Source organism: Cervus canadensis, chromosome 5 (assembly GCF_019320065.1).
Source record: "Cervus canadensis isolate Bull #8, Minnesota chromosome 5, ASM1932006v1, whole genome shotgun sequence".
Classification (NCBI taxonomy): Eukaryota; Metazoa; Chordata; class Mammalia; order Artiodactyla; family Cervidae; genus Cervus; species Cervus canadensis.
In genome coordinates this window covers 25,621,821-25,765,999 of record NC_057390.1, presented here as the reverse complement: position 1 = coordinate 25,765,999, position 144,179 = coordinate 25,621,821, and the positions used below count along the sequence as shown (strand labels likewise).

At 37.8% G+C, this 144,179-nt stretch overlaps 2 protein-coding genes and 1 long non-coding RNA gene across 5 annotated transcripts in view; all 3 read right to left on the bottom strand.

Annotated features, from left to right (window-relative positions):
• The window catches only part of SLC3A1 (solute carrier family 3 member 1), a 32,282-nt gene extending 11,190 nt beyond the window's left edge, over nucleotides 1–21,092 (bottom strand). Inside the window, exons 1-6 of the mRNA XM_043468463.1 lie at nucleotides 20,576–21,092; nucleotides 16,885–17,064; nucleotides 16,577–16,731; nucleotides 13,529–13,654; nucleotides 2,751–2,870; nucleotides 680–804 (exon numbers count right to left, since the gene is read on the bottom strand). Coding sequence (XP_043324398.1) covers nucleotides 680–804; nucleotides 2,751–2,870; nucleotides 13,529–13,654; nucleotides 16,577–16,731; nucleotides 16,885–17,064; nucleotides 20,576–21,005 — 1,136 coding nt within the window. The 5' untranslated portion in view covers nucleotides 21,006–21,092. The remainder of the gene's footprint in view (nucleotides 1–679; nucleotides 805–2,750; nucleotides 2,871–13,528; nucleotides 13,655–16,576; nucleotides 16,732–16,884; nucleotides 17,065–20,575) is intronic.
• An 18,857-nt stretch (nucleotides 21,093–39,949) lies between these two features.
• On the bottom strand, nucleotides 39,950–46,959 carry LOC122441630. Its single transcript, XR_006269412.1, has 2 exons — nucleotides 44,479–46,959; nucleotides 39,950–43,801 (listed from the first exon to the last, which is right to left on the bottom strand). It is a non-coding gene; the product is annotated as an uncharacterized LOC122441630 (long non-coding RNA).
• Nucleotides 46,960–52,350: 5,391 nt separating this feature from the next.
• On the bottom strand, nucleotides 52,351–132,068 carry PPM1B (protein phosphatase, Mg2+/Mn2+ dependent 1B). 3 transcript variants are annotated; one of them, XM_043468456.1, is made up of 6 exons: nucleotides 131,627–132,067; nucleotides 76,009–76,868; nucleotides 67,685–67,802; nucleotides 64,545–64,656; nucleotides 64,089–64,146; nucleotides 52,351–54,099 (listed from the first exon to the last, which is right to left on the bottom strand). In XM_043468456.1, exons 2-6 carry the CDS (start codon nucleotides 76,852–76,854, stop codon nucleotides 54,070–54,072), a joined length of 1,164 nt encoding a protein of 387 aa, XP_043324391.1. In that variant the 5' UTR covers nucleotides 76,855–76,868; nucleotides 131,627–132,067; the 3' UTR covers nucleotides 52,351–54,069. The 3 variants fall into 3 exon arrangements, with proteins under 3 accessions (XP_043324391.1, XP_043324390.1, XP_043324392.1); XM_043468455.1 differs by lacking the exon at nucleotides 52,351–54,099 and adding an exon at nucleotides 54,935–55,996 and having other exon boundaries at nucleotides 131,627–132,068; XM_043468457.1 differs by lacking the exons at nucleotides 52,351–54,099; nucleotides 76,009–76,868 and adding an exon at nucleotides 54,935–55,996 and having other exon boundaries at nucleotides 131,627–132,068.
• Between the last annotated feature and the right edge of the window lie 12,111 nt (nucleotides 132,069–144,179).

Genomic DNA, 144,179 nt, shown 5'->3' with positions numbered 1-144,179 from the left:
TTACCTGTATGCCCAGAGTCTCAGTCTCCTCATCTGTAAAACGGGGACAGTTATCAGAGGACCTGCTTCAAGGAGAAATTTCTTGAACTCCTTTTCCAATGATTCTATTGGGTAATCAATATAAACACTACAGGAGTTAAGTTCACTGAGTGTTTATTATGTGCCAGGTACCGTTTTAAGTGTTTCACAGACATCTCATGTAATCTCACAACAACCTTATATGGTGTCAGTTACCACTTTTTAGTTGATGAGAAAACAGACTTAACTGACCTTACGCCGGCTCAAAGTGGCATAGCTATTATGCCTGAGGACTCCACCTCAGGCCCACCTGATTCCAAAGTTGTGTTCCTAACCATCGTAATCTATTAACAGCTTAGCTGGAACATTTGCATGCTAACAGGGCAAATAGTAAATAATAAAGACTAACCTTTAGATAATACATTATCTTTTAATTAATTTTCACAAAATTCCTGTGAATACATATTGTGACTAGCATCATTTTACAAAAGAGGAAACTAAATCAGCAAAGTTAAGCAACATGAGAGACTATACCAGGCCCTAGCATAACTGAGTTATGATGCACTGTAATTATGCGGTTTGTTAAATTATAACTGGAACCTCTTGAGAATGCGTGATTGTGAGGGATAAAGTGCAGATCACACGCTGAGCCTGTGGTTACCTGTATCTCCCTGGCTCCCTGCTGTACTGATTCATGGTCTGCCGGAAGCTGCGGACAATGTCGTGCATTCCCACCTGTGTGGTGGTGAAGTCATGGTGCAGCTGCGAGTAGTGAGTGACCATGTCCTTTGAAAACAGGACAGCATGGTTAGCATAATGTCACATGTCAAATGCCCATCGTAGCCTCATGTGAACTGTCTCTTCAAACGACTCAGACCAAAACACACATGCTTAAAGATGGTCCTAAGGCTTCCACTTCTCAAGGAATTTTGTTCACAGAGAACACTCAATACTATTAGTGTTTCATTTTGTGCTTAACTTATTAACTGTAAATCTAGTAAACAAGTTAAATTTTACCAAACAGCTAAACACTGATTACAAATGTATTTAACAAAATCCTCCTAAACATTTTATTGTCCCAAATGCTCCACATTTTTAAAGGCAAACAAAAGAAATTATCTTAATGATTAGAGTACATTATTACATTTGTACTGTATCTGCTCACAAAATTATTAATACCATGCATTTAAATTTGGTTTTTTACCACGTTTGTCCTTTATTTCTTATAGTTATACTTTCTCGGGGTTTCAATAATTTTTCCTGATACTGATTTTGTGCTTTTCAAGGGTGACAATAATCTTCTAGAATCAAAGTAAAAGATTATGTCTTATACAAGCTCAGTTTATAAGTCCTGGGTTAGGACATGGACAGGCTAGACAGTTCATGAGTTGCCATCCATTCAGTGGACCCCTTTTTAATAAGTGATTTTCTCTTGCTAGATCAAGTGAAGTTTTTTGAAATCTCCAATATCTTTGGAAGTTACATGTCCTTTAAGTTCTTCTTGGGTAGTACACAAAATCCATTGTTCAGGTCATTTGTCTTCAGTGGAAGCATATGCCTATCTTCTGACATATTATAATTAGCAAGGTTATTCTGGAATTTCTTCTCCAGGTATAAATGCTTCTCTTTGGGACAGCTGGCTAACATACAATCTTTTTTTCCCCTTCATTCTTCCTTTCTACTGGAAATCACGTGCAAAAAAAAAAAAATCGCTTAATCATAACCTTGGTTCATGACATGGTCTCATAATTAGCCCATGAAGGCCAGCTTCCCTTTATTACTTAGATAAGATTATCAAATTGATAACCATATGAATTTAATTTTACTTTCTAAAAAGGGCATCATGTTATACCATAATTTAGATTTTTTTCCTACACATTATATCACTAAGGTTGACCCATATTGCTATGTGTTACATTAATTCATTTTGACATACTCTTGTATAAATATACTAATCTGTTATTTTGAAATGCATTTTAGGACTGCTATCTACTTGGCCACTGAAAACAGACTGACTGTAGAATGGTGGTCAACTACAGGAACAGGAGTGGCATGTGATTATTCCTCTGTCTCATGTATGACATGGGAGGGGGGAAGGTTGAGAACCACTGGTGTGAAAGCACAAAAAGCCCAAATTCTGTTGCAGATAGGCTTGGTTGGTAATTCCATTTATCACTTGTGTCACCCTGATAAATTAATTTCTCTAAGATTTGCTAAATGGGGATCATGAAACCTCACAGGATGCTGAGAGAGTTAAATGGAAGGAGCACATAGCATACAAGTGACGCTCAGCAAGTGTTATTTCCTTTCCCTTCTGCCTACGTGTCCTTTAATGACTGCAAAAGCACCTGGGGAATTTAAGCCACCTCCCTTGAGCTTGAGCGAGTGACAAAAATCACGAAGTTATGGCCCTCGGTGGAGTCCACACTGTCCATGCCCTCAGAAAGTGATCTTTAAAGATCACTCTGGAGGGAACCAGTAGAAGGAAATATCTAGTCGCATGCATTTGAAACTCCTGTGTTTCCTAAAGAAAATGATTCAAAGCGCTTCCTATAGGTAGAACAGAACTCACCTCTGGTAAGTAGTGTCTCAAGCTAAAAAAAAAATACTCCAATAACATTTTCAGAAAAGAAAAAAATATAAATAAGTACATATATATTTATGAATATATACTTATTTTACAATATATATTAAAACCATGTATACATATATTAATATGTTTAAAACTTTACCGGGATTTGGGTCTTATTCACTTGGACCTCATCTCTCAGATGCTTTGCTTCTAGAAGAAATTGAAGAGCATTGAAACTAAAGCCATCAACACCCTTTGAGAGCCAAAACTGTATAATTTCCTAAACAGGAAGAAGCAAAAACGCTTGGTTATATCAACAACACATTGTTGTCATGAGGTTTAATAAAAGTCTTGTCTGTTAGTGACTTTCCATCACAAAACAGTCACCTCCACATATAAAAGTATCTATTTAGCACAGTAGTGTCTGAGCCTCATGAACTTTGAATAACTGTATTTATGGGCTCCTATTCTTCCCTCATATTTGAATTCAGAATATTACATATGTAACTGATGCTATGTGCATGTTCCCAAAGTTTAGACTCCACTCAAAATGAAAACATGAAACCACAATGAAAGATAGGACTCAGGAGACACCGGATACATAGCTTATCTCCCCCATGCTCAGTTCCTTAGAAGTCACTCCAAACTGACAGAAAATAACCAATTAAGCAGCTAGTTCATGAAGGCTCTTCCACCAGACTAGGACATTTTGGAGGGAAAGACTGCAGCTTTCGTGTCTGCTTCCCTTGCCACTGACCTAGCCGTTTTATTTAGTGAACCAGCTGAGGAATGAAAGAATGAGGTATCAACCCCAAATGAGTCAAAGATGGTGTGATACTGTTGGGACATCAAAGAAGTACAGCCGGTTCCCTGGCTTCGAGGCATCCACACAGTAGCTGGGGACACGGGAGCGGGTTACCTAACACAAGGCAGGACACCGTTCAGCATCATGAGAGGCACTTCCTCGGTCTGCATGACTGTTGGAGCACCAAGAAGATCAAAGTTAACCTGAGTGGGCATGGACATGTGTTTCCTCCCTTCAGGCAAGGAAAAGCTAGAGCTTGGCTTGAGATACCATCAGAAAGCAAGCCTAGAAGAACATTCTGGACTGTTTTGGGACAGCATGAGTCAAGCATGGAGGCAGAGGATGACTTGACCTGTATGGGGATAGTTAAGAAGACCAGGTGACCTTGAAAAGCAGAGGGCCTGGTCTCAGTTTCCCTCCCCCTGCCAACCCCTCCCAGCTGGGCCTACTCCTGCACCCATCGAAGGACACCCTTCTGCAAAGGGACAATAGCTCTCCCTGTTCTCCTTTCAGCTCAATCCTTGCCAAAGGGAAGTTTCTACAGGAATGTGTACATCATATTTGGAGAAGGAGATGGCAACCCATTCCATCACATTAGAGCAGAACCGCCTGTACCTTAAGGTACTGGAGTGAAGAAGCCAATTTTCACCTAGTGAGGGGAACAGAGCTACAGACCTCAAATAATGACTGTCCCCAAAACCACTTGCTTGATTCAAAGTGTCTTTCTTGTATCTACATGGGCATATGAGGCCTCTTGAGGCTGCAGGTCAAGGCTCCCAAAAGTTTCTCTAGGCTGAATGCAAGGCTGATGTCAGTCCATTTAAGGTGAAATTTTGAATGGCAAAGCTTAAACAAATTTTTCAAATCTAAGAGCAGACTCTGCTGCTGACAAGCCTCATTTTGAACACAGCTGACTCAAATGCCCTTAAGCTGGCCCTACCCAGTGGAATTCCTCTTTGGGGTACAAGACCCACAAATCTATTCTTACTAGCATCCTTCTTCACAAATTCATTCATTCAATAAGTATTTGGGTTCCAGTTAGGGACCAGGCACTTAGCTAACAGGCCTTGGAACTAGAACCACGTGTAAAATACAACACAACCCAGACACAATCCTAGGTCTCATGGTTTTTTTTTTAAGAATCCTCAGCTAAAAAAAAAAAAAAAAAAAAAAAAATCCTCAGCTAGACAAATATTAATGCAAAAATACTTAAGTCACAGACATGATAAAGCTTTCAAGGAGAGGAGCATGGTAACGCAGAGGGTGAAACAGCAGGACAGGCCAGGGAGGTCAGCACGTCAGGATGGCAGGAAGTGAAGGCAGTTAAGTTCAAGATTCAGTTAGAGAAGCCCCAGATAGGAAGGCACCTCACTCATAGAACAGGATCCATAGTGGCTCAGATAGAGAAGCCCCAGATAGGAAGGCATCTCACTCATAGAACAGGATCCATAGTGGCTCTAAAGACCCACTTAGCATGAAGCTAACCAAGCTTAAGTTTCAGGACCCTTCACTGCATGGGCCCCTCATTTTTCATTCTAAATAACCACTCTATTTTTTTTTCTGTACCTAATTTTATATTCTTTTTATTGTAAAAAAAAAAAAAGCCCCCAAATTTTGGAGGATGGATACATGTATATGTATGGCTGAATTCCTTCACTGTTCACCTGAAACTATTAAGATATTGTTAATCAGCTATACTCCAATACTGGAGAAGGGAATGGCAACCCACTCCAGTATTCTTGCCTGGAAAATCCCATGGACTGAGGATCCTGGTAGGCTACAGTCCATGGGGTCGCAAAGAGTCGGACATGACTGAGCGACTTCACTTCACTTCTTCATACTCCAATATGAAACAAAATGTTTAAATTTTTTAAAAAGCCCCAGATTTTTATAACCTTCAGATCCCATACAACCGAGGTCTACCCCCAGGTGGCGCTGTTCTTAACAAGAGAGAAGAATGGAAGAGAATCCAGGGTGGGACACAAATAATTAATCCACTCAAGCAGACTCTGACAAGAATGTAGAAAAATATTAAACACCAGGCAGTTGTAAACATTAAGCTTTTGAGCACTGATTTCCTAGAATAAAGCTATTCATTTTCTTCATGGGGTCCTCATTCACTTTGGGGATCTCAGCATTGCTAACTACTGAGCCGACATTAAAAAATGAGAAACCCTGACCTCAGCGTAGGCATATGGCCCTGGCAGGGATTTTCACTGTAGTCTGGTAAGAGATGTTATCATTGCTTGATGAGACAAAACTAAAAAAGTCGGGTGCTTGTTTTTGAGAGTCTTTTTTTTTTTTTAATTTTTTATTAAACTTTTTATTTTATACTGGAGTGTAGCCAATTAACAATGCTAGGAACATTTCCGATGGACAGCAAACAGATTAAGCCATATATATACATGTATTCATTTTAAGAGGCATTTTACATGCTGAGGTCTTCACCCAGATAACCTAAAATTTGCTAAATGGCTCTTGAAAAATATTTTCATTGTGCTATTTATTGTCAACCAGATAAAAAAAGAGAATTCCAGATTTTAATGGTTAACCATCTCTTTATGCCAATTAAGCTCCCCTAGTGTGCCGGATGCAGAAATGGGCACGGAGCCTAGTTCCCCAGGTATGGGTGACCCATGTAGGGACCGTGGGACTCTAGGGACAGTACACTGTGTCCCCAATTTCTAACTAACTCCCATGACATCACGCAGCCCTGGTTTTTCCGCCAGGCATGTCTACATTCTTTTCTCCTTGAACAACTTGCTCCTCTGAGTGAAAAAGGAATTAGTTTAAAGCCTTGAGGCAAAAAAAAAAAAAAAAAACCTTGAGGCAAATCTTTCCTTTTGAGGTGACTAACATTACTGGATCCATTTACCTAAAATAAAAGGTTTGGGACAAAGAAAGTCTCTGCTGTTACACGTGATGATATATAAGACATCCTCTTGATAATGACATATACCCCAGGTCATCTGTCTCAAGAAAGAATGAGAAAGCATAGGCTATTTCAGAAGGACAGAGAGAAACCCATATCCTCTGCTTATAAGCAAGGAAGGCAAATTAGCCCTACTGGTCTTCAGAAATCTGGGTAAAATTCTCTGCTGACTCTTCCAGAAGCAGGACATAGGTCACAGGCTCCAGAATCTGACCCATAAGAGACCATCCCATCTCCCCCACTGTCCAGCTGCATGACTTAGGTTATATGCATGACATCTAAAACCTTGGTTTGCTCATCAATAAAAATAATACCTGCCTTACAGGAATTCTGTGAGGATAAAATGAGGTACTGCTGCCAGAGTCAACTGACGCTTTGGTCTTTGTGCTATGCTTAGTCGCTCATTCATGTCTGATTCTTTGCGATCCCATGGACTGTAGCTTGCCAGGCTCCTCTGTCCATGGGATTCTCCAGGCAAGAATACTGGAGTGGATTGCCGTGCCCTCCTCCAGGGGATCTTCCCAACCCAGGGATCGAACCCAGGTCTCCCACATTGCAGGTGGATTCTTTACTGTCTGAGTCACCAGGAAAGCCCAAGAATACTGGAGTGGGTAGCCTATCCCTTCTCCAGGGGAACTTTCCAACCCAGGAATCAAACTCAGGTCTCCTGCATTTCAGGTTAATTCTTTACCAGCTGAGCTACCCAAGAAGCTTATACCTGACCTCTCTGCCATGTTTGACAACATAGACTAACCCTGTCATCTAGAAATACTCACAGGACTTAGATCCAGTATACCACACTCCTGGTTTGTGACTTCTCTGTCTGCTCAACAGTCTTAAATATTCATGCTCCTTGGGGCTCCATCTTACACCCTCTGTTCATTTCATTTCACAACAGTATTGACTCATTCATCTATCACTTATTGATTATTTAACCAGTACTTATACCAGTCATTTTTGGCACCAGGGACCAGTTTCATGGAAGACAATTTTTCTATGGACAGGGGTCGGGGGTGGGGGGATGGTTTTGGGAAGATTCAAGCGCATTATACTTATTGTGCATTTTATTTCTATTATTATTACACCAGCTCTACCTCAGATCATCAGGCATTAGATCCTGGAGGCTGGGGACCCCTTACTTATATAATAAGCACCATACTATCCTAAGTGCTTTATAAAGGTTAAACCGCTTAATCCCCAAACCACCCCACAAGGCATGTACCGTTATTGTTCCTATTTACCATCAGGGGAATTGAGACACAGAGAGATGATGCATCTTGATCAAGGTCATACGACAAATAAGTGGTACATCGTAATTGGAACCGTGTGGTGCCCTTATGGGCTTCCCTGGTGGCTCAGATGGTACTTCATTTGTTATGTGGCCTTCCTTTAATTTTTTCAGTTGGAGGACCTGCTACACCTGCCCATCATTCCCACATGACAACAACCCCCTCAAGATAAATGACAGACAGCCCTTTGGTTCACCTCAGCCAGCCCAGTTCGCTCAGTGATATTACCTGCCTGACCTCTATGGGCATTGTCCACACGGCAACAAGTCCCAAAGTTTTATCTCTGGACCAGACCTTCCTCTGAGCTCCATGGCATTCTAACCAGCTATCCACTGAACACCTGGATGTCTCACAGAGAGCTCAAACTCTACACAACTGAGAGCCCCCCCGCCAACTACACACCCACTCTTCCCGTATCTCCCATCCCAGGAAACAGACCTGCCACTCAGCCAGAATTCAAATCTGAAACCTGGAAGTCACACCAGACTCCTCTCTAAGGACTGATGATGCCTCTGCAACCCCTACCCTGACTGCCACCCTCACTGGTCCAACCTCCCCACATTCTTTCCTAGTTACTGCATCACCCACCTCCCCAGTTTTTCTGCCTTCAAACCTGCCTTACTCAAATGCCTTCATCACAACCAGACTGATTTTTCCCAGTGCAAATTAAAAATTATTCCCCTGCCCAAGACCTTTTAAACCTAAATCCTACCGTGGCCTCCAATGCAGCTCATGATGTGGTTCCTACCACATCTCTCACCTCGTCCGATCACACCCCCCATCTAGGGACAGCATGTACCCACAGTGGACGACTCCCAGCACCTCCACTGTGCTGTGACTGTGTTCTCTCTGCTGGGGACACTCCCACCGGTGTCTCTTTGCTTGGCTCAGTCTTTCTCACCCTCTAGCTATCATTGCTTCCTCTGTAAACCTTACCCCAGTCTCCCACTCTGTGTCCAGGTTAGGTCCCCGTCCTGCATTCTCCTACTTCCTACTGCCATGAACACTCAGCACACTTTACTGTAATTTCCCATCTGTTTACCATCCCCCTCCAGAATATATTATTATAGCCCAGGATGGCTACCACATGGGTCATTTTTTCTCACTCTCTAGGTATCATTGCTGATATCTATATATCTATATCTAGGTATACGCTCTATTTCCCATTTGTTTACCACCCCCCTCCAGAATATATTATCATAGCCCATGATGGCCACAACATGGGTCCATCTTCAGAATCAGCCTACTCTGGCATATAACCAATACACAACACATGCTGTTTAATGAGGGAATGGTTTATAATGAAGTGCATGGCACACACGTGGTATAATGATGCTGCAGTGATGAGCATCAAGCGCTGAGCTGGCTTATGAAGCAGGTAGTGAGTATATTTTATTTTGCATTGAGCTGTTTGTCTCCAGCAATACCGTGCTCAGTAGGGGCAGAACAGAACCATTACTTATACTCTGCATCCCATCTTTAGCCAGGAGGGCATCTTGGTTCCCAGTCCCCAGCTGCTGTAAACACACTAACTCCTCTACTCCAGGGCTCAGCCTTCCCACATGGGTAGTTTCGGGATCACACTGAGCCCCAGACATGGGGCCAAGCCATCTGGAGTCTCTTCCCTGCTCTGTAGCTCGTCTGCTGATCACCTCTCTGGGCCTCAGTTTCCTTATTTGTCAAATAAGGGATTTGGAGGGCAAATAAAAAACAAACTGATTGGAACATTATAAAATACTAGATAAAAATAAGCTCCCCCCTCCTCTGAGAAGACTTCCTGACTTCTCTAGCTGAAAAAGCTCTACCCCTGGAAGGTTCAGGGCAGAGCCAAACCCCTAATGGCCAGTGCACGGGAAAGGACAAAGAGGAAGAAGAAGGATGCTCCGTGCTGGGTGTCCCCTGCCTGCCAGCCTCCTACCGTGCAGATAAGCTGAAATCTGATGGGAGCCCCGAGGAAGAAGGTTCAGGTCCTGAGTACAAGCTGGTATGCAAGCACGACTCATTCCAAATGCCTCCTCACCACAAATTCTCAGGACTGCAAATTATTAACCTGCATAACTCTGCTCTGAAGATAAGTGCTGCTGGGGGGAGGAGGATGTCAGAAGTCCCTTCACGTGAAAGGACCCTTTCCAGGAGCGAAGAGCCTTCCCTTATAGCATTCAGCCTTTCTTATTTACTTCTAAGAGGAAACCTTCTAAACCAGCCTTGCAAAAAAATGTCTAACCTCTCAACCAGAGGCAGTAATGATTCATCTCAAGAGGGATTTCATCCTGCAAGGCTAGTAACTAAGGCTCCTATTTACGTCCTCCACTACTTGGATGAATTCAAGAGAATTGCTGGGTTAGCCAAAAAAGAATTAATGTATTGCTGGCACATTTTGGCAAAATTTATCACATTTGCCTAAACATCTCCAGGCAATCCATCAATGCCGCAAGGAGCCTGGAGAAATCCACTGTCTGATAAACCAACTGGATTATGCTCCCATTTATGAATTTCCAATTAAAAACCTCCTACAAAAACCGTGCAGAAAAAGTGAAACACAGAGAGAGAAGCAGTTTGCCTCAGATTAGGCATGGACTTGTGGTTAATTTAAGTACATGGATGCCACAGTCTCGGTGCTTGGATTTGAATCCTGTCCCCTTAGTCCCAAGGTAGGTGGTGTCACCTCTTTAAGCCTCAGTTTCCTTCTCTGTAAAACAGTTGTGGTCATAAAATCTCCTAAGTTAGGTTTGTTTTGAGCATTAAATGAGATGATGCTGGTAAAGCACTTGGCACAAAGTAAGTGCCTAATAAGAGTTGGGGGTGTGAGTGTGATGGAGAAGAGGAAAGGTCACACTCCTCCTTAAAACTAACCCCTCGTTAGTGGGCTGACTGTGTCTACCTCCCCTCCCCCAAATGAGACAAGGCTGCCATGACAAGGTGCCTCCTTTTCAAGATCTCAAAGCAATTCATCTAAATTCTGGAAACCATATATAGTAAAAAAGAGCCTTAGAACTAAGGAATTTATAGGAATATATTTAACAAAAGAAGTGCAGGATATGTACACTGAAAACTAGAAGACACTGTTGAAAGCAACTAAAGGAGACCTTGAGTAAGTAGAAAGACATCCTGTGTCCACAGATCAGAAGAGCTAATATTGTTCAGATGGCAATACTCCCCCAAACTGATCCACAGATTCCGTACCATCCCAGAAGGCTTCTCTGCAGAAACTGACAAGCGAGTAATAAAATTCCCAGGGAAGTGCAAAGAACCCAGAACAGCCAGACAATCTTGAAAAAAAAGAACAAGGTTGTAGGGCTCACACATCCCAATTTCAAAACTTACTATAAAACTATAGTAATCCAGACAGTACTGGCGTAAGGACAGGCATGTAGATCAATGGAACAGAAGTGACAGTCTAGAAATAAACCCCGATGTTTATGATCATTTGATATTCAAAAGGGTTCGAAGATAGTTCAGTGGTGAAAGAATAATCTTTGGTAAACACATATTGTTGGGATAACTGGATAGCTACATGCAAAAGAATGAAGTTAGACTCCTTCTTACCATATACAAAAATCAACAAAAAATGGACCAGAGACCTAAGTGTAAGAGCTAAAACTACAAAACTCTTAAAGGAAAACATGAGTTAAATCTTCACAACCTGGAGTTAGACAATGGTTCTTAAATGTTACACTAAAAGCAAAGCAAGAAAAAAAAAGGTAAGTTGAAGATCACAGCAATTAAAAACTCCTGTGCTTCAAAAAGCACCATCAAGGAAGTAAAAAGACAACCTATAGAAAGGAAGAAAATTAATTGCAAATCATATATCCAGAATGTGTTAAAAAAAAAAACAAAAAACATTAACTCAACAAAAAGACAAATGACACAATTTTAAAATAGACAAAGGATTTGAATAGACATTTCCCCAATGAAAATATACAAATAAACTATAAGCACATGAAAAGATGTTCACTATCATTAGCTGTCAGGGAAATACAAATCATAACCACACTGAAATACCACTTCACTAGGATGACTGTTATCAAAGCTAAGACAATAGCAAGTGTCAGTAAGGATACAGAGAAAATGGAAACTTCATACATTGCTAATAAAAATGTAAAATGGTCCAGCTACACTGGAAAACAGTTTCTTAAGAAATTAAATACAGATTATAATATAGATACAGGTCACAGACATCTATGTAGATACTATATGATTCCATTTATGTGAAATGTCCAGAACAAGCTTATTTATAGAGGCATAAAGTAGAGTGGTGGTTTCCAGGGCGCAAAGAGAGAAAATGCGGTAGCCAGAGGGAGTGAGTTCTAATGGGTATGGGGTTTCTTTTGGGGGGTGATGAAAATGTCTGAAATTAGTAGTGATACTCGCATAATCCTGTAAACGTACTAAAACCACTGACTTACATACTTGAAAGGGGTGAATTTTGTGGTATGTCAATTATATCTCAATAAAGCTGTTATTTAAAAACAAAACAAGAACAGACTAAGGGGTACAGGGGCTCTTAGTGACTGCAACAAGCATCCCCTCCATCTGGCTGACATGATGACCTGCAGAAAGAGACCCGCAGCTCCCTGCTCTGTTCCATTTGGGTCTCCTCCTCACCGACCTCGGAGCCCTTCCCTGGTATCCTAAGTTCTTGCCCATGAGAGCCACAGCAGCAGGAATAATGAAAAGAGCAACATGGCTAATGTTTACTGTGAATTATGTGTCAGGTGTTGTTAGACCCACCACTATACAGGTGTGAGTGCCATCAGCTCTCACCTGGGTGCTGCAGGAAATCTGAGCATCATCAGACCACAGAGCATCATCTCTAGCTCAGCAAGTGTCCCTACGACAGCACTCAAGGCCCCACAGCATCAGCCCTCACCCTCATTTTTACACCCAAACTCCGCAACCCTGTCCCTCACTTCACTGAAGTGCATTGGTAGTGTTGCCACATGGAATACAGGACAACCAGTTAAGCTTTAATTTAAGATAAATCATGAAGAATCTTTTAGCAGAAGAAAGTATCAAATATTGCACTATTCATTGTTTAACTGAAATTAAAATTTAACCGAACGTCTTGAAATTTCACTTGCTGTGCCTGGCAGTTCTGCGCAGCAGCCCCCAGGTCATTTCTGAAACGCATGGAGCTCAGTCTCCCCCAGAGAATTTTGCATTTGCTCTTCTCTCTGCCTGAAGTTCTCTTTCCCTAGTTGTTCACATGGCTCCCTTGCAAACATCAGGTTTTTGTGCAAATGCGACCTCAACATAGGGGTGTCTCTGAGCCCACTTCTCACTGGCACTCTGAAGCTCTCTAAGCCTTCATCACCAGCTGCCATGTTAAATATTTAGCTGTTGTCTGCCTTCCCCTAAGGATACTGGGAATTCCTTGGGGGCAGGGTTTCTTTGATTCACTGTTGCATTCCCACTGCTTAGAACCAAACCTGACATGGAGCAGATAATAAGTTGATATTTACTGAGTGAATACAGAAGTGTTGCGTGTGGGTTATATCAACTCATGTTCCAAAAAGTCCCTGCGAGACAAACACTGCACCATCAATCATGTCTTATAGACGAGGGATCCAAGACACAGAAAAGCTAAATAATTCATGCAGAAGCCCCCTGAAGCCAATGATGAGGCCAGGTCCAGACCCAGGAGCTGTGCCAGCTTATCACAGGCAGAGAGGCATCTCAGAGCTAAGGTAACAGGTGTTTCTGCCTTCCACCCATTTCGATTATTTGGGGTTAGAGGCAGGAAAGAGCCATTGACATATCTGAGAGTCTGTATTTGCATCAGACACCTTAATTCCAGAACTGAATTGCACTGCTTGATTTTGCTCACACAATTACTATTCAACACAAAGTGTAGCAAATAACCACTTAAGCACCCATGAAATGGAGAAGTTTGCATGGATGTCTGTACTCACTTTTATTTCTTCTTGAACATCAGGATTACGGAAATTTAAATCAGGTTGCTCTTTTGTAAACTGATGAAAATAGCATTGTTTTCGTACCTCATCAAAGTGCCAACTGGAGTTTCCATATACACTTAACTAGCAAACAGAAAATAGTAGATCAGTTCCTTAGCATGGTTTCTATGATGGTATTGCCCACAAAGAAATGATCATTGTCATTGTCAGCCCCATGTGGACTAAGTATACAAGTCCCTAGAACTTTCCTTCCAGTGAGAGCACTAGATAAATTAATTTTATCTTGCTGGCCTAGTGCCCCACAAAAGTGGTTGTGATGTGTTTTTACAGTAGAAACTGTTCACAACAACCACAACATCAAATCAATGCTCTCAAAGTAAGGAGCAGACATTTCTAATCTATTTTCTTGAAACTTCTGTCCAGGCTCTGGACTCCTGTTTGTGAAGAAAAGCAAATGATGGTCAGTTTGGAAGAAAGACACATTCCACTGATCTTGGAGCTTGAATCCAAATAGAGCGAATGTTTAAATGGTATTTTCAGAAAAATATTAGAATCATTCCATTTAAAATGCTGCTAGCCCTCAGGAATAAAAGAAATCTAGCACCTTCAAAAGGACTTCCCTATAGCTCAGATGGTAAAGAATCTGCCTGCAAGGCAGGAAACCCAGGTTCGATCCCCGGGTCAGGAAGATATCCTGGAGAAGGAAATGGCAACCGACGCCAGTATTCTTGCCTGGGAAATCCCATGGAAAGAGGAGTCTGGGCAGCTACAGTCCATGGGGTAGCAAAGAGTCAGAAATGACTAAGTGACTGAGCACACACACAGTAACTTCAAACGTTGGCACCCAACAGCGTTTGACAGAGGTGCTGCTTTCCTCCTCCTAGAAACGCTCACATCCGTGGCATTTCCAGAAGGAGGAACCCGTGTCAGGTTTCCTTGGGGCTCTGTCTTGGGCCATTTGTTCATTTCACACTAAAGAGAACATCTAGACAACATGTACAAACTGAGAGATTTTGCATAAATATTTTATTTTTAGCTGAAAGACCTAGTCACACTGGGTCCACATTTCCATGGCAACAACGGGCCCAAGCTAAGTAGTAGCTGATGCCTTTTGAGGAAACATTCCCTCGCCAGCTCACCTCATGGCCCACCTGAATACAAGCCAGGATAAGATTTTTACAGCATATATCAGTATACAGAAAGATCAGTATACAAAATACAAAAAAATAAATAAAACTCTGCAAATCTATTTCAAAGGGACCAGCAATCCAACAAAAAATTGGAGAAAGAAACCATTAAACAGATGTTCCACAGAAATGGAAGCTCAAGTGAATAAATGTATGAAAAGATATTCAGCATCATTATTAATTAGGCAATTAGTACATCAATAATTAGTAATTAGATAAATAATCATTATCAGTTAGAGAAATGTGAAATTAAGACCTCAACATTGTATCAATTTATGCTCACTCAGTAAAAATTAGACTAGGTACAGTCTTTAGTCCTTTCATTCATTAGCTGTGAACCAGGACAAGATGCTTAACATTTCTCTGCCTCAGTCTGCTCATCTGTAAAACAGGAATTAAAGCCCAACCCATAAGACTCTACAGTGAATTAAAGGAATTAATGAATATAATCAGTATCAAACACTCAGAGCCTGGCACACAGTAAGCATTTAGCAAATGTTTGCTAATGTCATCATCATTTTAAAAAGTGGTGGACTGGTAAAAAGGAAAATTGTATGTTTGCTCAATCACTCAGTTGTGTTCAACTCTTTGCAACCCCGTGGCCTATAGGCGATCAGGTTCCTCTGTCCACAGGGTTTCCCAGGCAAGAATACTGAAGCAGGTTGCCATTTCCTCCTCCAGGGGATCTACTCGACTCAGGGATTGAACCTACATCTCCTGCATTGGCAGGAGGATTCTTTAACACTGAGCCACCTGGGAAGTGGTGAAATTGCCAGGACTTGCTAGAGGGCGGTTCACCAGGCTGGGTATATTAGTGCCATTCACATAACCTCGGATACGGGAGGTTGGGAGAGAAGGTCACACAGTCAACTTTAGACACTCATCATTTGAGTGCCCTTGGGTCATTTAAAAGCTGATGCCCAGGAGTCAGCCTCTTTCAGTGCTTAGGGAGGTCAAGAGGGAGGCCCTGGAGTGGGGAGAGATGATCCAGAGAAAAAGGGTCTGTAGAAAGCAGGAGAGAAGATGAACAGAGGGACTGACCTAGGACAGAAGAAGAGCTGCCAGATAAACTACAAGATATTCAATTCAATCTGAATTTCAGATAAGCAATGAATACTTTTTTAGTGTAAGTGTATTCCAAGTGTTTTACACTAAAAATTATTCATTGTTTATCTAAAACAGATTTCACTGGGCTTTCTCTCAAGCAGGAGAGACAAGGTCACTGTGCAGAAGAGGTGGAAACAGAGGCAGGTGTGTGAGTTTCTGCTCTTCCTTTAAAGTTGGGTTTGCTGCTAAGAGTGATGAGATGCGGTGAAGGTGGGTAAGATGTCTGAAGAGGAGAGAGGGCAGGTTGATCAGTCGGATTTAGTAAAATTCCCCCAAAAGAGTGGATGGATCAGTTCAGATAGGGACAATGAATATGTCCAGAGGCTTGGATACCAAAGTTCAGGTAAAGAAAAAATGGATGGTTGAGTTCTTTTATGGTTAGTGTTTTACTGGACAACAGAGTCAAAAAGTCAGAAAAGCAAAAGGGTCTGGAGGGTAATAAGACAGTTACTAAACTAATAAGACATGGGGTCTCAGTTGGACAGAGGGGGAAATAAAGGAAAGAGAGGTTAACAGAGAGCATAGGTTTTAATTTGCTAAAACACATCAGCTCTACAATGAAATGAAAAATCCAAACCCACAGATGATTAGAAGCTTGGGACTTCATTTCTATTTCTTTGGGAAATTTGTTTCCCTTCTCATAAACTATAGCTATCATTCATTTTCCTTTAAAGGGGTTTTATAAATAACCAGTTTAATAATTGAAGATCTGCCAATTTTAGTTCTGTAAATCAAGCATGTTGGGACTTACCCAGTTGTTGGGTGGTATGGTTATGCCATTTTCATAGTTACAGTCATGCCAGATATAATAATCAGTATACTTTCCTGTCCGGTTCCGACTCCATTGAAACCAAGCATGTTTATCACTGGTGTGGTTTGGTATGAAATCGATGATTAATTTTAAACCTAGTGAGTTAAAACATTTCAAATGGTAAGATAATATTACGTTATATGATATTATATTAGAATAATACAATAGTGAGGAAAAAAATGCTCTAAGCTAAGCATTTGGAGAAATGCTTTCCTTAAACCATCCCACCCACTTTCCATTCAATTTACCTCTATCATGTATGGCTGCAACCAGATTCTCAAAATCTTTCATTGTTCCAAAAATGGGATCAATTTCTCGGAAATCTTCAACACCATGTCGGAAATCTTTAAGGGATGATTTATAAAATGAAGTAATCCAAACAGTTTTTATATTTAAAGTTGTGATGTAATCCAATTTATCTTGAATACCTGAAGGCAAAAGTCAAAGCCATGAAGAATAGTTTGTTTTTTTCAGTTGAACGATTAAAAATAAAACGAATAGGCTTAAGACAGAAATATTTGGGGGTTTTTTGAATTTGGGTAAAATTCAAATAGCAAGGTCTAGGTCTACAACCAACAGAAGACTAACAGAAGTTAGTCTTCTGGCAGTAACCTTTGAACTTTAACATCAATGCATAACATTTAAAAAATCTGTCTGTGGTTTGTTCATATTTTACACTTAAAACCAAAACTACACTTTTGTTAACTTATTCTACACATGGTTTTTGAGCACCTAATCCAGGCCAGATGCTGGGCTAAGTACCAAGATACAAAGAGAATAACATATGCACTCTTGATGGTCACGTGGTCTAAGCTGCACTGTCTAGTTGTAGCCACTTGCCATGTGGCTATCAAGCACTTGCAATGTGACTAGTCTAAACTGAGATGTGTTGTAAATGTAAAACACACACTGGACACTGAAGACCCAGTGTGAAAAGAAAGAATGTAAAATAGCTCATTTATATTTTTATATTGATTATATGTTACAAAGACCCTGATGCTGGTCATTGGAAAGGACCCTGATGCTGGGAAAGATTGAAGGCAGAAGGAGAAGAGGGCAACAGAGAATGAGATGGTTGGATGGCATCACCGACTCAATGGACATGAACTTGGGCAAACTGCGGAGATGGTGAGGGACAGGGAAGCCTGGCATGCTGCAGTCCACGGGGTTGTGAAGAGTTGGATTCGACTGAGTGACTGAAGAACAACCATATGTTGAAGACAGTGGATATGTTGGATTAAACAAAGTACATTATTCAAATTAAGTTCACTCTTCTCTCTTTTACTTTTTTAATATGGCTGCTAGAAAATTGTCAATTACCTATGTGGTCCACGTTCTATTTCCTTTGGACAGCGCTGAAGTCAAGCATTTATGCAGAAGAGAACTTTAGGCTTAGATGAGAAGAGACATAGGAATGAAACTCTTGTACTCGGGGCCTCTTGGATAATTAGCAGTTAGTGGGGGAAAGTGCTTCTAGTTCAGAGTCCTAGTCGCAGAGTCCGAGTTTAGTATTCAGTCTGCAGTAACTTCCTGTGGGTCCCCTGTCAGAAGTTGCTGAGACCAAAGCAGGAGTCAGGCTGCTTATCTGTGTCCTGACTATACTTCAGTTCCCAGCCATGGATGGCTGTGAGACCTCCTGGAGTATCAACAGGCAACAAAAGAATTTTGACTTAAGTCAGATTAAAGTCAGAATTTTGATTTATATCAAGAATAAGCACAAAGGAACAGGATGATAAAAACTAAGAGGCCAAATGGACACAGAGTAACAAAGGATCTCCCATGTCCACATTCCAGGGGACAGAAAGCAATAGACTAAACTGAAACCTGGACTGTTTTCTTCAAATTAGAACAAAATCCTCTCAACCTCAAGAAAAAATACCTATTAATTACAGGAAGCAGCCAGTCCTTCAAGGAAAAGCTATGGGAAATGACAAATGTGAGAGGTGATTAGAAGTTGCCCTTTGCACAGGGAATTTAGAAGATTACAGAAGGAGGGCCAGGAAGTGGGTAGAACATTTTAGGGGTATAGGGTTTTTGGTTTTATTCCATCAAAACATCACTGTGCAAAGCATTTATTTTGTAAGCAGCAGCAGGTGATAGGATCATGCTGAGGGCTGAGGGGTTGGAAGGAAGGTCACCCATATATGTTACACCAAAGCACCAGAGGTACGGCTCCATCCAAAACACTGAAAGGGTTTGGGGAGGGCAGCACCCCCTCTGATCAGGAGGTTAAACACAGATTAATGAAGGAAGTGGGTTTGAACAGCATCTTGAAGGTCAGACAATATTTCAATTAGTTAAGATGCAGGATGATTTTTAAGAGAAAAATTATATGAGTGTGAAGAAGAAGGCTTTTATTAGTTTACTGAAGAAAGCTGAAGATTTTAGGAGTGTGTTTGAAGCATTTTAAAGTTTGATTAAGCTCATTACCACTTCTTATACCCTTTTCTTTTTGATGCATCACATAATCACATTTATTTAAGAGTGTATTCCAATATCAAAAAGCAAAATTCAACAACGCAAAACCTCAATTACTTTCAAACCAACCTAATAGTTTTGTGAGGACTCCCTGATGTATTCATTTTCATGCAAGGTGCAGGCCTTGATCACACAGTTCTGAGATAAATCTATCCTTCACACAGTTCTGAGATAAATCTATCCTTACCTACTGTATTCTAGAACAACTATGATCTCAAAGTCTGCAGTTTCTGAGTCTAAGCTGTCCACTAATTGAGGAAGTAGTGGGTGACCTGTTATAGAAGGTGTGCAAGGAAAGCCACCTTTTAGAATGCTGGACTGGGGCCTCCTCTAGTAAGCCAGAAGAAGGGGCTGCAGAATGGAGGGCCTTACAGACTCTACAGCAATGAAAAGAGAAATACTAAGCCCCAGGAAGGGAGCCAAGCAACTAGCCAAAAACAAACAATTCAGCAAGCTATTATGTATCAGGTACCTAGAGCTGTGCCCAACACATCCCTATGTGCTCAGTTGCTCAGCTGTGTCCAACTCTTTGCGACCCCCCAGACAGCAGCCTACCAGGCCCCTCTGTCTATGGGATTTTCCAAACAAGAACACTGGAGTGGGTTGCCATTCCCTTCTCTATCCCATACTCTTAAATAATTGTTTTGTCTTCTTCAAGCCAAATAGCATTATCAAAAATTATCTTATTAGTTTATCTGTTCCTTATTGTTTCCCTTAACTGGGGTGACCATATCAACCAATTTGCTTGGGACAGTTCCCTGTGATTGGTTTGTGTCCTCATTTGAGCAATAAATAATAAGGACATTCCACACATAACACACTAGGAAATTATTAGCGTAACTTTAAAAAATATTTTTTACTTTCTTTATTAAGATGGATATTGTTTTAAATAATCCTTACCTCAACTAATGACCAACCCACACTAGGCCTTTTCTTCATTTCTCAAGATTTAAGCTTTAAAGACTCAGTCTATACATTTTAAAGATATCACTTAATCTTCTTCTAAAATAATGGATTATGCTTTGCTCATTAATCAGAATCTCTCTGCCAGACTATCAAACTAGCCACTGTGTACCCTGGAAAAGGGATTCTAAAGATTCTAAACAGCCACTCTGAGATGACCAACTCTAAAGTGCACAGAAGCAGGACACATTTCAGGAGGAAACTTGCTCGTGTAGGAAGTTAGAGCAGATGACTATGCAAAAAGTTCCTACTGGGCAATAAACTTAACAGCCCTTTGGGGCTCAAAGGGCTCCAGCAAGTATCCTTTCATCATATACTAAGAATTGCTGGGTTCTGCTGAGTGGCTTTTTAAAATATCATAAACAAGGAGAAAGGCATGATCAGTCACACTGGGTGGAATGTGCTTATTACCGCACAGCCCAGGCATAATGAGCTTCAAGGACAACGAGCCCTAAACCAACCTCATCCCGCCCTGCCCCAAACTCTCAAGGCACGCACCTTTTAGATCTCCGTTCCCATCCTTGTTGCTGTCCTTGAAAGACCTTGGGTAGATCTGGTACATGGGTCCCGCCTGCCACCAGTCCAGGCACTTGGGAGAGATGGCGATGATGGCTATGGTGGCCGCAATGAGCACGAGCACGGAAGCCACGGTGAGCCAGAAGAGCACCTCCCGCGGGATCCGATAGCGGGCCTGGCCCGAGAACTGAAACAGCACCTCTTTGGGCATCCCAGCATAGGGCCGGACATCCTTCACGTCGGGCTCCCCGGGGCCAAGGATGTCCACGGTGTTGTGCTGTGGGCCGGCCGCTGGGCTGCTTGGGTCCAGGTCAGTCTCCAGGATGTCTTCATTTTGTACAAACCCGTTGTTTGTCTGGCCTTCCTTCGCATATAATCCAGTGGAACCTCTCTTGCTTTTATCCTCAGCCATGTTTCACAATCTTATCCTGCCGAGTGCCTTCCTGCAGTAACAAAAGCAAGAAGAGAGCTTGCAGAAATGCTTGATCCTGTTAATGAGCTTTTCATGGTTTATAAATAAACCTGACTGGACAAAGTTCAGCCAAGGAAGAAAGAGTAAAGGTAAAGTGGGGTTTTTTAAAAAGTCTCCTTACACCCTGTGAGACTGATGTCAACTACATGGAGGGAGTCAGATCTGGACTGGAACAGAGGCTCAGAGGAGGCGAAATGGGAAGAGGACACAGCGTTCCACTGCAATTTAAGACCTTACTTGATTGAGCACACAAATGTTCACAGCAGCATTATTCACAACAGTCAAAAGGTGGAAAGAAGCCAAGTGGATGAATAGACAATCAAACTGTGACATATACCTTAAAAAGGAATGAAATTCTGACAGGTGCCACAACATGGATGAACCTTGAAGACATTATGCTAAGTGAAGGAAGCCAGAGACAAAAGGACAGATGTCGTCTGAGTCCACTTTATATGAGGTAGGTACATGAATTCATAGAAAGAGAGCAGAAGGGTAGTTAACAGGAGTTGGAAGAAAGGGGGTCATGAGCAGTTCTTGTTTAATGAATATAAAGTTTACATTTTGGATGATGCAGAAGTTCTGGAGGTGGTCATACACGAATGTAAATGTACTTAATGCCACTGAATTGTACACTTACAAATTCTTAAAGTGGTAAATTTTATATTATGTATATCTTACTACAATAAAAAATAGCTTACATTTTCTTTCTTGTTAGCTAGATATGAGGAAAAGAAACACTGAATTTTGCAGGGGGAAACATGATTTTCTTTACTTTTTGTTTTGAAGGTCTCTTCTACAAATCCAAGAGGAAGAGGATCTGAAGACAGGGGACAGCAACACCTTTGTTACTGAAGCTACTTCATCTCAGTTCAAGCCAACCTGATACATGCCTATTAGTATGCTCAGTTCGACCCCAGGAGCCTTCAGTCTAGTTTCCTATTTTCAGAAGAGTATGGTTGCCCATTCTTAGAAGCACTTTTCCAAGTGGGGATGGTGGAATGGGGAATTTCATGTCTAGCAAGTTCAAGTGCTTTATTATAGGTAAACAGTTCTTCATACAAGCACTAAAGAGTTGTTTAATCATTGACAAGTATAAAATACAAATTTGCAACCCTGAAGAAACTGCATTAAAAGTGAGGGGTGCTTTCCCAGAAGATTATGTAAACCTTAAAAGAATGTGATGATTCATGGCTTCCTTTTAATCGGTGCACATATAATAAACAGCTCTATGACTCTTTTGATCAAATAAGAAGTTTTTTGTTTTAAGTGAGGAAAGTTACATGAATTCATAATATTACTGTTAATTTGTAGACTGACTTAGAAGCAGTAATTGGTACAGAGAAATGAGCTGTTTGATTTTGGCTATTTTTTTAAGTGAGTAAATCCCAAAATCTAGCTCATTCAATGCATCCGATAAGTGGCATCTCTCATTATTACTAATTAGGCATATTGTATATTTTTTAACAATTAAAGGAATTTAACTTTTATGTTTCCAAATCACTTTATCTCTCAAACACATAATGGTAATTTTCACCATAGGAGCTAATTAAAAGGATTTTTTGAACAGTAAAAGCAATTACAAAGATTGAATTTATTGAATAAAATTTATTACACCACAAAGCATAAAATTGAAGAGCATATGACAAATTGGGAAATGCATTGGTAATAAATATGCCAAAGAACTTTATGTTTTAAACATTAAAGGTATGTATACATTGTTAGACATTCAGTTCAGTTCAGTCACTCAGTCGTGTCCAACTCTTTGCGACCCCATGAACCGCAGCACGCCAGGCCTCCCTGTCCATCACCAACTCTCGCAGCTTACTCAAACTCATGTCCATCAGTCAGTGGTGCCATCCAACCATCTCATCCTCTGTCATTCCCTTCTCCTCCTGCCCTCAGTCTTTCCCAGCATCAGGGTCTTTTGAAATGAGTCCGCTTTTCACATCCGGTGACCAAAGTATTGGAGTTTCAGCTTCAGCATCAGTCCTTCCAATGAACACCCAGGACTGATCTCCTTTAGGATGGACTGGCTGGATCTCCTTGCAGTCCAAGGGACTCAAAAGAGTCTTCTCCAACACCACAGTTCAAAAGCATCAATTCTTTGCTGCTCAGCTTTCTTTATAGTCCAAATCTCACATCCATACATGACTACTGGAAAAACCACAGATGGACCTTTGTTGACAAAGTAATGTCTCTGCTTTTTAATATGCTGTCTAGGTTGGTCATAACTTCCTTCCAAGGAGTAAGCGTCTTTTAATTTCATGGCTGCAGTCACCATCTGCAGTGATTTTGGAGCCCCCTCAAAATTAAGTCAGCCACTGTTTCCACTGTTTCCCCATCTATTTCCCATGAAGTGATGGGACCGGATGCCATGATTTTAGTTTTCTGAATGTTGAGCTTTAAGCCAACTTTTTCACTCTCCTCTTTCACTTTCATCAAGAGGCTCTCTAGTTCTTCTTCACTTTCTGCCATAAGGGTAGTGTCATCTGCATATCTGAGGTTATTGATATCTCTCCCGGTAATCTTGATTTCAGCTTGTGCTTCCTCCAGCCCAGCGTTTCTCATGATGTACTCTGCATATAAGTTAAATAAGCAGGGTGATAATATACAGCCTTGATGTACACCTCTTCCTATTTGGAACCAGTCTGTTGTTCCATGTCCAGTTCTAACTGTTGCTTCCTGACCTGCATACAGGTTTTCACAAAAGGCAGGTCAGATGGTCTGCTATTCCCATCTCCTTCAGAGTTTTCCACAGTTTATTGTGATCCACACAGTCAAAGGCTTTGGCATCGTCAATAAAGCAGAAATAGATGTTTTTCTGGATCTCTCTTGCTTTTTTGATGATCCAGCGGATGTTGGCAATTTGATTATGTATACATATATAAAATTTCATAGTATCAGTTTAAAAATGTCAGTTAAAGCTTGAAAAAAAAGGTTGTAAACAGATATTTCACACAAATCAACTCAGTGTTAGAGAAATAAGCATTTTCAATCACTTTGGCAAAGAATTTCTAAGAGATAATAGTACTAGCAAGGATCCAGTGTAAACTCATAATCCTGGAAAGTAATTTGGCAGTGTGTATCATAAGTTTTAACATTTTCAGAGTAATAAATGAGGCTAGCTCTACCAGATTTTAAAATAAAAACTTCAAAAAAAAATGAAGAGTTGATATTAAAGTTTAGGTTAGGTCAAAAGATCAATTGAATAGACTGGAGTCATCAAAAATGAACCCCTATTCCTCATACAGAAGGAAATTTAGAATATGAAAAGTGAGGAAAAGAAAGATTATTTAGTAAGTGATGTTGGACAGTTGGATAAGAAGAGTAAATATGATCAGAATCACTTGGGAAAAAATAGTACACCCATTTGTGCATGCATACTGAATGTCAGCTAGTGGCTGCCTGGAGACTAAGAGATTGAAGATGAGATTCCTTGGATTTATACTTTTCACTTTACCCTGTGTCATTTGTTCTTAGCATATTATGACTTTTGTAATAAAAAGGGGAGAAGAGATTCATATGCTTTAACTGGGCAATTTCAATTCCAAAACTCTATCTTAAGGAAATAATCCAAGACAGGAACAAAAGTTTATGAGTAATAAGGCTTATGAATTACAGTGTCATTTATAATGTCAAATACTGGAAACCAAAATGTTCAGTGACACAAGACTAACTAAATTACTGTACATCCATGTTATAGAATCTTAGTCAGTAAGCATATTTTCAAAGATTTTTAATGACATGGAAGAAATCTCACATTATTGTGTTGAGTGAGAAAAATGCAAGATATAAAGTAATTCTTCTAATTATGTAAAAAAAAATTCTCATGTATATAAAGTCCTATTAGTATATATGTTTAAAGTGTTTATCTCTGGGTTCTAAAATTATGGATGATACACAATTTGTTCTTTAAACTTTTTCTGATTTTTGCAATTTTTCTGTAATTAATATTACAATCAATATTACTCTTCCATTAGAAAAAAAATAAGCTAGGGAACCTTGAGTTTGGAGTCTACCTAGAACTTCCAGCCAGGTTGTAGAGTTCAGCTTAAAGTGATTCCTTCTAGTATCAATCACCCAAACTTCACAAACATCCCATACTCAAGATTTAAACTAAGATTTAAAGAGACAAGAAACAAACTTCTTTTTGAAGACATGGATTCAGTGAAAAGTATGGAAACATTGGAGGGAAGAAAAACTTGACAGTAATTTGAAGAAGACAGCCACAGAGTTAAGACTTCCAACCAAGTACGAAGTATGTTTCACTTACTATCAAGGAGACTTAGAAGGAAATATAGATTGTAGAAAGCCAAATACACTGCCTGTTAAAACTCCTAAACATGAATAAGGACAAGAACACTAAGGAAACTTTAAGAGCTAACTCAGATAATCGGAATAAAGAATCAGATATACTGTAGATAAACTTCCTCAGTAAATTCAAATCCCAAGTGAGTTACACAATCATGATAATAAAGTAAAGAATAATGAACTATCTGGAAAACAGATAACAGAACAATGGGGCTATCACAGGACACAGAAACATCCTGCAAATTAAACAGAAACAAACATATAGAAAGCAAAAATCAATAAAAATATATTTTATATTATATATATTATAAATGGATTTTTAAATATACATGTACTAAGATTCATTAAATGAATTTTAAAGCCATTCAGTCATAAAGACTTCCAGTTAGCAGTAAACCCACCAAAATATCTTGCAGCATATAAACTGTCAGATTAGTAAACATTTAAAATAGAAGGATTTTCCATGTTGCACTTACCTGTTTACAGCCTCTTTGATCTAAGGGTAAGATCTGCATAGTCATCTTTAAGTTCCCAGGATCCAGCTCAGTGCCAGGTACATTATTAAGTTACTAAAAGAATAGTTACTTAAAGGTAGATGACCTATGCTGAAGAATAAGGGGAGAATGAATAAGTGGGAGGAGGAGGAAGAAATGAAAAGGAAGGGGAGCGAGAGGGGGAGGGGGAGGAAAAATAAAAAAGTGGAAAGTACATTCTGCATAAAAGTGTAGATTTTTATCACTAAGCCAAATGTTCTTACCTTGATACAGTTCCATGACTCAAATTTTAAGTCAGAGGAAGTGAGATTCAAGCCTGCCTCCATTTGCTCTCTGCTTGATCTTAGACAAAATTTTCTGTAAACCTCTGTTACCTCAGCTGTAAAACTGAATTTGATTCTGTTAACATTCTAAATATAGTCCAGAGTACAATGTTTTTAAAAACAGTTCTAATTAGAAGGAACAGAAAAATAGACTTATCCTAGCTAGAGGTGGAAATTCAACTTATATAACCATTGAGTCAAAATAAAATATTTAACCATGATTTGCTAGAAGTTAGGACTTCCCTGGTGGCTCAGACGGTAAAGCATCTGTCTACAATGCAGGAGACTGGGGTTCGATCCCTGGGTCGGAAAGATCCTCTGGAGAAGGAGATGGCAACCCACTCCAGTACTCTTGCCTGGAAAACCTCATGGACAGAGGAGCCTGGTAGGCTGCAGTCTATGGGGTCACTACGAGTCGGACACAACTGAGCGACTTCACTTCAAACTATTTAAAACTTTCTTAAAACCAAACAAATAGCAAAAGAAATGTTAACATAACATGAGACTTGACAAATGTCACAAAAACCTTACTATTTCTACATACAAAGAATTGCTGCAAAAATCAATAGCTAAATTACATTCAATAAGGGAGTAAAAGGAATTGCAAATTATCTATAAGAAATTAACATTTCTGATGTTAATAGAAATTAACATCATATATGTAGATGATATCACTCTAATGGTAGGAAGTGAAAAGGAACTAAGGAGCCTCTTTGATGAGGGTGAAAGAGAGTGAAAAAGCTGGCTTAAAACTCAACATTCAAAAACTAGGATCATGGCATCCGGTCCTATCACTTCATGGCAAACAGATGGGGAAACAGTGCAAACAGTGACAGATTTTATCTTCTTGGGCTCCAAAATCACTGTGGATGGTGACTGCAGCCATGAAATTAAAAGATGCTTGCTCCTTGGCAGGAAAGCTATGACAAATTTAGTGTATTACAAAGCAAAAACATCACTTTGCTAACAAAGGTCCATATAGTCAAAGCTATGGTTTTTCTAGTAGTCACGTACAGATGTGAGAGACCATAAAGAAGACTGAGCCCTGAAGAACTGATGCTTTTGAACTATGGTGTTGGAGAAGATGCTTGAGTGTCCCTTGGACAGCAAGGAGATCAAACCAGTCAATCCTAAAGGAAATCAACCCTGGATATTCATTGGAAGGACTAATGCTGAAGCTCCAGTACTTGGATCACTTGATGCGAACAGCCAACTCATTGGAAAAGAATTTGATACTCGGAAAGACTGAAGGCAAAATATTCTAGAAGAGGGGAACAAAGGATTAGATGGTTAAATAGCATCACTGACTCAACGGACCTGAGTTTGAGCAAACTCCAGGAGACAGTGAAGGACAGAGAAGCTTCGTGTGCTTCAATCCATAGTATCACAAAGAGTTGGATATGACTTAGCAACTGAACAACAACAAAAGTCTTTGAACAAAAGTACCTTCCTAACAGTATTAAAGAAATACAAATTAAAACATTGTTTAGGTACATGACAGATTACTTGCATTAGCAGTAATTAAAAGCATCCCTGTAGCCCTGTCAAACATGGCTTTTTGCCCCATCGTTCCCATCTCTTAACACTGAGTCTGAACTTGGACACATGGCTTGTTTTTGGACAATGGAACAACAAGAAACTTGACACGAAGAGAGGCTTTAAAAAGTGTTCCTCTTCTAGACAACGGCCATCACCATGAGATTATGCCCAGGCTGGTCTGCTGTAGGATGTGGGAGATAAGGGCCTTCCCTTATGAAACCATCCTATCCAAGGTCCTCTAGATTAGTCAGTTCCCAGGCACCCAGCCATTTGACCACATATGCTTGAGTGAACCCAGTCAGGATCAGTGGAACGTGGTCCAGATCATTCAAACTGGCTTATGAACAACTACAGTGTCATGGGAATTAATACATGGTTGGGTTACTTTTTGGCTTGGCCTTTAAAAAACAACTTTATTGAGGGATAACTGATAGAAACTGCAAATTTACAGCACACAATTTGACAAGTTTTAACATGCATATATACCCATGAAACCATCACCACAATCAAAATAATGAGCATGTCCATCAGCTGCAAAAAGTGCCTCTAGCCTCTTCATATTTGCTCCCTCCTACCTCTCCCTACACCTCTCCCTCACCCCCCAGCACCCATGCCTGTCCCTAGGCAACCACTGATCTGCTTTCTATCACCATAGATTGGTTTGCATTTTCTGGAATTTTATATAAACAGAATCATACATACAGTATGCAATTTTTGTCTGGTTTCTTTTACTCAGCATAATTATTTTGACATTTATCTGTCTTGTGTGTATCAATATTTCATTCTTTTTGTATTAGCTAATATATTAAAGCTGCAGTTTTACAGAAAAAAATGAGCTGTAGTTTTACAGAGTTCTCATATACTCCCCTCTTCTATGTCCTCATTCTCCCTTATTAATGTGGTACATTTGATGTACATTGATGAATCAATATTGATCCATTACTAACTATAGTCCCTATTCTACATTAAGATTCACTCTTCGTGTTGTACAGTTCTAAGAGTTTTGACAAACGCACAGTCATGTATTCACGATTACAGCATCAGATGAAATTGTTTCACTTTCTCAAAAATACCCTGTGCTTGAAGCATATTTCATGAATATGTGACATATTCATCCCTCCATCCCCCTGAACCTCTGGCAACTACCGATATTTTTACTGTCTCTAGGGCTTTGCCTTTTCCAGAATGCCATATAGATAGAATAATACATTTAAGTCTTTTCAGACTGGCTTTTTTCACTTAGTAAGTGCATTTAAGTTGCGCTTATGTCTTTTTGTGGCTTAATCATTTCTTTTCAGTGCCAAATAATATTCCATTGTCTGGATGTACCACAGTTTATCCATTTACCTATTGAAGGACGTATTAGTTGCTTCCAAGTTTTGGCAATATGGCTACTACAAACCATCATGTGCAGGTTTTTGTGTGGATACAAGTATTCAACTCTTTTTGGTAAATACCAGGGAGTGTGATTACTGGATTTTGTGCTAAGACTCTGTTTTGCGAGAAACTGCCAGACTGTCTTCCAAAGTGACTGTATCATTTTGCATTCCCACCAGCAATTAATGAAAGTTCCTTCTTGATACACATCTTTGCTAATGTTTAGAGTAGTCAGTGTTTTGGACATAAGCCATTCTAATATGAGAACAGTGGTATCCCATTTTTTAGTTAATTCTTTTATCATGGAGTAGTATCCGATTATGAATATACAATATAGGTTGATAACTGAACATTTGGGGTTTTCCCCCATTTTTTACTATTATAAATAAAACTGTTTTGAACAATCATGCACAAGTCTTTGTAAGGATATAGTTTTCTTTTCTCTTGGGTACAGATGGAGCATATAGAAGGTGTATATTGTATATGCTTAACCTTTTAAAAAACTGCCAAACTATTTCAGAAAGTGCTTATACCATCTTATATGACCTTCAGCAGCATCTGAGATTCTAGTTCCTTCACATCTTTCCCAGCACTTGCTATGTTCAGTCTTTAATTTTTGTGATTCTAGTTTGTAGGTAGTGGTGTTTTATTGCAGTTAACGTGCACATTTCTTTTGACTAGTGATGCTGAGTATCTCTTCAGTGTTTTTTTTGCCACCCATGTATCTTTCTAGTGCAGTTGACGCTGGCTAAGGGGCCAACTAAGGGGTCTCAGTTCTCTCCACAGGGATCTTTCCATGGTCTCTCTCCACATTGGCTACTTTGGGCTTCCTCATAGCATTCTGGTTTGGTCCCAAATGTGAGTGCCCCAGAAAAAGAAACAAAGCAAAGCAGAAACTGTATCCTTTTTGTGACTGAGCCTCAGAAGTCATATAGCATCTTTTTGACTGTATTTGATGTACCAAGGCCAGAGTCCATGCGAGAAGTTACAGAGTAAAGGATATACAGGGAGGCCATTATTTAGGCTTTTAGTGCAATTAATCTAACACACACACCTTCACAATACTTTTTAGAATTGTGGTTAAAAAAAAACACATAAGATACCATATTAACTATTTCTAAGTGTACAGTTCTCTAGAGTCAAGTATATTCATACTGGTGCAGAACCAACCACTAGAACTTTTTCATCTTGCAAATGTGAAACTTATACCCATTAAACCACAGATTTTTCTTTTCTCCTTACCACCAGACCTCAGTAACCACCATTCTACTTTGTTTCCATGAATTTGACTATTTTAAATAAAAATCATATAATCTTTGACTTTTTGTGACCTCATTTAGCACAATGTCCTCAAGGTTTATCCATGGTGTAGCATGTGAAAGAATTTCGTTCCTTTTTAAGACTAAATGTTATTCCATTGTATGCATATACCACATTTGTTTATTCATTCATCTGTCAGACATTTGGGTTGCTTCCATCTTTCAGATATTGTGAATAATGATGCTATGAACATGGTTGTGCAAAAGTATCTTCAAGACCCTGCTTTTAATTCTTGAGGATATACACCCAGAAGTGGGATTATATGGTAGTTCAATTTTTAATTTTTTGAGGAACCACCTTACTGTTTTCCCTAGTGGTTTTATCATTTTATATTCCCACCAACAGTGCACAAGGGTTCTAATGGGTTCCAGTTTTTCCATATACTTGCCAACACTGATTATTTTCTGTATTTTTATTATTTTAAAGTGGCCATCCTAATGAGTGTTGAGGTCATACATCATTGTGGTTTTGATCTGCATTTCCTTGATGATGAGTGACACTGAGCATCTTTTATGTACTTGTTGACCATGTACATCTTTGGAGCAATGTCTATTCAAGTCTTTTGCTCATTTAAAAAATTAGGTTGTTTGATTTTTTTGTTGAGTTGTAACAACGTTTTGATTTGTATTTCCAACAGGCACTTACAGCACCAGGTGCAACCCTGAGTTGGCTGTGTCAGCCTGATGAGAGGCAGGTGTTTCCGTGCATCTCAGACCCAAGTTTGTGATACTCACAGCTTGGGGATTTCTGTGGCTGTTGTCAACCCAGAAGTCACTGCTATTGTTTTAAAATATGTATTTATTTCTTTGGCTGCATCGGGTCTCAGTTGAGGCATGTGGGATCTTTGATGCAGCATGCAAGCTTAGTCACCCTGTGGCATGTGGGATCTCAGTTCCCTGAACAGGGATCGAACCTGCACCCCTTGCATTGAACGATTCTTAACCTCTGGACCACAAGGGAAGTCCCCATGGCCACAGTTAGTCACACGTCAACACTGTGCCTTCCTGGTTACCATATATTACAAAATAAAACAACACACACACAAACAAGCATAATTAGGTCCTTTTGTGACATCACTGGCCAACAATGTGATTTACTTCACAGTTTAATGGGCTGATTTATAAAGCGTTTTGACCTTGGAATGTCTCAATTCTTTACTGCTTAAAGACTTTGTTTTCCAAAATAGCCTAGAATCATAAAAGAAACAGTAATACATAATACCTGGCCTTTCACAAAGTTCTACTGAAAAAGAGCACCCAACAGCTAAATGTCAACTTACCTACCCTGTGTCCAATATGTCAAATAGATACACTGAGCTGTTCTGGAAAACTTGTAATTATTAGCATTGATAGACATTGTACTGCCACGAATAGTCTCACTGTAAATTCAACGAGTGTGACTCACATGCTACTTTTAAAATGCTACGGTCATCTGAGAACACTGCGGGTTTGAACTTCACTGGGACACAAACGTCCTTTTCTGCAATCTTCAGCCACAGAAATGTGGTTCTTGGATGTTGAGCGAATTCTTCAATTCCCAGGTCAGACCCAGTATTCCTGGGGGAGGCTTTATGATTCCCTGACCTTTAATGGACACACTCTCAGCAAGGCTTGCCTCAAAGTCCAGAAACATTCAAAATGGTTTGGGTGCTGGGTTGGGATCTCTGTGAACATATATCAGAGGAACAAGTGCCAATATAGGCAGAAAAAACACTAAACATGTCATACTTTTGGGAAAGTGCTTTACCCACATCAAGCCATGTACATAAAACCACTGTGAATATATCTCTTTAAAATGAAGTCCACTTATACTACACAATCTGTCAGACCACTAATCTTCTCAAAACTCTCAAATGGTAACTTGAAAGCTATCAATGGTTGCTCATTATAAAGAGAACAAACTCCAAATATCTCAGCCTAGATGTCCAAGCTACAGTCTACACACTTACTACATTTCTAAACTTATTTCTGTCTTAGTATCCCCAAATCAAGCTCTCTACTCCCATCAGCCATGCTCACTGTCCTCTCATTGTCAACTAGGGAGACCTGTTCAGGACATTTGTTTCCACCTCTCTTACAGGCCCTGCTTTGTCTGCCTTCCCCCACTCCCATGGACACTGATCTAGCCCTCGAAGAATTCCTGACTGTGTTATTCATTTGCATATCCAGCCTTGTAAGGGCAGTTACTTTAATATAGGATTTTATTTGGTTTTCCCACCTTAAACGATGGAGAGCTGTACCTATTAACAGTGAAAAGTCCAGGGTTTGGCCCATGGTCAACATTCAGAATCCTGTGGGGGTGGGGGTGGGTTGAGGACCTTGGCGATCCCCTCCAGCAAGTCTTCTCAAACTTTAATCTGCATATGAATCTCTGGGAGATGGTTAAAGTGTAGATTCTGATTCGTTAGATTTTTGGTGAAGCCTGAGATTCTGCATTTCTAACCACCTCCCAGGTAATGCCAGTGCTGTGGTACCTGGACCACAACCGCTTGAAGCTGTGATGGTGCACATAAACGAGTGAAGCAGGCAGGGTGGGACTCAACAAAGTGGTGGGCATGCTACTACCGTATAGCACAGAGAATGATATTCAATATCCGATAATAAACCATAATAGAAAATAATATCAAATTCAAAAAAATAATATCAAATAACTGAATCACTTTGCTTTTCAGCACTAATTAACACTTCAATTAAAAAAAAATTTAGTGGGGGGATGGTGAATGGTGGCAAACCAGGAGACTCAGCCCTGCCTAAGGAACAGCGGCCACTCCAAGTTTCATGGTCTTGGGTAAATGCAATCAGCCTCTTTGAATGGATCTCAACTTTTTCATCTGTTACACTTGCTTCATGGTGTTGTTATAAATAAAATACATTTAAATTATAAACTTTATTTTAAATAGAACTAAAACTTAAAGTTTTAAATTTAACTAAATAGCATATACAAACTACCTACCAGTGATAACAGGCTTGCTTATAAAGGCTGGTCAGCTTCCTTCTCAGCAAAGAGCTTTGCAGAGTGAGGCCTATGTCTCTGATAAAAGTTGCTATTGTTAACATTATAATAATAACCATTACTATTAAGTGTCAGGTCAACAGGGGTCTACTCACTACATTTACAGAACTAAAAGGAACTTCTTATTCTTCACAAGAATGACCTGCTTAGAGGTAATTTCTCTATTGTCAGTTATTCCAAGAGGTAACTGGAAAGTTATCTCACTAAACAGAAATATTCTAATATTCAAAAGTATTAATACAAAAATTAATAACTAATAGTTCTCTTTCATAGTAAACACGGACTAGAAGCAGCAGCTTTATAACATAAACCATCACATCCTTGTTTCTATTTCTTCTGTTTTCCCTTTAGAAATATATTTAATTTGAATGATAAGACCATGAGGACCAGGACTTCTAGTTCTTCCAAGTTCTGCTTAATTATAGTATTTCTACTTGAATCATAATTGATCATCTGTTAATCCTTCATCAGTAACTCTGCTTTAAACTGGGGGAAATGATCTAAATACAGGAAGCAACACAAAGTGTCCAGGTGGTAGTCATCAGTGTTAGCCAGGTCCTTATCTACTCCTTACAAACAAGAGTGAAAAATTGCAGAACTAAATCTTTAACAGGAGTGAATTTTATTTGTTGCACTGCATTAGCAAGAGTGGTCATCTCTGGTTACTGGCTAAATATATTTAAAAAAAAAAAAAACATAATCTTATAGAAAAGGGAACAAAAATCTTGTAGAAAGGGGAACAAAAATAAAAATCTACATTTATAACTTTACCAAGTTACAAAGCAAACTTTACCAAGCAAAGTCATAACCAAATTCATGAAGTACTTTATAAGCTAGCTTGGACAAGTATCTTCATGTTTTCTAGATATTATACATTTTTGTACACAATCACACAGAGTTGCAGAATATGCATACCTTGACTTTCTGGTGTGGAGCCTCCCTAATGAACACTTTATTAGTGTTATTTTCTATAGGGGAAGAAAAATACCTTTCCCTTCTACCCTTTTAAGTTCTTGACTAAGACCCCTGTAACAAAACAGAAAGTAACATGAAAAAAAGCACACAAATTCATAGAATATAAGCTTTATGTGTCACAAGAGACTTCATAAAGAAATGAAAACTTGAAGAAAGTTAAGCCCGTGTGTTTTAATGCTAAGCTTGATGCAGGGTGGAAAGATAACAACAGAAGAAAGGGTATGAGGTAAGCATAGGAATCTGGAGCAACTCAGCAAAGCAAATATTCGGAGTCCTCTCCGTGTCCCTTTGTCTTCAGACAGAGGTGTTCCTTTCCTCCTGGCATACAGAGGGCATAAATCTCTCACAAGATTTTTTTACGACCTGTTTTATTTTTTTATGACCTGCTTCAGAGACGTTCAGAATTTCCTTCCTGCACATGCCATTTCTCAAGTTCCCTCAGCTTTAAATGTTCAATATGTCAAGGTGCCATATTTTGGGGTACCATATCCTGAACTCCATTGCTATCATTATTATTTCTCTTCATAGAAGCACCTAAGTTATTTGAATCTGTGACTGGTTTGTCAAAATAAATAGATTTGCTTTGGCGGGGTGTTTATGATCTCCAATGAAGGTCAGCAAACTTTGTCCCAGGTCAAGTCCAGAACTATATATGTTTTTATAAATGAAGTTTTATTTGAATGCATCCACCAGCACTTGTTTGTATCTGTGGCTCCTTTGCCATAACAGAAGAATTGAGAGACGGAGACCATTTGGTCCTCAAAGCCTAAAATATTTACTCTCTGGCCCTTTACAGAGTTTGCCAACCATGGATCCACAGAATAAAGAACAATAACTGAAGATGTTAAAGGGTTATTATTTTAAAAAGGTATCACTCCCAAAGTCTCAGGGACGCCAGCCTAAGCCTATATACCTTTTTGCCAGACAGGCAATAGTCTTGCTTTAAAAAGCAGAATTCCATTTTACTAAGCTTGAGGAAACATCAAAGTGAAAGTCATAATTAAAATGGAGTAATTATGGAGTAATTGCTCTTTATATGTAGTAAATGAAATTGGTTTTGGTTTGAGGAATATATTAGTGAGGATGCCATGCAAAAGAGACAGTTCTAAAAGGTTACTAAACTGTGGCTTTTGAGGAAAACAACTATGGGCATCTTCTAGAGCTGGATTTCAACAAAAATTTTACTTACTCTTACAAAATTTTAAAGTTATGTTTTATTAGTAAGTCTTCCCGATTTTCAGGAAGTGGGAGAGGGTAGCAAATGGGATTATATAACAAAGTGGATTTGATCAATTTATATCATGTCATGTAATTCAGTCCCTTTAAATAGATTACTTAGCAAAGCTTCCTGATCATCCAACCCCATCAGCCCAGCAGTTGCTCAAGAAAACCATCAAGTAACTAATTAAACAATAAATTCATACAAATACACAGATACTAAATATATAAGTAAATGGTAGATCCCTGGTGCTACTTACCCTAAGCAGGTCACATAGAGGAGCCCATGTGAAAAGTAATTCAGGGCACAAAATTTGGATTACTCTTCTCTTGTTAATTTTATCTCAAGTTCATGTCTTTGGAAATATGTAAAAATTAAAATTATTAAATGCAAAACAGATTTGAAAGAATATTGTAGTGAATACCCATAAACCCAAATTTACATGAACACATTTTGATTCTTTTTATTATTACTTTTTTCTTTTAGCTAGATGAATTAGACATAAAATGCATACTTACCACTTTTAGGTGTATGATCGGATGAGTTCTGACAAATGTACACAGTTATGTAATCACCACCACAATCATGATACCGAACAGTCCCATTACTCCCCCTAGCCCCTGGCAACAATCAATCTGCTGTCTCTAAATTTTGCCTTTTCACAAACTGAAGATAAATGAAATCAGTCTTTTGTGTCTTCAATTAGCATAATGCTTTTGAGATTCACTTTGTTGTTGCTTGAATTAGTAATTTGTTCCTCTTATTGCTAATTAGCATTCATTGTATGGATGTGGTTTATCCTTTTATCTGCTGAACTTTTGAAGTGTTTTCACTTTTAACTATAATAGAACTTATGAACATTTATGTCGTTTTTTGTGTGGACATGTTTTCATTTCTCTTGGGTATATACCTAGGAGTGGAATTGCTGAGTCATTCAGTTAGCATATTTAAGTTTATAAGAAATTGCCAAACTGTCATCTGAGGTCCTTGGACCTTAACCTTTCTATGAGCAATGGGTGTGTTCCATTTCCTCCCCATTATCGCTAGTGGCAATTCCAGTCTTTTTAATTAGTCATTCTACTGAGTTGTGGTGGTATTACCATTTGCACTTCCTTAATGACTAATAACTCGGATCACTGGTGCTTATTTGCTATTCATATGTTTTCCTTGATAAAATCCTTAGTTTTTCAACATTTTAACCTATTTTTAAAACTTATCTATTATAAACACCAATCCTTAGGCAAGATGTGTTTTGTCTAAGGCTTATCTTTCCATTTTCAAGAGTGTCTCTCTGGAAGTGCAAATGTTATTCTAATCTGAGCTTTGCTGAACCCAATTTCCTTCAATGTCTTGGTCTAGAAATTTTAGTTTTAGTTCTTACAGTTAAGTCTGTGTTTCAAGTTAATTTTTGTGTGACACAGAGGAATAAAGGTTGATTAAAAAATATATAGCTATATATTTGTTCCAGAATTATTTGTTGAAGTGACTTTCCTTTTTCCCATCAAATTACTTTGTTTTGTGAAAAATCAAGTTACCATATAGGTGTTACATAGTCACACAGTCTATTTTTGGATTCTTTACTGTGTCCAGTTCAGTTGCTCAGTCCTGTCGAACTCTGCGACCCCAGGGACTGCAGCACGCCACCCTTCCCTGTCCATCACCCAACTCCTGGAACTTGCCCAAACTCATGTCCATTGAGTCAGTGATGACATCCAACCATCCTCTGTTGTCCCCTTCTCCTCCTGAGTTCAATCTTGCCCAGCATCAGGGTCTTTTCAAATGAGTCAGTTCTTTCTATCAGGTGGTCAAAGTATTGGAGTTTCAGTTTCAGCATCAGTCCTTCCAATGAACACCCAGGACTGATCTCCTTTAGGATGGACTGGTTGGATCTCCTTTCTGTCCAAGGGACTCTCAAGAGTCTTCTCCAACACCACAGTTCAAAAGCATCAATTCTTCAATGCTCAGCCTTCTTTCTAGTCCAACTCTCACATCCATACAAGACTACTGGAAAAACCATAGCTTTGACTATACATACCTTTGTGGGCAAAGTATGTCTCTGCTTTTTAATATGTTGTCTAGGTTGGTCATAACTTCCCCTCCAAGGAGTAAGCATCTTTTAATTTCATGGCTGCAGTCACCATCTGCAGTGATTCTGGAGCCCAAGAAAATAAAGTCTGTCACTGTTTCCATTGTTTCCAGCAGATTACATACACACCTTGATACCAAAATCATGTTAACTATGGTAGCTTTACAGTAATTCTTGCAGTCAGGCATATATCCTCCAATATAATCTTTTTATCAAAGCTGTTTTGACTATTCAAGGTCCAACTGCATTTATATATCAATTTTAGACTCAGCTTGTTAATTTCTACCCAAAATGGCTGCCAAGTACTTTGATTAGGGTTTTATTTAATCTATAAGTCAGTATAATTTTAATTGACATCTTAATCATATTAAGGGCTACCCTGGTGGCTCAGTGGTAAAGAATACACCTGCCAATGCATCAGACCCGGGTTCGATCCCTGGGTCAGGAAGATCCTCTGGAAAAGGGCACAACAACAAACTCAAGTATTCTTTTTTTTTTTTTTTAAATACTTCAACCTGGCAAAAAAAAAAAAAAAAAAAAAACTCAAGTATTCTTGAATGGAGAATCCCATGGACAGAGGAGCCTGGCGGGCTACAATCCATAGGTCACAGAGTCAGACATGACTGAGTTACTAAACCACCACCACATTAAACCTTTCATCCAAGAATGTGGTATCTCTCTATTTAGGTTTTCTTTCTCTCAAAATGGTTTGTTTTCCATGTTCAGGACTTACACATACTTCACAAAATTTATCTCATGGTCTTGATGCTATGGTGTTATTTTTTAATTTCAATTGTTTGTTCCTGGTATGTAAAAATACATCTTGGTACATTGACATTGTATCCTGTTGAACTTGCTAAGCTTATTTATGAGTTGTAGTGTCTTACTTATAGTTTATCATCTTCTACTTTCACAATCATGTCATCTACAAATAAAGACAGTTATATGTATCTTTCCAATTTGTTTTTCTTTGTTGTTCTGTTGCACTGGCTAAAACCTCCAGGCAGTATTGAATGTTAAGTGTTTGGATCAGGCGTTCTTGCCTTGTTTGGTTTATTAGAGGGAAAGTATTCAGTTTTTACTGTTAAATATAGTATTAGTTATTCTTTATCAGGCTGAGCAAATTCCCTTTTATTTGTAGGTTACTGAGAATTTCTACTAGGAATAGATCTTGAATTTCATCAAATGCTTTTTCTGAATGTAATGATATGGTTTTTCTATTTTACTCCCAGCATGGAATTACATTCATTTCCAAATGTTCCCTCTAAGGCATCAATTTCATTGGCATAAATCATTTCATAATACTCCTTTTTAAGTGTCTGTAGGATTCATGCTGGTATCTCCCCTTTCATTTCGAACACTGATAATTTGTTTTTTACCTGATCAGCCTGGTTAGAAGTTTATCAACTTCTTTGATATTTACAAAGAGTCAGCTTCTGATTTGCTTTTTCTTGTTTCCTATTTCACTGACTTCTGTTCTTATTTTCTTGCACTTGTATTTACTTAAGTTGGAAACTTGAGACTATATTCTAATGTGTTTAAATTTATAAATTTGCCTCTGAATACTGCCTCAGCTGCAGCCCACAAATTTTGATGTTATGACTTTTATTTTCATTCTAGTCAAGATATTTTCTAATTTCTCTTATGATTTCTTTGGCATATGAATTATTTAAATATATTGTCCTTATCTTTCTGTTATTGATGTTTATGTTAATTCCATTGTGTTTGGAAAACAATGCCTTATATATAAAATTTCAATGCCCTTTAAATTTAAGGAAACTTTTAAGACCCAGGGGTGCCTTTTCCTTGCTCACTTTCTACTTCTGCTGGTTAGACACAGACAACAACGAGGCCCTGGGTGATGATACAGCCCCAAGATTAAAAATCTCAGACTTGAATCACTACATAGAAGAAAGAAGCACCATTACCTGGAACACTCAACCTGGTGATACATATGAGCAAGCAATAATCTATTTTTTGAACCACCATAGCTTTGGTTCTGTTTGTTATATTAGTTTCGCTTACCCTGATTCAAATGCTACCTTTTGAAAGTTCCCCTCTGCTTTCCATTTCCCTGAGTTTATCACAAAACACGTAGTCTATATTTCAGTTCATACCATCTAAAGCATACCCACCACATCTACTCAATATTTTCATGTGTTCCATTAACAGACAAAACCTTCATGTGAATAAACGTAAATACATAGGACTTTACTGCACCAGCCAAGATGTTTGTGAAATAAATTTTTATTGAAGTACATAGCATGTGTACAGAAACGGGTGCCAAGAAACACACTATCTATACACACATTACACGTAACTCATGTATCTGTAGAAATACATAAGGCTGTCTGTACCTGGGGCATTTTTTCCCTGTTATTTTTTACTTGCTATTTTTGAATCCCTGGTAATCGAGAGAGACAAGAAAACAAGAGACAGAAGGGCACCCAAAGGTTTATCCTAGAGAGGCTCTTGAACTCAAGGCTGGAAAGCCAAAGCTGGTCTTTTGCAATCACCTATATGCTGCTCAGCTCCTCTGCCACACTCCGACAGTGCTACCTTTCCCCAAGTTTTAAGGGAACAAAGATATAACACAAGTAGGGAAGAATATAAAGAGAGAAGTTACATCATTTCCTAGAACAAACATAAGGCTCCAGGGTTACTACTGGCCCATGTGGCATCTTTGATAAATTTTTAAAAAGCTCTTTATAAAGGACTCCTTTTCTCAAGTCACCTGACAGATATTTGTTGCACTATAACCACACTGACTTTATTGGTAAGAACACCTTCCTTCCCCTTGCTGGTAAGCTGTGTAGGTAAGGCCCCAGTGTCTGTGATGTGAAGAGCATCTTCTCGATGTGGCCCTGTTCTGTTCTGTCCAGTTCACGTGCTGCAGCTGGCCTCAGGCGTGAGGCCAAGTTGTAATTTTGATTTTTTTTTTAGATGCATCAAGGTTACTTTTAAAATACTTTTTAAATTGATAAATCACATATATACAGAATAAAAAGGGAGACGTAACTAAAAGCAATAAAACAACAACAAAACAAGAACCACCAGTTTACACAGGAAAAAAATGTAACAAGTTCAGAGTTTCAAAAACACATAAATGATGCAAGAAACACCATAAGCAAAAATAAACAAATAAATTTGCATGGGCCCATGGGAATAGGGTCAAAGTGAAAACTCCAAATAAATTGAATTATACAGAAGTGATAAGGCCAATAAGAACTGATTTCCTATTTTATGCTAATGGAAAACAAGAAAATCATCCTGGAAATCTAAGAATATTTCTAGGTGACCCACTGTAGTTATATAAAAGTGGGGGGGGGGTACTGGCCTTACATTAGAAAGGGTGACTATCTTTCCGATTTTTATAAGAGGTAAAAGATGGCAACAACTTGACACTGATCCCAGGAAAGGCCCTGGAATAAAACCTTACTTACAGTGATAATGTTTCTTAAGCCTTTTGGCAAGAGAACACTGTTCACCAAGTATCAGCAGGTACTACATGAACTTTGGAGGGCAGTTACTTGACTAACATTTGAGAAATGCAGGACTTCAGCAAGGAATTTAAGATCCATGATGCTCTCACAGACAAACCTGGAGAGAAACAGGCTGATGGATGAATCAGTAAATTGCTAAAATTTTTACCTAATGGATGCTGCTTAAAACATTGGTCAATTTATATCATATCAAAGAGAAGTTTCCTAGGTCGTTGTCCTCAGACTTGTTTCATTCAATACTGAATGTTCAAGTTTCAAGCTTTCGGGTGATTGAAAAGAATAAGATAGTATACATATCTTCGATGATTCCCAAAATATTTCAAAAGGTTAATAAATCTAACACAAGAAAACTTAGAATAAATGAAGGTCCTGCGAAGCAGGTTGAACAAAACACCAACTGCACAAGTGCAGGATGGGGAAAGACTATTAACAGTAATAAAAATAACCTAAAAGACTCATTTTCATGTGGATGTCAGAAAAGCTAGTTCATTATTTGAGTGTTAAATAGAAGAACAAAAGAGCAGTAACTAGAACAAAGGACCACAGTTCTACTACCTACATTGGGTTCTGTTCTGGGTTGTATACTTTAAGAAAGAAAACTAGAGTCTTTGGAGAATTGAGGTTTGGATGGTAAAGACAATTGAAGCCACAATGTATCAGTGAAATGAACAGAATTAGAAAAGATAACTGCCAGTCACTGTAAGAGCTGTGCTTAAATGTTTGGCCCCAAGGGGTTCACGACACAAATGACGGGAAGAAGAACGAGCTGCCCTCAAACCGAAGTGGATTCTGGCCCCTGGAGAATCCGATCAGAGCTTCTAAAGGCCCATCTGGTACGTAGGCAATCAACGTGGAGACCTCATGAAAACATATCTAAAGATCCGCCCTGTTACAAAATTACTCTTTGAAGAACACACAGATGACAATTCTTCAGGACTACTGTGTTAAAATTTTTGAGGATATGGAATTACAAATCATTCAGAGTTCGCTTTATGGGCCAATATTTCTCTCTCAAACTGACAAACATTGTGTGTGTTGCTCTCTGATGTGAAATCTCCCCAAGTGTTAATGCAATCAGCATTGACATGTAAACTTTTGATGCTGAAAGGCATTTGACTAGTGTAGTATATACACTAATACACTATAATAGTGTATATACTCTATTACACATTCTTAACTGCCAGATTCATGTGTGTCCCATCCTGAAAAAGCCTTTAAAAATATTACATAAACAAACATGGGTTGTCAAGAGTAATTTTACATAGCCAATCTTTCAGTGTATTTAACTTACGGATTTATTTGTATAATTTTAGTTACTCAAAACTATTTGGAAATGTGTGGTACGAACTAACCAAGTTCAATTTTGCCCTAAAATTAAAGGTATGTTTTACACTACACTACACAAAACCTCCAGGCATAACTACTGCATAGGATTCCTTGAAGTCCATTTCAACATTCATTCTCAGAGATCACACAAAATATGAATAAATCCATGTAATACATGAAAGAAATTTTCTATTTCACGTAACTACATCCTAGAATCATCAGGGACTGAGAAAGGAAACTTTTCCACGATTTTCCCTAAAGAAATTATTTACCATCTGTCAGCAATTTTTCTCTATCACCTCCTAGGATATTTATATCAATTTTCTCTGGAAAAGCAAGAATTAACCTTGGCATACCATTGTACCAAACCTGCTCTTTTCATTCTTATAATACTTATACTTTTTTTGGACCTTTCAATCTCAGAGCAGAAATAAAATCTCCCAGAAAGGGAATGTACATAGTTACTGTTCAGTCACTTACTACTCTCTGATTAAAGTAAATTAGCAAATGGAACTGTAATAAAAGGTACAAAAGGGGAGCTTACCTAGGTGATGTACTGCTGTCCAAAGGTACTCTCTTTGGGCCATTGGGAAAAGCATCTATGAGAAAGCACTTGAGCCAATTCCTTGTCTGATCAAGAAATTCACTGCTTTCTATATTCCTATACATAGGTCTTTGAAGTCACCAAAATTAAGCTAAAAGCGTCTAACTTAGGGTATTAAGACGTGTATGCATGTAGAACAAGCCAGTTACAAACCTACTTCCCTTTACATTAGCTATTAACTCTGTACCTCATACTTTAAATGAGTTCTGGGCATCATAAAAGAGTCACAAGATGCTCTTACATAGACATTTAGAAATCCAGTAACTTCTGACATAAATAGTGCTTTTAGGAGGAGGGAAACAATAATGATATTTATTAAATATAGCCTGCCTTTAACCATGAAAGTCTCTGGAATAAAAGCAAAAGTACTGCCGAGAAGCCACAGGTATTTATCACAAGGACAGAGAAAAATATGATTTTGAAGGGTACAGCGACAGTTCTCTGCCTTCATTAATGGGCTCTAAGATTAAAGGTTAATAGCAGTATAAATACTATAATTACATAGTGTTGGGTTCGTTTTCTTTCAGGTTTACAAAAAACCTTTTTGTTCTTGTACTTTTAAGGGCTTGTAAGGTCTGCCAGCCACTGCCTTTCTTGTCACCAGAGCTCTCAGCGGGTTTACAAGTGGACGTGCTCAAGACTGCCATCTGGTGGAAATGATAAGAAATTGAAATGGTTTTTGTAAATGATTAAAAATCAGTTGTCTAAGAAGGTACAAATTAAAAATGAATTGGAAGAAAAACAGTTCATTCTTAATACAGTAAGAAATGTAAAATACGGAACTTAATAAATGTATAGAACATATGGAGAAAAAGATAAAAATTTTACTGGGGCACTAAGAAATATTTCTATGTAAAAAGATGCAGCACTAATTCTGGAATGGAACTCATCTCTGGTAAAAACCCCCAAATTAATCTACCACATAACAACTCAAAATTACAGGATTTTTACTTGGTAGTGAAATCTTGGCCAAATTATTAAAAAGGTCATCTGGAAGAATAATTTTATTTAAATAGATTAATAAGGGAGCACTCTCCCTATCAGATAAAAAAAAATAAAACAATAACTTAGATGACATACTGGTATACAATACAAAGTAATGAAATAGAATGTTCATAAAAATACAAGTATATACAAGAAAATATAGTAAAAGGGCACCTTCAAATAAGCAAAGACTTTACGTATCAGCTACTGTGAGGGAATAATGGAAAATATTACATTAGATTTTAGGAGTGGAGTAATACTCTATAAATAGTTTCATTTATATTACAAATTTATAATAAAAAGGCCAAAATTGTAAAAGAAAATACATGTAAATACTTACTCAGAATGTGAAAAGACTGTCTAAGTATACAACTGAAGGTTCAAACTGTTGAAGAAAATGATAATGTTCTAAACTATTGAAACTTAAAAAAATCAAGAGACTTCTCAAAACTCAAATTGAACATCTCTTTTCATTTAAATTTTACTTCAAATTTTTATTTAAAAGTAAAACAAACAAAAAAATAAACCCCACTGTATTCTTAAAACAATATATAGAAAATAAAGCTGGCATAGAAATAAAAAAACACTGTCTAAGAAAAAGCAGACACAGGGTAGTATGCTATAAGAGGGGGGACGTGGAATTCTATGCGTTTGAGCTTGTAGCTTTTCAGGAATTAGGATGTTTCAGTATCAGATTAAACTGATCAGTTTGCTCCCATTCACGCTTTGACATCCCTATTTAAACAGTACTGAAAGGCAACTGGTGAACTCAGGAAAATGATTTGTGACATATGTAACAGAGTAACGGCTAATCTCCTGAAAACATAAAAAGCTCTCACAAATTAGTAAGAAAAAAGTCAATGTGTTAACAGAAAATAAGCAACATACGCAAACAGGTTTAGATAAAAGCCATACATTTACCAAAAAAAAAAAAAGAGAGAAAAGTTCAATCTCACTAGTAATCAAATAAATGAGAATTAAAAAAGGAAATCACAAATTACTACACCCCCAGGACTGGCAATTTGGAATACTGGCAAAACAGAAAATATGAGCACTGTTGTATATTGCCGGGCTTATAAATTGGTGCCTGCTTCGTGGAAAGCAATCCAGGACTAAACTGAATCATTTAGTTTCTGTATTTTACTTTTTAACTCAAAATTTTATTCAAACACCTTTACCTACTAGATTTAACATACGTTAACATCTTATGTAACATTTTGAGGGAAGAGAAAATAAAACTCTCACACATCCCAAAACACTTACTGTGCTAAACTAATGGGCATTTCCCCCAGCATGTTTTATACATACTACGTGCTTATAAATTATATATCATACTCCATCAACTTTTAAGCTTGCTTTATTTTACATGCCATTCCTTTACATATGACTAAGGAAAAAAAGGTGCGAATTAAACCACGAAACAATGCTTTAATAACACTTAGGATTATATCTATTGTAATAGAATTTTTTTTAAGACTTAAAACCTAACTGTGGAATTAAAATGTGAACAGCTATGACAAGCTGGTGCAACTGCCATGACAACTGCCTAGCCAATGGCAACTATAAGGTGCCATTGACTTAAGATACTTCTCCCTTCCCCATAGACACTAAAATATGTAAACAATATTATTTTCAAATACATTTCATAGATTAAAGCTTTTCCGTAAATGATATCTTTTTGGAACTTGCAGTTTCTGTCAGCATTTTGCTTTCAAAGTATTAAATGATGGCTCACTGCTTAGGGAAGCAAAGCCTTTCCTCCATTTCTCTTAAGTGCCCCAGAAAACAAAAAAAAATTGATCTATGCTAAAGGGGACCAATAGAGAAATATCCCTCTGTGGTAATGTCTGTCTTTAACCAGGAAAACAGTCTAGAGACAGTCAGTTCAAAGGTTCAGGAATTAATAAATGTATTTATCAGCTGGGACTAAGATGAAGCAAGTGAGGTACTTGCCTTGGAGACAAAATATAAGGGGTACTAAAAACTTCAGTAATCAAGAGAAATATTTTAATGCAACATTTAAAAGAATAAAATGAATGCAAAAATCCATGATGCTCAAAATATCAAAAATTGCAAATGACAATTATTAATTTTCCTTTGCTTTAAGCTCCAACAGAACATGGAAGGGCACTCTTATTGGTGCAGCCTTACAGCAGAAGGTAGGGGTCAGGGTGATAGATGTGATACCTTGCTATAGTTTAAAATGTAAATATGCAACAGAACACACCAATTTTCATAGGTGGGGTGAGCAAGTTTCAGTATTAGATCCTCCAAGTGTTTGCAGGCTACCAAGAGCTAAGAATGTAGATTTATTAACTCCATTTTTATTAAAAGGAACTAGGCTTATATAAGATCAAGACAACACACACCTGCTTAGTATCAGCATTCATGGGGCTACAGTAATTAAAAGTGTCATAGCTTAACATATTTGCATAGGGTTAGACAAAAAGCCAACAGAACCAAACTCAAAAACTAGAAATGGATCATGTACACATGGGAAGTTGGTATTAGACAGGGTTGGCATGGTGTTGGCACAATTAACCTACGTTAAAAAAAAAAAAAAAACTGGATTCCTTATTTCATACTATGTACAACAACAAAAAATTCAGCATGAAACATAAACCTAAATATATGTACTGGGATGTGGGAAGAAGACTTAAAAACTGAAAGAAAATACAGAATACAGAACTTAAGATAACAATAACTTCTTAAGACAGTAACATAAACCATAAAGAAAAGAATGGATAAATAACAACAAAAAATTCCACACACAAAGTAAAAGAATAAAGACTGCATTTCCCAAAAAAACGGGTTTCCTTGGTGGCTCAGATGGTAAACAACCTGTCTGCAATGCGGGAGACCTGGGTTTGATCCCTGGGTTGAGAAGCTCCCCTGAAGGAGGAAATGGCAACCCACTCCAATATTCTTGTCTGGAAAACCCCACGGACAGAGAAGCCCAGTGGGCTACAGTCAGTGGGGTTGCAAAGAGTCGGACACAACTCAGACTAACACTTTACAAGGCACAACAGAGGGCTAGTATCCTCACTGCATAAAAAATAAATAAATAAAACTACAAATAAATGAGAAAAAGATAATCCCAAAGAAAAGGAGGTAAAAGTCACGGGCATTCAACTCAAAGAAGAAACTCAAATAGCCAACACACACAGGAAAGATGTTTGCCTCACATGTAACCAGAAATGCAAATTAGATTATTATTTCACGTTCAAATGACTGGCAAATTTAGAGACTGACAATTTTACTGTGTTACTGAGGATGGGGAGGGACAGAGGAACATGAATTTTCATAGATTTCTAGTGGAAGTGGAATTTAGCACACCTTGAGTATAATGCATCTACAATATTAACTTGAAGATAAGCATACTCTGTATCCCAATAATTCTATTTCTAGGCAAATACTAGAGAAACACTAGTACACATGCTTAAGGGACAGACACTAGGATGCCTACTGCATTAGTTTTCTGTAATAGTAAAAAGTTATAAATAATCTAATTCTCTCTCAACAAAAATAAACCAGTTTACTTAACTGTTAACTTGTTTTACAGAAGAGGTGGGGAATGTAGAGGTAATAATATGAATAAATTCAAACCTGATGTTGGGAATAACACCTTTTCCTCCCCCATAATCCACCCTGCAAAATCCAAACTAACCAAACATGGTGGGTAGTCAGTGTGGGGCAAGAGTTAATGAGGTGATTGACCTCTTACGGTAGGTAGGTGACAGATGACAGGGTGTTCAACAACATCCCCTATCCCCTCTTCTAAATATAACAATGATAACAGTCAGGTAGATAACTGAATCAAAACCTGTAAATACTGTTCACAGCTCAGCCAAACACTTGAGTTTCCTTTCTTGCAAAACAAATATTACTAGTTTCCTCTGCCTAAGTCCACAAATACATTCTCTGAGCCCAGTGATTTTCCAATTTTTCAAAGAGCTTTTATTCAAATGAAATCTTAAGATGGAATCTCAACAACAGAAAAAAGCAGAACTGCTCTGGAGGTTGAGAATTGGAACCCTAGAACTTCCTTTGGTAATTATAACATTTTAGAGACAGTGTAAACCATATATGAAAATTCTTAAGTCTCTTGTTTTTTGACTACACATATTTTAAAATGTCAACTTTTCATGAAAAGCTTTGTAGTTTCCAAAGAAACTATAAAAATTAAATCCACTAATGTTCAATTTAGGAGTATACTTCAATAGCATCCAAGTGCTATAATAGCTAACCAGTCTTATCCAAGACTAATATTAATAGTAAATATTAAATACAAATCTTTTAAATAAGCTCTATATCAATTTACTTATAAGATGCTTATTCACAGGCAAAACATCATGAACATACACGACATGGTCTTTTAAATGATGTTACTGCAGAATTTTGTCAAAATAAAGTGTACTTCATGTCTTCAAGATTTAGAAATGAAGCAAAACCATCTCTTCATAATGAGCACACAACTGAAAATAGCATAAACGACTCAGGAAAGGGAAAGCAGCAGTCAGATCGATACATTACAGTAATTCTTGGATTGTACCGGTGTTCTTCACCTCAAATACATGTGCAAGTATTTTAAATGCAGGTGGATATTATACGGTAAAAGAATACCTGTGCTGTACAGATTTAATCAATAAAAAGATGAATATTGTCAACATTATCATGCAGGGATTTTAGTCAAGGGGGAGAAAACCCCTATCTTTGATTCTTCTACTTATATTTAATAAGTTATGGTTCTTATGTGTTTCACTAGGGTTGTGGATACTAAGAGGTAAAAGAAATCATTACTAATCCGTTAATACCAAAATCATGCACCCTCTCCCTCCTGAATTAGAAGAGCAACCAGTTATGTCTGAGTGGAAAACAATGTATTATACTAGTTAATAGAAACGCTTGCCAGGTAGAACAAAACAAACAGGAAATAAGGGAGAGTAGATACCATTGCCAGGAAAGCTAGCAGAAGGGGAATCAGTGGTGTGTTGTCTGAAAAGCAACTTTTGTATTAGTAGCTACACTGTTTTACTTCAGATCACAATATAGCATACAGTACAGGAGTCACCAGAAAATGGGCAAAAATAAACACTTGCTTAGCATTTTCATTAAGGCTTACAGAATAATGCCCAAAGCTAAATAGAAGAAAAAAAAAAAAAACACACACAGCAATTGGGCAAAAAATGGCAATGCATGGGAATTCCTAGGCAGTCCAGTGGTTAGGACTTGGCACTTTCACTACTCTGAGCCCAGATTCAATCCTTGGTCAGGGAACTAAGAGCCAGCAAGCCAAAAAAAAAAAAAAAGACAATGCAAATTGCTAGAATGTGCACCTAAGAATTCATCTGCAAAACCAAGTAACTCTCAGGGTTGCTTTGAAATAACTTAAAAATTTTGGTCTCAATGATTACTGTATTAGCATTTGATGATCTTAACAGATTTTATGCACATTGTGTATTAATATGTGAAAATCACAGTATGCTATTTTTCAGTAATACTGTTTAGCTCCCCAAAACAGACTGTGTTCTAAAATCTTTTATCAAACGCTTTGTCTTATCAAACCAGTTTAATTTCAAGGCACAGATAAAGGCAATTTGGAAGAGGAAATGTGAATATGAGATGTCATAGATGTCATTTTAAAATGAATCTAAACTCAAGACAAGGATAATATTTGGCTAGCAAAAGAAATCCAATGGATGTTTTCAGGTTAGTCTCAATTAAAACTCAGTTTAATTCAAGCAACATAAATTGCCTGAGAGCACTATGAAAAGTAACACCTGACTGAGACCTACCCATCTGAAAACAAACCTGACTCAGGGACAAATCAGAGTTGCAGTCCTTTTTGGCTACCCAAACACATTTAAAGCATCTTAAGTAAATATTGTGAGTACCATGCCTCATAATTGGACATGAAATGTATAACAGAAATCAACAGGGTTTTTTGGGGGGGCGGGTAGGAGGGGCGGTGCCGTGCAGCTCACAGGATCTTAGTTCCCTGATCAGGGATCAAACCTGTGTAGAGTCCTAACTACTGGACCACAAGGGAAATTCCCAAGCGTGCCTTTAAAAAAACAGTCTCCATGGTAACTTTCCCCAACCTTGCTGAATGTTGAGAAAATAGAAAAATCTAACAAAAATTCAGCATAAAACCACGATCCACTTAATCATTATTAAACAAGGAAAGCCCTGTCTTTATTGGGCCAACCTGAAATGACATCTCAGTCATGGTAAATAGTTTTATTCAAAATATGACTTTAAAAATTCAATACAGAACTGAGACTTTCTCAAAAGAAGTAACACAAATCTGTAACAGAAGTCATCTTAAAAGATCAAAATGATCCAAATCTATGCCATTCAAACATCATGAGTCTTCCAAGTTGAAACCCATTACAGGAAACTTATGGGAGAAAAAAATGCCACAATATAAAGATTCCACTTTATCTTGCTAAGGATCATTGTAATGGTAACTACATAAACATCATCTTTTCCCCCAAGTAAATTTCGTATCAAATCTGTATGTCTTCGGATTCATCTACTATTACACTGTAATGTTGGGAATAAATGAACACATTGTCAAGTTGTCCAACAGGATGAGGGCAGCAAATCTGAAAGTCTGGGGGTCCCAGAGAATCTTTCAAGGAAGTCCAAGAAATCCAAAATATTTTCTTATTAATACTAGTATTTATTCTTTCTCAAAGAATCAAAATTTGCACTGACTGGGCAAGAGAAACGGTGGGCAAAGCTGCAGGCACCTCACCATGAATCATGACACTAGCATCAAGCTAGTCACGATTTTCCTTGTACTCACAGAAGAAAAAAAGGCGGGGGGGGGATTTCAGTTAACAAAGCCCTTAAGCAGTAAAAATTTCATCACACCTCTACCCTTGAGTATACATCTTTTTAATATCCTATTATGGTGAAATGAGAAGTGCTGGCTCTACGGCATGCTGAAGTGTGAGGCATGTGTGCTGAACTAGCGGCCACTTTACATGAGCACCATTTTTACTTGAAAGAATGACTGTTGACAGACAGTGGTAATCCAGCATTTTCTCTGAAATGAAGAAAGCCTGTTATATACAGAAAACAACTGATAATATTTGTTGCCAATGATAACATTTCACCTTTCAAAGGAATATCAGAATTTTGAAAAATCTGTATCCATCATCATGAGCTTGACAGCTTTCTAATACTTAAAAAGATTTTTCTGATGAGATCAGTTATATTATAAAAAATTATAAACACACCATAATCAGATGTTAATATTCTAGAAAGAACTGCATTAACTTAATGAACTAGTATTTTCCAAATGACCAAGGCATGTTATAAAATCATGCAAATGTCAAAAGATCCACTACTTATAATGCAAGACAGATCAAATGGATTTTAATGTAACAGAGAACAGAGCTGACAATACAGTTTCAGATTTCATATCACAATGAATCTTTAAGAAGCTACCTGCTCTGATGTTTTAATAATGTATCAAAGAGGAATATCCATAATTATCCGAAGATATTAAAATAATACTTTTCCAATACTTATTTGTGTGAGGCCAGAGTTCATTATATACTGCGAACACAGTGCCACATTGCAACAGATTGAATGCAAAAGTAAATAAGAGAATCTAGTCAACATTCAAGGATTTACAAAACTGAAAGCTAGTGCTATTTTTTCACACTAAATTGTTTAGATTTGGAAAATATTTTAATAGAACATGCTATTTATGTTAACAGGTAATGGTTTTATCTTTAATGAATTAAAATGGTATGCAAAATTTCTTGGTTTTAACTTCTATACAATACACAAAACCCACAAAAGCAAAGGTCCTTTGGGATCTTGAATTTTTAGATACATAAATGGGTCCTGATAACAAAAACACCTGAGAACAGCTAGACTAGGGAATTTAGATTAGTAAATACTGAGTATGGGTGTTTCTTTTGCTAACTTAAACAAAATTTTTATTTCCATGGCCACAAAGTCCCCTGAAAAAGATTTCTTAAAACAGTATAAAAATGCTTTTGAAGTGGATAAGGGGTTAATTAGTATTGTCCTACAGAGTTTGGTTAATACCTCCTTGGATTTAATTGTAACTCACCTACATGGTTTTCTATGAAATTTTTTATAACAAATATTCTAACTATATCAGATGTTTATGATAACATTCAAAGCTGAACTTTTATTTTTAAATAGTATACAAAATAGTAATCTGTCACACTGTTTTTATCAAGTCTTTATTTAGGTAACAAGTTGGTTATGTTCACTGCATTGTATGAAACATCACAATATCATACTGGAAAGGTACTATCAGTACAAGGTTGGATCAGAGTGGACAGTTTGAACAACAACCATTTTGCATTCTTCATTCCCTATCTTTTAACAACCCCCCCAAACCCAGTCAAGGGACAAATAGCTTTTAACATCATCATGTAAAGCACTTTAACTTACAAGGCTAAAACCTAAAGAATAAATAAAATATGTTGTGGCAATAATTCCTTTTAGACCAAAAAATCAGGTGCACAATAAATCGAAATGATCAAGAAAGCTGTATTTAAATGTGTGGCTCTCCAGAAACAGCTTCAGGAAAATGTTACAGAAAATACCATGAATTCCATTTCACACAGGACCAGATGATGACTCATTTCAACTACACACAAGGGCAATTACATCCTGCTGAAACACAATCTGAACAGATAGGAAAATGTTTACAAAGCATCCACAACGTGTACACCATGTACAAACGGACACATTCATTGCTTCTCCTACCCCCACGCTCCTTTTAGATAAACATTTCACTCTTCATGTTCAGCATTAGCTGGATACATGCAAAACTCAAAAGAATTCAAGGTTATTGTAAAAATAGAATTAAACTAATAAACTTCAAGTACCTTATGTGACAGCCACTCCGTACCGTGCCCAATGTTATAAAATGAAAGGTTACTGAACCCATGAAAATATCTCTGTAATTTTTCCTTAGATCTAAAATAGATAATTTTAAATGTATTTATAGTCATTTCAATGTGATATTCTGAGCTTTTAAAATAACGTAAACAATTAAAAATTATACCAAATTACACAAAACCTGTTGTATCTTAAAAGCTGAAAAATTAAAACTATAGAAACCCACATGTAAAACAAAAATCACAATTTACATTATAAAGGCAAATTTCATCATTTAAAAAAAATTTGCAGCAGTGAGATGTCAAAGCAAATTATAAATAGCCATAAATTAATCCATTTGGTTTCAAGAGATTTTTCTAGTGAGAAACTGAAGGATGTAGTAGACACATGCATAAAATTTGTAAGGGTTTATAATATTATTGCCAAATACACTTTATGTTGAAGCAGGCAACATTACAATTTGGACATTATTGGAGAACCCAGTTTGGTAATACAGGTAAAATTGGGAAAAAAATTAAATAACAATTAATAATAAATATAAATCCTATAGTAAATTGCTCAAATGAAATTTTAAGCCACAGAGCTGCAAAAGGCTTCCAACTTGGTGAACTGAAAAAAGGAACATCTCATACAGTTCTTTACTCTTACATGCTTATATGTTGTGTGCCTTAGTTAAAAAAAAAAAAATAATGTATCTTCAGAGTACAGCTAACTATATTTCCCATGCACCTCAGGCATATTCGTTATTTGTGGTGAAATAACTCCATTGGTTTCTAGGGTCAAAAGTTCAATACAGATGTAACCAGTATGTCTGAGGCTGGCAAAAATACTGTAGTACAGGCAATGCTACAAGTGGCAATTACCAGAAAACACAAATATGAACAAATGATGGGAAATGCTAATGATTTTCTGCTCATATCACAAAACGCTGGGAATCCACAAGAATATTTTTCCCTTGTATTGAAGAAAATTGTGATTAAAAGTTTTTTCCCCCAATTTTCAGAATCAAAAGCATTTTAGAAGGTATATAAGGCTACCATGGGTCTTCTAGATCTCCAGCACCCTACAGGAAGAGAAAAGGAAGAATATTATTACTATTTACCTACACCACTTCCAGGCTGGACTGAATTTCAAAAGAAAACAAAATCAGATGAACAAGTTACCTTCCTTTCTTTGTCTGAAAAGGTACTTTTACAGAGAGAGTTGTGTGTATTGTATACTGTGTGTATACACACATGGATCTATCTAACATAGATAGATAATTGGTTGGGCTTTTTCCTCCCCTTTCCACCAAATGACTTCCTCTTTCTCAAACCACTTAAAAATATTCTGGCATTGGAAAAATAGATCAAAACATCAGCTATATCCAAAGATTCCAAAGCTTCAACTTACGACCTTAAGCAACTTTAGACATATGTTAAATATAAAACATGAAAAAGCAAAGTTAAAATGTTCTACATACACAATTGTTTTAAAAAATACCCTAATGTGACTTAGTTGTTTGTATTTTAAAAATTCATTTTGGCGAAGTCAAACTCATATCTGCCACCACTATTTAAAATATCTTATACTTCTTGCATTACTAATCTCTGATGAATACTTCTAGCAAAACTCAAAAGTCTTGCAATCTTTAAAAAGCTCATCATGACAACCTTCTGACATGTTTACATGTGTTCACACTGTCCAAAGATTAATATTTGTGTCACAAAAGGGGGTTAAGAAACAGAATAGATTTACTTTGAGTAACCCAGACTTCTCAAAAATTTTTTAATTAATGAAAAACGCACCAAACCAAAAGTTTTCTAAGTTTTATATAGATACAAATGAAATTCAAATTATTTTTCCAATATACCAAACCTGGTTGTTGTTTTTTTAATTAAAAATAAGTACAACATGCATAGGTTATTCCACATCACATGCTTTATTTGGACTTAAACACTTATAATTTCATTCTAAACACTTGGTTGACATACATTTGGATGTATGTAGTTAGGCTATACAGAATATACAAACCAAAGCTGGATGAATAATACATAGATATTTCAAAAATGATGTTTTAAAAAGGATACAGAAAAAGGAAAAATAACCACACATCCGGAATCTCAGAACTACTAAAAAATAAAACTACAGAGAGGCAAAACATAAACAATTCCAAGAACACACAAATTATCATCCTTGAAAAAAGAAATTACAGGACAGCATCTGCCATTCTTTGAGGAACTAAAATTACTAAAGAAAACACAAATTCATTACAAAGCTAACTATGAATGTACTAATATGTGAAGCAGTATAATTCTACATTAACAATTTTTTCCACAATATAAAGTAATCTTGCTAATCGGTAATTTCTAATCCTTTCCTAGTATGAATTTAACTACTGACTTTAATAACTGGTAGCCTCATTTCTGGCATACAATATGAAATGACATGTAATTTTATTAAATTCAAAGTACTAGAATATAGCCAATTTTAAACTATCTGATAAAGATGTATGCAAAGGCCTTCTTAAAAAACAAGGCTATAATATATGAATATAATAAAACTAGTTTACCAAGATTTCAAATAACAAAATGGTTATATAAATGCATACATTATACTTCCTAAGAAAAAAACCATCAAATCAAAGATCACAAAAATATTACCACAAAGTAAAGTCATAGCTTTTCACCACTCATCTTTGTCCCTGCATCTTCAGTACGGCTGTCTAATTCAGCAAGATCACTTTTTGATTCAGTATGGCTTTCCTGCATTGTCACTGTGTTTCCAGCATCACTGTTCGAAGAAGTAGCTGTAGCAGCTTGTTCAGCAGGATTTTCTTCGCCCTCTACTTTAGCTAGCCTGTAACTAGTCAGCATCTCCTCCAGAAGTTGTCGGTAGTTTCCCCTATGATTAATTCTCATTTGCCTGAGAGCTTCCACCAATTTCCCCTGTGATCCACTTTCCTCTGCTTCATCGGAGGCCTTTTTTTAAGATTCAAGACCCCAGTGTCAGTAGACAAACTAGGATATCACATGTATTTCATAACATATCAAAGCAAAACACTCATTTCTCTACCAAGAGTAATATAGTCTAAGCATGAGAACATTTCATTAAATAAGAATCAAGTGTTACTGTGTCAATTAACAAAAATATCAAAATACCTCAAATTATTTTTAGCAAATGAGCATCATGAACTATTAACGTCTTATTTTACATTGATATTTGAAGCTTAATCTGAAATTTACTTGCTAGTAAAATTCAACAGCAACACAGCATCTCCTAAAGGCAACTGACTTCAAAAGAAAATAATTGGCTATAATTATTCAGTACTAAAGGAAATTAGTGTTTAAAGTAATAGGAAAGGACAGAAAGCAGGCCATTAGAACATTAGTTTCTTCATTTCTGCTGAGTGACAGGAAGGAGAGGAGAAACAAAATGCAGTATTATATAAACTAAATTTGGGGGAACTGTAAAATTTCTGTGGATAAAAATTTTACTTATTTTTTGTCTTTAAATATTTTGCTAAAAATCTCTAGATTGAAAAGAAATATTTTAAACATTATATGAAGATATGAATAATAAACTACTCAATTCTTTTATATTTTACTAATTTTGTAAAACTGACAGATTTCTCCTATAGTAGCTACTTAACCTTGTTTGCAGAATTATCCAAGCTGATCATACTGATATGCTGACAGATACAACTCAATCTTATAATATGTGCCTCCTGACATGATGTGCTAGGGAGGACAAAGCTATGTCTTGTGATCTTGCCAATAAATGTTTAATTAAGCTAATCCCTAATGTAATAAGAAAACAGGGAACACAGAATTATGTGGAAAAACACCACAAGGAAACTATCATATGATCCAGAATGTAGGACATCCTATTTAAAGCTAGCTTAGACTTATTTTCAGGGTTAAGGGGAAAAACAAATTGGGAGCTTCGTTAAAGGCTTGCTTAACATGCTTGACTGGTTAACAACTACACTAGACCACAAAACAATTCTAACAGTCATTCTATGGACAACTGAGAATATGTGGACTTTACATTAGATGATATTAAATTTATTACCAATTTTCTTAGGTATAATAATAATTATGGTTATGTAGACAAATGTCCTCATTCTCAAGAGCTGTATGCCAAAATACTTAGAGGTAAAATATTTGATCAGCAGTTTGCTGTCAAAGGTTCAGTCAGTCAGTTAAAAAAAAAAAAAGCCAGGAATGTACACATAGAGCAAAGAGAGCAAATATGATAAAATGCAAAAACCTACTGAGTCTAGGTAAGGTACACAGATGTCCACTATGACCATTTCAATTTCTCTATTATATTTGGAAGTTTTCACCATAGAACATTGGGAAAATAAAATACAAAAAGGCTACTGATACAGATCTGATACAAACTCTTAACCATCTTTGGAGGTTGTTACTCTGTAATTCTACAACAAAGGTAATATGACTATAGTCATATAGTAAATGGCAATGCTTATTATTAGAAAAATGAGAGCTTGAATATTTTTTTAAGTGCAAAAAGCAAGAGATAATACTGTGTGCAGCATACGTTTTATGTGTAGGCATATGTGTGCCCATATTCTTTAGGATATTATATGTAAAATGCCTAGGAAGAAAGGAAACACAGCAATACAGAAATGATAATAGTGGGTGATGAAGTTTCAGATGCTTTGACTACTTCAATTTTCTACATCAAGCATATTAACTATCAAAATAAATTTTTAATTTGCAAAATTTAGTGTGTGGAGAGAACATAATAAAATGTGGTCTCTCAAGATTTTTCTCCCCCAATTTACCTTTGCTTCTGTACTAAATAAACATTATTTCCCTAAATACATTTTCTAATTTGAATCCATTCAGGAAAGGTTAAGATGGAACAATGAGTTAAATGCTTGCTGATCATAAACCTTATCAATTTTTAATCAGATCTTCCAAAAGGAAATTTTCTATTTGAGAGTGTATCACAAAGAACTTTTAATGGAGGGTATAAGACTCCTCTCGGCCCTCCAAATAAAAAGCCCTCAAACCAACAACTACCTTTGACAACTCCCTTGGACACTGAAACAAAATCAAGTGGACAATAAGAGAACTCAACCCTGGTTTCACATTAGAATCACCTGTAGTTTCTAAAATTATACAGATGCCAAACTCCAACCCATGATATTCAGATTCAGTGAGCTGGGATGATTTTCTTAAAGCCTGACAGGTGATTCTGATACACAGCAAAGGTTGAGAACGACTGATAAACTGTCTCACTTCCCTGAGCTTATTGATAAGGTTGGATCAAAGTTGTTAACGTGGATGTATCTCACACTCCATCTGACATCTTTATCATCACAGTAATCATCTATGTTTCTGTGAAATGCTACAGTAGTGGTATCTGGGGAGACAGCAGTAGTTGCTTTATAAAAAACTAAAAACCAAACTCTAAAGTCAATAGGAATGGATTTACAATAGCCAATTGAAAAGAATTTGAGTTAATGACCACATTTAAGCCATTCCATATTATAGCAAATTACATTTTCCTATTGTGCTAGATAGTAGATAGGTGAAACCTCTCCATGTCATCTGTGTTTCAAAATACTGTTATACAACAGTCATGGATTTTCATTAATATCAGAGAATGAATCTATTGTTTAGCTGCACTGTCTTTACCTGAACTCACACAAAAGATATCTCAGGTTTGCATGTCTATCAGAGCAATTCATTCCACCTTGCAAGTGTTGACAAGTCTCTCCAGTTACACTGTAAAATCTTTTAGACAAAGATAATTTCTATTCCTTTCTGTATCCTCCCAGCCACTTAGGGATGAAAAATTAATGCTTGTGCTAAGAACTTAATATACATAATTTCATTTAATCCTTGTAGGTACTCTATTGTAATAAATACTGTAACTCTAGTTTTTATAAGCGAAGAAACTAAGGCACAGAGAGATTTAAGTTATTTGTCAGGATGACAATCCAAGTAATTGACAGAGCTCAGATTTGTGTACAGGTGTAATCAACATCAATGTCCCTCTGAATGTTCTTCTGACTACATTACAGTAACAGTTTTGCATAGTAAAGTGCCTCATATGAATAGATGCTTACTAAATAATTAAAATTATTGTTGAGCTGGACCACAAATTATTTCATATTGAAGTCTATATTTTCTTATAATAGAAAAATTAATGAAATTACAGGACAAAAAAACCCGTATTAGATGGGAAGGTTTAAATTATTCTGCAAAATAAATTTAAGACAATTACAGACATGGGAATTTAGGACTCTTCCCTCAGATTCTGTTTTACTGTCACCTAGACTAACCCAGCCTGAGAATCAAATTTCTCATTATGAAAACATTGCCTTACACGAAATAAGACCCAGAAACATAGATAAATCAAAAAAGACAGCAAAAGGGGGGTAGGGAAATCTAAGCACATTTAAAAAACAGAATTTAATTAGCTCAAATTCATCTGTAGCAATTTTTTAAAAACATAGTCGCCATAAGCGAAACTCTTCCAAACAGTGGAGAATACTTAAGGAATGACAGTATAGATATTTACTGTGTGGTTTTTTTCTTTTTTGGAGTCCTCATCCCTGCTTGTCAGGTAAAAATAATCTTTAGAAGATTCTCAAATATGACTTCATGAGATACAATTAAGAGTGACTAATAAAGAATCTAATAAATTATATATCATCTGCAAGTATCATGTAAACTTCAGTCAATCTGAAATAATTTTAAAGAGTCACTTAAAATGGTCAAGACCACAAAGCTATGAGGAGTATGTCAAATGACACCTTAAAAAATAGTGACTAAAGTTAGTGTGTTTTAAAACAGTGTAGGCAGATCTCCATAAAAATGCTTTGACAAGTGAAAAAGTAAATGAGAAACAATTTACAAAAAAAAACCAGTATTCACAAAGTCCTAAAACTGTGATATAAAAATATAATCGACCTATTTGAAATAAAATTAAAAAGATTTGTCTATAAAATTTCGTAATGTGAAAACAGAACAAGGAGATTTTGGGGGGCTTTCGTTTTCTTTCCTCCCATTCTCAAAATCCAAATACCTTAGTTTTTTTTAATTAGAATAAAAGTGTGTATTTAAATGAAAAATAACTAATAAGACACTGGGCTTGACTGCTTAATCTCAACAAGTTTATAAACTATTCCTCATAAAAAATGGAATATTTTAAGACTACTAAACATGAGAATTGGAAATTATGTTTCTTACACGATAGACAAAGGTGGGGTAGAGACACATGTAATCTCTAAATATCTCAGAGGGGCTGCATGGGAGGGTATGAAGGGAACAGGTTTCGGAGGCACTCTGACTTACACTCCAATTCTAGCTACTCGATTCACCTAGCTTTGCAGCCTGGGCAAGCTACTCCTTTGCACCGATTCTTAGTCTTCTCTGTAAAGTAAGGATGTTGAGTTACCTACACAGTATGTAGATACAGTTACGCAGATCTGGCTTAGCACAAGTAGGAGCTGGGAAAATACAAGTTCCTCTTTATCACTGAAGAATCATCAACTTACACAGCTATTTGATCAGTGGTATAATAATTCAAAAGTATTTTAAGTCTCCTTTGAGGGAAGAACTTAACCTTTTGGCGTGAAAAATATAAAGCTCAAATAATAAACTTTCCTACTCATGAGCAACCTCAAATTAGTTTTTAAAATATATAACAAACTAGCATTTTAACAGAAGAAATAGTGGGGGTTATCCCAGAGCCCTACGTAATATAACAATAACTTAGAGCAAAATGTAATTTTTTACTTTTTCTGGTACCCTATGTTATTATTCTTTGGGGGGGTCACAGACTCCTTTGAGGAACTAATGAAAATCAGACATATACTAATCATTAAATAGTATTTATGCACACACATAAATGTATCTGCAAAAACTTTTGGAGGATTCACAAACCCCTTTATTAAAATTTCAAGCTTGACTCTTTTCCAGATACTGATTTTAAAGCTGGGAAAGTATCAATGTTGCTTACATTAAGAAGACTGAACATATTCCAGAAAGTTGAACCAAAAAAAAAAAAATTAAGTAAAACAATTTAGAATTCCCCCAAATAATGACTTTCCTGAATATATTTTAAATATATTCTGACTAAAATTCAACTCAGCTATTAAAAATACTTTTATTAACCAAAAGACTTTTTTTAATATAAGAAAAATGAATGAATACCCATTTCTGGTACTGCCGATAAGAATTTATAGCAGAACAATTCTATTCTTCTATCTTTGATATAAAGCAGACGTTTTAGGATTCTAAATAATCTTTGATTTACTGTGACTAGCATTTGTATTTTTAAATACCTGAATAAAAAATTATTTTTATTTAAAAGATATTCTTAAAATAAGCTCCCTCCCACCCCATACAACTATCTCCTCTTCTGTCTTTCTACCACACTCCTGTCTTGCCCATTCTGCAAGGTAACTCTATCAGCCCCTGCCACTCTGTACTTCCTGGCAGCAACTTCCACTTGGCACAGATCTGACCAAGCTGAGAAGCATTCATGGAGCACTTCCGTGCTTCAAGTTAAGGCCTAAGAATTTAATCAAACATTATCATTTCCTCAGTTTTCTGGGTTTTTTTGTATTTTTTAGTACACTTCTACTTTTGATTATGGCTCAACATTTTTCTAAGGTTGTGATTATTCTGAAAGGGCAAAGTAATGTTTCCCAACATAGGATTCTGGGCTTCAAAGCATGTTTTTATAGTAAACAAGGAAGTTTCTCTAATTCACACATCTATTTACTAATGAGTTTACACTTAATATTGCTGTGATCATTCCCAGTCTCTTCAGAAATACTTCTGACATCCTGAATTCTTATTTTTCACCTTAGCAGTTTCCTGCTCTAGCCAAAATGACATCCGCTCAAACCATTCTTCAAATCTAATCTTATCTCTGAAAGTCTGACTTTCCAAGCAATCACTGTACAATTCACATAGCAATCAGTCTATATTTTGCATTTCTTCTTGTTCTTTGGTAAATGATGTGAAACCTTTTTATTACTTGTCTGCTTGTATCAACACTGCCAACTGCATTCAGAGTAGGGATGGGGGACCTTGCCTTATGTTTCATAATTTCCTCCCACATCAATTCATTACATGGTGGATTATCAGTGTTTATATATAAAGGTGATTAACTGTACATTTCCTCAAAGTATAACCATATAATAATCACCAGGGCTTCCCCGGTGGCTCAACAGTAAAGAATCTGCCTGCAGTGTGGAAGACCTGGGTTCAATCCCTGGGTTGGAAAGATCCCCTGGAGAAGGGAATGGCCACCCACCCTAGTATTCTTGCCTGGAGAATTCCATGGACAGAGACTGGTGGGCTGCAGTCCGTGGGGTTGGAAAGAGTTGGACATGACTGGGCAACTAACACTTTCAATTTCAACTCAAATAATCATCTTTAAGGCCAGTTTTATATCCTGAGCAGCTCTCCTCAGTTTTATGGTTCTGTTGCCTATTTATTCACTTTTTACATAGCTACTATGTGTAATACATATTTTCTATCTTTAAAGAAAGTTTAAAAGTCATCCTTTCGTTGTTGTTCATCCTTGGTATATGTTTAACAGAAATTCTGGGTTATAAACTTTTTTTTTGTTTGGAATAAAAGCTGCGAACTTTCTTGAGAGACCAAGAAACCTAGCAAGTATGTTATGAAATAATTTTTCAGATTACGCACTGGGGCTGCATTTTCAAACATGCGAGGGAACAAAGTAATTACGTGGCTAATAATGAATCACTAACTACTGGAGGGCTTACTTCCTCCAACCTTGGTAGTGGCTGCTACGTGGAACCTATAATCTAGCTGAAGAGGTAAGGCTCTCTTTACCTCCCAACTGCCACCAACTTTCTTGACATCCTATCCTCATTGTTTGGTTTGGAGTTGTCTCAATGCATCAGATGACGTTATCTTTATTCTTAATTTCCACAGCTTTGGACACAATTCTTAATACTTTAGAGGTACCTGACACTAAAGAAAGTCTCAGAATCACTGCTCTAAACCCAGGTATAAATTCTGTTATTAGCAATGTATAGTATCATTTTATTCAGGTAACTAAAAAGCATTAGTTGTAAAAATGTCCCTTTTTGTCAATGTAACTTTTATTGCTAAGAAAAAAGAAATTATATGATATTGCTGTGCAATAATGAAGCCTGGAAAACAATGCAATTAAAATGACACATAATTACTACCAGTGGCTGAGAGTGGTCTCTCAAGACCTGCCAAGAGGAGCTGGAGCATGGAAGTTATTTCCTCTCAATAATTTTTATTACTAAGTTTGGCTCTCTTAAATCTTTGAAGCATACATGTTCAAATTAAATTGTTCACTTTTAGATGTCCAAAAACTTGAAAACTCTATGAGAAGACAGTTATTTGGATTACTAACTTTGAAATTTAGGGCAGTTATTTTTTTAAAGGATACTGTTTGGCCTCCTAGTACTAGTATTAAAATAAAATAAAAAAACCTACAGAGGAGCAGTTGATCAGCATTTCTAAGGAAGGCAAAGGGACAAACAGTTTTGCTCTGATGAAGCACAGCAGAGTACAACAAAAAACGGTTATCCCAGTTCAACATATATACCCAGAGCTCAACAGGAATGCTAGAATGAAATTATTCTCAGGTGTTCAACTGGGCACAAAAGAGGCACTGAAAGGTCTAGTCTGTAAAATAAGAGTCTGAAAGGTCTAGTCTGATCACGATCACTAACTTCCAGTGATGGTAGCAGCCTGCTGGAGGAGAAATGGACACATTTAAAAGCACATTCTTTGTTTGCCTCAAAATTAAGATTTAAGGGAGAAGGAAAGGAAAGGCAAGACATACAGGGAAGAAATAAGTACAGCCCACACAAAAAGGTATTTGATGCCCATTAAATGACAACAAACCTATCTACAAAACAGAACTTTAGCTCTATCTTCCACTTCAATACATTTCCTTAAACTTTAATTGACTCCTTAAAATGAAAAGCAGTCACTGTGTATATGTATATTTATAGCCACTGTTTAGATAATAAGACTATTTAAAATACTTAAGAAATAAAACAAAACTTACCCCATCACTTTCTCTATGTGGATTCAGCCTACTATAAACAGCTTCAATAACATGGCGCCTAAAAAAAATTATGCTTTAGTTTTATTACAGTTATTAAGCTTCTGCATATTTAAAATAATACTTCATATATCTTGACTACAGTCAAAAATTAACTGCCTCAGTAAATACCTGCCAAGAACAGTTTCTACATTTCACTCAGAATTTGATCCTGCACAATCCATTTGTTCTCATTTACTAAGGGAAGAAGGATATTCAGCCCCAAAGAATATAATAAATAATGCCTTAAAAAGAAAATCTTAAAAAAAAAAAATCTTTTGGATGAAATTAAAATGTTCTTTTCTAGTATAAGAACTGTCAACCCATTTCATCTGTAGATAATTAATGTACTTCTAACCCCAAATTATTTAATTACTAATTATAAATGAAGTCAAAATTAGTTCTTTTTGTTCTACTTACTTGCCAGCAAGACCTCCCCCAGGAGGCAAATTTGGGATATTTTCTGCAGACAAGATGCGCATGACGTGGGCAAGATCAGGCATCCCTTCCTCACCAGACTTCTCCATAATTTCTGCAGGTTTTTAAAAAGAGTTCCTAAATTAATGTGGTAACTCAGAATTCACAAAGTGAAACAAGAGGTACTACTTGGCAATACTATCACACGACGAACAGAAAAAGGTAAGATAAGAAGTTATTTGCATATATATACTCATTCTAGCATTATTCATAAAAGCAAAAACTGGAACATTTAAATGTCCAATAAAGGAACAGTTAAGAAAACTTCAGAATAGCCACTGAGTGAAATGGCTTATATTCACTACAATGATCCCTATGAACAAGGCATAGCCACACGGAAACACATTTTTGACCCATTACATGAATATATAAAAGTTATTAATGCTATAATTAAAGGAAAACAAAAGCAATGGAAGGATAAGGAGTATAAGGGAAGATTAAAATTTGCTTGTAGGTTTTTGTCTAAACAGTATGTTCTATAATCTATTTTTGCCTTTATGAATCCATTGCTTTATTATTTTCACCAGGCACAATTTATTTAAAACAAAAAAGGAAAACAAATCTCAGAACCTGCTAATACTTAGAACAAAATAAAACATTTATATGTTTTATTTATATTTACAATTTCCAGAAAAGAGATTCTTAAGGCATGATTTATCTGGCCAGTATCAAGACAATAAACTTCTTGAAAAATCAGACAACAGCAAACTTACTTTTAAAACAACAAAAAAGCAGTGTCCTAAGCAGCTCTCAAGGGGCAAAATCCAAGCGATTCACCACGCATCCCTCACAAGGACTTCACCGTGCCTTTAACTTTCACTGCTCCCATTCAACTCTGCCCCGACCCCTAGCTACACTGCCAAAGGGGCTGTTCAAAGAAGCTCTTTCTAATCCAGCCATACACTCTAAGCACATTCACTCCTCAGTTCTTACTGCTCCCTTTGCTGGAGTGTTCTTTCCCCAAATCGCCACTCTTTCCCATATACAATCATCTGCTTAATGTTTTTCCTCAAAAAGACCTTCCTAACCAATATTTCTTGCTACTACTGTCTGCCTACTGTTCTGTTTTCTTCTATTAAACACACACACACACACACACACACACACACACACACACACACTGGTCTCTACTAGATTATAAACTCCATGAGATGAGGAACATATTTGCTTTGCTTTCTGCTACCTTCCCAGTGACTCTCATGCTCAGGGACTGCTGAAGTAATGAATACATGCAGAAGGCATTCACCAGATATCTAATCAATTTAGGTTAAAGACTACTTAATATCATACCTCCCCTCTGCACATCCAATAAAAACACATACACAGACTTGCCAATACACCAGAATGCTTTTACCTCAAAATTCTAATAGCAGATTACATGACTTTAAACCCTAACAGAAATATAGTGCTCTTGAAGAACAAATGCTTATAAAAAAGAAGTTAGGTACCGAGGCATATTGATCTGCAGTGGCTGCTTTTTCAAGGATTTTAAAGAGTTTTTTGATTGAGTGATTATAATCAAGTGTCTACCACAGGCCCCAAGATCACATCATATTAATACATATTTGTTATCTCTGTCATATAACATATATTTTGGATAGTTTAAAACCATACAAAATAATATTAAATGTTAACAACCCTCATTGAGCTGAAATGACCACACATTTAAGAAATTAAAATTTAGCTGTTACAGCAGAGTTAATAAAAGCTGCAGTTCGCTGAGGACTTGTGTGGCAGGCACATTACCAAGTACTTAACTAAGTCTTCTCATTTATTTAAAACAAGCTGTTTGGTTGGTGTTTTACCTTTAGTTCACAATGAAGAAACTGGAGCCTTAAGAGATATTAGGCAAGTTGGTCAAGATCATATAACATGTAATTGACCAAATTTTAGAGTTCTTCCCCAAATGAAAACTATCTAGTTTCTTTTTTGTGAATGAGGAAATAGGGCAATAAGAAACTCTTCCTCCTCTTCTCACAAATTTGAGCCAGCAACCTCCCACTCCAATACACTCGACCTTCCAGAAAACGTATGTTATTAAAAACTCCTATAAACAGCTCCTCTTAATAAGTATGACATTATCAACAAGAATGAATGAATGCTTCTGACATGGTCTTCCAAGTGTTTTCACATGTTCCTTATCTCTTCATTATGCTGGAAACAAAACTTCACTGACAGTTCAGGGTTGAAGAAATTGCAGACCAACAACAACAAAAAAACCTCATGGCACCTTTGTTTAGGATGTGCAGACAACTGTAAAGCTAGAAAAGATAAATCAGTCCCTCGCCACCAAATCTGCAAAAGAATGTAGTTTTCTTGTGGTAATTACACATTTGAAATCGACAATCTTTGCATTTCAAAACTTTTACCAATTACTACAGCTACTATACATCTAAAACATGACTCATAAATAGGCCAAATTCAACAAGCTGACCACACCACAGTCATTATATCATTCAAATTTACTATTGAAAAGTAATAATGATCAAGCCATAAAGGTGTTAGGAAAAAATATAGGTCAATATGTAACCCTGAACTTGCTACTCAATATTATGTAACAACTTAAAATGGGAAAAGAATTGAAAAAGAATAGATACATGTATAAGTGAAACACTCAGCTGTATATCTGAAACTATCACAACATTGTTAATCTACTATACTCCAATATAAAATAGTTTAAAAAGTAGCACATACAAAACTAAAGTATTAAACCAGAGGTCCTGCCACAGACTCTAAAATGTATTCTCTATCAGGGTAACCACTAAATGAATATCTCAAAGAATGTATAACTAACAAGCAAACGCAGGGATGAACTCAAATAGAAAATACTGATTAACCCAAAAGGGAAGAGAAACAATAAAAAGAGAAAAGAATAGATGGAACATACGTAAACAAAACAATTTAAACCCAAACAATTAGCAAATTATGTTGAAGTTAAGGAGACTAGCTTTCCCCTCTCTCATTCCTGAATAATGGATTTTTAGTCCAAAATCTATAGGAAATTTTAAAAGAATTATTTGACAAACAAGGAATTAATACTTTTGCTTTACTTCTAATTAAAAAAAAAAAAGCATCTTTCTTACCTTCCACCCGTGATTCCAAGTACTTATCCAACTCTGAGTCTTTTTTCATTGCTTCATCTGAGACCTTGGGAGCATTTGAAAAGCAAACTAGTACAATACTCATGTTATCTCGACTTCCCTGTATATTAAAAAAAGAAAATAAAAATTATACTTCTACAGTCTAACAACTATTATTTACTCTAAGCAATTATTTAATCATCCAGAATGTACACCTTCAACATATTCATTTTCAAAGAACTATCTGAAGCACACCTTGAAGAAACAAGGACTCTTAGGTATGGGTAGATCGTAATTATTTTAAGATTTCTGAATCTATGTACCTCTTATCTACCTCCATTCCACTACTTGAGAAATGAAGGTATCTTCATACATATTAAATCTTCTAAAAACTGTTTCCCACTCAAGACTGCATATTCCCGAAGTGACTTAAGCCCAAAATGCATCCTCCCAAAGAAAATATGCATTCCTGCCCCCACCCCCCAAGCTAATTAACCTTCATTGGAGCAATGCTACTGAAACTCTACTAAACTGACGTGGATGAAAACTGTGGATTATTAGAATACCCAAGACCCTAAACTAAACAAGCAGAGGAAAAAAGTTGAACTGGAAACTGTTCTGAGGGTATAGTCTCAAATGACCAAACAGATACACTGTAGTCAGATGAAATAACTTTGGAAGAAATAACATCAGACAGTTAAGTGTCAGGATTTGGAGAGAGCAGCTAAAACTACTAATTGAAGGACTAATTTTACTGCTGCCTTTTTAATCACACCATCACAAAAGATCTATATCAAAAAGGAAACACGGGATATACACTACTCTATTACCACGAGACTATAAGCAATGAAGCTACAACAGTTCTTAAAGGTATATTACTTTTACTGAATTTCTTAAAACAGAATAAAACTGTTCTTAGAAAGAATAGTGATCTTTTTTTAACTCCTTTTTTTTTTTTTTTCTATTTACCACTCTAAAAAACTAAGTCAATGGAGGTGGGATTTGCCAACCCAAGTGAAGAGAGCCAACAACACACCCATGCTACTCTTTTCAGTCATCATGGCCAGAATCTAGGTGAGCACTGTTTGGTTAAGATTCGCCACCTTTTGGGGACCCACGTGACACAGTCAAACACAAGCAGGCCTTGAAAAACTACTGCTAAACCTCAATGGAGCAAAGTTTGAAGGCGGTATAGGCTGAGTCTTAAGAAGAGTTCGAAAAGAGTAATTCTCTATACAAATTCTTATGCTTTAAAAGAATCATCATGAATAATATATAATTCAATTCTTAATATCTGGGGGGAAAAAAAAAATCAGGATTTCCAAACTGGCCCAAATGAATTTTATTACTTAATGAAACCCACCAAAACTTTCATAATGACCTAGTACCAGAAATACTACATTGGCGGGCACTTCCCCTATAGTCCAGTGGTTAAGATTCTGCGCTTCCAACGCAGGTGGTATGGATTCGATCCCTGGTTGGGGAATTAAGATCCACATGCCATGTGGTGTGGCAAAAAAAAACAAACAAACCAAACTACATTGACTATATGAATATACACACATACACACACACACACATATGAAGATACACACACACATATCTCACATATACACCCTATGATTCCAAACAGCAATACAACCCATAGGAATAGGAATCAGGATTTACCATGTAAATTCAGGTCAGGAAAACTCTTTATACCATAGATATTCAAGAATCAAGCATCACATGAATACCAATGACTTTTTAAAGAAATTTTATGAATAAACAGAATTAACACCTTACATTTTTAGAAATCCAGTTTCTTCTATTCTCTATTTTGTTAACAACAGTATGAGCATTGTTTACCCATTCTTAATCTATCATATATGTATAATTTCCATTAAATTTTTATAAGTTATAAAACATACATCCTATTATTTGGAAAATTAACTAAAAGATAATTTCAAGAAGTTTAAGTACCTGAAGATATTTAAAGAAAATAATTAACATAAACATCTCAGCATGTGTGATTTCAATGATGGTATTTCTATTTCTACATAAAGATGATCTTCCCCTAAATACAAAGTATGGGTGTATTTCATTAATTTTTATATAGCGATTGAAAAAGAGCCTTCCCTTTATGCCTCTTTAGTTTTCTAGAGATAAATCATCCTTGCATATCCAATATAATTTTTTGGAAAGTCCACAAATGAAATATGCAAAAACCAACTTGAACAATTAAAGCAATCAGCCAGATGTTTAAACACTGATTACTTCAGCACCTTTTCATTTTTTAATTTTCACAACAACACAGCAGCAGTACTTAAAGGAATCAGAATTACTTTAATAGATAGTTATGAGTCAAAAGCTTGGCGTGCTGCAGTTCATGGAGTTGCAAAGAACAGACACGACTAAGCGACTGAACAACAATAGGTCAAAATAACCAGTGCCCCTGCCATAAGTAAGGGTGTCTAAAATTAATCAGAAAATAATTTGATGCTGTTAGTTTTAAAGTTGAATGCTGCATGCTTCCGAAGCGTTCTGGATCAAGTCCTGAACACAGCATATGAAATGGGCTGCGAACAGAATCTTTAACACTACAAAGCTGTAAATGAGTATCTGATAAATGAACCATAAATATTACTCATTCTTTAAATTAATTTTTTAAAATCTGCCACTCACTGTAGTTATTACATTTACACAGTGTTCAAAACAGCCAATTTTAAGGAATAGCCCAAATTTCCACCTACCCATGAAAGATGGAAGGCTATCATTACTTCCTTTCTAAAACACTCAATTCTCCCACCATTCCCTTCTCTTGAACTTCTATTTCCCTTTGCACAAATTTACCTCTTCATTTCATAACTGTCATCAACAGAACTAAAATTTATTGAGGACTATAAACCAGATACTGTTCATGCACTTGCCAAAAGCTATATTCTCAGCAACTCCATGAAGAAGATGTTACTATCTCTATTTTATAAAATGAAGAAACTCAAGCTTTGCACCAAGTGGCAGAGCACAACTCAAAACCAAGCTGTCTGGTTCCAAAGAGCGCATGTCTGATACGGAAACTGTGGTTCTCAACAGGGTACCAGAAAGCCCCAGGAGGCCGCACTGTGCTCAGAGACATTCTAAATGAGGGCGGGAAGGGCACAGTGATACTCAGTGTCTGTGAACACTCCAAACTAGTTCGAGGTAGTTCACACTTCTAACATTAGATAGCGCTATATCCCTCTCAAAGACATGCTCTTTCCCCAAAGCGGAGGTTCTGGGAGTTACTGTGATTGAAGTCAAGTCCTCCCAGGGTGACAGTCCAATGATCCCAAGGCTTGAGAAGTTGTGCCATGTCCAACAGGTGCACACATATCGTATCATGCAACTATCGTTTTTAAAGAATGGAATAAATGTTTTTTCCACATATGTGTATTATTTTGTTAAATATTATTTGTACACTCATTAAGTTTGGATCTAACCACTTAATACTTATAACTGTTAGATATTAATATGGTTAAGTAGCACTACAAAAAAACTTACTGAAATATTTAGACACCATCAACAAAGAAAGTTTCGGAATTTCTACATTACATATACTGTATTTTTACATCCTTATCTTCCATACTTCAAAAAAACCAACCACACTCCACTCTAATACTATCTATGTCTACTTTTGCATTATTTATGATTACATTTTCTGAAAACTATAATCAAAAAGCTCCTGAGTGTAGGGTTAAACAACTATTTTAAGTGGGTACAGAAGTACATTCTTCCACGTTTCATCAGTGATTTAGATTGATATTGCCTTTGGAAAATGTTATTAATTTCCCCTCAACATAATGCAATTATCAGGCATTATATCTCATGCTTTAAAATAAATAAGCTTCTAATAGGTGGTATATAGATTGATTAAAGGAAATCAAATTATATTTTTTAAAACCTTGAACAAATATTGAGTTTTATGATTAAGAAAAACAAAGAGCTAGCAAAGTAACATGCATACATGATCCTACTTTTTATACTTCTGTTTTTATGAATAAACACAGAGAATTATTTGGAAGGATATATAGCAAACTGTAAAGAGTGGCTACCTAAAGGGAATGAGACTGACAAGGAGAGACATAAAGATTAATAACTTCACTTCAAATATCATTTTACTTGTTTAAATTTTTTTTTTTTAATTTTTCAATTACTGAAAAAAGAAAAGGAAGGTCTTAAAGTTTCCCTTGGGAAAAATTTTTTTCATCAAATCTAGTGGGAAACTTCGGTAACATACATGCAAAACTTGACTCAGAAAACTTGAATTCTAGACTCTGATTCAAGACTCATCAAATATCTGACTTCCAGCTTCTCTTTTTTTTAAACTCTTTTATGACAAACCTCTATTTCCTTACTTACAAATTGGAAATAAAAATTTTTACTTTGTTCCCCTCAAGGTTACTATGAGGATAAATAAAATGAATGTGATTTATAAGTTATTAAAGGCCATGCAAATAGCTATTACATATTCTATTCCACGGGCTTGCCTGGTGGCTCAGACAGTAAAGAATCTGCCTGCAATGCAGAAGACCTGGGTTTGATTCCCGGGTTGGGAAGATTCCCTGGAGAAGAGAATGGCAACCTACTCCAGTATTCTTTACTTGGAGAATCCCAAAGACAGAGGAGCCTGGTGGGCTACAGTCCATGGGTCACAAAGAGTAAGACACAACTGAACGACTAACACTTTCACTTTCATTCTATGCAACCAGAAATTAGTTAGCATAAACACCAGAAATGCTACTAGCACTGGCAATAAAATGGAAAAGCTTCTTTCTTAGGGACCATTTTCCCCTAGAGTTAATTATCTAAATAGGGTAATACCTGGCCAGAATCATCCAACTCTTGTAGCTTCATACTACTGAATAGCAATTCTGAAAAATGACCATCATTAACAACAATAATGCTAGCTACCTGTTACAGTTGTGAAAATTAAATAAATTAAAATGTGTAAAGTGCTTAAAATAGCATCTGGCTCATAAAAAGCAATTTATTGATACTACTGTGATTACGATGGTTATCATAATATCCCAACATTTCGTGAGTTAACATATAAAAATCCTTGTAAACTATTAGGGAATGACAAATGTTAAAAGTGTTAGAAAATTTTAACACTTATTTATTTATTTATATATAGCTGAGCCCCAAGGCTTGCAGGATCTTAAGTTCCCTGACCAGGAATCGAACCCAGGCCCTGGCAATGAAAATGCCAAGTTATAACCAGTGGATCATCAAGAAATTCCCAACACTTAACTTAAATCTATTATCAGAAAAAATCTTAAAAGCATCTAGTTAAAAATTCAATCTACTCCATTCATACCTTCTCCTAAAGCAGCTAACACCTGGACCTAGAGATCATACCTCGACCTAGAGTATACTTATTCCACACTAAGTGAAATACGTCAGACAGAAAGACATATCAACGATTGCTTATATATGGAATCTACAAAAAAAAGTACAAATGAATCTATTCACAAAACAAAAATTGAGCCACAGGTGTAGAAAACAAACTTAGAGCTTGTCAGGGAAGGGGGAGGGATAAACTGGGAGACTGGGATTGACATATACAAAACAGGTAACCAGACTCACTCTGTTGTACAGCAGAAACTAACAACACTGTAAATCAACTATGCTCCAATAAAAAATTAATTTAAAAAAATGTTTTAAAATTTATTCTACCACACACACACACACACACACACACACAAAATCAGCTAATACTTACTGAGCAATTGCTCAGGGCAAGCACTGGCCAACACGCTTTCCATGGATTTTAAAATTTAGATTCAATCTTTCAGACTAAAGTGAAAACAATCATGTGCTCTGTTTTAATCCTAGTGTTTTAAATATTGCTAACTGGTGGCTTTACAATATAAACTAGTGGAAGGACAGTATTTTGGAGTCAGAAAAACAGGAATGGATAAGAGCTTTATTTAATTCCATAAGTCACATGTGGTGATTCAAAAAATTCACCTCTATTCCATTTCAACACAAAACAGCTAGCTAGGCATCTCAAAACTGATTTCAACATAAATGCAACTTCATTCAAAGGCGATAGATGGTCAACTTCATTCAACTAAATTCAATACAGAGATTTGGCATTCCAGCCCCTTGTCCCTCTTTACTATCATTTATCATTTCTAAGATTCTTCGACTCTGCCTAGAATCGTTTAACACCATCAACAAAAATATTTAATCACTTTGAACCAATAAAAACCATCAAAGGAAGATACACCACCAGAATCATTTAAACCCCATTCAAAATGGTTGGGTCAAAATTCCTGAAAACTAATATCCTTTACAGGAAAAGAGACTGTGCAGTTTATCCAGAATACAAACTTCTCTCCTTACTCTAAATTACAGACATAATAGATTTCTGGCTATCCCCTCGAAACTACATGTCATTCTGCTACACAACCATGAAAAATGATTTTGATCGATAGATACAGACATGGAGATCTCTCTACAATATACTGTTGAATTAAAAAGCAGACTGCAGAATAACAAGTACAATGAATTCCTTTTTATAAAAATATACACATTCAAGGCAGGCATAAAAGATGAAAAAAATAAATACCACAATTAAGACAACAGCGCACTTAGGTCGGTGGCAAAATTTTCGCGTGTTCCTTTACATATTCCGTATCACCTTAAAATATACATACACATCCTATGTTATCTGGCCTTTTTTTCAATGAACAAACTTTTTGTTTTAAATAATTGGGGAAAACAACTGTTTTCAGTTCCCAGTTAGGCAAAAAAACACATGCTTGCTTTCACCTCAAAAAGCCGCACGTCAGAATTTCTCCATATAGAGTCCAAAGAGATAGAAAATTTTAGAACTTACTATTTGATCACTGACAACCATCAATATTTCTCTACTTAATTCATCCAGAGAAGCAAAATAGATACAACATGCTTTAAAAACAAACAAACGAACAGCAGAGTACTAGAGATACCACCAAGAAAAAAGCTGGAAAACCAGCCCTTTCATTTTCTCTTTCTGAAGTTGTCTCTTCCCATCCTATGGAAAAGTAAAAGATACTTCAACAAAACCTGAATATTGCCATAGACTCAGAGACCTTTAGAGAAACCTCCTGGCTATGCTTGTGTCTTTCACAGCAACTTACATGGTGAGGAAATAGAGTGGCTCCAATCTAGACAGAGACAGTCGGTCAAAATCTTTACATCACATAACCAAAGGTCAGTTTTGTCCTGATACCTTCTTCAATCAGAGTCACAGAATACTTACATATTTTAGGTTCTGGTCAGATAATTCAAATTTTAATTGACTGCTATACAGAAGCTGTCAAAAGCCCACTTGAAATTACTGAATATTTTGAAGACATTAAAGGAAATTGCTAACCGCCTGTTAGTTTGGATTCTCCTCTCTATTACTCTATCGAAATAAGATTCATATAATATTGCAAATGTAAATTAAACTTTAGTGTTCTACAGGAATTCTTAACAAAACTACATTTTATACTAGTCTTTGGTTTTCTAATTGGGGATGACAAAGGCATCTCTATGGAAAGAATTTTGATTATCTCCTATAAAAGTAAGATATTATCCACCATGTCATATTTACACAGAGTCACACATAAATTCCTTTTAGGTTTTATGGCCAGAAAAAGCTTCTTTTCCTACTACAGAATATACAACTCTTACTTCAGTTTCTATCTTAGCTGCTAGTAAGGCTAGTAGGCTCAGAGCTAAATTACAAAATGTTACTTAGTTTAAGGCTTCTGTTATATCTTCCAATAGTTTATGTGGCTCTTGATCTTTTGTGTATCTAATATACAATCATGCTCTCACTCTTTTTTTTTATGAAACTGCTACATAATCAGGCATAAGACAGTTACTGCCGGGAGTTCCTTGATGGCCGAGTATCAGGATTCCAGGCTTTCAATGCCTGGGCTCAGGATTCAATCCCTGCTCAGGAAACTGAGATCCCACAAGCCGAGTGGCCAAAACAAACCAAAAAAGACAGGTACTGCTAATGTTGAGAATTTTAATCAAGTCACAATTGTGTATAGATGCCTCTGCCACAAGAAGTCATAAAGAACTTAAATGGCAACAAATGCCATAAATTTATTAAACTTAATTTTCAAATTAGAAGGTTTAGACAAATGAAGATGGCAAAAAATAATTTCATTTCTGGGGAAAAGAATAACTTTAAAATATATAGGACTTAGGACTTTCCTAATGAAAATATTAAAAGCTTTAAAACTTTAAGGTTGCTTAATCTTACTTACCATGCCTTTTAGAAATTAATAGGGCATTTTAATTGTAACAAAAAAAGACTTACATACCTTATGTAAACAAGTGTCCACTACCCAATTGCACACATTTTCCAGGTCATCAGATACCTCAAGCCTAGATTTAACAAATTCACAGAGCTCCTCATTACTCATAACATCCCAGATCCCATCACAAGCCAAGATGATAAATTCATCCTCTTCTGCTCTTAAAATTTCATAAACCTCAGGCTCTGGAGAAACAAGTTGTTCTGTTGGGCCCTTGCCATCAACACACTTGTAATCATAGTCCCCCAGAGCACGAGACACTGCTAATGAACCATTAACACGCTGTATCATTACGCTGCCTCCTGCATTTTGGATTCGCTCTTTCTCCCTTGGGTTGCAAGGTTTGTGATCTTGGGTAGAAAAGCAGACTTGTCCACTCCTATACAGAACAGCCCGTGAATCGCCACAGTTGATGAAGTAGATGTGCTTAGGTGAAATCATAACTCCCACTGCAGTTGAACCGCTCCTGTCCATGCCATTTCTGAGGTCTGAAAAGTTACGCATGTATTCATCAATTTTCAAAAAGCCAGTTCTGATACCATTCTTGACGTTCTCCACTGAAGGCTCAAGAGCAGACCCTGACTTTCCAGCGGCCCTGAAGTCTTCGTTGTTAGTGATGTGTTCTAACAAGTGTGTTGAGCAGTAATTTGCTACTCGGGATCCGGCATGACCGTCATAAACTGCAAAAAACGACCAGTCTTCCAAGCCGTGCGGAATCCCGACAACGGCTGTGTGCGCGTCTTCCATCTCCACCCTCCACCCCTGCATGCTGCTCAGGCCGTAGCGCAGGCCGTTCCCAGCACCGTGAGCGTTGTGCTTCTCAGTTTTGGGTTTGTCCAAAAATGCACCCATGTTTAGTAATAAATCTGAAAGGGGAAAAAAAAATGTAGATGTTACATATTTAAATTAAGAGCATTTATCAACAACAGTTCATCTGTTTTCTAGTTAACTCCTAATCTCGTGTATTTTTCATTATTATCAAAACTTATAGGAATCACAACAAAAAAGAAACCAAGCAAACTGCCCCATATATCCTTCTTCTAGAACAGTGGTTTCTCAATCCTTACACACTAGAGTCTCCAGGGGTGGGACCCAGATATTATTATCTTTTAAAAAATGCCTCGCTGGTGATCTGCATGTGCAGCAAGCTGAAAACCACTGTTGGCGGAGAAAGGAAAACCAAGAAACAAAACCTGTTTGTTTTTTTTTTTAATTTATAATTTGAGGGTTCAATATGTAAGACAGAGAACAATGAGAATATTCAAAACTTGGCAACATCTTGCTCAATTTATTAAGGTAGAAAAGTATGCTAATACATTTTAGAAAGATTTCCAAAAGTAAGTGTTATAATCAAGTGTATTCCCCCACCAGAGATCTTGACAACCCCCAAAATTAATTAAAACAAAGTATCAGTTTTACAAATATGTGATTCCATCTAGGCTGTACTGCACATCAAATAAAGAACTTTATTTGGACTGACGGAAACCCATTAACCCATAAAATTATGATGTGATGAAGAGCATACTACTTAATATTGCCGAGTTTCACAATCCATGAAGTGGCATAGGACAACTTTTACTGAGAAAAAAAAAGTTAAAAAAAAAAGTGCTTTTACTTTTACCTATTAGAGAACTGTGAAATCCACTACACATCATCATCCTCCCAACTTCACTTTTAGAATAAAATCTTTTTTCAATTTTAAACAGCCTGGACTAGAGCAGTGGGAATGAGAATGCCTTGATATGTTTGCCATATACAAGCCTGGCCCTAAGACTCCTGAGTTGTGTGACCTTAGTAAGTTTCTTAGTCTGTTAAACCTTAAATTCCTCCTCTGACAAATGGGAATAATAACAATAGTACCCACACCTGACTTCCCTGGTGGCTCAGACGGTAAAGCGTCTGCTTACAATGCAGGAGACCTGGGTTCGATCCCTGGGTTGGGAAGATCCCCTGGAGAAGGAAATGGCAACCCACTCCAGTACTCTTGCCTGGAAAATCCCATGGATGGAGGAACCTGGTAGGCTACAGTCCATAGGGTCACAAAGAGTCAGACACCACTGAGTGACTTCACTCACTACACCTAACAGGGAAGAATGTATTAATATATAGTGCTTAGAATAGTTCCCGAGACATAGTAAACACCACAAAATGTTTGCTGTTACTATTTGTTCAAAATGCAGATTCCCACACCGCCATTTCCCCGCCCCCCCAATAGATCTTGTATGGGGTCTTCAAAAAAGCATGCTGGTAACTTAAGAATCACATTTTGAGACATATTAGTCTAGATCAATTTACTTTCATTTGACTCTAGGTATCTTTGAGAGAGCTCTTTTTCAGCTGTAACTGTTACCTAACTACAATAAAACTATATATTCCTATTCCTAAAAACCCAATGAACCACCATATACAATATTTGTAAATTGCAGCAGTTTTATAACTTTTCATTATATACTAATATACTAATTATGTACTAATTATTAATACAAATATTTATTAAAAGAAATTTTCAAAGGGCAAAGTTTTACTCTTACCTAAAAATAACTTCAAGTATAATACAAAAGTATTGATAACAATATAACAGAATGTGCTTATTTTTCAACACACTGGTTTAATACTTTGATACAATGATTTTGAAAGCCTAGTTCTAAGTATATTTCAGATTCTTTTTAATGCCTATTTCAGCTGAGAAAACAACATCACCACCTTATAAAGATATCTAAATGCAAGTGAAACTGAATTGATAACTGTATTTATCACCCACTCTTCAGTCCCAACTACCAATTACCAAAAAAGAACTTTGTTATTTCCATTATCTTGATGTTCTTCCAATTAAGGTGCTGCTGTTTCAAATTTCAACAAATGGGCTCAAAGTCACCAGAACTCCTCATTTAGAAGAGTTTTAAAAAGAGTTTGAAAGTTTCTATCATCAAATTTGTTTTTAATTTAGGAATAAAGAAAGGAGAAAAGGGAGGTGGGAGTTTCTTTAACAGAAACTATAGAAGACTCTTACACCGAAAACAGCCTTGCCTAGGGCTGCAGTGATTTCTACCTTCCGTTTGATTCCTTTCTGAAAGTCACTTGCTCAAGATTCAAAGTCCAGGAAACTATTAACTAATGGACTGAACTTTGGTCACTGGCACACTCACTGGCTGTAACCGGGATCGTATTCTTTTACAAATTACTACTTTGTTCTAAAGCTCAAAATTGATCTCATTTTAAAGTTAGTGTTGTCCTATAATGATTTAATTATTTAATCATGAAATACCATATTTATTGTATACAATGTATACACACAGCTAAAGAGTACTAAATACCCACATACCTTCCATATAGCTTAAAAAATACAACATTATCAAGTCCACTGAAGTCTCTTATTATTTCTGACCTTTATAACTAGTGTTCCTTCTAGTCTAACCATATTTATGTTGGTTGTTTAGTTTTATGTTTGACACTTTACACTGATGTAAAATACAATATGCATTACTGCTGCAGCCAGCACAGCAGGTAGGGATGGAAAGTGGTCGACGCACAGTTTGGGAAAAAGAAACTAGAGACAGAATTAAAGTTTTAAAGATGGGACCTCTTGGGTCAAGAGCCCTGTTCCTCGGAGCCACATCACTCTTATTTAGTGTCTTGGCAAGCATAAGGTATCTGTTGTGCTACGATGAAGTCAGCCTCCTGCGTCCCCGGTCACGTCTCCAATTTTATTGGCTACTTTAAACTGTGTTATTTTCTTGTACAAGGGCTATTACCTAGCTGGAGGTCATAGACCTGCATGCCTTGGGAAAACATCTCAGTGTGTGCACAAACACGTGTTCTGAATTTGCGCTGACCCAGTGTTCCAAGGTCCGCACTATGTTTTTCCTTAGCTTAGCAGAGTATAACGACCCCAACTAATCAACCCAATGTACTTTTATTTGGGTTATGCTGTATTGCTATATTTTGCTTTTGTTCTTTTCCCACGGTGATTTTCTCATGGCTTAGCCAGGGCAACAGGCAGCTGACTGTTCACCCCTGCAGATCTCCCTGTTTGTTTTTGTAGCAGAAGATATGTCGATCTCGCAACTTTTTTCTTCATTAGTTCTTGGAGGGTTTTTCCGCATGCATCTAGGGACTAAACAGAAGATTATATAGCAAAACAGCAAAACATAGCTAGTGTTTCAATGAGACCACCTCTGATGCCTTTGAGGACTCAATGAGTTAAGGCCCTCTGCTAGTCCATGAACTGTATCTGTATCTGATAATAGTCTGAAAGAAGCATGCTGCATGCCAATGATTTTTGCTTGTAGCTTTTTAATATCTAGTGTAAGGTTGTCGTCTAACCTTTACCCAGGAGTGTTTAGATTGGTTATATTCCTGGGGAGGTCACACAGAAAGTAGAATGTTCCAGGCACACTTTAAATGCATTGTAATAAAAAAATAAAAAATAATAAAGATAAAAATAAATGCATTGTAATTTAAGATTTTGTACTTCTTTTCCTAAGAGTAGCACTGCATTTTCTAAATCCACCAAACTGTTAAAATCCTCATCTATATGAGTTTGGATTTCCCAGTATACTCTGAGATTCTTGTGTACGTCTGGAGTCAGTCTTTTTTGTACCTTGATGAGGCTGTTCAGAACCCAAATGTCTCCAATTTCTGGAGGGACGAGACAGAGAAAAGAAAAATGTTTTAATTTTACCCACAGGTGTAAATCACTAAATTGTTTTAAACCATCAGTGACTTGAGAAGAGTTTTTCTATATCTGAAAACAAAGATTAGAAGCCAGTAATATGTCAAAAAGTCATGAAAATTGCAGTCATATTTAGCAGTCTGTTTAACCTCATGTAACCAATCCTTTTGTTTTGTAGTCCTTGCCTGACGACAAAGGACGTCAGTGAATGTGATAGTCTCTAAGAAGCTCATGAAATTTTTGCCAGTGTCTGTACAACCTGTCCAGCAATGTGGGTGCCCTGATCACTGGAGACTGCAGAAAATGTATTTTAATCATTTTTTTAAAAAAGAATTGTGAGATATTAACCCTGTAGCCAGGAAAGGCTTTATCCTATCAAATAAAAGTGAGGTTTGTTAGGGAGCTGGGAAAAGCCAAGAGGCTGCCCTGGATTTCCCAAAGCCCCGACTGTCTGGTTAGAGCCATTTTTTATCCATTTTAAATTTTCTGAAGAGGGGTTAATTTTGTAGAAGCAGAATGAGCTTTGTCTCTGTGTGCCATAGTTTTCATAGATCATTGTGATATAACATTCATTTTATCAAAGTAACAAAAGATTTTAAAAGCAAGTATCAATCACTTAAAGACAAAGAAATTTACATAGTCTGTTATCAAAAACCATATTCCAAGAAGCCTTTGTTTTTTTAACAGGAAGAGAAAATCAAATTTCAGATTGGTACCAGCTTATATTCATTGTAAAACAATAGTTATTCACTCAGTCAAAGTAACAATAAAAGATTTCAAAGGCAGTTTAATGTCTTTAAGAAACGTGTATCATGTACAAAACTCTCTTCCACTTGTCACAAACCTTTTTTATACTTCTGTATTTATCACTCTATTTGCCCATTCAGAGAATAGCACCTGTAAGTTCAGATGTACTTCCTTTTTCCGTAATAGAATGTAATTCCATTCCTGTTACCTTTCTATTAAAAACACATCTTACTTTCCTTTAGCAACCACGAACTGTACTTTATATCATCATTCTGTAGATTGGTAAGTATAAATTACCCAAAGCTATGTCATCTGCAAAAGTATCTTCACAAAGTCAATAAATAAACATTAATACCAGGTATCAATTTAATAGTGAATATTTCCCAGTTCACACAATCCTGAAATTCATTTTAATTTTTTGAATTTATAATTGTTTGATTCGTAAGCACTTACTTCTGTTTAGGCCAATTAAATAGAGCTCATCAACCAATCAGCCTTAAGCAATTCTGTCCAAGGATGAAGGCACACACTGAGACACACTTAAATTTAGACAGACATATAGGCAGAGATCTCATAGTTTTCTGCTTAATATTTAAAATGTCTCTGCCCCTTCTTTTTCTTTTTGGTTTGAGTTCTACCAATTTGTTCATGGTTGGAGTCCCAGATAGAGTGGGCTGTGTATCCCAAGGACACAATAAGAGTTAACTTTAGGTTTTTTTCCCAGGCCTGTTTTTGTTTCTCAGGCAGAACTGGAGCTCCAAAAAAGTATTTTAACAAGCCAACTTTTTTTTTTTTTTTAAATTCACGTGCAAGAAGAACCGGTTTTGCAATTTCAAAAAGGACTTCATTTTGACCAGTTTTCTCTGGAGTCTAAAGAATATCATGGCCATTCAGTGTCAAAAATGTCATCTCTCCTTTTTGTAGTCACAGTTTCTTAACTAAAATTTAAACCAAACAGTGTTCAAATTGGCTCTGCTGACGGGGTTAATGTTGTCCCAGTAGGGATTGTCTCTTTGGGGAGGGGAGGTCTCTTTAAGAAAGCCTGTCCTTTAACCTCTATTTTTTCCCAGGCTCTTATGCAGTATTGCCTCACCTGTTCTATAGCCTAATCTTCCATAAGCACTTGATCTTGAGTTGTCCCCCAATTTCCACTGCCTATCAATTGATCTAAATAGATGGGGATCTATCTGACTTGGTCATGAACCACCATAATCAAATGGGGACCCTCAGCTAGTCCCTGCACTATTCCCAAGATAAAAGGAGAATTTACTACATAAACTCTGAACAGCTTGCCTAAGTTCCTTTAGTATTTTGAAGGGAATCTGTGTACAGCCTCATACACCCCATTAGGATTATTAGGATCTTCCCCAGGAGCTACTCGTTCATGCATTGTCATTGGAAATGTCATAGTCATAGCCTCCAAGTCACCCTCCTGTCGAGCCCACCAAATACCTTTCTGGAGAGGTGACAGAACCATTGTCGGTGGCAAGGGAGGAAAAGCTTGAGTCACTCCAGCCGTTAAGACAGGAGGAGGAGGAAAAGGAGGTAAAGGAAATTCGTCCTCCCCAAAGGTGCAGAAGGAACTGTAGCTTTAAGAGCCTCCAGCATTTTTTGCTCTCTCCCCTCAGGCTTTGCATATTCAGGTTCTCCCTTTAATGGGGCTTCACCTTCATCCTCACTCCCTTCTGAGCTTTCTGGGGTCTGAAGAGGTTCTAAAATAGATTTTATCGGTGTCCAAATTGACCAGACAGATAGAGGCAAGGGCACTCCCTTGCAAAGAAGTTTCTCTAATTTACTACCTACCTTCTCCCAAGTTCCTAGGGAACCATGAGCAATGTTTCTCAATGGTTTGTAAAAAGCCCCAATAGCCGGCCCTCGCTTATTTTTGTACCCGCCCCCGCCCCGCCCGCCACCTGCTTTAGAAAGGTGCCTTAAGAGGCATAGCATATATACGGCCGGTACTGTTCTGAGCTTTCTGAACTTCCCATATTTAACCCCAGTTCCAATGCCTAACAGTGTTATTTACCACAAAGGGGGATTTTCAGAGCCTCACCCCACTATTCTTCAGGACCACGCACCGCTTCAGTCTCGCTCTTGGCGATCCTTCACTTTCAAGCCCTGTGCTGGGCGCCACTTGCCGCGGCCGACACAGCAGGTAGGGATGGAAAGTGATCGATGCACAGTTTGGGAAAAAGGAACTAGAGACAGAATTAAAGTTTTAAAGATGGGATCAGGGGACTCAAGACCTCTTGGGTCAAGAGCCCTGTTCCTCGGAGCCACATCACTCTTATTTAGTGTCTTGGCAAGCAAAAAGTATCTGTTGTGCTACGATGAAGTCAGCCTCCTGCGTCCCCGGTCACGTCTCCAATTTTATGGATTACATTAAACTATCTGTGTTATCTTCTTGTACAAGGGCTATCACCTAGCTGGAGGTCATGGACCTGCACATGCCTTGGGAAAACATCTTAGTGTGTGCACAAGCAGTGTTCTGAACTTGCGCTGACCCAGCCTTCCAAGGTCCACACTATGTTTTCCCTTAGCTTAGTAGAGTATGACGACCCCAAACTAATCAACCCAATGTACTTTTATTTGGGTTATGCTGTATTGCTATATTTTGCTTTTATTCCTTCCCCATGGTGATTTTCTCATGGCTTAGCCAGAGCAACAGGCAGCTGACTATTAACCCCTACATATTACTCTAGTACTCTTTTATTTCCAGCTCAACATTGTATTTCATTCACATTGATGGAGAGAGCTGTAACTCATTCACTATATGCCACTGCATGCTTGTACCCCCCCTTCCATTGTCAATGACTATTTCAGTTATTTCTCATTTAAAAGTAGGAAACAGTGCTGTTTAAAAAAAAAAAGATCATGGTGCAAATATGTGAGTTTTCCTAGAAGATATACCTAAATTTCAAAGTGCTTAAAGTTCAAGCAATATATCTTTTTTTCCACTCAACAAAAATCACAAAACAAACCATCTCCAAACATTTGTTTCCTAACTTCTTTCACTAACACGACTCTAAAAAAAAGTTTACTTTCTTAGTAAGCAAACTTCACCCTGAATAGCATGATTAAAAGTGTGTATTTTCTTTTATCCAAAAATATCTGCATAGCAATTAGTAATTACTATTTTAAGTTCTCTAACTCTTCAAAAGCAAAACTCTTTGTTATAAGATAATCATCAAAACTCTATGTGGCAGACTGTAACTTCCTGGTCATTTCTCATTTCATTCACAGCAAGCCCTCAGTACCAGCTGCTTCCACGTCTTCAGGTTCAACCACAAGTCAAAAATACTGGGGCGGGGGGTGGCACGTGGAATTCCAGCAAGTTCCAAAAAGCAAACTCGAATATGCCAAGCACCCGCACTTTTACATGGCATTTATATTGTATTAGGTAATCTAGATCTGATTTAAAGTATATGGGAAGGGGAGGTTGTGCATAGGTTATATGCAAATACCACACCATTTTATATAAGGGACTTGAGCATCTGCATATTTAGGTATCATTGCTGTAAACAGCTACCTGGATTTTAAAGTTAAAGGTCTTGTTTTCATAAAATTAACTACACTGATGACACTCTAACAGCTCTGAACTCCTGGTTCAATTTCTTTGCTGCAGTAATCTTCCTAGGAGGGATGCAGTGAACCATTATCACCTTAAGTGACTATGATTTTTCTTCCATAAAAGACTAATTTTCATTAAAGAAATATTTACTGTTGAGAATATACTTTTGTCCAGCATCTCTTTGCTGTAACTCTTCACTCCCCACCAAAAGACAAAATCTAGCAAATAGTAAGGGAAAATGTTTTATTTTAGTTTCTTAAAGTAGATCTCCCACATATAATTGGTCTCATACTGGTTTCATCAACTTGGCACTGTTTACTACATGTTTGAAAGACATTTGATGACAAAGGAACGTATTTTAATTTTTGGCCATATATTCTATGCATTATTTCAGCCATTTTGACCAAGGCCTGAGAAACTAGTGTTTCCCCAGTGGCATGCTTTCTATCTTTTACTACTGAATAAGAAACCTCAAAGGGCCTTGTAAACATTGAGAAATTCTATAGTACTGTATTGAAAAGTTGTATGGCTCTATCAAACACTTATGGGGGAAAAATTCATAAAGCTTAGTTTTTATCCTCAGAATGCATATTTTTTAAAACGTCTTGCTAATTTGCTATGATTTTATGCTATCACTTAGCCACCTATCAAGCACACTGTATGTACACTTACGCAAGCTACAGTTTCAACAACAGTAAAGAGAGACACGTATTTCAAATAATCTTTGACAATCTCAAATTTTGAGAGGTTGATATTTGAGATGTGATATTATAATTTTTACCCCATAATAAGAGCCCATATTGGGATTAAGAGTTCTAACATTTTTTTATGTTGTGTGCTTGCATGTGCTTTATTATAATTACAATCAATCTAATTTGATAGGAATCTTTTGCAATCACTTGCTAACTTCTGGAAGACAGTTTAGCTAACACTAGATCCATGATATCACTGTAATCACATGTAAACCTCAATGTGGTACAACAACAAATACAGCTGAGGAACTGAAAATGTTACCATTCCTTAGGCTCCCTCACCAGCCCATGTGACTTAACAGCGTGGGAAAGCCAATGTCAATCACTATATTATCACTATACTAAATGTAATTTGCCTTTTTCAGGGCGAAAGACAACAGAGGTTCAATCTTTAAAAATTAATACTGATGGATGGTCCTGTATAGTCCTTATAGAGATCACTTGGTCTATACCACTCTGTGGCCCTAAGTTTTTACAAGACTGAGAATATATGTACAGCAAACATCGTCTGAAGACTGAATAAACAATGTTCTCTGCACATCGGTCTTTTACATTGCCTTCTTTGAGGAAAAATACACTGCTGAACCCAAAGGAGCATAACGTTATTATTTACTTGCTTAACCAATGGTACAGAGTAACTGTACTATAAAGTAAGCACCTGAGAAATAGTATTTTACAAAGAGTTCTCATACACGGAAGACGGAACTACCAGCTATCTTTTTTAAGTAATTTGCTTAAATCACTTTAAGTAACCTCATTTTTAAAATCTCTTAAAAGGTTTCACATGTGTTTATACATATTATATAGCATTCAGTTCTGGACTGATTCTAAAATTTTTCATTCATAGTCAATGCATAAAATACAGCAATAAATAATATATATTCATGATCTATTTGCCACAGGAATACTTTAAAAGTACTTTAACAGTAGTATTGGATACAGAAAAAAAATCAAGCGAACTTCTTGGCCAACCCAATAGTCACTCATTCAAGCATTTCCTAAGTGCCTACTACAAGCCAGGCACTGTTCTGGGTGGTAGGAATATGATGACCTCTTCCCTAAAGGAAAGTATAGTCTGGTAGAAGATAAGGGCCAGTGCACGTGTTATGAAGGCACATGGTGATACAGGGGATCTAAGGGGATAAGTATAGGTATGTCAAGAACAGGCATCAGAAGTCTCATGTAGTTAAAATTTTTCCAAAGGAAGAAGCCTAAAATGAGACCTAAAAGGTAGAAGTAGGAGAAGGAATTAGCCAGCATATACAAAGACCAAACAAAGAGGAAGAGCACACTTAACTTGGTAGAGCTGATGTGTATGTGTATGTGTGTGTACATGAGTATTTCACAGAGTAAAGCAGAAGCACAAAACTCCTGATAATAACATTATTTCCTACTGACATATCCATTGTCTACTTAGAATCATAGATTTGGGAATTCAAGGATGTCCTTGTCCTTGCCTAGGTAAGCAGCAAACCAGACTGAAAATGCTTTCCACTAAGAACAAAAAATCTGGACAAAAATTTTAGATGCCTGCAATTTAGACAGGCAGATCTATAGCTAACATCCTTTTCTAGAATAAGCCTCCACATTAAAAAACTCTGGTACCTTTGAGTTTGCTTACAAACCAACTCTGAAAGGGGTGAGGGTAGAGGGTGGACAATCTTTATATATAACAAGCCAAAATACAGTTCAAAGAAACCTAAAGGGCTGTTAAATACTCAAACTAAAATATTACTACTATAAAGTTAAAAATAAGGTCAAATACATGCAAAGGTACATGCTAAGAAGATACTAATACTACTCATGACCAGATAAAACACGTTCAAAACTGAGTATTAGATTCCTGTTCTCTAAACACCCGCTTTAGCTCACTCAGAGTCATCTCTATTCCTTAAGTCAACTAATCCATATAATAGAGGTCCTTTTCTCCCTTTCGACCTAAACATATCTGTGGAATATAATTTCATCTAAAGAACTGAATTCATATTTGCTGCAGAAGAAAAAAGGTTAATTTCCTGTGTAAGTCTCTACTACTCCTAAAAACAGTAAATATAATGCACTTGGCTACTAACTTATTTTGATGACAAACTCTGACAAAGAACAAGAAAAATTATCTGAAGCATTATGTTTTAAAAATTCTTTTGAATTTAGTGCTCCAGCTCCCTTGCCTTTCCTGGTAGACTGAGGCTGACTTGTTCTCATCAATAAAGTGAGAGGGACCGACTTACCTTGGAGCTGCCCTCAGTTTACAATCAAGTCTGACCAGATTACATATTTATAAACAAAAGTGACAGCACAGTAAGAAACAATAACAGGTCATCAAAGAACATAGCTTCATTTTTTCAAATAAAAAGTACCTTGGAAATATAAAAGTGAAGAAAAAAACTATTAAATTGAATGTGTACTGATTCTAATATAGTCTAAATTCAAAAGCAGGACCATTTAGTCTACCATAATTTAGACAACGAATTATTTTTAAAATTGTGCCCTCCTTCCTTAATTACCTCCCATCCTTCCTGAAAAGGAATTACCTCCTTCCTTCCTTTCTTTCCATCCTCATATTCAGTCCTTTCTTTTCCAGAAATCCTTACCCCGTGGTGCTCTAATAAACCTCATTAATTCTAGGTTCCTTACCATTCACTGAGCCCTTAGCACATGCTACTTGCATGATCAACAGCCCTTCGGCTTCTCTGCCTCAGACGATCAAGAATCTGCCTGCAATGCAGGAAACCTGGGTTTGATTCCTGGGTTGGGAGGATCCCCTTGAGGAGGGCATGGAAACCCACTCCAGTATTCTTGCCTGGAGAATTCCATGGACAGAGGAGCCTGGAACGCTACAATCGATGGGGTCACAAAGAGTCAAACACGAATGAGCGACTCACTCACACGCACACACACGCTACAGTCCATGGGGTCACAGAGAGTCAAACACAAATTGGCGACTAACACACACACAAACACACACACACGGTGCTCTGCGCTTATTTCCCTTCAGATTTCCTCTACCTTTAATAAAGTTTGAAAGTTCTTACCTCAATTCAGTTCAGTTCAGTTGCTCAGTCATGTGACTCACTGCGACCTCATGGACTGCACACGCCAGCCCTCCTGTCCATCATCAACTCCTAGAGTTCACCCAAACGCATGTCCATTTGAGTCGGTGATGCCATCCAAGTATCATCCTCTGTCGTCCTCTTCTCCTCCTGCCCTCAATCTTTCCCAGCATCAGGGTCTGATCAAATGAGTCAGTTCTTCACATCAGGTGGCCAAAGTATTGGAGTTTAGCTTCAGCATCAGTCCTTCCAATGAATACCCAGGACTGATCTCCTTTAGGATGGACTGGTTGGATCTCCTTGCAGTCCAAGGGACTCTCAAGAGTCTTCTGCAACACCACAGTTCAAAAGCATCAATGCTTCGGCACTCAGCTTTCCTTATAGGCCCACTCTCACATCCATACATGACCACTGGAAAAACCATAGCCTTGACTAGATGGACCTTTGTAGACAAAGTAATGTCTCTGCTTTTTAATATGCTGTCTAGGTTGGTCATAACTTTCCTTCCAAGGAGTAAGCGTCTTTTAATTTCATGGCTTCTGCACGTGATTTTGGAGCCCAACTGCAGTGATTTCGGAGCCCCCAAAAAATAAAGTCTGACACTGTTTCCACTGTTTCCCCATCTATTTGCCATGAAGTGATGGCACCGGATGCCATTATCTTAGTTTTCTGAATGTTGAGCTTTAAGCCAACTTTTCCACTCTCCTCTTTCACTTTCATCAAGAGGCTCTTTAGTTCCTCTTCACTTTCTGCCATAAGGGTGGTGTCATCTGCATATCTGAGGTTATTGATATTTCTCCCGGCAATCTTGATTCCAGCTTGTGCTTCTTCCAGCCCAGCGTTTCTCATGATGTACTCTGCATATGAGTTAAATAAGCACAGTGACAATATACAGCCTTGACGTACACCTTTTCCTATTTGGAATCAGTCTGTTGTTCCATGTCCAGTTCTAACTGCTGATTCTTGACCTGCATACAGGTTTCTCAAGAGGCAGGTCAGGTGATCTGGTATTCCCATCTCTTTCAGAATATTCCACAGTTTATTGTGATCCACACAGTCAAAGGCTTTGGCATTGGCAATAAAGCAGAAATATTTTCTGGAACTCTCTTGCTTTTTCGATCATCCAGTGGATATTGGCAATTTGACCTCTGGTTCCTCTGCCTTTTCTAAAACCAGCTTGAACACCTGGAAGTTCACGCCTGGCTTGGAGAATTTTTGAGCATTACTTTACTAGCGTGTGAGATGAGTGCAACTGTGCGGGAGTTTGAGCATTCTTTGGGATTGAAATGAAAACTGACCTTTTCCAGTCCTGTGGCCACTGTTGAGTTTTCCAAATTTGCTGGCATATTGAGTGCAGCGCTTTCACAGCGTCATCTTTTAGGATTTGAAATAGCTCGACTGGAATTCCATCACCTCCACTAGCTTTCTTCACAGTGATGCTTCCTAAGGCCCACTTGACTGCACATTCCAGATGTCTGGCTCTCAGTGAATAATCACACTATCATGATTATCTGGGTCGTGAAGATCTTTTTTGTACAGTTTTTCTGTGTATTCTTGCCACCTCTTCTTAATATCTTCTGCTTCTGTTAGGTCCATACCATTTCTGTCCTTTATTGAGCCCATCTTTGCATGAAATGTTCCCTGGGTATCTCTAATTTTCTTGAAGAGATCTCTAGTTTTTCCCATTCTATTGTTTTCCTCTATTTCTTTGCACTGATCGCTAAGGAAGGCTTTCTTATCTCTCCTTGCTATCCTTTGGAATTCTGCATTCAAATGGGTATATCTTTCCTTTTCTCCTTTGCTTTTTGCTTCCCTTCTTTTCACAGCTACTTGTAAGGCCTCCTCAGACAGCCATTTTGCCTTTTTGCATTTCTTTTTCTTGGGGATGGTCTTGATCCCTGTCTCCTGTACAATGTCACAAACCTCCGTCCATAGTTTATCAGGCACCCTATCACATCTAGTCCCTTAAATCTATTTCTCACTTGCACTGTATAATCATAATAGATTTGATTTAGGTCATACATGAATGGTCTAATGGTTTTCCCCACTTTCTTCAATTTAAGTCTGAATTTGGCAATAAGGAATTCATGATCTGAGCCACAGTCAGTCTTGTTTTTGCTGACTGTTTTACCTCAATTATCTCATGTCAAATTAAGGGCAGAAAGTCTCAAGTCCATATTCTATACAGGGCGCTAAAGATAAACTGAATGATCTCTGTATTCCTTGAGTTAATACTGAGAGGCAATAATAAAAATGGACAGAGTCTCCCAAGGGGGAAAGTAATTTTGATTTAAGAAAAAGAACTGCAAATGAGAGCACTGGCCACTACCTACATAGACCTTGATTTTTTTTTTTTTTCAAGAAGTAACAGTTTACTCACACATACTCATAGTCATTTTAATTATTAAGTTTCATTTAATAGGATCAAAAAAGGCTTGGCCATGAAAAGTTTCTCATATGAATTACAAAAATATCTATTAGAGATTATTAGGACCTAGACAAAGTATTAAAAAGCCATTATTGTGCCAGCAAAGGTGCATCTAGTCAAGGCTATGGTTTTTCCAGTAGTCGTGTATGGATATGAGAGTTGGACCAGAAAGAAGGCTGAGCGCCGAGGAACTGATGCTTTCAAACTGTAGTGTTAGAGAAAGCTATTCAGAATCCCGTGGACTGCAAGGAGATAAAACCAATCAATACTACAGGAAATCAGTCCTGAATATTCACTGAAAGGACTGATGCCAAAGCTGAAGTTCCAATATTTTGGCCTCCTGATGCAAAGAACCGACTCACTTGAAAAGACTCTGATGCTCGGAATGATTGAAGGCAGGAGGAGAAGGGCATGACAGAGGACGAGATGGCTGGATGGCATCACTGACTCTGACTCAATGGTCATGGGTTTGAGCAAGCTTCGGGAGATGGTGAAGGACAGGGAAGCCTGGAGTGCTGCAGTCCACGGGGTTGCAAAAAGTTGGACATGACTGAGTGGCTGAACGACAACATTAGAACCAAGTGCCACATTTTATTGAAATGATCTATGAAATCCTCATGCAACAGAAATTCTAGAAAATTACACATCTGAGTATACACATCAATCTAGACTTTAAAAGAAACAAGAAACTTACAGTGCCTAAAAAAATAAAGTATTTTCTGATAATAAATAAAAGCATACTACTGTGTACTAAAGGAAATCATTCCTGAATATTCATTAGAAGGACTGATGTTGAAGTGGAAACTCCAATACTTTGGCCACCTGATGCAAAGAACTGACTTACTGGAAAAGACCCTGATGCTGGGAAAGGTTGAAGGTGGGAGGAGAAGGGGGCAACAGAGGATGAGATAGTTGGATGGCATCACCGACTCAATGGGCATGAGTTTGAGTAAACTCCAGGAGCTGGTGATGGACAGGGAGGCCTGGCCTGCTGCTGCAGTCCAAGGGGTCGCAAACAGTCAGACACGACTGAGTGACTGAACTGAACTGAACTTGTACTCAAGATACATACACATACAATAAACATATCAAGACAATGAACTATAGGAAACAAGAAAAAGAATGCCTAAACATTGGGTTTGATTTCTAGCTGTACCACTTATCTGTTTTCTTAGGAAAAAAGTTATATACAATAATATTGAGCATCTCCTCCTGCTTTGAAACTCTGTGTTATTAAAATCTGACTAGTAAGCGAATTACCAGCTACCAACAGCTAAAAGATTAAATATGACACTGTAAGATCAAAGTATAGTTCATAAAAATGATTCATGAAAAGAAAGAGAAGAAAAAAGGATTTAAGAATTTTAACCAGATTTCTTGATTTCTGAATGAAACTTACAAGTTTTGTGGGCTTGTTCCCCAAGGCTCCCAAAGTAACAGCCACCATACTGTCTGCTCCAACTTAAAAAAGAAACAACCTTCAAGTCAAGCATATCCCCTTAAATGAAATTTTATAAAACTCTCCAAATCACTTATCATCCTTCTGAACTCCTGGAAGCAGCGTTTCTCACACAAGACAATTAGCTACATATTTTTTATGATAAGCCTTATATTAAAGGCTTCCCTTGTGGCTCAGCTGGTAAAGAATCTGCCTGCAAAGTGGGAGACCTGGGTTCAATCCCTGGGTTGGGAAGATCCCCTGGAGAAGGGAAAGGCTACCCACTCCAGTATTCTGGCCTGGAGAATTCCATGGACTGTATAGTTCATAGGGTCGCAAAGAGTCAGACACGATTGGGAGACTTTCACTTCACTTATATTAGGTAATAATATTTCTGAAGAAAGTAAACAGGACTTTTGGTACTGAAGAAAACCAGGCAGAGAGATGAAGGTTGGAAGTGAGATTTAAAAAACATAAAATTAAGTGAAAGTTTTATTTGACATAATAATCTTTTCACAAAGAGTTGGACACAACTGAGCGACTGACCTGAAAATCTTTTCCAGACACCTGATTTTCAAAATGATGGCAATCAAATTTATACCCTCTTAAAAAGATGAGAAGAGTTTTTTTACTCTTCAGAATACCACCAGCCCTAAAGGAAGACCAAAAGGTGCTAATATTGGAGGTTACTCACACAAACAGGCCAGTCAGATTACCCTGTAGTGAAGCCCACAGCCAATAAGTTCCACAGACAAGCACAGAGCTTCCAATCAGCTATTCAATGCCCACTTTAAAATATAAGCGGAAAGCCCACGGCCAAACACAGAAGTCCCCTAATAAAAGGGTGGCGGGGGGTGGGGGTGGGGGGTTCACAAGCAAAACAAGCAGAAAAGAGCAGCTTGGAAGAAAAAGAGATGAGGTTAGGAAAAGAAAATGTAAGGAAAGACAAGAGGAAGGAAACAAGTGAGCAAAGTCCTTTCAGAAAGGTAAGATTTTTGAATCCATGAAATAACAAGATGTTATTAAAAGGAAAAACAGAACATTCAGAGGAACAAAGAGCTCCTGTAAAGTAAAAACATAATCAGAAAAGAGAAAGTTGGAAAGATAAATGTTGAAGGAAACTCCCAGAAATTACAGCATGAGGCAGACATGGTAAAACAGTACATGATCAGTCCAGGGGGTTCAGGAGTCAAAAAACAGGAGTAAGAGAACACAGAAAATTGGAGAGAGGAAATAATTTTAAAAAATAATCTAAGAAAATTTCCAAACTGAATGGCATGATTTTCAAGACTGAAGGGGTCTGCTCTGTGCCAAGCACAGTGGATGAAAATAGAAGACTTACAAAGGCACAACATGCAAAATTGGTAGGTAGAGTGCTTTCACTGAGTCAAAAGTTTTCATATAAAACCCCAAGGATTAGAATGGCATCAGTCTCAACTGGGGGAAAGTTGGGGGTTAAATTAATGATGAGCACACCAGATGAAATTTAAGAACTTCAAAGAAGACAAGAAATTGTGCTGGAAATAAAAAGTAACCCTATCTGGAAAAGATGACGAAGAACAGGAGGTGGAAAGGAGAGGGGTGTGTAGGGAATATGTGTGTTTGGGGTAGTGGAGTGGTTAAATCTCTTCTTCTGTAATGGGACAGATAATTCCTAAAACTAAAAAAAAAAAAGAAAGAAAGAAAAATCAAGAAGCACAGTTGTTTAGAAATTTGAAGCTAAATTCCAAAGGAATCAGCTACAAGAGTTAAAAATGGTTGGTTCTGGAGAATCTTTGAGAGGAGCTTTAAGAACTATTTGATTCCATAAACTATATAGTTATTTTAATTAAAAAAGAAAATAAAATATATTAAAGAAACAAAGTAAAACAATAGCCCACTAAATGGATAAGAAAAAATTGTATTACATATCATGAACTAATTTCCCTAATATAAAAAGGGTCCCATAAATCAGTAAGAAGATGAACAACATGATAGATAAGTGGAACAAAAAACCCCCCAGAAATGGATCTTAAACTATGTCCAACTTCACACTCGTAAAAGAAATGAAAATTAAGACTACACTAAGATAATTTTTCACGTGTCAGACTGGCAAAGGTCAAAGGTTTGATAATCATTCTCTTGACGACATGATGCAGGAACATACATTGCTGGTACCAAGAAAGTGGTACAATCTCACTGGAAGGCAATTTAATAAAGTCTACCAAAAATTACAGTTGCACATACCCTTCAACCACATTCTAAAAATTTACCTACAGGTTTACTCCTAAAAGTACAAATGGTAGATGGTGGATGGACAGATGAATAGTTAACTGAATGGTAGGTAGACGGACAGACATGTGAGTGGCAACGGTAAAGCAGACAAAACAATTTTAGTATCACTCATTTGGCAACTGATAATTTTATTATCAATTCTAATACTTTGAAGCTCCAATACTTTTGCCACCTGACGCAAACAGTCGACTCATTAGAAAAGACCCTGATGCTGGGAAAGACTGAAGGCAGGAGGAGAAGGGGACAACAGAGGATGAGATGGTTGGATGGCATCACCGACTCAATGGACATGAGTTTGAGCAAGCTGCAGAAGATGGTGAAGGACAGGGAAGCTTGGCATGCTGCAGTCCATGGGGTCGCAAAGAGTTGGACACGACTGAGTGACTGAACAACATCAGAACCATGTGCCATATTTTACTGAAAAGATCTATGAAATCCACATGTGACAGAAACTCTAGAAAACTACACCTCTGGGTATACATATCAATCTAGACTTTAAAAGAACCAAGAAACTTACAGTGCCTAAAAAATGAAATATTTTCTGAGTAACTGAACAACAGCAAATTTTATTAAGAGATGAATTATGATATACACTTAAAGATAAAATATAAACCATAATACCCTACAACTTTTAAAAAAGAATATATACACACGTGGACAAGTGCATAGATGTATATATTCCTGCATAAATGTTTATATTCATTTCCTGGAAGCACACACAGAACTGATACCTTTGGGGAAGAGAAATCAAGAGGCAGGAAGACAGGAATTAAAGAGAAAATTTCCATTATATACCATGTAAATGTATATACCGTGTATATATCATTTAAAACATGTAAATGTAATGAACATTAAATACTTAAATTTAGTACCATTTCATAAATGTTATTTCAACTAGGAAAATCCCTTTATAACGAATCCTTCAGTAATCAAAGCTATAACCTATAAAAATGTAAACCATTAGAAATATCAATATATTGATACCCAAAGGTTTTCCTCTCTGCAAACAAAGAAACAATCACTCAAAGTGACATGGTGAGGGAGCGATTAACACCCAGCAGACACATCCTGCTTGTTTCAATACACTGGCACTTCTCTGAAGTAGTAAACCCACTGGAAAATCCTACTATTGAATAAATAAAAAGTATGAATTCTACACTCAATGCAAGATTTAAAAAAAATTGGGATGTAATTAATAATCTCTAAAATTAACACCAATCTAGGGCAAAGCATATCATAAATTCATAAAGAGATGTATATACCACTAACAGAAAAGTTCCTTTCTGGAAAAGAATTTAGAATACGACTAAATACTTAGTATTACTTACTATGCTATAAATCAAAATATCAAATTCTAGTTAAATGAACTGTACTTTTCTGTAAGAAACAAGGTGAAAAAATTCTCATGGTGCATTTTATAATTTTACAGAAATAGGATTAATAGATACTTCCCAAAAAGGAATATAAAAGCTGTATTATGAGGCATGTTAGCAAAACCTTAGCATTTCTGGTACCTCTTTGCAAGACATTTCTTCAGTGTAAGATACTCTAGTACAGCATACCCTGAAAGAGATTTGATACAAATGCAGTCCTAAGCAGATTTTAGCTAGCAACACAGAGCTACAGGAAAACACAAAATAATCTTTTTTATATTTTCACAATGGCAGTAAACAAAAAATTACAGATGTCCCTGGGGAAAGGCAAAAAATATAAAGCTGCAATTAAAGAGAAGAGTTGTGTCTTATATAGCTATTAGTATATAAAGTCAGCACATGGCTATCGTTATGTAGACTCAACATTACCCTTGCAAAGACCTTTAAGATAATAAAAGCTAACATTTATATAGATTCTTTATATGCGCAGGCGCTGGAGCCTGTATTATCTACACCTGTATCAATCAACTCACTTAATCTCCGCAACACACTTATAAGATGGATATTATTATTGTCCTCATTTTGTAGACGAGAGCACTGAGTCACAGAATGGCTGAGTGACTTGTCCAAGGTAGGCAGCAGAGCTATTGTTACCAAGCAGTCTGACTCCAGAGTCCATTCACTTAGCCATCAACAACACACATCATAGTAAATACTTAAAATATGTGAAGTTTTTTTCCTCCAGAGTTTAAACAAATCTCTACTTCCTCACATGAATAGAAAAAAATCTGTTTATCAGAACCCTGATTCTGCCTTCTCTCAAACACACCATTTAATTCACTAGCAAATCCTATCAATTTTATCTCCAAATATATCCTAAATCCGTCCCACATCTTTCATCTGTAGCTGCACCATTGCAAAGTGATCACTGTCCACTGCGTAGACTACTGCAATAACTAGTAGTAAGTGATCTTTCTTCAATGTGGTGAAATCATTTCACTCTTGACTTCCCACTGAATTTAAAGAAAATTTAAAGAAAAACTTACTACAGCCCTCTATGATCTGACTCCTGTTTAGTTCTTCAATCTTACTTCTTATAACTCTTCCATCATCACTTAAGCTCTCTAGCCACGGTGGACTTCTCTTTTCACTCAACATGTCAAGCTTGTTCCCTATCTGACTTTTGTTTTCACTGCTTCCTCTTCCTGGAATCACCCTTATTTCTCCACCCGCATACCTGCATGGCTGGCTCCTTGACATTTAGATCTCAGCCCAGCGGTCAACTCAAAGAGACCTTTCCTGACTACCCAGTCTAAAGTGAAGTGAAGTTGCTCAGTCATGTCCGACTCTTTGTGACCCCATGCACTGTAGCCTACCAGGATCCTCTGTCCATGGGATTTTCCAGGCAAGAATACTGGAGTGGGTTGCCATTTCCTTCTCCAGGGGATCTTCCCAACCCAGGGATCGAACCTGGGACTCCTGCACTGCAGGCCAATCCTTTATCAAGGGAGCCACTGGGGAAGCCCATAAATATGTATGGAATCAATGAATGAGCAAGTGAGCACCAAATGAAGTAGCTGGCTTACCAGAAACAATCTGCATTGGACAATGTTCACATTATGGGAGGCCTACTGCAACTGAAAATGGCTGAACCACAGTTCCCAAATCAAGCTCAGTAAAGCTAAAAAATACAATAGTCTAGATTGATATAAGGTTCAACACTGTGATTTATTCAAACATATACAGCAACGAATTTCATTCTAAGTATCACACTTTAAGAGGAACATTGACAAAATTAAAATATATCCCAAGCAAAAGAATGAGAACAGCAGACAACTCGAAAAATACATCAGGTAACAAACATCTGAAGAAGCTGGGACCGCTTAGACTAGAGAGGAGGAATTAAGTCCCAGGGTTCCCCTGGTGGCTCAGACAGTAAAGAATTTGCCTGCAATGTGGGAGACTTGGGTTCGGTCCCTAGGTTGGAAAGATCCCCTGGAGAAGGGAAAGACAACCTACTCTAGTAGGACTGAGTATCTACTCTAGTATTCCTGCCTGGAGAATTCCTTGGACAGAGGAGCCAGACTGGCTACAGTCCATGGGGTCGCAAAGAATTGGATTAGTGACTATATGCAGGTCAGGAAGCAATAGTTAGAACTGGACATGGAACAACAGACTGGTTCCAAATAGGAAAAGGAGAATGTCAAGGCTGTATATTGTCACTCTGCTTATTTAACTTATATGCAGAGTACATCATGAGAAACACTGGGCTGGAAGAAGCACAAGCTGGAATCAAGCTTGCTGGGAAAAATATCAATAACCTCAGATATGCAGATGACACCACCCTTATGGCAGAAAGTGAAGAAGAACTAAAGAGCCTCTTGATGAAAGTGAAAGAGGAGAGTGAAAAAGTTGACTTAAAGCTCAACATTCAGAAAACTAAGATCAAGGCATCTGGTCCCATCACTTCATGGCAAATGGATGGGGAAACAGTGGAAACAGTGGCTGACTTCTATTTTTGGGGGCTCGAAAATCACTGCAGATGGTGACTGCAGCCATGAAATTAAAAGACGCTTACTCCTTGGAAGGAAGTTATGACCAACCTAGACGGCATATTAAAAAGCAGAGACATTACTTTGTCTACAAAGGTCTATCTAGTCAAGGCTATGGTTTTTCCAATAGTCATGTATGGATGTGAGAGTTTGACTATAAAGAAAGCTGAGTGCAGAAGAATTGATGCTTTTGAACTGTGGTGTTGGAGAAGACTCTTGAGAGTCCCTTGGACTGCAAGGAGATCCAACCAGTCCATCCTAAAGGAGATCAGACCTGGGTGTTCATTGGAAGGACTGATGCTGAAGCTGAAACTCCAATATTTTGGCCACCTGATGCGAAGAGCTGACTCAGCTGAAAAGACCCTGATGCTGGGAAAGATTGAGGGCAGGAGGAGAAGGGGACGGCAGAGGATGAGATGGCTGGATGGCATCACTGACTCAATGGACATGAGTTTGGGAGTTGTTGATGGACAGGGAGGCCTGGTGTGCTGCGGTTCATGGGGTCGCAATGAGTCGGACATGACTGAGCGACTGAACTGAACTGAAGTGACTAACACACACACACATTTAAGTCCCAGCAGGGCTGACAGTGAATCCTGAGTCCTTATAAAAGAAGAAATGGCATGTTTATCTATTCCTGATGGTATACCTACCAGGTGTCTAGTTAACATTAAAACATTTCTTTAAAAATTGTTATTCATTACAGAAGATGAAAGAAATGATGCAATTAAACTAAAAACTGGAGTGCAGCTGTCCTTCAGTCATTTAACAGTTTACATGCACTGCTGCTGCTAAGTCACTTCAGTCGTGTCCGACTCTGTGCGACCCCACAGACGGCAGCCCACCAGGCTCGCCCGTCCCTGGGATTCTCCAGGCAAGAACACTGGAGTGGGTTGCCATTTCCTTCTCTAGCGCATGAAAGTAAAGAGTGAAGATGAAGTCGCTCAGTCGTGTCTGACTCTTAGCGACCCCATGGGCTGCAGCCTACCAGGCTTCTCTGTCCATGGGATTTTCCAGGCAAGAGAACTGGAGTGGGGTGCCACTGCCTTCTCCGTCATTTTGCCTTTACTCCTTCATGATTACAAATGCTAAGTATCACTCACACTTTTATCAGCCTCATGGCCAAAGGTAAGAATCTTTTGCTGTCTCAGCAGTTTGAGGGGGCAGACTGCAGAGTGCTTTCTTTGGTCAGCAACAGAACCCTCTCAGGGACAACTCGGTGACTAATCTAAGAGGGTTAATGCTCCTCTCACCTCTTATTATATATAAAGTTAACTTTAGATACAGAGGCTTCTCATAACGAGCAATCATAATTTTTTTATCTTATTTGAGGCACCAAAGAATAAGTAGATACTTCCATAACACTCATTCTGTGACAGGCACTGTTTCAAATGCCTCACAAAACATTAACTCATTGAAATTCTACTCTCAAAAATAACAAATATCAAAAAGGCAAACAATTTTCAAAGAGACCTTTAGCCAAAAATCTTTAAAGAAAGCAAGTCATATAATTTCAACAAAGGACATTCGTATATTGCACAATTCCCCCTCTCCTTTCTACATTTGGCACGGTTTTCTTAGAGGGGGCATGTGGATCTTGGTGAGCCTATTCAACAACAGCATCATCTGTCAATCCCATCTGCTTCCTATCAAACAGAAGATGTGGTGTCAGGGAGGCCTCAGGCCAATGGACAAGATTTTCCTCAAGAGTTTCTAAAGAAAAGTATGGTGTTCTGACTGCTGCTGCTAAGTCACTTCAGTCGTGTCCGACTCTGTGTGACCCCATAGACGGCAGCCCACCAGGCTCCTCCGTCCCTGGGATTCTCCAGGCAAGAACACTGGAGTGGGTTGCCATTTCCTTCTCCAATGCATGCATGCATGCTAAGTCACTTCAGTCGTGTCTGACTCTGTGCGACCCTATGGACAGCAGCCCACCAGGCTCCTCTGTCCACAGGATTCTCTAGGCAACAATACTGGAGTGGGCTGCCATTTCCTTGTGGTCTGACTAAAAAACTAATATAAACAGCAATAATAAAAATGCTTAATTTTTTTGTGAGCTCTTTCTGTCAGGCTCTATATTAAGAGACTGACAGTACTATATCATTTAAATCAAATAACAATGTAGTAAAGTTAGTACTATCAATATTCTTATTTTACAACTGAGAAAAGTGAGATACCTAGTATACTCACAATATCACTTAGGTGGCAAGTCAGTATTCAAACCAAAGCAGACTAGTCTAGAGATCAACTTCTTAAACTTAAGGCTTAAGTGCTTAATGCATTAAAAAAAAACCTTTTCCTTCTTCTTTAAAAATCAACGATAGTCCTATAACTGCATGGGGACCCAAAAGGCAAGGGTACTAAATGTAATGTCGTACCCAGATAGGATCCCGGCAAAGAAAAACAGAATTACTAGAAAAGCTGGTGAAATCCAAATAAAGTCTGGAGCTTAGTTAGAACAGCACCAATGTTGGTTTCTTAGTTTAGACCACAGTAACATAAGAAGTTGACACAGAGGAAACTGCTTAAGGGGTATGCAGGAACTGTCTGTACTATCTTTGGAACATTCCTATAAAACTAAAATTACTTCAAAATTTTAAATTTATTTTAAACAATTTAAAAGTAAGTCTCAGGTTCTACCAAAATTAAGTAGAACACTCCCTACCAACCAAAGTGTTGGATAAAGCAAAGATTATAAACTGGCTATAGAAAATCTTTCTACCTGTGATTTGGCCAATCATGCCAGGGTGGCTTATAAATGGATCCCCAAAATACCAACAGTATATAAACCTGGAAACTCGAACGCAGTGGTTCTGTTTCTGAGAAGTTATCTTAAAGAAATAAGCCCAACTGTACAAAAATATTATTTTAAAAGATTAAAAATACTAACAAATAGGATCTATCAATATGTTAAAAAATAATCCTCTATAACAGGAACAGAAAAAGTTATGTATTTGGAAACAATTCTCCAAAATAACAGATCAAGAGAGAAAAATCTTTGTGTATAATAAGCCTCCTTATGATGTTATTTATACTGAATATATAAACAATCTGTATATCTAACAACAGAGGAATGGAACACTCTCTAGCAGTGGTTCTCAACCAGGAGAGAAAGACATGTGGCAATGTCGAGAGACATTTTTGGTTGTCACAACTGATGTGGGGAGAAGATAACACTGGCATCTAGTGAGAAGAGGCCAGGAAGGCTGCAAAACGTTCTATGCTGCAGAAAGCCTTGCAGCAAAGAACAGTTCAGACGTCAACGGTGCGCTGAGGCTAACAAGCCCTCATCTACAGGACGAAGTATCATACAGTCGCATCAGCAAAGGACTTGGGGGCAACATATTTACAATTTAAGGAAAAAACAGCACACTATATTTAAGCTATTTGATTTTAAAGGCAATTAAAAAATTCCGTAAGAATTCAATCCTTCACTCTCTCCCACACCCTTCTAAATAAAGCCACCTGAAGCAGGAGAGGAGTAGATATCAGGCTAGTTTCAGTCTTCCAAAGTGCAATGCACAGGGAAGAGGCACCGCGTCAGATTTCAAGGAAGGAGGCATGACAGAAGTGTCTTATCTCTAACTAAACTGCTGTTCTTTCAAACATGTGAAGGGATGCAAATTTCATCCCAGTGGCATAAAAATTATTTTGAGACATCTGAAAATCAACAGATGCAGAAAAGGATTTGTCTAAACCCCATTCCCCATATCTATCTAAAGAGCAGAGTCTAAAAGAATTATCTAGACAAAAATGCTTCTTTCAAGGGAGATTTCCAATAACAGAGTAGATTAACTCCTATCACCTGAGATGAGAAATCAACAGTCACAAAACTATCATAACTGCCATCTACTTTCCTGAAGACCTATTTGTCTTTCCTAAAAGTCTTTTGTTTTATAAATGGAATAACACAGCATCACAACACATAAGTAAAAACTACCAGTAACACAAGGGTAAAGAACCAGAAACAACAGAGTAAAATTAATTCACCACTCCTGGTCTGTGGTAGATCAAAAAATTTCTTTCTGGTCAAAGCTGAAATAGTCTGAGCAATAAAATAAAGTGGTACTGGATTATAAAACAAAGTATAAATACTCGAGTCCGTACTGATAAAAATCAATGATTGAAGAAAATGAAAGAACAGACAAACCTCCAGTGTGGACAAATTCCAAGTATTTTATGTAGATAAACTACACAAATAAGTAGAAACTTTCCACCCTTGTAAGTGTAGATTGAGCATGGGGACCTCCTTTTCAAAGAGCACAACATGGAAAGGCGGGTAAAAAGAGTAACTTTACAGAGGAGAAACCTGACACATATTACTCAGGTGAGCAAGGTCAACATCATAGTCAGAATCACATTCATTGTTATGTTCTCCTGAAACAATATGATGAAAATAGCACTTGATCTCTGTGGTGTTCTGCCACAAACTCCATTACTCCAATCTAATCATGAGAAAGAACTAGACAAAGTCCAGCTGAGACATTCTACAAAATACCTGACTAGTACTCCTCAAAATTGTCAAGGTCAAAGAAGTCTGAGCAACACACATAGCCAAGACGGGCCTAGGGAGACATATGATTATATAGAATGTGGTATATCCTAAATGGGACCCTGAATAAGTACAAGCTTTAGTTCAGTATTCAGTTCAGTTGCTCAGTCGTGTCCAACTCTGTGACCCCATGGACTGCAGCAAGCCAGGCTTCCCTGTCCATCACCAACTCCTGTAGCTTCCTCAAACTCATGTCCATCAAGTCGGTGATGCCATCCAACCATCTCATCCTCTGTTGTCCCCTTCTCCTCCTGCCTTCAATCTTGCCCAGCATCAGGGTCTTTTCCAATGAGTCAGTTCTTCACGTCAGGTGGCCAAATTATTGCAGTTTCCGCTTCAACATCAGTCCTTCCAATGAATATTCAGGACTGATTTCCTTTAGGACAGACTGAATTGATCTACTTGCAGTCCAAGAGACTCCCAAGAGTCTTCTCCAACACCACAGTTCAAAAGCATCAATTTTTCGGTGCTCAGATTTATAGTACAAATCTCACATCCATACATGACTACTGGAAAAACCATACCTTTGACTAGATGGACATCTGTTGGCAAAATAATGTCTCTGCTTTTTAATAAGGTGTCTAAATTGGTCATAACTTTACTTCCAAGGAGCAAGCATATTTCAATTTCATGATGCAGTCACCATCTGCAGTGATTTTCGAGCCCAAAAAAAACAGTAGTCTGTCACTGTTTCCATTCTTGTCCCACCTATTTGCCATGAAGTGATGGGACCGGATGCCATGATCTTAGTTTTCTGAATGTTGAGTTTTAAGCCAACTTTTTCACTCTCCTCTTTCACTTTCATTAAGAGGTGCTTTAGTTCTTCCTTGCTTTCTGCCATAAAGGTGGTGTCATTTGCATATCTGAGGTTATTGATATTTCTTCTCAGCAAGCTTGATTCCAGCTTGTGCTTCATCCAGCCCAGCATTTCTCATGATGTACTCTGCATATAAGTTAAATAAGCAGAGTGGCAATATACAGCCTTGATGTACTCCTTTCCTGATTCAGAACCAGTCTGTTGTTTCCTGTCCACTTCTAACTGTTGCTTCTTGACTGCATACAGATTTCTCAGGAGGCAGGTAAGGTGGAAAATTCTTAAAGAGATGGGAGCTTTAGTTAACAATAACCAATACTGGCTCGCTCATTAATCATAAGGGCTCAACTGGGCAGTTCCCACTTGGGGTTTCTCATATTACTGCACATAGATAAAGCCTGGGGAGGTACAGGCAGCCCTCCATGCCCACAGATTCTGGATCTGTGCAATCAACCAACTACAGATTGAAAGTATTTGGGGAAAAAAAAATTCCAGAAAGTCCTAAAAAGCAAAACTTGAATTTGCCCTGCTCTGGCAACTATTTACATAGCATTTACATTGTAGTAGGTATTACAGGTAATCTAGAGATGATTTAAAGTATACGGTAGGATGTGCATACGTAAATAGTCTGCCATTTTATAGAAGGGATTTGAGCAATTGTGGAATTTGATTTTCTGTGGGGAGTCCTGTAACTATTACCAAGGGATGACAGTAGTCACTTGAAAACTCATCTATTAATTAGCAGCTGCTGGAAGCAGTTAGCTAGAATTCAGCTGCAACTTGTCCCCTGGAGAGCCTGTAAGTGGTCTCTCCAGTTTTGACTATCTCAGGGTAGTCAGACTTCTTACATGGCACCTGGCTTTCCCCAGAGAGAATGTCCCAAGAGAACCAAGCAGAAGCTACGTGGCCTTTTCTGAGCGTCACCACTGCTACATGCTGTAGGTAAAAAGGGAGTTACGAAGGCCAGTTCAGAAGGACACATATATTACCCCCCACCTAGGATGATTTAAAAACTTGCAGATGTACTAAAATTATACCTGGGAAAAGACTGGACACTTACTTTGAAAAGGTTGAACTACAAAGACTCTGGATTTAGAAACAAATTCAGTTAAGAGTTGAGAATTGATGCTTTTGAATTGTGGTGTTGGAGAGCTCTTTTGAGTCTCATGGACTGCAAGGAGATCAAACCAGTCCATCCTAAAGGAAATCAGTCCTGAATATTCATTGGAAGGACTGATGCTAAAGCTGAAGGTCCAATACTTTGGCCACCTAATGCGAAGAACTGACTCACGAGAAAAGACCCTGATGCTCAGCAAGACTGAAGGCAGGAGGAAAAGAGGACGACAGAGGATGAGATGGTTGGATGGCATCACCGACTCAATGGACAGGAGCTTGAGCAGGCTCCTGGAGTTGGTGATGGACAGGGAAGCCTGGCGTGCTGCAGTCCATGGGTTCGCAAAGAGTCGGATACTGAACTCAGTTGAGTCAGGTAAAAAGCATTACTGAAATTCTCATTCTTTTTTCCCAACTTAACTTCCAGAAATGTTACAAACCTCAGGAAGGCAACAGTAAAACTGGAAATTCAGTAGTCCCTTACAGACTATTTAAGGAATAAGCAACAAAATCCGCAGGTCATCCTACTGAGTCTATCTATCTATGATGATCCCTGTCCATTCACAAAAGGCTTACAAATTTAAATATCAATAGGCATTCAAAGATAACCAGACACTGAAGGAAAACATACAATATGCAAAACAGAATCAAAGCAAAAACATAAACAAATCAGACAGAAAAGAGAGAAAAAAAAAAATCAAGAGAAATAAAGAGCACCATATTCAAGAAACAAGAATGAGATGCTTCCAAAAAAAAAAAAAAATTTTTTTTTTTCCAGAGAAAAAGAAAGTACTCCTAGGAACTAAAATGAGGACAGATGTTTTTCAATAAAAGGTCACAGGGACTTTCCTAGTGGCCCAATGGTTAAGATTCTGCCTTGGAATGCAGGGGGGTGCATGTCCGATCCTTGGTTGGGGAACTAAGATACAACTTGCCACGGGGTACAGCCAAAAAGTATATAATAATAATAATAATAAAAAGATCACAAAATCAAGTAGGAAAAACAACCTAAAAAGGATGTGTCTGCGCCTCACACCCATCCCCAGTCAAAACCAACAACAAAGACATAAAATAGGACAGAATAAAACTAAGAAATTGTTGGGATCTGTCCGATCAACAGATATTCTAGAAAGAACAAGAAAAACAAAGAGAAGAAACTTACCAAAGAAATGATTCAGAAAAGTTTCCCAGCACTAAAAAGTATAAAATGTCAGGACTGAAAGTGCCTAATAACTGATGAAAGCACAACCACAACCACAACAAAAAAGGTAACTGAAATTCAAAACACTGGTAAGATAAAAACCCTGAAAATTCCCAGTGGGAAAAAAACAGGTCACACAGAGAATCAGGAACCAGGCAGCACCAGCAATCTCAGAGTAGTATCTGATAAAGTAAAGAGGCACGTAACTTCCCATGGAATTGCTGGGTTACAGAATACTCACCCTAGAGGGTAGCATGCACTGATGCAAGATATTAATAACTTCTGCAGAAGTTAAATGTATGGATCATACCATATGTACCACCATAAACCAATCTCAAAAACAAAGCTAGCTGGAATAAAATACATAGAGCGTGATGCTATTTATGTAAAATTATAAAATTTACAAACCAATAAATAGATTAGTTTAGATGCATGAATATACAGCAAAGGTATTAAATACATGCCAAAGTAGTATAAAAACTAAAATTACTATGAAGACTAACTTGATAATACTCAACTTCTAAGAGAGAGGAGATGGAATGAGATAATATTTAGACAAAGCTGGTAACATTTGCTTTATGAGAGCAGTTTGAAACAAATAGCAAAATTTAATGTCCATGAAATCTTGATGATGAGCACATGAATTATGTCAAGAATCAAATTTTCATACTGCAAGAAAATTTTAATGCTGTTCAAAAAGCTGCATACTTTGATATAATAAATTCACATCTCAGTACAGTTTCACTGAAACACAGTAATTCCACAACAATTTCTCTTCTTATTAAATGGTCATCAATGCCCATTTCCTGGACAAATGTTACAATAAAATTTAGTCAACCCCAAAATATGAGTACTTGCTTTTTTCAGTTTATGGAGTGTGAAAAAGGTACGTAAACACACATGTAGAAGGGAAACTGTTTAGCCAAAATAAACGTCACTTCTGTTTTATCAGACGTCTAGTCTAACACAAATAAAAGATCAACTCACCTAACTTTATCAGCTTACTAAATTTTGAGTGTTCTTTAAAATCATTTTCAAAAGAAAAGAAAAAATTTTTTTACAAAATGGGAACAAGGAAATGGGAGAAAAGCTTCAGAGTACTATAGGAAAGAAGACATGCAACTTAAAGTTTTAATATTTTTTCAAAATCCTGTTGTTTTTAAATTTCTCTATACTATTATCAAATAATGATCTGTGCACAAACAAATGCCCCATGGTAGCTTACTCTTCAGCAAAATATTGTTGTAACAAAAATAATCACTCATATTGATATACTAACCTATGCGATAAAGGATTTTCTAGTTCAGGACATAAAACACAATCATTATCTCTAATCCCTCCCAATACACCATCAAAATGTTAGTAAAGGAATTTTTTAAAGTACATAATAAACGATGACATCTTAGAAGGGAGAAGATGCAAGTAAGATGTACGCCATCCATGGAGGGTGGTGGTATGTGTGCTCAGCCGTGTCTGACCTTTGCCACCCCATGGACTGTAGCCCACCAAGCTCCTCTGTCTACGGAGTTTTCCAGACAAGAACACTGGAGTGAGTTGCCATTTCCTACTCCAGGGGATCTTCCCGACGCAGGGATCGAACCTGCGTCTCTGGTGTCTCTTGAATGGGCAGGTGGCGTATTTACCACCGCAATACAGGTGAAGCCCCCTCCAACCATGGGTAGAGATAGTAAAAATCTTTGGAAGGTGTTAAGCAGATGGAAGTATGGTAATTAACAAAACAGAATGGAAGGATTGGCAGTTTAGAAAATGCAAGTAACAAATCAGAAGTGATGAGACTCCCAGACTGAACTCAGACACAGACTGTGTGTGGACACAGGAAAATGGAGACTACACACAAATGAAAACAGAGGGAGCTAGCAGAAGTAACAGAGAACCACTGACCTCACCCTCTCCTCATACTTAAGTCCATATCCAGAAAAGCTTCTATCAGACTTACTTTCAAACAACAATCAGAAGTGCTTTTTTCTCAAGAAACTTCAGATGAATTTTCTACTCATATTTAAGAGTAAGAGTGGAAAGACAGCCTAGAATAATCACATATATAAGGAAACCCAGCAGCATCAAATGCGAAGACCATGAAAAATAATGGGAGACGGGACAAAGGTATTACTGTAAAGGGAATTTCAACAAGAAAAGGGAATCTTTAAAAAAAAACAGAAATCCAAATCCTTAGAAACTGAAAAAGATACTGGCTCTTGCTTCCATAAAAACAAGAACAGGATGCTATGAAAATGGAACCCAGGATGAGAAAACAGATCTTTAGATTTAAATACATAACTACTTTACCACTCCCACTCTCACCCCCAAAGAACTCTCACTGGAGAGTTTCTGGGAGTTTAAGTAAGTCACAACGAACTCCCAGACTGTAAAATACACACACAAAAAATGAACATCATAGTGGTTCAATCTAGGAAGTACAACAAAGGACAAAATAAGTATTCCAGAAACAAGAGAATTAATGATCAAAGAAAGAATAAAAGAGAAACAATCTCTCAAGGCTGAGGGAAGATACAAATACTTAAAGCTTATTGCCTGAGGGAGAAGGGGAGTAGGGGGAAAGATGCATGTGTAAACAGATTCTTGTGAACTTTCACATGGCCAAAAATTAAGATGTCTTTAAAGCTTTTGGGAATATGGTGGTTCTCAGAAAATTAAAAATGGAACTACTAAATGATCCAGCAATCCCACTTCTGTATATATAATCCGAAAGATCTGAAAGCTGAATCTCAAAAAGATATTTGCACACCCTTCAGTGTTCATGGCAGCAAAACTCACAACAGTCCAGAGGGAGGAGCAACCCAAGTATTCAAAGACAGATGAATGGATTTTTCAAAACTTGGTATATACATACAATGAATAATTATTCAGCTTTACAAAGGAAATTCTGTCATATGTTACAACATGGATGAACCTTGACAACATTATGCTAAGTGAAATAAGCAGTCACAAAGAGACAAATACATAATGTATGGATCCAGTTATATGAGGTATGTAAAGCAGTCAAATTCACAGAAACAGAAAGCAGAATGGTGGTTACCAAGGAATGGGGGGACGGGATAGAGGAAAGTTGTTTAATGGGAATAGTTTCAGTTTTGCAAGATGAAAAAGTTCTAGAGATCTATTTCAAACTAATATGAATATACCTGTCACTACTGTACATGTTTAAATGGTTAAAATGGTAACTTTTGTTTGTTTTTTAACCACGATTTTTAAAAAAAATTTTTTAAGCTTTTGGGGGTAAAAATAGGGCAAGGAAGTCATCTACATAAAAACAAGAATCCAGATGACATGGGATGTTTCATCATCAAAACTATGTGACAGAAAATTCCTTTGAAGTCCCACAGCAAAAATCAAATAATACTACCTAACTAAAACATAAATCACTAAATAGTTGTATAAACATTTTAGTTAAAGATAATGGAAGTAATTACCAGAAGAAGCCACAGACAGTATCAAAAATGCTGTTTCTGTACAGCAGGATTTTCTTTCTAACAAGCCTTCTATATAATTTGGGTTTTTTTAACTGTGTACATCCTACTTTGATTTTTTAAAACTGTTAAATATAAAAGCACCCTTACTGAGCTGATAAGACTACTCACTTAATAGATCACCAAAATAAACTGAAATTTACCTTTTCTTTTTGCTTTTCATTATAAAATATGAAACATGTTTCTCTGAATTTAAAAAGTCAGTTATAATAATGACATTTAAAAATAAAGAAATCTAAGGCAAAAAAACCTTAATGGAAACATACTTGCTTATAACAAATAGTAATTATAATTATAGCATTCATAATAGCATACTGGCAAGTTATGTTTAAGTTAAGAAAATTAGAGATGCCAAGGAACATTTCACGCAAAGATGGGCACAATAAAGGACAGAAATGGTATGAACCTAACAGAAGCAGAAGATAATTAAGAAGAGGTGGCAAGAATATACAGAAGAACTATACAAAAAAGATCTTCATGACTCAGATAACCACAATGGTGTGATCATTCACCTAGAGCCAGACATCCTGGAGTGCAAAGTCAAGTGGGCCTTAGAAAGCATCACTATGAACAAAGCTAGTGGAGGTGATGGAATTCCAATTGAGCTACTTCAAATCTTAAAAGATGATGGTGTTAAAGTGCTGCTCTCCACATGCCAGCAAATTTGGAAAACTCAGCAGTGGCCACAGAATTGGAAAAGGTCAGTTTTCATTCCATTCCCAAAGAAAGGCAATGCCAAATAATGCTCAAACTACTGCACAATTGCACTCATCTCACACGCTAGCAAGTAAGGCTCAAAATTCTCCAAGCCAGGTTTCAACAGTACGTGAACCATGAACTTCCATATGTTCAAGCTGGATTTAGGAAAGGCAGAGGAACCAAAGATCAAATTGACAATGTCCACTGAATCATCGAAAAAGCAAGAGAATTCCAGAAAAACAACTATTTCTGCTTACTGACTACGCCAAAGCCTTTGCCTGAGTGGATCACAACAAACTGTGGAAAATTCCTAAAGATGGGAATACCAGACCACTTTTTATGCCTTCTGAGAAACCTGTATGCAAGTCAAGAAGCAACAGTTAGAACCAGACATGGAACAACAGACTGCTTCCAAATCGGGAAAGGAGTACTGTCAAGGCTGTATATTGTCACCCTGCTTATTTAACTTAAATGCAGAGTACATCATGAGAAATGCTGGGCTGGACGAAGCACAAGCTGGAGTCAAGCTTGCTGGGAGAAATATCAATAACCTCAGATATGCAGGTGACACCACCCTTATGGCAGACAGTGAAGAGGAACTAAAGAGCCTCTTGATGGAAGTTAAAGAGGAGAGTGAAAAAGTTGACTTAAAGCTCAACATTCAGAAAACGAAGATCATGGCATCTGGTCCCATCACTTCATGGCAAATAAATGGAGAAACAATGGAAACAGTGACAGACTTTATTTTTATGGGCTCCAATATCACTGCAGGTGGTGACGTAGCCATGAAATTAAGACACTTGCTCCTTGGAAGAAAAGTTATGACCATCCTAGACAGCGTATTAAAAAGCAGAGACATTACTTTGCCAACAAAGGTCCATCTAGTCAAAGCTATGGTTTTTCCAGCGGTCACGTATGGATGTGAGAGTTGGACTATAAAGAAAGCTAATGTTTTTGAACTGTGGTGTTGGAGAAGACTCTTGGGAGTCTCTTGGACTGCAAGGAGATCAATCCAGTCAATTCTAAAGGAAATGAGTCTTGACTATTCATTGAGAGGACTGATGCTGAAGCTGAACCTCCAATACTTTGGCCACCTGATGCGAAGAACTGATTCAGCTGGAAAAGACCCTGATGCTGGGCAAGACTGAAGGTGGGAGGAGAAGGGGACGACAGGATGACATGGTTGGATGGCATCACCGACTCGATAATCACGAGTCTGAGCAAGCTCCAGGAGTTGGGGATGGACAGGGAAGCCTGGCATGCTGCAGTCCATGGAATCTCAAAGAGTCACAACTGAGCTAATAACTGACTAACTGAAGTTATGTTTAAACTAGGCACAAGACTAAAAATCTGTAATTCAATAGCAGGACAAAAAGAAGCAGGAACAGTATACAAGTTGATTAACTTCATGCTGTAGACTAGACCTAGATCACTGACTAAGCACTCTAAACTTTTAAATACTACTTTGAGATTGAAAATTGATAACCTTTCTGAATCAGATAATCCAGTTTCATCAAGTCTGGAAAATTCTCAGCTATTACCTCTTAACATAATGCATTCTTCCTCAATATAATCCATAGTTCTATTTACTTGCAGTTAAAAGCAAGGACCTAGAGCCAAACTATCTCAATTTGCTTTTATTTCCTACAAAACAGATAACCTTGGTCAAGTTACTTAACCTTAACTCTGCCTCAGTTTCTATAAAACACAGGGAATAAAACCTACCCTCAAAGTGTAACAAGTTAACAAGCACATGAAATACATTGAACAGTGTCTCTTTCTATATTCAGTATTCTCCTATGGGTTATCAAGAAATGTTTCTAAGATGTAGCCAAATATTCTTCACTGCCAGCCTATTGCTAGACACAATGACTACTTTTCACTAGACTATGTCACTAAAGTTAATGACAGTAGTAATAAAATCCCTCATGCTTGAAATGAGGCATGAAGAGTCACATAGTACTAATACCAATCCAGAGCCTTAAAAAGCATATTATTTCAGAAATATCTGCATCAAATACTAAATACTAGTATCTGAATAAGAAGCAAAGGAAGAACACTTTTCTCGTTCACTAAAGACAACATTTGGGTTTTATCCCTTATCCTTCCCTCCAATTTTTAATACTTTTATAACTAAATTCAAAGTTGTCCCTGCCTCCAAGTCAACTTTGGTGAATTGTTAAATGGATGGCATTTGTTTAAGATTTTTATAAAAAATGATATGGAAAGTTCAAAAGGGTCTGAGTAGCTGTTAAATTGATACTTTTAACAGTTTTTATAATACTAGCTGGGTAACTAGGCATTGGGGCTTCCCAGGTGGCTCAGTGGTAAAGAATCCACCTGCCAATGAAGGAAACATGGGTTCAACCCATGGGTTGGGAAGATCCCTCAGAATAGGAAATGGCAACCCACTTCACTATTCTTATTGGGAAATCCCATGGACAGAGGAGCCTGGTGGACTATAGTCCATCACACGGTCACAAAGAGTTGGACATGACCAAGAACCAACTAGCCTCGACCACACCCAGCTCCAGTAATAAAGAGATGTCATGATGAGACCATGCTAGGCAGTTTTAGAATTCCCCCCAAATTTGGAAACTACAGCTTTAGATTAGATTGTGACAATAATTCAGTAAGTCGGATTTTGTGAAATTAATTTATGATAAGTGAAGTTCATCATATATGAGAGTATTTTCGTGTTCAAACTCAAAAGCATAGTTCAGTTCAGTTCAGTCACTCAGTCATGTCCGACTCTTTGCAACACCATGAACCGCAGCACACCAGGCCTCCATGCCCATCACCAACTCCCGGAGTCCACCCAAACCCATGTCCATCGAGTTGCTGATGCCATCCAACCATCTCATCCTCAGTCGTCCCCTTCTCCTCCTGCCCTCAATCTTTTCCAGCATCAGGGTCTTTTCCAATGAGTCAGCTCCTCACATCAGGTGGCCAAAGTACTAGAGTTTCAACTTCAACATCAGTCCTTCTAGTGAACACCCAGGACTGATCTCCTTGCAGTCCAAGCAACTCTCAAGAGTCTTCTCCAACACCACAGTTCAAAAGCATCAATTCTTCTGCACTCAGCTTTCTTTATATTCCAACTCTCACATCCATACATGACCACTGGAAAAACCATAGCCTTGACTAGACTGACCTTTGTTGGCAAAGTAATGTCTCTGCTTTTTAATATGCTGTCTAGGTTGGTCATAACTTTCCTTCCAAGGAGTAAGCATAGTTAGAGATGTCAAATTTAGGACAACAGTACCAGTTCTTAATCCTTTCCATAGTCCTTCAATAAAGAAAAAGTAGGTAAAAAAATGGAAACAGCTTTGTTGACAGTGGCATTTCACTTTAGCTGCCGATTCAATTAGAAAACAAAAACCCATCACGTTTGGATACCTATGTGCTGCTGTACTAAGTCGCTCAGTCTGTGTCCAACGCTACGCGACCCTATGGACTATAGCCTGCCAGGCTCCTCTGTCAATAAGGAGCAAGAATACTGGAGTGGGTTGCCACGCCCTCCTCCAGGGGATTTTCCCAATCCTCTGGATTTGTATAGTGTCCTCTAAAAATTAGACCACACATGCATCTGAACTGTGAAGAATATACAGTCAGACTATGTCAGACTGTCATCAAACTTTGACAGCAATGCTCTACGCCAGCAAACAGTGATATTTTAAGATATGGAAAGAAAATGTTTCTCATGGATTTTATATATAGCAAAACTAACAGAGTATAGACAAACCTGCATGAACACACAGGAACTCACAAAATACTGTTCCCATGAGGCCTTCCAGGGGAACCTGATTTGAGACAATGACCTAAGCCCATGAGGATGAGGAAGAGTAAGAGGTGAAAAGGTCTCCTGAAGGCAAACAGCTGAACTGTTGCATCAAAGTGCTTAGGAATGACAGAAACCTCATTCCCAATGGCCATCATGACCAGATCCATGAAGCACTGCCTGCCATGACGGGCTGCCAAAAGCTAGAAATGCCAGATTCTTCGGAATCAAAGGTACAATTATGGGTCAGAGCATCTGCAGTTATGCCCTCTCTGTTAAATCACCACTCTCCCTCTCAAGCGTTTACATTAAAAAAAAAACAAAACCCACACGCAGTATGGGCGTTAACACAAAGTAAACAAATTCAAATGCCAGCTCAACCACTTTCTGTGCCACCCTGACCTAATTATTTAATTTCCTCAGAGCCGTGACGCATTCATCTAAGAGAGGAAGAGTAATAAAACACCTGTATCATAGAGCAGCTGTAGTAACCAAATGAGATAGTGCAGGTTAACTGCACGGTCAGTCCCTGGCATAATGTAAGTGCTTCATTAAAAGTATTAGCTATTATTACCATTATAATTCACAAATCATACTTTAGTCTATCATAAGCACTCTAACATATAAATTAAATCAGATATACTGAAATTTTAAAAAAGTATAGTTTATATCCCAGATCAATAATATATAAATTGACATGAGAAACTATTTGATATAAGAGAATTATTGCCCTAATATACTGATGTCTCAAGTTTTTCCAACTAGGCTGAACTATACTATTTAAATATTCTTTAAGTGCTTTTTTCATTTCTGAAATCCTTTCAATGACTTCTGAAACCAGCAAACCATAAAAAAATTTTTTAATAAACTATATATTATCAGAACATTTCAGTTGATATATACACACACGTTTACTTCTATTTCTGATGTAATAACAACCACTGCATTTATCTGAATTACCTTCTCATACGGATAACTCCCTGTCAGCGCACATGAAGAGGTAACATCAGTGTTAGCTTTACTGTCAAAAATCAGGTCAAGCTCACTTCACTATGAAAACCTGGGATTAGAGTCCAATCCATAAAGTTCCATTCTGTGGCCCAACTTATCCTTGTTGCTGAAGACCTCTGGCTGCTGCTGTTTTATGTATAATAAAATGTACCCATTTTATATATACAGTTTGATGAGCTGTGACAAGCATATACACTTGAGTAACCACCGCTATATACAATAAAGGTACAGAACATTTTTACCTCACCAAAAAGTTCCTCTGTGCCCCTGTGAGGATAATCCCCCCATCACCTCTAGACTTAGGTAAACACTCATCTGCTGTCAGGGTGCTTCAGCCTTTTCTAAAATTTTATGTACACAGAATCATAGTACATACTCCTTTGCATCTGGCCTCTTTCACTTAGCATGTTTCAGAGATCCATCCACATTGTCGTTACATTAGTTTCTTTTAATTGCTTCCTTGGCTTTTGAAAATTTTCAGCCCTAACAGACTTGAAAAAAGGCTGAGGCAAAGCCCAAAGAAACTAGTTTAGGCCAGTATAAAGAACACACTACCAGGTACCTGCATGTGTCCATTAAAAGCTTGATATTACAAGGTAAAAGCATTTTCCCTTTGAACCCTAAGACTATAATTTTCGGCTCATGTTGCTAAAATCAGAAGTTGCTCATGTCCTACCTGTATTTGACTACCTGAATAATGAAACAAGAGCTAAAGGTAGCTTGGACTTTGTCATGATTTTATATTTGTTCATTTTACTCCATGACTGACTTCAAACATACTGACAGAAATGACCTTTCTTAACTCCAGCAAAGCAGCTCAGGAATAACGTAACTGCTCTTCCTAATTCCAAAGGTTTTTCAATTAGCAATGACAATAAAGTAAGTTCAGGGCTATATGATTTAACTTCCAATTGTTCTTTGTCTTCCCCTCTATCCTAAATAAATGACTTCAGGCTATAAAAGTAGAAGAAAAAAAAAATCCGACAGCAAAGGTTTCAAGAAGTTTTTGGAGAAATTTTCATTTGTAGGTTGGGTTATATAATCCTTTTAGTGATCTATTTATGAGAAGTTAGTGAGGTGGAATAGATAAGACTCTAAAGTACAGTCATAGTCCTAATATCCACCAAAGTGAATTTACTTTACCCTGGAGCACGGTTAGATTATGAACAACTTATCTAGACTGTTTCACATAATATTCCTGGCAAAAACAACTCAAACACTGATGTTTTGCTTGGTAGAATCAGCTCCCATTTAAAAGACTTACTAGTTCATACATACAACAGTCTGGTCCTAATAAACTGTGGAAAGCTCTTAAAGAGATGGGATTACCAAACCATCTTGCCTGTCTCCTGAGAACTCCTGAGCGCATAATGAGAAATGCCAGGCTGAATGAGTTACAAGCTGGAATCAAGACAGGCAAGAGAAACATCAACAACCTCAGATATATGGATACCACTCTAAAGGCAGAAAACCAAGAGGAACTAAAGAGCCTCTTGATGAAGGTGGAGGAGGAGACTGAAAGAGTTGGCTTAATACTAAATACTAAAAAAAACCAAAAACTAAGATCATGGCATCCGGCCCCATTAGTTCATGGCAAATAGAGGGGGAAAAGGTAGAAGTAGTGACAGATTTCCTTTTCTTGGGCTCTAAAATCACAGTGGATGGTGACTGCAACCATGAAATCAGAGGATGTTTGCTTCTTGGCAGGAAAGCTATGACAAACCTAGACAATGTGTTGAAAAGCAGAGACACTACTCTGCCGACAAAGGTCCATGTAAGTCAAGGCTATGGTCTTCTCAGTGGTCATGTAAGGTTGTGAGAGCTGGACTGTAAAGAAGGGAGCGGGCCAAAGAATTGATGCCTTCAAACTGTGGTGCTGGAGAAGACTCCTGAGAGTCCCTTGGACAGCAAGTAGATCAAACCAGTCAATCTTAAAGGAAATCAACCCTGAATATTCATAGGAAGGACTTATGCTGAAGCTGAAGCTCCAATATTTTGGCCGTCTGATGCGAACAGCTGACAAACTGGAAATGTCCCTGATGCTGGCAAAGATTGAAGGCAGAAGGAGAAGAGAGCGTCAGAAGTTGAGATGGCTGGATGGCATCACTGATGCAATGGATGTGAATTTGGGCAAACTTTAGGAGATGAGGAGGGACAGGGAGGCCTGGCATACAGAAGTTCATGGGATCGCAAAGAGGTGGACACGACTGGGCGACTGAACAATGACTGGTCCTAAAAAGGAGGCTTCGCAAGATAAGCTACTTTGTGACACTTCACGCTACTGAAAATGCCACCCTTTCTGAAACTCTTGACACTTCTGTTGACTCTGAAAACACTCAAATTCAAAATACAACCATTCATGTTCATTCTTTTTCCTTCAGCTTCCTAAATTCAAGAGGGAATTGGGCCCCCCAAAACATGAAGTAGTCTTCAACCCAAAACACAGTATCTGTCCTCTGATCCAATCTCACTGCTTCAGCTATCACTCCTAGGTTGACTTCTGAGGTGAATTTTAGTGCAGATTTTAATGAAAATATGTTTGCACATATTTCTTCAAACATAACCAAAATCTTCATCTCTGCCACCAAAACACCTTCATATCCCAAACTACTATCTGTATTAACTACCTGTTAATCTACCTATTTGTAATCCTTCTTTTTTATTAACTGGGGCTAGAAACCATAAACCTTTTATATAAATTCAACTACTTCAACACCTCATCCCACCACATTTTCCATTTAAGTGTATCACTTACCCTCCAATCTTAAGCCTTTAATATAACCTGTTCTCTGGATTATCTCACAGCTTCCTAATTGGTCTCCCTGACTTCATCTCCCCTTCCTTCCATCCACTTTCCATATTACTACCAATTTGATTTCCTTAAAACATACCTTAACTGTCCCAAAAAAATACAGTTTCTTCCCACTTCCCAACTAAAATTAAGTATGAAATATCCAGTCTGGAACCTTCTTCTCTAATCTGCCTGCTGAGGACTTACACAGATCAAGTATATCATGCTTATTCCTACCTCATGGTCAATTTGCCCTACCTTCTTTAACTAAGACAACCAGATCATTCAGGGTAACTATGAAATAATACTTCCTTGATGCTTTCTCCAACCCTTCATTCCACCATCTCACCATTCTTATACAATCATCCATATTCCTTTTAACATTTTTGCCTTTCTTATCTCCTCTCATATCCTAACTTGTGACCCTGGCAACTAACAGGGGTTGAGTAAAAAAATGTATTAAGTTAAAAGATACTCCTGTGATACTCCTGTAAGAAAAGATTCCAAGGTAGCCATTCTAACATTCATAAAAATATTTTATCAAAAGACTAACTAACCCCTGTCATCTATTGTAGCATTTATAAAGTACAAGCAGTTCTGGATTTTCAGCAAATTTACTTTTGGTGTTTCACATTTAAGGTGTTAGTCGCTCAGTCATGTCCAACTCTTTGCAACCCCATGGACTGTATGTAGCCGGTCAGGTTCCACTGTCCCTGGGATTCTCCAGGCAAGAATACTGGTGTGGGTTGCCATTTCCTTCTCCAGGGGATCTTCACATTTAAAGCACCCAGTCAATTACACCCACTTAACTGCAGACAGAGGGCATGCTAATGAATTTGTCACCTGGTTTTTTTTTCAGATGCAGCATATAAAGAAGCCTCAAGTCCCTACCTCAGTGGAGCCCTATAGCCTTTTTCCCCCCCCAGGGTTCAAATATTTTATTGATTATGTGATTATGTGTCTCTCAAATCTCCTTTAACATTCCCACTCTATCTCCATTTATGTTTGCAGCTTTTTTTTTTCCCCCGAATTATTTTTTTTTTGAGAACATCTTTAACTCTAGACCAGAATCCATTCAGGCTAGTTCTTCCTAGAGTCCTTGAGGTTACAGTTAAGCAAAGAAGAAGCAAGACTAAAAGATTAAGCTGGACAAAGGAAAGGAAAAGAAATACAAAGGATTATTTAGGTGTAAAGCAATCACCCCATCCCCCTTTTCTCCCTCATACGTGCTAAGTCACTTCGGTCGTGTCCAACTCTTTGCGACCCTATTGACTGTAGACTGTGCCAGGCTCCTCTGTCCATGGGATTCTCCAGCCAAGAATACTGGAGTGGGTAGCCATGCCCTCCTCCAGAGGATCTTCCCAACCCAGGCATCACACTTGCGTCTTTTCTATCTCCCACATTGGTAGGCGGGTTCTTTAGCACTAGCACCACCTGATAAGCGTTCAAATACTACTCTTCCGAGCATCCACTTCAATCCAAATATTTTTGGAGTCATTTGAAAACTAGCTTTATGTTAAAATGTTTAATGTGAAAAAAAAAAAAAAGTTTAATGTGTCCTTTTATAGAGACACTTATCTAATTAATCTGTAAAAACTCTGAAAACACAATTGACAAAATTACCAGCATTCTAGTGGCAAAGTATACCCATATTTACACCTATAAAATTTTGTCATTAAGAAAAAAACCAGGAAAATAGAAAATAGGGCAAATGAAAACAGTAAATACACAGAAGGGGAAATTTAAATGGCCAATAAACATATGAGGATGTTCACCCTCACAAATAACAGGAAATACAAAATTAAAGTTATAATGAAATATGGCGGGGGCGGGGGGGGGGGGGGGTGATTCTTAGTCCCGAATGGAGACTTAGTCCCGATGCGGAGCTGTGCTAACAGCTACTAACCACTGATGACTAGTGAGAATCTGAAGTGTGGCTAACCCAAATTGAGACGTGCTGTTAAATATAAAATATATGCCACATTTTTATGATTTACTAGAAAAGAGAATGCAAAAATATCATTAATTTTATTGTTTATATACTGAAATGTTATTTTTTATATAATGATTAAATAAAATACATCACTGAAACTGACTTCACCTTTTTTGTTAATGTAATGACTAGAAAATTTTAAGTTACATGTATGACCAACATTATATTTATATAAGGCAGCACTGACATTGACATGAAATGAACTGAAAGTTGCTCGGTCATGTCCGACTCTTTGTGACCCCATGGACCATACAAAACTCTCCAGGCCAGAATACTGGAGTGGGTAGCATTTCCCTTCTCCAGGGGATCATCCCAACCCAGGGACCGAAACCAGGTCTCCTGCATCACAGGCAGACTCTTTACCAGCTGAGCCACCAGGGAAGCCCTAGAGCAACAGAAACCGGAGTTTTATATCCCACTGGCCAGAGTACAAATTGGTGCAGCCACTTTGGAGAGAACTTGGGAAATATCTAGGTAGGTTATAAGATAAGAATAACCTACAATTTAGCAACTATACTCCTAACTTTGTTTTCTAGAGAAACTTTAACAGATATATATAAAAAGATGTAATTTATGTTTCGGCACAATTGTATACATATGCAAAGTAATCCCAAATGTTCATGCTTAGACATTAGACAAATGTGTTATAATCACACAATGGGATACAATGCAACACTATTTAAAACGAGGACTAGATCAACAAGGAAGAACTCTGCAGAAATGTTAAGTTAAAAAAGGTTAATTGTATAAAAAGACATTCCATATATAATTATATACAGAAACTACAAAATCTCTTAAAACAGTTCTATATGTTAGTTACACACAGATACATATATACATGGAAATTGTATATGCAAGAGAAGGCACAACATTCAAGACAGTGGGAAGGAAAGGATGGTATCCAGGAAGACTATAGAAGGGCTTCAACTGTATCAGTAATGTTCTACATCGTAAACTAAAGCTGCACAGTGGGTACTTTGGGGTTCTTCATTCTATGTCTGAAATATTCATTTTTTAACATATGATTTCATATACTATGTATAGGACCATAACCAGATATACTTTATGCTTTGGGGGGACATAAGCAAAAACTTCACAATTTCAACCATGTGAAAAGCAATTATACCTTGAATAATACATCAGGATGCAGGAGAGGCAACATATAAACACCAGATTTATACCACTACTAACAACATGATGAGAAAAAGGAGAATACAAACCAGGGGGTCAGCAAACTTATTCTATAAAGCACCAAACAGTAAATATGTGGAGCTCTGCAGGGCCATATGGTTTGTGTCACAGCTACTCAACTCTGCCACTGTAGTGGGAAAGTAGGGAAACAGTATGTAAACAAATGAGCATGGCTGTGTTCCAATAAAACTTTATTTATGGAATCAGGCAGCAAACCAAATTTGGCCAGTAAGCTATGGTTTGGTAATCCCTGTTCAGATCTATCTTTTAAAAAGATATCAATAAACCCATTAAGTCAAAGTCTGAAGGAGAAAGATTTCTACAGTAACAAAATATGCCATGAATTACCTGGTAATCTCAAAAGAGAAAATGTTTCTTGTCCAGGGAGGCATTGAACAATCACCACCTTAACCCAGCCATCAAACTTAGCACCACAAATAGTGCCGCCAATCATTCTGTAATACTTCGTGACGTGATGTAACACAAAGCAGCATCACCTATGAAGTATCATGGCCAAATGTTTAACCTGAACCTAACACAGTCTTCAGTGAAGTTTTAAACAATTTTCAAAGAAACAATCAGAGAAATTCTGAATACTGGACATTTTACAAAATAATTGGTCTCTTCAGAAACTCACTTTTTAAAACTAGTGCTTAAATTTAAAAGAGAATTGAGATACAACAGCAAATGCAATGTAATGCAAGATCCTTCACTAAACCTTGGTGTGGAGAAGAAAAAACCTACAGAAGACATTCTGACTGAGGATTACATGACTTCTAGGGATTAGATAACCATGCTATGCATGATATAAGTATATTTTAAGTATAAAGGAAATGTCATTTTTTGGAAATTCATACTTAAGTATTTACGGGTGAAATGACATGATGTTTCTAATATATTTTTAAACGGTTCAGCAAGATTATGGATGAAGCAAATATGGCAAAAATATAAAATACCACTGAATTTAGCTGGTGGTATATGGGGGCTTCCCTGGTGGCTCAGACAGTAAAGAAACCACCTGCAGTGCGGGAGACCCGGGTTTGATCCCTGGGTCGGGAAGATCCCCTGGAGGAGGGAATGGCAACCTACCCCAGCATTCTTGCCTGGAGAATTCCATGCACAGAGGAGCCTGGGCAGGTTACAGTCCCGTGGGGTCGAAAAGAGTTGGACACGACTGAGCAACTTTCACTTTCACATGGGAACTCAGTGTACTGTTACAATATTCCATAGGATTAAAAATTTCCATAATACAAAGGCCAAAATGAGATGGGAGTATATATTTATTACATTTTTTCATCGATCTCCTCTGCAAATATTAGTCTTAAGTTTCAGTAAAAGTTCTTAAGGTTGTAAACTTTCCTAAAGTTCACAACCCTGATGCTTTTCCTTTTAAGCATCTGATTTCCAAAAGTGAGAACAAAGCAAATTACAAGGTAAGACAATCTAATTATACTGCCATTTGACTTTTTATACATTTCATAAGGATTCTTAATATATAAAATACACTTCAGTTCAGTCGCGTCCAACTCTTTGCGACCCCATGGACAGCAGCAGGCCTCCCTGGCTATCACCAAATCCTGGAGTTTACTCAAACTCATGTCCATTGAGTCGGTGGTGCCACCCAACCATCTCATCCTCTGTTGTCCCTTTCTCCTCCCGCCTTCAATCTTTCCCAGCATCAGGGTCTTTTCCAGTGAGTCACTTCTTCGCATCAGGTGGCCAAAGTATTGGAGTTTCAGCTTCAGCATCAGTCCTTCCAATAAAATACACTTAGTTCCTTTATAGCATCTTTACTTTTCACCATGTATGACAATTCATATACACAGTTACTCCCTTCCTCATCCCACACACGGCAGACTGATAATCTTTGTCCCCCAAAGTATCACATGGCAGACTGGTAATCTTTGTCCCCCAAAGTATCTAACGATAGCAGACACTATTTATGTACTAAACAAAAACTGAAGAGCAGGAAATCTGTGTTCATACCTTTAACACATTAAGCATCAAGTTCTTGAGAAGGAATGCAAACCTTCCTTCCCTCTTCTTACTCTATCCTCCTCCCCCTAAAAGATATTGTTTTTGTGGGAAAATGTATTCAACAAATGTTTATATAATAGAGATAAATGGATAAATCTCCACACAAAACATAGTTATCTTTATGTAGCTTACACTTTGGAAGAAAATGACAATCTTAAAACTGAGCTCTAAATTTAAGAATCAAAAGGACCTCAAGACATCATATGGTCCAGCTCTCTACCTTAACTCAAAAACATTACAGTCCAGATTAAGGCCACTGAATCCAAGAAAGAATATATAACTCACAAAGTCACAAAATCATTAAAAGGTTCAGCAGGAATCTCAAACAGGGCCTTCCGCCTTCTGATTTACCAATATCATTTAGAAGCTGTAGTAATAGCAGTTATAGCAATAAGAGAAAGCACTCAAATTATAACATTCCAAGGCTCCATGGTAACGACTTCACATGGAATAGTCCAACTCAACAATTTTATGAAATATCCTCACTGTACGAAAGAGAAAACTGAGGCTTGGAAACATTAAGTAATTGCTTTAAGTTATCCCATCTATAGAATGGTGGAAGAGGGATTCAGATTTAAGCATTCTGACTTTATAGAGTCTATGCTTCCTATCACCTTCCTTCCTTTGGAAATCTTTCCAAGAAACATAACCCCTATTAGTACAAAGGTTTCTTACACTTAATACACACCTACAAACATATACAAGTTAACAGTGCCAAGCATCGGACAGCATTACCTAAAAGCATAGAGTAGCAAAAACTCAGAAATACGTATCTAAATCTTTTGCAAAGATGCCTCACACACATTTGTGAAAGTCATTCTCATCTAGTTCTGTGGATGTAGACCAGTTTTCATTCTTAAGTGACTTAAGAATTTTACCATTACCAGAGGCATTACTTTCAAATAACAGAGTTAAGGCCTAAAAACACTCTTAACAGCATCACTGTTTGGTCAGCACCTCTGACCATCTCTGAAATATAGTCCTGAAGCTACTGCTTATCCAGCATCTCCCAAACTTTGGTACAAATATTACACACCAACTAACCATCACACTTATTTTTACCTTGTTAGTTTTCAGCCCCCTTAAATCCCAGGATCAATGTTATTCTAACCAGCTATCATTAACTATGCATCTCTACTCCTTTATATTCAATACCTTATACCTGACTCCATAACAGCCATGTAATTAATATATATCCAAACAAAAACAGAAAACCTACCTACATGAATTCCACTCTATAGGATGGTCATAAAGTCTGAAAACATAGGTATTATGTTAACATATTCTATAACATCAATAAACCATTTACTGTGTATGGTTTTTTACTGTTGTTTCCAGATTTGGTGGCCAACCTGTACTTAAAAAAAAGCAAGTAAGCAAAGACAGAGGCAGAAAGAGCAACATAAATCAAAAGCCCAACAGCAAATAAACTGAACTAAAATACAAACCTATCACTGAGAAAAAGACTCAAGATGTTAAGAGTAATACCATCTTAAATCATCACTAATCCTTAGAAGCCTCTACTTCCCTTACAAACAAGTCAGATTTTATAAAACAAAAACAAAATGAAAGTATAACTGAATCTACTATGTCTTAAGCTAAAAGTTACTATTTCACTTTCACATTCTGATTCAAAACACTCCAGAACAGTTGAATAGAAAGAAGCTAAACTCAATTTCCTTACATTTAGGACCTAGAATCACCAACACCTTAATTAAGTTCTGAATTATATAAACAAACCCAATTATAAAAGATAATTTTAGAAATCAAGTAAGGTTATTTTTGTTTCATTTTTCAGTCTAAAATATAGACACTCAAAGATGTCCAGATGTTGAACAGCTTAATGAACCTTGTCTGAATTACAGCCTTAAATTTAACATATTCAAAAGTTCAAGTTCTGCACATCGGAGTTTTGATAAAAGTGATAAATACAGTTACAAAAATACACTAAAAGTGAAACCAGTACTCTGAAGGCTTATTCGGGTGTTATAAAGGGAGTCTCTTAGGTCATGAATGGAACTAGTGTTCATTTTCATATTGGAGCACTGAAATAAACACAAGTTGATTTGCTTTAAAATAAAAAAATCAATCTCAATTCACTGCAGCAAGCAAGATCACATGAGACTCTGACGGAATGACTCATAAATGAGAGCAAAAAACAATTATGCATTAAAACAAAAACAAGCATCAAAGATCTCTCATGCTTATCTTTAAAAGTGTGCAATGTTTTGTGTAAACTCAAGAAGAGACTTCTTTACCAAACTGGATCATCACTAAAACAAGCTATAAACAGAAAGTAGAAAACTAAGCACCTGCTTCATCTCTTAAGTGCAACAGGACATCATCATGCAGAAACTTACAAGGCAGGAAAACAAAGGCACAACTTCAAGTAATACATAAACAACTATGGAATTAAGGGATGCAGTTCGATATATGGGGCAATTTGAGAACAATAAACTAAGAGATGGATTGACTCCATGAGCTAACCTCAACAGAACTGTTAACTAACTAGAGACAGATTAGCAGTCACAAATCAGTGACAGTATTTCAGACACTACTGGCCAACCACTAATCTTTCAACTATGTTCACAAAAGAAGAGAAAAAGGAAAGGGGTCTTTTTCAAACACAAATAAGAACATATATTTTATAGGAACATCCCAAGTTACTTTAACTAGACTTGTTAAAAGCCCTGTTTACCCTTCTCCCACTATTCAATCTTCTCTCCCATTCTCCTGTCCAAGAACTCCCCTATCCAAGATTGGACAGTAAATGGTGTTTTCCCCAGCTTCCCACATGCCTAATGTAGGAATCACTTTTTTTTTTTTATCTTTGGCTCACATTTTAATCTTAGGTACAACACTATTTCCCCCTTCCTACTTCCTCTTTTCATATTCCAGTTTTTGTCCAGTTATAGAAAACCTCCTCTTCCTTCTTTCTTGTTAAAAATAGTAAAGCTCTAATCACAGCTTTTAAGCAAAGTGTAGAAAACATCACACATGCCAAATCCCACTCATAATTCAAGTCATCCACAAAGGAAGCACAGTTGTAAACTAAGGAAGAGTTTGTCATCAGAACGTAAGATCTCTGCGGGCAAGGATTTTGTCTGTTTTGTTGGGACTCCTGCCTGGAAAGTAGAAAATGGCAACCCACTCCAGTATTTTTGCCTGGAAAACTCCATGGACAGAGCAGTCTGGCAGGCTGCAGTCCACGGGGTTGCATAGAGTCAGACAGCAGTGAGCGCACACACGAGCGCAGGGGAGCCTACAGACTAGATACTATTAACGTCTACCAATTTTTTTACTTCTCACTGGCTTGGTAACCTAAAGTAAGTAAAAGCAACAGGAAGCTCCTCAAATCTAAATTTTATCTCCCTTACATTCTATCTTTTTAGAGTTGCTTTATTTCCTCTTTAAGAGACTAAGAAGGGCCACCTGTGTTCAATAGATAACGCCAGTTCGTTAACTCAAGTATTGTTTTAATCTGAAGAAGGAAAAACTCTCTGCCAAGTTTAAGCACCTACGAGTTATATGAACACTCTTAGATTCTCCTGCTCATAAGAATATCTATTAACCATCCCTTTTCAAGGTTAGGAGTGCAGATATATACCTACATCAAGAAAATGCCATTATATTTAAGAATCAGTAACATTACTCTCAAGCTTTTAAAAGTGCTTTGAAATCCTTCAGAACTTCACAAATTTATCAAACCTATTTCTCAGGTATGTACTACTTATCAAACAAAATCCATACACCTGGTTTTTTTCTTGTATAATAAATTCAATTATACCTAATGACATAACTACATTTGACAAGTTTTCCATGAAAAGGTTTTTCATGTTTTTCATACAAATGCACTTTTCATTTACCAGCAATTTTGAAGTAGAGGTCATTCTACAGAGATTAAAAGCAGAGCCAGACAGACACAGGTCTGACCCTTCCTAAATGACTATCAGTAATTGGTCCCATCTCTAAAAGTGAGACAAGTTCCTTAATATTAAATAGAAATCTTCCAATGTTTCTCTCTCCTCTAAACATCAGACCATGTTTTAATATCTTCTTTTGTTCAAAAGCATGCAAAGCACGTTTTCCAACTAGTAGTATGTCTCTAAACTTTAAGATCTTTAATTTTCAAGAAATCAATTTAAAGCCAATAAACATAATCTTGATATTTCAACATACTCCAAAAGAAAACTCTGAATCCATTTTCACATAAGTTTACCATTATACTTATTAAGTCATAAAAGCTTTAAATTGGCAAACTATGCTTTAAATGTTACAAACCAATTAAATGTTTAATTATAAGAAGTTAAAATGCTACACTTGACTGTTAAACCACTGGGTTCCAAAGTTAAATAAGTTATTATGAAGTGTACATATGTTACGGTATAGAAGATGTGGTCAGAAGCTAGCTGTAGAAAAAGAAAAAAACTTGAGAAATTCTGTATCATGACAACTATAATTCAGAGCAAAATGTTTATGTCTGTTATTAACATTAAGGGTAGAAATAAAACACTCTGAAAACTGGAAAAAAAAAAAAAAAGGTATAAGCTACCATATGTACTTGTTTCCTAGGTTGTTAGATGATATTAAAAACTGAATCTCAAAATCATCATAAAGTCTGATAAACGAAACTACAGTAGACAGACTACACTTTTGAAAGTTTTTAGCAAGAATTCAGTGAAGACTTATTTTCATAACACTGATTCGACTACTTGATCAAATCATTCTAAATGGTGGTGGTTTGGGGACAAACCAGAGAAAACGCTGAAAAGTGTAACTCAAGTCAAATATACACAAGGAGGTCAAATCACCTTAGAAATATTTCATTTGAAAAAAGATTCCAAAATGGCTAATCAGAGATATCAGCATACTTAAATTAGTTTAAAACACTGAAAGTTATTTTATTTTAAATCAAAGTTTTGATGTAAAGAAGTACCTAAAACAAGAATAAAATTAAATGGATATTGAACTCCATGTATCTTTTTCTTCACCTATACTTGTGAGGTCAGCTGCTAGAAGCTGATGACAAGCTCTGTCATTCTGTAAATTTTATTATGACAATCAAAGCAAAAACTATAAAAATCAATACTTCCCAATCTACAATATTTTATCTTGACTGTTAAGTTTGAGCACAGGTCAGCAAGATGGGTGGTAATCTAGATTACACTTCTGAGGTTTTCTCAATTTCCCGGAATCTTATCTCAAATTCCCAATTAATCAATCCTCCTAATTCACAATTCTGATAGAATATATAAAATACATTCTAAAATAAAACATTAAAGTTGCTAAAATAAATTCAGTATTTAGTTTCAATCCAAATTCTGAAATTAGCTAAGGAAAAAATTAAACAATCAGCTACAGTGTGAAAAAAAATCACTGAAAATCTGTATTTCCCCCAAATCCTCTTACTGCTCACTGTAATTTTAAAACAAGTATTAATTGAAAATTTTGGAGTTTGAAAAACTTGTAACTCTTAGAACTCTGAAACTCAGTTTTTTGTCAACTAGTTTCTGCTTAAAATCAGTGAACTGTAACAGTCATATTTCACAGAAAAGTAAAATACTATGAGTTTTATTATAATAAATTAATTTTATTCACACTATTAATATCTTATGAAGAACTATTGTAGAGTTAGGGTCATACTATTTTATTACTTTCTATGTTATATGTCAAAAAATATTTCTAAATAATTACATGTAGTATACAAATATTCATATTCATATATGTAGACAAAATGTGTAACTAACACCAATGAGTTCGTGTGTGTGTCTGTGTTAAGGGGGAACATTCACTCCCAGTATCATGTGTAATAAATGTTTACCAATCCACCTACAAGGACATGTTTGCAATTCTTCCATTACAGGCTCAGCCAATTTTTAATGAAACACTAAGACTGCTAAACAATCCAATGGCAAATTCTACTCTTCCATGAATGCCAAGAGAGAGTCTATCCACACAACATTTTAATTCAAAGGACTCCATAAAAAAATTGTGTAAGAAAATAAACTGTCAATGAGAGCCACTTTTTCTGACCTTGTCAAGTTGTGAACTGAGGTGCTCTTATTTTAGACACTATCCCACTTCTTCAAATGATGTACTCTTAAAGGATTTGATAATTACATGTGAATTACTAACAAAAAATAGTATTTACTGACCTAGCAGACAAATTGAAAAGGCTTTCACTTATTCCTCAAGTCTTTACAGAAAATCAGACACCCAGTATAAGAAAACAGGTGTTGAAAGCTCTGTTGGTCACATTTAAGAGAAGAATCACAACATGATCAAATCTAAAGGATAACATCCAAGAAACTGGAAATCTTAACAGTTATGAAAGATTAAATAAAAATACTATTATTCCATATTGACAATGCAACATAAAGAAACACTGCAGAAACTGTGGTAAGAGTTTGAGAGCAAAAATAAATGATGAGAAAACACCAACGACCATTAAAAAAAATAGACAAAGAAGCCACTGAGAGAAAGCAGCACAGTAAAAATCAGGATTATCCCTGAAAATCTGTTGACTAACAAAATCTGTTCAAATACTAAATAAAAGTGCTATTGAAACAACCCATTGTCCATTTAAGAAGCTTACAAAATTATTCCTTTAATAAATTATCACTATTCAATAGTGTAATTTTAACTATATTTTTTAAAAGGCTGTACACTTGGAAAAAACTACTATAATAATAATTAGACCTGTTTATTTAGAAATGCACTATTTAAAAGTAGGCCAACAATAGTAACTTTGCTATTGCACAACAGAAAAAGTAAATGAAATAACGTCCATTAAGCATTCAGTGTTGGTGGCATACTTTTCCATCCACTGGAACATACTGGCTTGCACTATCTACCCTGAACAATTTACCACTTCTACATCCATGCAGTAGCGCAAATAAAATGAGTTCCTGTGTTAATCCCGCAATAAACCTCGGTACTTCTCACATCACAGGAGTTGTAAACGATTGTTAACCGAAAAAGAATGTTTTTCCTAAAATAGCTACATAACACTGAGACTACTCAAATTCCTAAATAATCCTTTTTACAAGACTCCCGCCAACTTTATTTTGATACATTAAACATGTGGAGCCTATTTTAAAGGGTAGTTAGCAGTCCCTTCATCAAAACAGCTTCCTAGTTGTTGTTATGTCTTCTTTCTAAAGTTTCCAAGTTGTTTTTAAGCCAACTTGAATACTGATGAATGTGAGTCGCTATTAAACGCTTAAAATGGGCAAATGTTCTAGAGCTAGTCAATCTGACATTGGAGGTCATGCAACTTGAAAAATGAAATACTACTTCCAACACTCACTGAGCTCTTCATTTTTAAAAGAACCTCAGGGCTATTTCCACACTCTGTATTTAAAAACACAATTTTTTAAAAAGGATGTTAGGCTCGGTTAATTAAGAAACTGATCTGCCGCTTAAAACTGTTGAGTCTATTATTAATGGGCCTCTGGTAGATATGGAATACTGACGATAGTAGCTTCACTGGTAAAAAGATAGACATCCGAAAAGGACTGCTGGGCAAAGCAGGGAAGGAAGCCCGGAGTCGGCTGAGAAGAGAAAGAGAAACGACTTAAAGTCACTAAGGAAAAAGGAGGTGGTGAGACGCAGAGACAGAAGAGCGAGAAAGAAGATTTAACAAGGAAGTGAAGTGGAGCGCAAAGGGCAGAAGCTAATGAGGAAACAAATGGGAAAAGGTAGTGTTTTCATATAGGCATGCACCAGGAAGGAACGAGTTAAGGCCTGGAGTAGCCCCACTGCTTTCAGATGATAGAGATGCTCGCAGAGAACAGGAACAAGCAGTTTACTTTCAGACGTTGAAGCAAACTAAAATTCTCGGCCCCGAGCCTCTCCCAGCCTCGGACAAGCGCGGAGGCGGCGGCTGGGGAAGGGGCCTAGCCAGGAGCCAGGCCCGGCGTACCGCTCCCCCGGGCTCCGCGGCCCAATAAAAGAGACGAAGATTAGGCGGGCAGAGATCCCAGCCGAGGCTCGGCGGCACCCCGAAAACGGTCCGGGGCCTCCGAGGTGTCCGCCAGCCGTTTCCCCTTCGGCGGGTCGCTCAGCGGCCTTACCTGGGGCGAGGGAGGGAGGCGAGGTCTAGGGCGTCCGCTCGCGACCGCCGCAGAGCCCCCCTGCTGCACTCAGCCCAGGCTTCCAACGGAGGCGCAACCCTGCCTCAGCCGCCGCTTCCCGCTCGGGGTCTCGGCCACCGCCTCCGCCGCCTCCGGGGCTGTTTACACCCTCGGGCCCCGCACGCCGCCGCCGCCGCCGCTGCCGCCTTCTCTCCACCCTAGCGCCGCTGCCGATTCGGCCGCCGCCACCTCCTCCGCCGCAGCCTCGTCTCTCTGGAGCATCTTCCAGCCACCAAACCCTGAGAAACAGAGACTCCAGCCGCGCCGGCAGGAAACTCCCCCGCAACTGCTAGGGGGACGAGGCGGTCAGAGCACCGGCGGCTTTTCCGCCATTGAGCACCAGCCGCTCCGCTCCTTCTGCAACCCCCTCCCCGGACCCTGTCCTACCCCGCCCCTCGAAGAGCCCCGCCCCCGTTCCCACCCATTGGGACGCCGTGCGGCCTCTCACTGAAGCCGGTTGGCTGGCCGGCCCGTCAATCACCGCCCTCCCAGTCCGGCAGCCCCAGTACCTCCGTCCTTAGTTTTCCCCGCCCACAAGGCCCCGCCCCTGGGTTCTTAATTTCCCATTGGACACAAGTGACCATCTTCAATTGGCAAGGTTAGCTATCCATCAAACACCGCCCACTGAGTGAAACCCAACCCTTCATTACCCTTTACTTCATTCAGCCCCGCCTCTGCTATGCCTCCCAGACGTCAGGACCAACCCACGCTAACAGCCATAAGTAGAGACCGTCGTCAATCAAGTAACGCCCACCTGCGCTCTGCCTCTCAGAGCCCAGACCCTAGTGATTCACTTTTCTTATTGGCCCAAATGGTGGCCCGAACTTTCAATCATTGGCTTTCTTTACATGTCTGTCACGGAACCATTTTCCAAGTCCGTCACACCGGCTTTTTTTAAATAAACGCGCAAAAGGCGGGGAAGTATTCGAAAAGCGATTGGCTAGTCCTCCAAAACGGTCAAACCCAGAGAGTCTGTGTGGAGCCTTTTCGTTCTGCGAGGACCGTGCCCCTTTATTTTTGACCTCTAAGCCTTGCGTAAAACCCAACGCCATAAAGGAGCCAATGGGCTGTCCAATTATAGGTGTGGAGGCCTAGTCCCACCCGGAATTGCAGGGGGTTCGCTGCTGATTGGCAAACAAAGTCCTACTAGGCCCTCATTGGAAGATATAAACGCCTCTCTTAAACGTAGAGACGAGAAGGATGGCGCAGAAGAAGCGATCCTAGGAGAGGCGGTTGTTTTGCTTTAGCCAGCGGGTGGGGCGCACGCGGGAGAGGGGAACTCAGAAGGCAGGGCTCTGGGGGAGGTGGTGCGGGGAGGAGAAAGGCCCGGATGTTCCCTAACAATGAAATCATCGCCGACCAATCGGAGCAGCTGCACTGGAATACCTGCCTGACCTGTCGCCATAAGGGAATAGAAGGAGTTAGAGAGCGGGAAATTGGGGTGTCTGGAGAGGCCAAAAAGCGATGTAAGAAAATGAGACAGGTGATTTCTTCGGAAGGATTCTGTGCTGTTGCTGCTGCTGCTGCTAAGTCGCTTCAGTCGTGTCCGACTCTGTGCGACCCCATAGACGGCAGCCCACCAGCCCCCCCCCCCACCCCGTCCCTGGGATTCTCCAGGCAAGAACACTGGAGTGGGTTGCCATTTCTTTCTCCAATGCATGAAAGTGAAAAGGGAAAGTGAAGTCGCGCAATCGTGCCCACTCTTAGCGACCCCATGGACTGCAGCCTACCAGGCTCCTCCTTCCATGGGTTTTTCCAGTCAAGAGTACTGGAGTAGGGTGCCATCGCCTTCTCCCTCTGTGCTGTAAGGGGTTATTTTTATTCCTTCTAGGCCCGCACTGCCTGGCATTAAGCCCTTAGCATTTCCGTGTTTTGTTTCTTAGTCAACATTGATTTTAGAAACTCTTGGCCTAGTCTGACATTCGTTCGCTCCACGGTTATTGAGCGCCTGCTATTTGTCAGGCCCTGTACGTAGAGCTGAGGTACAAAAATAAAGTATAAGATGATGGTTGCTGTAACTGAAACATGATAGAGACGGTGATGACCAAAAGGATCTTTCCTGTAAGTTTACGGAGGAAGGCTTAATGCAGGATTAATCTAGAATGAATGATTCAATAAGAGGCTGAGAGAAGTGGAAATAATTCTTCCAGCAACTGAATTAGACTAAAAGGTGCATTCGTGCGTGCTAAGTCACTTCAGTTGTGTCTGACTTTTTATGATCCTATGAACCGTAGCTCGCCAGGCTCCTCTGTCCATGGGATTCTCCAGGCCCCTTCCTCACCTATCTATGTGATTCTGTCCATGGGATTCTCTGCTCCTTCCCCACCCCCAACAAAAAGAAAATTAAAATGTAATGAAGAAATTCTAATACCTTAAGTTCCTTTTTTTTTCCCCAATGAAAATGCCTTGAAAGAGAATTTAACCTTTGTTCATACCTTGGTGTAAATTGGTTTGGGCAGACAGTTAAGCTAAGACCCAAAACAATGTTACTCAACTTAGGTGCTGTCACTGTTTTGGGGAGAAGGGCAGATTTAAGAATAGGGTGAAAAAAAAAAATAGGGTGATTGTCCTGGTCGTCATGAGGATAGCAGAAATAAAGGCTTGATTGCCATTCAGATTTCTTAATCTACTCAAGTTTGTGTAAGGATAGTGTTTCTTACAGCCTGATGGCTAGACCACCAGCATCAGAATCACCTGGGTCCACTCACATCTCCAATAGCAGGGCCCCGGGGGATAAGATAAGTGAATTTTTAAACAATTCTCCCGGGTAGTTTTTATGCACTCCAGTGATTGAGGTAGCATAGGTAATGGAAACACTGTAAGTTAAAACTCAGTTTCCCTACTTTTGCATGTTGGGAAGAAAAATAATAAGAAACAAAGAAATAGCCCGTTTAGGTTTTGTCTTTCCCTTGTCCCCCTCATTATCAGTATGGGATCATACAGTTCTCAGGAAATTTAAAGAAATGACTTATAGAATCTATTTCTTTAAATCACACTCCTTTGCCTGACATGCCTTAGATAGGGGTAAGGGAATCTAGGATCCCAGCTTCCAAAATAGGAATCATGCTAAAGATCCTACAAGTGGAGACATCTTGGGACCCTTATCTTGGGAATCCAAGCAAGGGCATCAGAGAATTTTCTTGGTCTGCTTGATTTCCTTCTCACTTTCCCTTGGTTGGTCTCAGAATTAATACAAAGCACAATCATTTAGGTGGACTGATGATTGTCCATCATTCCTTCTTTCAATCAGGAATAAGGATGTACTTTAAAAATAAGGATGTACTGAATACTCTTCTAGGTGCTGAAAATACGACAAGGATCAAAAAGATTTTAAGTTAACTTTGTTATATACTTTACTTAATTAAAACGCTAAACTAATAGGGAAGGTCCAGGAAGATTCACAAAATTGGTGTGTATCATCGTTAACATATGATGTGTCATTGAGTATCATCACAGTGGGCTCTTTTAAAAACTAGCTATGTGGCTTTAGCTAGTAACTGAGCTCTTCAGCTAGTAAACAAGCCTCAGTTTATTCTTCTGTAAAATAGGAATCATAAAATCTTCTCCCAGAGTCAGATGAAGAGCTTTGGGCACTCTTAGTAATACAAAGCACTTCCCGACACATAATTTTAAATAGAAATAATGCTAAACATAATGTAGAAAAGGTCCCGATTTTTCCAATGTTGACTGTAGTACTCTCAAGTTCTTTTTTAAATAAGACATCAGGTATCAATTTTCTCCAAACAAATTGGATGCCCCAGTTTTGCTGGTACACTAAGCCCACCCTTGGTAATCCAGGGCTGCCTATTTCACATGACTTTTAAAGATTAAATGGGATATGGTACATAATAGCACCTAATGTAATGCTTGTCACAGTTGAATCAGACTCTTTATAGAGAAAGAAATTCTCTATAAAGAATTTTTTAGGAGAAATTTAGAAGAAATTTCATTTATTCATTCAGCATATTTATGTGCCTCTTATATGCAGATACTGTAGTCTCTGACAACGAGCTTCAGTGTCAAACTTCAAGTAGTCTCATCTGATCCACTCCGCTCTTAACCACTGAAAATAAATGTTCCACTAATAAACCTGTTTCCTTCGCTTAAGAAAAAATTCACCAGCTCCACTCTACAAATATTTACTAAGCATTCACTGTGAATCACGTGCTATGGTAGATGATGCGTATTGCTGCTTATGGAATTTGTTAACTGATATTGTGGTTATAATAAGAATTATATATTCGGTCTTTATCCCTGGTTTCTCAACGCTGCTAAAACCTTTGTAGTTTCTTGATAGGGGTAACAGGAGAATTTTTTGTGATTCATAATAAGCCCCTTTGAACCCTACCTGAATTTAAGCTAATGAGGTAGCTCCTGGAGAATGGGAGCTGGTTGCTGGAGGAATCAACCATGTAATGAGAAGGTTAGAGCTTTCAACTTGACCTCTGGTGAGGGGAGAGGAGCTGGAAATGGGCTTAATCACCAGTGGCTAATGAATTAATCAATCCTGCCTACATAATGAAGCCCCCATAAAAACCCTCGATGACAAGTTTTGGCGAGCTCCTGGGTTGCTGAACACATCAAGGTGCTAGGAGGGTGGTGAGCCCCGAGAGGGCATGGAAGTTCACACCGTTCTCACGTAGCTTGCCCTATGAATCTCTTCCATTTGGCTTCCTGAATTTTGTTTCTGGTGTTTTGTTTTTTTTTTTTTTTTTTTTGGCCTTGCCAAGAAGTATGTGGTATCTTAGTTCCTGCACCAGGAATAGAACGCATGCACCCTGCATTGGAAGCACAGAATCTGAACCACTGGACCGTCAGGGAAGCCCCTAGCTGTTTCTGAGTTTTATCGTTTATCAAAAGCAGGTGATAGTGCTTCCCTGTGAGCTGAGTTCTGTGAGCTCTTCTAGAAAAGTATCAAACCCAAGGAGGGGGTTGTAGGAACTCCTGACTTACACCTAATTGGTTAGAAGTACAGGTCACAACCTGGAACTGATGACTAGTCTCTGAAGTCAGGGTTGGTCTTGTGGGACTAAACCTTGAAACCTGTGGGATCTGTGCTAACTCCGGGTAGTTAGTGTCAGAATTGTATAATATGAGGAAAACAACCCACACATTTGGTGTCAAAAGTGTGGTGAGTAAGATAGGAAAACAAGTTTTCCCTTTTATTGACCACTGCCACTTTCTTAGAAATGTTCAGCTCTGACTTTCATGAATCCACAATATTGTTTCTGTTGAAAGTGTTTCTCAAACAATTTCAGAGAAGGACTTCTTAGTACTGAGGCTCTTTTATCCCAGGGTATCTGGGAATTTAGCAAGAATTGCGCTATATGTACTAAAAATTATCTTAAAAATCCAGAGAATTTTGCCCTCTACCCCATGCTTAACACTTATTTTAATATTAAAATATTGTTTACAATTCTTATCATCATGAGGGGAAAAAGTCTTTTCTAAAAATCATATTGTGTTGGTTAGAAATGTTTGACTACAACTAGCAGAAAACTTAAACAGAGGCTTAAATAACTGGAGGCTGTGGGGTGGCATTTTTTTCACATAAGAACTTTGGAGGTGAGCAGTGATGTCAGGGTCAGTTTTTCTACAATGATCTTATTGCCCCAAGATCGCAAGATGGTTCCCGTGTCTTCAGAGTAAGATGCCCAAGTTGAAGGCAGTAGGGTGTGAGGGAGTTACATGACCACCCCTAAGTGCAAGGGAGGCCAGGAAATTAGAGAACTGTGATGTCAGAGTTGATTAGAGGTTCTTAAACTTTACAAGTATCTAAATCCCCTGGAGGACTTGTTAAAATATAGATTGTTAGGCCCAACCCCTAGAGTTTCTGACACAGTAGGTCTCAGCTAGGGCCTCAGAATTTGCCTTTCTAACAAGAGCCCCCAAGATGCCACTGCTGCCAGTCCAGGGACCACATTTTTGAGAACCACTGATTCAGGCTACTCATGATCTATTGCCTGGCATGGGCACACTGCTGCCCAGAGCATTTATAAATAGTTTTGCAGCTATGTTTCTGTTTTATCTATGCACAGATGAAAGTAAAATCAAGCAGAGACAAAACCAAGAAATCTCTGCAGACGTCAGTAGGTTGTCAAGGCACCCAGCCCTCTCTTTCCCAAGCCATTAAAGACCTTAGACTCTGAGACACCAGGGCTTCAGAGCTTTCCAATTTCCATTAAAAATCAGGTGGGTTGGATGCCATGGGTAATACTTTAACTGAAGTTTATCCTTAAGGTCATGTAACTCTCATAGCTTGCATTAGTCAGAGTCTGGCAAGAAACAGATGGTGCACCCAAATTAGGAATTTTGAGGAGAGTGTAATAAAGGGAATGTTTTCAAAGGTGCAGGCAGGGTAGAGATAAATCATAAAATCTAATCCCCTCAGGCTAATAATAGGGAAACATGGCAGCACCTCTGTGCCTGAAGGGATACGAGTAGGAAGGGCTTGCCGAAACCTGAACCTGGAAAGCCTTGTATGCAGAGGGTCTGACCTGTGGTGAAGGACCAAGTGAGCCCTCTTCAAGTACCCCGACCTCGTTCTCCTCCACCCTTTGATCTCCCACAGGTGCTACCCATGGGCCAAGCCCAACTGGAGCCTGTTGACATTATCCATGTAGGTCACAGAACAAGATGGAGAAATGGAGGGACAGCTGGACATCTGGAGGGACAACAAGAGATATCCAACACATATATTTAAAGACAACAAGCACATGCATATCATTTATTTCTAGTTATAGAACTTGTCTTTTTCCATAGTTGAAGAAAATTCAAATCGTAAAACAAAGAAGAAAAATGTCAGAAGAAATTCTTCACTCAAAGATCTCAAAGTAAGGTCCCGGGCCCCTGAGGATCAACAAGGTAAAAACCATTTTCACGATGATATTAAGATATTATCTGCCTGTTTTACTCCTGTTCTTTCACGAGAATACAGTGGAACTTTCCAGGGGCTATATAACAGGTGCTATTGCAACACAGTGAATGCAAACGTAAAGGCAGACTACAACCCGCTTTTATTAAGCCAGAGTTGAAAAAGATTTGCAAAAATATAAGACAATGTCTCCTTCCTCACTAATATTTTTGTTATTATAGGAATAATAACTGAAAATAAAATAAAAAGTGATGTGTCACCAAAAGTGCTATTTATGTGAACATATAAATTGATAAATATTTTTAAATTTCTCAATTTTAATTTTTGTACAATAAATGTTCATAGATATAACCCACAGAGACAAAGCTCTTTGGGTACTCAATAATTTATGAGGGCCAAGAGACAGTGAGACCAAACTTCGAGCTACTCTAAATCATATTCCACCTAGGGCTAGCTCCAAAGGCCAGTCAGCTTTAGTGAGTATAATGAGCGAAGGAGGAGAATGGGAAGAATAAAAAGATGACCAAGAAGGTAAAATGCCTTTCTCCTTTATCTCCCCTCTCTTTTCTTCCCCTTCACCTATTTTTAGGCCTTTCGGATTCCCTCTCCCTATTGATTCCCTGTAGCGCTTTGCTCCTGCAATCCTAGACTACTTATCCTATTCTATCTCCTATTTTAATTATTTAGGTAATTTATTGTTTCAACATGCTACTCTGTCTGAAGGACATGTTTGAGCACATGTGCGCACACATACGCACACACACACACACACACCCAATAAGAAGTTCTTAACCTGAGGTCCACAAAGTCCAAGGAGATTGAATTCACAAGTTTATGAACCTGGAGGGGGAAAGATTAGTTATTTTTATTAACCTCTAACTGAAATTTAGCATTTCTTTTTTATGAATGTAGACAACAAACCACAGGAGGAGCAATAATACCTGTGACTTTGTAGTCATCAGAGATTGTTGATATTTTAATATCACGTTAGAGTTGTTACAAAGCTCTCAAAATAACATGTACAATCAATGTTATTTTAAAATTACAGGAATTATTAGACTCACCACTAGATCTTGTTAAGGTATTCATAAAGAGCATACATAATACTGTATTACAAATTTAGTTTCTTTAATACTCTGATGACTATTTCAATATAAATGTTTCCTTTGAAATCTTATGAACTTTATTTTACATATTTTAGAACATTATCCTGGGAAGGGATCCCACAGGATTCACCAAAGGAACGCTTTGTCAAAAAAAAAAAAAAAAAAAAATAGTATGGGGAATAATAACCCCTGCTGAGATAGTAATCTCCAGTTCAGCAAGGATGTTATTTCTTTGGTTGTACATTGTACACCGTAGATGCTCAGTAATTACTTAATGAATTAAATTTGGGGGATCTCAAGTAGTTCACTGGATGTTTTCCCTTTCCTTGGCACCATTCTGCAGAGGTTGGCCCAGCTCCCCTCTCCCCAACTCCCCACCCCACTTCCTCTTAAGAGAGGAAGTTGATCAAGCTATCACCATCCTGCATGCAATCCTCACAGCCTTGGAGGCCAAAGCTGGCTGCCTCAGAGCCAGATGCGCTTTTGTGTTTTAAAGTGAGTGTCATGCACAAGAGATGATTGAGATTATGGTTACAACACAGTGGGTGGTATCAGAAACACTTTTTACTTGGAGCCCAGTGATATAAATTCTGCAAAACTACAAAATGTTTAAACATGCTTGGCTGTGGAAAACGCTAATATCAGCCATTTATGTAAGCAGTTGAGCATTTATGCCCAAATTCATTTACATTTTTCATTTGCTTTGTTATGTTTTGTTTTCTTTTTATAATAAACTATACATTTCTGCCAACTTCATCTTTTGCTTCTTGTTAGCACTGTCATTTGCTTGTGCAATATGGTAGTGTGCTCACGTTTCAAAAACCTAAATGGAAACATTGTGCTACTTTTCCCTTATTTTTCTTCCACTCCTTTCTTCCACTCCTTCCACTGCAAGGACTCGTTTCCAGTTTACCTTCTCTGAAAGCTCTTTATTTCCTGCTATTAAAGCTGTGCAAGGGGACTTCCCTGGCAGTCCAGTGGTTAAGAATTCACCTTCCAATACAGTGTATGTGGGTTTAATCTGGTTGGATCCCTTGTTGGAGAACTAAAATCTCACATGCCTCAGGGCAACAAAGCCCGAGTGCCACAGGTAGAGAGAAGCCCATGAGCTGCAACTAAGACCCAATGCAGTCATAAATAAATAAAAACATGTGAAAGTGAAAGTTGTTCAGTCATGTCTGACTCTTTGCAACCCCAAGGAATTCTCCAGGCCAGAATGCTGGAGTGGGTAGCCTTTTCCTTCTCCAGGGGATCTTCCCAGCCCAGGGATCAAACCCAGGTCTCCTGCATTGCAGGCGGATTCTTTACCAGTTGAGCCACAAAGGAAGCCCTAAAAACATATCAGGAACTGCGTTAAAAAAAAAAAAGCTGGGTATGAATGCCAATCTTGAGAATCTAAGCAGAATTTCAGGATCAAGCAAATATCAAGGAGATGAGCACAGGAGTCAAGTCACAGGTTGGTTATATTATCAATAAGCATGCGGGGATATGGTTGTAAGAAAACTCTCAGATGAAATATTCATGGTGAAAGGGACATGCCAGACTTGAATGCTATTAGTTTAAAAGTTTTCATAATAAGGCCCACAATTACTGTCCTTTAATAAAAACCTTATGTTTCTGGAAAATAACAGGCCCCAGCAGTTAGATGACTTGTCTAGAGGCAGGTATCTTATCAGGACCAGGCCATAGAAAGATTGAAGATCAGGGTTGAGAAATTTAGGTTCTGAGACAAGTAGAAATGGTGATAGGAGAGGAAGTCAGGGAATCAGAGACTAGCCAGAGGACATCAGTGGCAGAAATGACTAGAAACTGAACCAGTGAAGGACCAAATTAGGGCTTCTTTTTTTATTTTGTAGTTTTTAGTTCTATTTATTTACTTTTGGCCGCCCTGGGTCTTCATTGCTGCATATGCGCGTGCCAAGTCGCTTCAGTCATGTCTGACTCTTCACGACCCTATGGAATGTAGCCTACCAGGCTCCTCTGTCCATGGGGATTCTCCAGACAAGAGTACTGGAGTGGATTTGCCATTTCCTCCTGTAGGGGATCTTCCTGACCCAGGGACTGAACCGGAAGTCCCTTCTGTCTCCTGCATTAGCAGGCGGATTCTTTACCACTAGCACCACCCAGGAGGCCCCTCCGGTTGTGGCAAGTGGGGGTTGTTCTCTTGCACTGGATCGTGGGCTCTAGGCATTCAGTTGTTGCAGTGATTGGGCTCAGGAGTTGTGGCTCAAGGGCTGAGTTGCCCCATGGCATGTGGAATCCTCCTGGACCAGGGATCGAACCCGTTTCCCCTGCATTGGCAGGCAGATTCTTAACCATGGACTACCTGGGAAGTCCTAGGGCTTCTTATATTCTCCCAGCCTGGCACCTGAAATTGTCTCAAAGCACGAGAATGGGTTCAAACCTTAGACAAGGGTTAAGGAAAGTACAAGGCCCCAGAAGGGTTGGGAAAGCAACAACAGGAAGTGCCTTCATGGTGAGAGAGTTTCCAAAGTCTCCATGGTTGATTTTTGTTTTGTTTTTCAAAAAATTTTTATTAGGGCAATTTTCAGTCACACATGAAAATAGACAATGATATTAAATAATGAACCCCATGTACCTACCACAATTCTCAACATTCGGGTTATATTGCTTCAACCATCCTTCCCCTCAGCCTTAGCTTAATTGACTAGACAGGCATTTGTTTTCCAGTCACCATTTTCTGGAATTTCACAGAACTTAATTGGAAATGTTAAGGCAGTGCATTTTTATAAGAACACGATATCATTAACTAACAAATGAAATCATACCTGAATAGAAATCAACAAATTTGTATTTTTCTTAAAAATATACAGGCAGCATGCTGAAATTGGAACCCCCTCCCACTTTTATGGGACTGAGCCTACAGAATAATACAGTAGGTGAAATTCCATAAATATCCCAGGGCCGCTGTAAGTTAACTCAGATATCCTACACTCAAATCTCTACAGAGGCCAGGAAGTAAATGAGTGAAGCAGGTGAGTATAAAAAAACATACAGCACTAGCATGCTATTAAATGGCAATTGGTTCTCAGTATCAATGTTAGGAATAACAGGTACTCAGCTAAGTTATTTAAATTATGTTTCCCTGGTGGCTCAGATGGTAAAGAATCTGCCTGCAATGCAGGAGACACCTGGGTTCAATCCCTGGGTTGGGATGATCCCCTGGAGAAGAGAATGGCAACCCACTCCAGTGTTGTTGTCTGGAGAATTCCATGGACAGAGGAGCCAGCCAGGCTACAGTCCATGGGGTTGCAAAGAGTTGGTCACAACTGAGCAACACTAGGATATTAAATGGCAGTTGGTCCTCAGTATTAGTGTCAGGCAATAACAGATACTCAGCTAAAGGGCCAGCCAATTCACCACTCTGGCTGAGTACTGAATAAAGGCCCAGTGCCTGAAGCATTCCTCTTTCTTTTTTTTCCAAGAGAAACCTCACATCTGGATTTTTATGTAAATTTCCCTGCTTTTCAATATTAAGAATTAATTAAATTACCTTTTAAAAAATTGCATGGGCCAAACACACCTCTGCCAGCTTTAGACCAATCAGTCTATCAACAACATCTTTTAAGGTCCAAGTTCACAACTAGATAAATACCTGTAAACTCATATTACACAGAAGAGTGAGCAATCACTCATGCTGAATTTCTGTGGCCTAACCTTTTTCAGGGCAAAGAATTTTTTGTAGTTTAGGTGTCTTAAAATACACCTAGAAAAGAAAAAAAAACACATTTGACCACTTTATCCATTATAAGCTTATAGTAAATAGTTAATATTTGTATACATTTTATATATTCATGTAACATATGTGCAGAAATAAAATTGCAATTTAATACTTTGAAACAGTTGTTACTCAGAAAAATTAAACCATTATTTGTATTATTTGTATCTAAGAAGATTATACTGTCACTTCTAACTACTATTACAGCAAATAATTCTTACATTACTTCATTGGGTTGATTTTTTTTTTTTTAATGGTTGACCATTAAAACAGTCTTTTTAGAAAAATTCTGTTTGTCTGAATGCCATCAGTAGCTTGCTTCTCAGATTAGCAATTTTATGCTCTAGTGAAGAAATGTAAACAGACAGATATTTTAAAAGATCATAAGTAAAAGTCGCTCAGTTGTGTCTGACTCTTTGCAACCCATGGACTGAATAGTCCAGGGAATTCTCCAGGCCAGAATACTGGAGTGGGTAGCCTTTCCCTTCTCCAGGGGATCTTCTCAACCCAGGGATCAAACCCAGGTCTCTTGCATTGCAGGAGGATTCTTTACCAACTAAGCCACAAGGGAAGCCCAAGAATGCTGGAGTGGGTAGCCTGTCCTTTCTCCAGGGGATCTTACTGACCCAGGAATCGAACCAGGGTCTCCTGCATTGCAGGCAGATTCTTTACTAACTAGCTAACAGGGAAGCCCCTTAAAAGATCACAGTATTTGTCAAATTTACCCTGTGTGGTTTAGACTGCTGTTTTGTTCCAAAAAAAGAGAAAATTCCC

Coding starts and splice junctions, on each gene's coding strand:
- PPM1B (XM_043468455.1), bottom strand. CDS start 76,854: ATGGGTGCATTTTTGGACAAACCCAAAACTGAGAAGCACAACGCTCAC. Junction 67,803..76,008: donor TGGACACTTGTTTACATAAG/GTATGTAAGTCT, acceptor TTTAATATACAG/GGAAGTCGAGATAACATGAG. Junction 64,657..67,684: donor CTTGGAATCACGGGTGGAAG/GTAAGAAAGATG, acceptor AAAAACCTGCAG/AAATTATGGAGAAGTCTGGT.